Source organism: Eretmochelys imbricata, chromosome 20 (genome assembly GCF_965152235.1).
Source record: "Eretmochelys imbricata isolate rEreImb1 chromosome 20, rEreImb1.hap1, whole genome shotgun sequence".
NCBI classification, from domain to species: domain Eukaryota; kingdom Metazoa; phylum Chordata; order Testudines; family Cheloniidae; genus Eretmochelys; species Eretmochelys imbricata.
Window position 1 is genome coordinate 4,937,234 of NC_135591.1, and position 142,575 is coordinate 5,079,808.

Sequence of the window (142,575 nt, forward strand, 5' to 3'; positions counted from 1 at the left end):
AAGACAGCAGGCAGGTTTCTAAGGACCCCTGCCTGGCTTCTGGAGGAATTTCATCAAAATGGAACTGTCGCTAAAATAGTTTGATGAATCAGCAAATTCGAATAAAAAATTAGTTCATGAAAGTGTTCCCGACTAGCTGTAGTTGGAATCCCTCGACTTTAGCGTAGAAGAGATGGCTGTGCGAGGTACGTGATGTGATTGTCCCTTAGTTACTAACTTGTGGGGCTTTCTTGGCTGTAGGAGGACGATGCTCTTCGTTTATGGTCCTTTGTCCTATTTGGCATCCTGGCCCGCCTGACCAAAAGAAAATGGAAGGGCTATTTCGCCGAGCAGGTTAGACAGAGCTGGGTCACACTTCTGCTGCACCTGCAAGATCCGAACCCCAGGGTTTCAGTGGTAAGACCGAGAGTGACTTATTTACTAAGCCAAAGGAATCTTCCTCCCAATGACAGGGGAGCTCTGCTATTCCTGCCTGCTCTGGAGGCCCAAATTCCCCCCTCAGTTCATTGCCCTCCTGCTGAGTCAGTTCCCACCAGGTTGGTCCATGGCTGCCTCACCAGAATCCAGGATAGGTCATGGGTCTGAGCCCGACAGCTCTCTCTTCCTGTCTGTCTCTGCACCCCAGGCCCCTGCCTCCCCAGAACAGAAGAGAGACCTGGTGAAGCAGCTTTCGTAGGTAGATCTGTTCCAAAAAGACATTGATGCTACCTCCAGGTTGCAGTGGAAGCTCTCCCCTCTATTAGTCATTCCTGCATGTTTTCTGCCAATTACATCCAGATGAATCCCTTTTTATCCTGGAATAGATGAGCAGTCAAGCAGATGAGTTCCCTTTGAATGACCAAAGCACTCAGTAGGGAACAATTAAATGGTGTGACACGCTTCCTTTTTTTCAGGAATGCAGAGCTACGTTTCACCTCTGTGTCCCGTTTTTGGGACTGAAGAGGCTCCAAACTGCCGTGAATGAACACCTTGATGGCACAGCCGAGCTGAAGCCTGAAGAGCTCCAGGTGGACATTTGCAGACACCTTGTGAGTGAGCTGTTGAAGTGTCTGAGATTCTTGACTGGAGTGGTATGTGGTGGTGTAGAGGTGTGGGGGGATGTGTGATGGGTAATGGAAATAACGGTCAGAGTGGGATATATGACTGAGGGTGATGGGAAATGTAAATCTGCCACAGATCCCCATTTTTCCCACGTACACCCAGTCACTTGTTCTTTCTCTGATTTACCTGTGGCTCGTAAAAGCATGTGCTGGCAGTCAAAGGGCACTTCTAGCCAGAGAGAGCTCATGTGTCCCTGATTTCCTCTAGGCCAAAGAGAATGCCGAGCTGCTGGAGAACTTGTACAAAAGCACCATCATGTACTTCTTTAGCAGATGGGAAGAGATCCGGGCAGTTGCAGCCAAGTTAGCTGGTGAGAGATGATGCCCAGTGTCCCTTTTGGTATTCCCATTGAGGGAGAGAGAAAAAAATCCCACTGTGCAGCACAGAGCTGCCATTAATCTCTCTGTGCCTCAGCTTCCCATACATAAATGGGGATGTTAAGATCCCTACCTCTCCAGTGTGGTGGTCGGAGGAAATCATGACTTGCTATAAAGTGCTTTGGGATTGTTGCAGGGAAAGCACGGTGCAGTCATTTAGTAGTAGAGGCTGGGACACTGTCTCATAGGGCATGTTTACACTTGGAGCTAATTCCCAGCTTGATGAAACATACCCGCACTAGCCCTGAGTGCTAAAAATAGAGAGTAGCTGCGATGGCAGGAGCAGGAGGAAGTTTAACCACCCCAAGTATGATCCCATCCAAACCCCAAAGTCGATTCTCAAGGTGGCTAGCTCCTCCCATTGCTCGTGCTGCTTTAGCTACATTCTAATTTTAGCATGCGAGCGCTGTCCGAGCTAGAGTGGGCCTGTCCCATTGAACTGGGAGTGATCCCCCTCGCTCAAAGTGCAGACCCACCCACAGTGTTGCTCAGTGCTATTCACTACTACTTCATCATTGGGAGGCATGCAGCCCACCTGCCCTCAGCACCTGCTGTTTCAGGTTCCTGGCCACACCACCTTGTCAAGGAGGCAAAAGGTTCCTCCGCTTTGGCCCTGTGCCCTCTTCTCCCAAGCATACCCAGGTGAGACAGGCAGGCATTGTGGCCTAAGTCCCACCTGTCAGTCACCTTGTGGGATCCCTGCTTAGAACTCACTTATTCCTGGCCCCAGGCCTTTGCTCAGACCACTAGACCAAGACACTAGCGTAGTATGTCTCCAATAACTGACAGCAGTGGCAAGAGGAACACAGACTCTTTAAAGCAAGTGGGTTTTGTGTAAACATTCTTAAAAAAAAAAAGTCTTTCTCATTCTCTTCAGTGTGGACTCTAAACTGCACTAGCATCCTCTTGCCCACAGCTCACCCTTAGGTCCACAGTAGGAGAGGCCAAAGACCTGTCTAGGGGCTGCTAATATCACTTTGCACTCAACAAGGGAAGGTTTTATTGTTGTTGTTTGTTTTCCATTGTGTACTTAGGCATCATCCTGGAACACACAGACAGGCAGCGTATGAAATGGCTGAACCTGGACCATCTGCTGATGTGTAAGTAATAAATACAGCTGAAGTTCTGCTCATCCGTGAGTTCTAAAGGAATTTAGCTGACAAGCAGCAGTAACCGATACCACTGGTGCAAAGTGCATCAGCCACACATCCATGGACAAATTCAGTCTTGCCCAGTAGAAAGTCAGCTTTAATTTCCCCTGAAGGAGGCAGCTGCAGGGGGTGTGATGTGAGTCCGTGCATCTCCTGGTTGTCCTGGCAACGCCCCCTCCGCAGCCAGTGCTATCCACTCTTTGGGCTTTATTGGCTCTCTGTGGACTGCCCAGGTGAGGAGAAATTGTAGCCACTTTCTGCTCCCCCAAATTTCCCACCAGCAATTTTTCTTCCAGTAGGTGCCCTGCATCCTGCACAAACCAGCTTGGACCTGGTCTCTGTTCAATTCCAGGGTTATTGGAGCTCAGACCGTGGCTCCTGAATAGAGATGGAAAATAAACTTAAAAGTGGAAGCTATTGAAACAATGGACCTTCTTCCATTTACAGCAGAGTGGATGACTTTTTGGTCGAGTCAGGGCCTCCCCACTTGTTGGGAGCATGGAAGGGAGCCAATGGAGGAACCTAAAGCTTTCTTTGTATTGGAGAGCTTCTGTAGCGTGCTATTCAGAGATAATAAGTCTCCAGCTATTTCAGGCACAGGTGACAATATGAAAAGTGAGGCATATTCATCTCTCATGTATTTTCCATCCCAATAGAAGGACTGAGCCCAGTTTCACATTTTACAATGTGATCATTCAGCTCTGGTAGTTCAGGATTGGGTGATCACGCTTAGCTGTGATTTGACAGTCTGTACACTAGCATGTTGTCCTCTGTCATTTCAGCTCTCCAGTTCCTCAAGAAAGACCCAAGTCCCTCTGTCCAGCTGGTGGCAACTGAGGTCCTAAATGACATCTGTCCTGGCCGAGTGCTTGGGGAATGAAGCGGGAGACAAACAGAAGAAGGCGCTCCAGTAGTATAAGGGCCCTACCGTCAATCAAACGTTAACCCCGCCCTTGGCTCTCGTAAGCCTTGCCCACCGGTCACTGGAAGTCCCAAGCCATGAGGTATTACTTCCAGGGTCAAGGCAGACAAATGACCGGAAGCAAAGTGTGTCATGTGACCCCTCTAAGAACTCCTCCCATTGTCCTCTACCAATCGGGATGTGTTTCGCCCTGATAGGAACGCCCCAAGAGAAGATTTGACCAATCAGGGGGAGTTCCGGGGCAGGATGACCTGTCTGGAAGTGGTTCGTGTGACCCCTCTAAGAATACCTCCCACCACCGTCTACCAATCAGTAGGGGTTTGAGCGACTGGGGACCACCCCGAGAGGAGGTTTGACCAACCATGGGGAGTTCCGGGGTGGGGTGATCTGTCTGGAAGTGGTTTGTGTGACCCCTCTAAGAATTCCTCCCACCGCCCTCTACCAATCAGGAGGGGTTTCAGCCACTGGGGATCACCCCGAGAGGAGATTTGACCAACTGGGGGGAGTTCCAGGGTGGGGTGACCCGTCCGGAAGTGCTTCGTGTGACCCCTCTAAGAACTCCTCCCACCACCTTCTACCAATCGCGATGGGTTTTGGCTGCAGAGGACCGCCCCGAGAAGAGATTTGACCAAAATGGGGCAGGTTCTCGGATTGGGTGAACCGTCCAGAAGAGGGTCATGTGAGCCCTCTAAGAACTCCTCCCAACGCCCTCTGCCAATCAGAGTGCAGCAGCATCACCCCATAAGTCCCAGCGCTGGGCAGAGGAAGCCATCTCTCACCAAGAAGACATGTTTTAGAAATTGTGGAAAGGCTGAGAGGAAACATGGACTCCTTTACCACCCCCGTGAGACCTTCAGATTTTGTTTTAGCTCCGAGGACCTTTGGAGTTGTGTGGAGAAAGCGCTACAGCAGTGACAGTTCCGAGGAGGGCCCTTTGACTCAACCGTTGATGGATTCGTCGGAACCCGACCCCAAAATCCAAACCTTTGTGAGGCACCCCGATGAGTGTGACAGCCTCTCATTGTCCATGCCCTAAAGTTGGAAGGCGATTGTGGCTTGGGGGAGTCACAAGGTGAACGGGAAAGACGGCGCTCAGGTAAATGAATGATTAAGAAGCGACGGTCGATCATGGGGGTGTAATGGGGTTAGGAATCGACCTGGCATTGTATAAATCTAAAAACAGGCAGTGGGGTGCTTACACTGTTTTTTGTCTGAAAATCTCTCAACAGCTCGACGATGCCTTTCTAGAGGCCTTTCAGAAGTTACACATCGGTAGCCCTGTGGGAGTAAATCCATCGCGCATCAGCTGTTTTTGCTCCTGTCTGAGACGCAGATCTCAAGAGGAAAATCCAGAAAAGGACAAAAATGGAAGAATGAACCAGCTCAGACTCCCTCATGGTAGGGATCATGGCCTCCTTTGTTTCAGGCGGCTGTAAAAGATTGTGTGAAATCAGGCGATTAATAAAACTTATTTAAATGTGCCAGAATGAACGTGTCCCCCTCCATACTTGTGTTCGTAAAAGACGGTCCCAGGAACAGCCATGTCTCCACAGACGGCTCTGTTAAAGAAAATCTGTTAAACCCCCAGGAAAGTTGGGGGCTTTGACGGGGTCAATCTTCTTTTTCAAGTGGCCAAAAAGCATCCTAAAACTTTAAATAGAAGACAGGTAAGAGCTTGGCTTTCACACCAGGATGCTTACGCTTTACACAAACCAGCTCAAATACGTTTTAAAAGAACCAGGACCGTTGTTTCAGATGTGGACGCGCAATGGCAGGCAGATTTGGTCTGTATGCACCGCTTCTCCAAACACAACAGCGGTTTTAAATACATCTTAACAGTGATAGACATTCTATCCAAATGTGCCTGGGCCTTAGGCCTAAAAGACAAGATGAGCGGTGAGGAATCCAAGGCCTGGAAAGCTATTTTTAGCCAAGGTTGCGTGCCTCAAAAATGACAAACTAATCGGTGGAAAGAATTTTGAAACAAACCTTTTAGCAGATTGTTGAAACGGCACAGCGTTAACGTTTTTTGTTACTGATAATGAAGTCAAAGCAGGGGTTGTGGAGCCATTTTAACAGAACTTGAAAAAGATGTGGAGGATGTGGCGATATTTTACAGCCCATAACGCCTTTTGCCACATTGACCTGTTACCTGACTTTAGGAAGAGTTACAACCAGAGCTTTTACAGAACTCTACGTACCAGACCCGCTGATGTTAACCCTTCCAATTCTCTGAAGATATGGAAACCGGTTGATAGAGACGGTTTTAAAATAAAACCGGTTGTTGCCCCTTTTAGAAAAGGCGACCACGTGAGACTATCTAAAACCAAAGGAGCTTTTGAAAAAGGTTGTGAATAGATGTTTACCAATGAGATATTTATAGTGGATGAAGCCTGAACCAGGAGCCCGAGACCTGTATACCGATTAAAAGATTACGAGGGTGAGACAGTTACTGGATCTTTTTACCCTGAAGATTTACAAAAAGTAAACCCCAAACAAGACAAGATTTGCAGGATCGAAAAAGTTCTAGCGGAGAAAGGAAAAGGGAGAAAAAAGCAGCTACTGGTGAAATGGTTTGCGGGGGCCAATCAATCTGATCGTGCATGGGGTTTTTGACAACATCATAGAGAGAAATCAGAGGAGAGACGTTCTGCTTGACCATATGTGAACATGGACACCGTGCAGCTCTCGTGTGTCTTATCAAGGTGCCTTACACAAAAAAGAATTTCTTAGATGTGTTCCCTTGTGATTTGGCTCCCTGGCGACAAGCTGTCTCAGAGACCCCTAGGTTTGTATCGCGCATCCACACAACCAACCTGGTGAACACTTGCTTGCTTTGTGTCTGGCGGAGCGTAACCGTGGAGAGTTTTTAGACTCATACGGGCACCCCCCGAAGAGCATGTTGTTTCCTAAAAGCATTATGAAATGTTTAAACAAAAATGCCACAGGCATTGTGTTTCACAATAGACAATTACAAGACCCCCGCTCTGTCGCCTGCGGCTATCACTGAGTGTTTTTCTTACATCATCAGAGCAAGGGTTTATCTTTTGACCGGATTTTAAAATTGTATTCTAACGACTTAGTGTAAAACGACCGGATGGTGATGAATTTTGTAAAAAATACATTTAAATTCTTGGGCATGCCTAGCCTTGCTCAAAATGTGTTTCAACAAGCCCAGACATGTGTATCTTGCAATGCTTTTTATAGCCAGGTTATCCAATATTCTCAGGCATAACAGACAATGTTTTCTTTGGCATTATCCAACACATTTTTTATAAAGTAACTTTTCCCACAGTTGCTAGGCCCCGCGAGAATTGCAGAAAAGGGGTGTTTCCACCTCGTATCCATTTTAAAATCCGTAGGGCAGGGTTTTAAACCCTTCTCCTAGGACCCTCTTGTTGTAAATGACTTTCTGGGTTTTCTTAAGGGTTTTGGTCTCTATTTACCACTGATTTTTGCTCCTTACGATAGAGGGCTGCTGCACCTCTCTCTTTTTTGAGGTGTTTTCTCGCAGGCCCGTGCAATAGTCCAGGACTAGATCTTTCAAACTGTCAAAGCTGATCTTTTGACAGTTTGCCAAGTTCAGGGTAATACCTTTGACTTTCATACAGGCCTTTCCTCCCGACAGCTTATACCCGTATGTTTTCGGGCCTGCCGACACAAACTCGGTGATGTGTTGATCTGGCGGGATCTCGCTCGTGAGGGAATTTAGAAAGAGTTTAGCGATTTGGCGTTTAGCGGGGTTAAACCTGATCTCGTGTTGGCACAAACGCACGCCTTCTTTCTGGTAGAAATCGTTCATGTACTTATTTTGTTTTTCTTCGTCTGTGCACCAGCTGGGATACCCTGAAGCCTCTTGTTTCTGGCAGAGGTGTCATTTGATGTACTCTGAAAAGAGTTCATCAGATTTTTCATTAAAAAGCCAGATTTCATATATTTTTGCCACCGCGTACCCCTTTGTTAGGGCCGCGTTCAATTCCACCGTGCACCAAGTCCCCAGGATGGCCCTCTCCTTGTCAGTATGGATGCACATCTCCCGCTGCTCGGTTTCCGCCCAGGTTCGGCATAGCGGGAACATAAGCTTGCCACCCACTCTGACAGGTAACAATGGGAAAAAGAAGCCTTGTGTGGGGTACACTTTAAGTTTTGCAATTCCAAAATAATTTGCAAGGGGTCCAAATTTGTCATAAACTATATCGGGGTGTCCGATAGGGTATTCTTTGGTTTTCTTTACAAAAGGGTAGAAGCTGGTAAAATCATAATAGTGGATTTCTTCCCGGAGTTAAGTTTGTAATATAGACAGATAGCGTTTGTCCTCCCTGCAAAAAGAGCATCCCTAGGCACGAGAGGCTAGGGCAAATGGGCTCATTTTAAATACCTGCAAGCTCCCTGTCTGTTTCTTTCATCACTTCCCACTCTTGCTCCCAAAGAGTCCTCACTACAAAACCAAGTTATTTCAGAGAGTCGATCTCGAGCTGCGTCTTGTAATAAGGAAACCCAAAAGTTGTCCCCGTCACAGGGTTTTGTGCTTTTTCACAATGACAGGTGGCACAAGCGTGGAAAAGAACACCCATTAAACTCTAAGGCTGTGTGTACCCTGTCAACACTGGCATAACCCTCTAAAGAGGAGGAGCCTACCTGTAGTTCCCCACCCTGTAAAGCATGCCCTATTTGTATAGTTTCTTGGTGAGAGGTATACAACAGCCACTGAATAGATGGGGTCGAATATCTTTTTCTGCCTGTGATCATTGTCTGGAGGGAGAAGAGCTACCGTGTTAGGCTCCAAAAAAATAAACCTGTATATAGCCATGCAGACAGATGCCACTGTTATGTACCAGAATGGATCTATACACAGTTTTATCTCAGTGAATTTACCAGGTTCTCTCTCTACTAGATCTCCCTTCTCCATCATTTTCATAATCTCTTTTCTGTATAGGATACAAAGCTGTCTCAAAATTTTGACATCCTGCTGACAGTAATACGCAAGCTCTTTCTGCAAGTCAAACGTCTCCTACCTGTGGGCCTGCTACCAGTCCAGAAACTCTGCTTTTTCCCTGGGCATCATGCTTTCTACACCATAGTGCTCCACACCGGGCATTTTGATTTTCTAAAGTGTTCAAAAAATGTGGAAAATACCCTTTGCACCCTTCAAACCCCATCACCTGCGGGAGCTAACCAAGCTTCATGGGCAAGAAGTTTAAAGAGTCTATAAAACGAATGCCCAGGGCCTTAACTTCCACACACATTACTTTACTACCCTGGGTGATCAGTTCTAGGCACATCTTTTCCTTCAGTAACTGTCTAATGATGAAGTATGCATCGTAACCTTTGGAATTGTGCGCCTGGAACGTGTAGACCTGGAACTCTTTGCCAATAAAGGTCTGAACAAACATAGAAAGACACTCATCACCCTTAAATTCCCAGGACTTTTCCGGCTTGAGGGACATAGCAAAAATGTAATTGGGAGTGTGCAACCCAGTCTCCTGTGTGTATTTGGAATCATAACAAATACACTTTCCTGAGGATTCGGGCTTTCTAAGGCTGTCCATAAAACCGAGGTGACCGTCTACATCACCAGCGATCAAACCCTGACCCTGCTTACAGCGCCTCCCTTTACACCTGTGCTGCTTGTCCACGTAAGACTGACCCTTATCGCACAACGTTTTAGACAGGCATTCAGCTTGTTCTGTCGATGCCCAGTCGATGTGTCTGTCTCAACGCTTTCTGGACTGACAATACAGTCTACAGCGAGGACACCTCAGCTGCACGTCCACGCTGTCTGAGCAGGTTATGCTCAAGCAGAGGCAGCAGCTGTACCTGCGAGAGTGACCGTGACTGTGCACAGTGGGGCAAAACTCACCATATTTTTTTGCTCCGAACAACTTTTTCACAACCCCATAGTAATGCTCATCGTGCAACAGGATGAAATAAGTCTTGGGGTAAACTGTCCCCCCAGTTTAAAAAAAGCCCCTTTCGCCGCATACAGCACCACCTGTGTGTTGACTCCTAAATGCTGTTCAGACATTGCTACGTCACTGAGCATAATCTTTTTTTGATCTGACCAGCCCAGTTTCTCATGCAACTTTCTCGCCCCCGCTAACGATTCCGCGTCCGTAGGTTTATGGTCGGACATGACGGCCAAGAGCCCACGCGCAAAACACAGATTGGTAGCCGTGTAAGTCAGGTCTACTAAACATTGTCTCTTTTTTATGGATGATTTGACTACTGAGGATAGAATTTAAAACTCTACGAGCGGCCCCCATCCCTGTTTTTTTAAAACTGTCCCAACGAGGTGCAATGTCCCATTGACATGCAACTCTATTGCTCTGTGGCAGCTTTGAGGTCTGATTGAAGAAATCCTCAGCAGACAGCTCATCCCTAGTTCTTCAGACCGAAAACAATGGGTTAGTTCAATTACGGCTCTCTAAATGTAACTGAACATAATCATCAGGGCCTACCCTACCATTAACGTCATCGAGAACTAACTGTATCCCCCTGTGTATGGTTTCAACAACCTGCTGAGCTGAATTTATTCGCTCAAGATTGACAAAATGAAATTCCTCACAATACACCAACCCCCCAAATCTAGGTAATTCACGTTGCCAACTTCTCACTCTCTCCATACACACCTCTGCATTTTCAGGGTTACTTGGGGATTCTTCTACAGGACCATCTACATCAGATGCTATTTGAGAGTCAGACTCTGAGGCGCCTCCGTGAGGGTCATCGGGAGGAAATGGGGACCCATCATTCTAGAGAGCTCTCTGGGGAATTTTCTAAAGCAGACTCTGTGTGAGAGTCTGATTCCACCTCCCCATTTTCAGACATTCCAGTTTGAGAGCCTCCAGTCAAGGGCATCTCTTTTTGTCCCCCCTCCCCATTACCTCTTTAGCCCTTTTTAAAATTTTTACAGCGACCCTGGCCTGGAACTTTTTGGCAGCCATTTGTTTGTCCACCAAGCGCTGTCCCCCCTTTTGTTTACACCTGAGCGGATGTGTATCCTTGAGGGTGCCCCTTTTACCCAAGGCCCTTTCCACAACTAGTCACGCCTGCGCAGAGCCAAAAATTGAAGACAATATTATTATGATTATGATTATGATTATTTTAAATCACATGAAACTGTCTTGTAAACTTAAAAATAAAATATTCATTAGGGTGTTTTTCTATTTAAAAAGTCAGAGCTTTAAAATAAAATAATCCATTTCAGGCTGTACAACAAACAGGAGTTTTGAGTTTATTTCTACCACTTTAAAACAAAAAACAACAAACCCGCAAACATTTTTTTAAATGCACCTCAGTTTGCAAAATAAAAACCAAACTGCTTTTAAAATCAACTTTTAAAATCCAATTTAAAACACATTTTGCACATTAAAAAAGCACCCTGTTAATTTGAAACACACCATTACCATCAGTTTGCAGCCATATACTTAAAAAAAAAACACCTATGTTTTTTTACACACAGAGAGAGAGAGAGAGTTTAAAACACAGTTTGCAACAAAATGCTTTTCAATAAACCCACATGCATTTAAAAGCCAATTGCAGAAAGTTACGCGCCCCCCCCCACCCCACCTCCATATGTGTTTGGGCCTTTGGATTAAAGAACAAGCAAAAATGTTAGTTAATATTACCCCCAAATCCCTATCCAACCTGTGTAATACCTGAAGTTATTAAGCAAAACTACAGTTAAATTGGTTTTTACCTTGGCCCGGTGATGAAATGCAGTTTAAAGTGACTGGTTCCATGCTAAACAGATCACACTGCAAGAAACATAGGCACCATTATTTACTAAGACAGCATGGCCAACGAGTGATATAATAGAATATATATTTTCAGAGTTAAAAACAGGGAGCATGGCTCCTTTTGCAGTCCAGCAGCCATTCAAGAGAGTTTCTGTTGAAAGAGTCTCCATAATACATGAGGTTTTTACACCATCCTAAGCCTTTGTTTCAAACAGACTTCAAAATAGGAGCTAGCAGGTTGATTTGATCGCTACAACTCTCAAATAATAGCTACTTAAGGACGTTAGGCACCCCTCCCTAACATTCCCTTTTGTGATCTGGGGTGGGGGAATTTGTTATACCAATAAAATAAAAACCAGCAGGATCTTATTAAAAGGGAAAAGGCAAAATGCCACATTTATTGTGCATACAGAAAGAATCATAGTAAGCAGTTAGTTATAGCTATAACATTCCATTCAATTTCATATTTATTCACACATTCATTCGTACACACACACACACACACACACACACACACACAGGTTCTGCAAGGTTGTTATCATAGTTACCAGCCTTAGAGTTGCTCATGCCAAGCCACTGGCCAGGTGGCCTGGTCACGAGGGGGGAGCAGGGCCTTGTCAGATGCACATCTGACGCGCCTGGAAGTTAGTTTGCAGAATCAGACCCCAAAGTTTTCCATTTCTAGAGTCCATTTTTATAGGAATTTATTCCTATGCCAGCCTATGGGAATTGCTTCATCATGCTGTTGCTGAATCAATCAGCAGATGGCACATTCCTGATTTCTCCATCTTGTTCTTGGGTTCTCCCATCCTTGAGGCTGTTGGGTGGATTCCAGTCTGCCCTCCGGGGGTCCTCTGGTTGACGCCTCCTTTGGCCGACGGACACTGGATTCTTAGGCTGGCACCTCCCTGATCATTCAGTTATTATCCACACCAAGCATCCATCCACATCCATCCTCTATCTCTATTTTAAAGCACAATTGTTAACAAAGCCAGATAAATACAACAAAAGGGCGGGGAGTCTCTGTGTGCTGTTTCTGTTGTTACAAAGTGTTGCTTTGAGAACAGACTCTGTCTAGGATGTACTAACACAATTAGCAGCTTGCAACTTTCACACGGAGAGGGAGAGAAACAGTACCAAAACCCAAGAGACCTCTTAATTAGTAATACCCTGGAATTTAAACTATGGGGAATCAAACTCATTTGTGATTTTAATACGGAACTTCTTTAGTATGATCCAACAAATTAAGCTGTCTGCACAACCGAGCTGCTTTTGGCCACATTTTTTTCCTTTTAGTTAAAATACATTTTTCTGTAGGGCCTTCTGACAGTATTAAACAGTAAATCGCCAATCCGTAATGTAACTGTACCCATTTCCAAGTGGGGACCCTTTGCAGATCTCAGTAAATGTCTTTGGGGCTTGTTTTTTAAACATGTTTCTTTCATGCTTAAAGTTTGGGGTGGGGGGTTGAAATAAAATGGTTGTATCACAACCATAATAAGCACCCACAGCTTTTAAAAATTTGTCTTTCGAGCAAATGCTTGTTCTAAAGCATGGTGAAGATTTGTGAACCCTTCAAACATTTCAGTTTTGGGTTAAACCCGTGTGTGTGTGTGTGTGTGGTGGGATTTTTTGGTTGGTTGTTTTGGGTTTTTTGGGTAAATATAGTATTTTAAACTTTTAATGGCTTTGAATTGCTAGAAAGAGTGACCCATAGCATTCAAACAACTCCTGGGTCATTTTTAAACTGTCCAGTAGAGTTCTGCCAGTTCCTGGGTCATTTTCACTGTCCAATAGTGCTCTACCAACTCCAGGGATTATATTTAAACTGCCCAATAGCATCTGTGAATTCCTGAGGTTTTATTTCATTTCATATTAATCCGAACTCACCCACCCGCCTCCCTAACTATGGGTGCACACCCATCAAATTTATCCCTCTAGCAACAAGGGTAAGGAATCACAGTTACCTTCGCTATTCAGTGGGGGTGTGGTTAAAACCATTCAGTTCAACAGGATGAGTCAACTCTATTGTACTCAAACACATGTCTGAACCATCCCTGTTTTGTTTTCGTGTTGTAAGCAGAGGCAGGATGAGCTCTACCCTGACATCTGGTGGTAAGTTGTGGAAAAGGACTTCAGGAGCTGATCTCGTTTGCACAGGACACTCACCCCACCTAGCATGAGCCCACAGGAGCCCAAATGGTCACTTTGGCGGCTGTGGGATCCCCAGTTTCTCTGTTATTGGGGCAGGAAGAAGAAAGTGCTGTTATCCTGATTATGTGAATCAAGGACAGTGGAACTGTCCTTGGCTTTTTATGACGGAGGGACTCGCCATCAACTAAGTAGCACTCGCTAGGCAAGGGACAAGGATTCCAAAACCCAGTGAATTGAGAGAGTTTGGAGGTTTGTGCCTAGTGATGTGAGCCCCCTTCTGAGGGCCCCAAACACCAATTGCACTTTCTCTCCATGGTGTAATGTCAGAGGTAATTTTGATTCTATTAGGAGTTTGGTTCCAGACTGCAGAGCTGACGTCACTTTGGGTTCATGGTGCCCCAGCTCTGAGGCCCCACTACTACTTAACACAGTATTCAGTGATTTCAACTTGTCATAGGGGAGCTTCAGTGCCCCGCTGGTGGGGGCTTGACCCGGTTTTGCATTGTGTTACTGGGAGGGAACTCCTAGGTACTGAATCCAGCCCCTGTTGTGGCCAACTCTGATGGGCAGAAGGGTTACACTGTAAACACATTTTTAGGATTTGTTCCCCTCCCACTTCACAGCTTTTTGCTGTAAATGGGTCTCTTTTACACAAAGACACAAGACCTAAGTTCTCACAAACCATTTTTTTTCATTTAAAAGTCATACAGCTTCTTGAAAACAAACCCAGAGGCTCCATTAAAACTTTTAGCTCACTTAAGGGCCAGAGACCTTCTAACAGAAACACAGATAATCACAAAGCCCTTTTCATTCGATTTTTTAAAATGTACAGCGACCAAGTTTTATACTGCATGTTTGTCCCTTCATCATTCTCTCAATTAATCCTTTTAGATTTCTTACAAATAGACTTTTTCTTAAGCAGGGTTCTGTCACTTTTTGTGTGGACCAGATGGTCAATGTAACGCTGTAAGCAGGCATCTTCCAGTTTGGACATTTTCTTTAAAACACGGTCAGGGTCTCCACTGAATTGCACAGCATTTCTCAAGGTCACCCCTTGCGCTAAATGTTCTTGGGTTAGGCACAGACGTTGCATAACATAACCTATGGCAATAATAGTGTTCAATAAGCTTTCCAAACATAGCTCAGCACACAGGTCCCAGAGCTTGCAGTTTCTATCCATTGAAGTCCAAGTCACACAGTCATGGTGCCATTGGGCTGGGGCATCTATGACACAGCCCTCACCATTTTCAAAAAGCTTTTCCCTAAGACAGTGATGAAGAACAGCATAAACAGCAACGCGTACAATAGTCCGCATAACATTTTTACGCTCGTGATGTGGCACTGGCTCAGCGAGTTCCATGCCAAGCCTCCTCCTAAACTCCTCATAGCCGTCCTCCTCGGAGTCATCTTCAACAATTTCTAGCGGCGTTGAGCAAAAACAAGGCGGGCCTGGTTCACCTTCGCTGCTTGATGCAAGGCCGTCCAGGGCCTCCGGGTCCTCTGGAAAGGCATCGTCAAGCTGTCGAGAGATTTTCAGAGAAGAAACAAGCGTAAGTTCCCACTGCTTGTTTTTAGATTTACACAACCCCTGGTTCCTAACCTCATTTCACCCAATCATCGACTGTCGCTTCTTAATCATTCATGTACCTGAGCTATGTCTTTTCCATTCACCTTGTCTGCCAGTGCCTCCCCCAAGCCATGATCGCCTTCCTCTTCCAGGGTGGCGGATGACGAGAGGCCACCATGCTCATTGGGGTGTCTCATGAGCAGTTGGGCTTCAGGTTCGGATTCTGGCATATCCATCAATGGCTGGGCCAAAGGAATCCCCTTGGCTTCTCTCTCATCCTCTTCAGAACTGTCGCTGCTGTAGCGCTTTCTCCACACAACTCCAAAGGTCCTCGGGGCTAAAACAAAGTCTGAAGTTCTCACAGGGGTGGTAAAGGAGTCCACGTTTCCTCTCAGCCTTTCCACAATTTCTAAAACACATCTTCTTGGTAAAAAATGGCCTCCTCTTCCCAGCGCTGGGACTTATGAGGTGATGATTCTGCACTCTGATTGGCAGAGGACATTGGAAGGAGTCCTTAGAGGGGTCACATGACCCTCTTCTGGGTGGTTGAGCCCGTCCCAGAACCCACCCTATTTTGGTCGAATCTCCTTTTGGGGCTGTCCTCTGGCCAAAACCCATCGCGATTGGTAGAGGGTGGTGGGAGGAGTTCTTAGAGGGGTCACACGAGCCACTTCCTGACGGGTCACCCTGCCCCAGAATTCCCCCCAATTGGGCAAATCTTCTCTCGGGGTGGTCCGCAGCGGCTGAAACCCCTGCTGATTGGTAGAGGGCAGTGGGAGGAGTTCTTACAGGGGTCACACAAACCCCGGAACTCCCCCTGATTGGTCAAATCTTCTCTCGAAGCGTTCCTGTGGGGGCAGAATCCATCCTGATCAGCAGAGGACAGTGGGAGGAGTTCTTACAGGGGTCACATGACACACCTTGCTTCCGGACATGTGTCCACCTTGCCTCTAGAAGTAATACTCCCAAGAGGTGGAACTTCCAGTGACCTGTGTGCAGGGCTTATGGGGTCAAGGGGTGGGGTTAACGTTTGATTGATGGTAGGGCTCTTATACTACTCGCTCCCGCTACCCAAAATTGGAACAAAAGAGATGAAAATACTGGAGAGAAAGAAAGGAATGTTTTAAATGTTTTAAATTCTTGTACTGTGCTGTAAATTCTTTTCCCCAAATTAATTTAAAACATTAATTTGTATTTTTTATTTTTCTATGTTTTGTTCTTGTTTTATAACAGAATACAGCAACTATAATACCGGCCAGTATTATGCTTTTATAAATAGAATACAACAACCATAACAGTGGCCCGTATTAGCCATTCTCCTACTGCTCAGATGCTGTAAGGGAGAGAAGGCTCAGGCCCTGTAACGTAGGCTGGGTTGATTTTTTATGACTCCAAGTGTTTTTATTACACATCAGGACATCTAGTCATTCTGCTGGACGTGCAGCCTCTGGACAAGCTCAGTGATAAGCATGTACATTACACTGCTTGCTCAGGGGTCATTACTATAGAAACAGCCAAGTACTGGCCCAGATCCTCAAATACACCTGAGCTTTAGACTCTGGGTTGTTCTAACTTATGCTGTCTTGTAACAGCCATTGCTGTATGGGTGATTGCTGTAGCACCGGGGTCGGCAACGTTTGGCATGCAGCCCCCCAGGGTAAGCCCCCTGGCGGGCCAGGCCAGTTTGTTTACCTGTCGCGTCCACAGCTTTGGCCGATCGCAGATCCCACTGGCCGCAGTTCCCCACTGCAGGCCAACGGGGGCTGCAGGAAGCCGTGGCCAGCACATCCCTCACCCCGCGCTGCTTCCCGCAGTAAAACAGAAGGTTTATTAGACGACAGGAACATGGTCTAATACAGAGCTTGTAGGTGTCGAGAACCAGACCCTTCAGCTGGGTGCATTTTGGGGGGCAGTGAGCCAGACAACCACGTCTGCCCTTCACTCCATGTCCCAGCCAGCCCCAAACTGAAACTCCCTCCAGCCCCTCCTCCTCTGGGCTTTGTCCCTTTCCCCGGCCAGGAGGGCACCTGATTCCCTTGTTCTCCAACCCTTAGGTCTCACCTTGCAGGGGGAAAGGCCCAGGCCATCAGTTGCCAGGAAACAGGGTGTCGGCCATTCTCTGTGTCCAGACCCCTGCATGCACCTGCCCTCTAGGGATCTAGATCTAGGGATCAGTCCAGCCAGCCTTGACGTCCCTCTCCGCAGAGCTGGGAATGCACCTGGAGCTGCCAGCCCAGTCCTGTCTACTCAGCGAACGGATTGCTGCTGCTCTTTCCTGGGTCTCCTCCTCCCTCCCCAGCTCTGGAGCCAGACGAACACCCACACACAGGCCTACTGTGCCCATGGCTGTACAGTGGCTGCAGGGCTGCAGCCATCGCGTCCTGGACATATTCAAGGGGAGCCCGCTGGGATTGGCCAGGCAAGGAGGGCATGAGCCCTGCCCAGCTAGAATGGGGCACCATCCCCAGGCTGCTGCATCAAAGCCAGCCCTGGCTAGGAGCAATTCTGCAACCCAGGAGAGATTCTGCAACCATCCGCCTGCTGGAGAAAGACATCAAGGTGAACTTGTCCTAGCTTGGAACTCCCTGTAGCCAATGGGATACATTTGAGTTAGGAAAAAGAAAAGGAGGACTTGTTGCACCTTAGAGACTAACCAATTTATTTGAGCATAAGCTAAAGCTCACTTCATCGGATGCTTATGCTCAAATAAATTGGTTAGTCTCTAAGGTGCCATAAGTACGCCTTTTCTTTTTGCAAATACAGACTAACACAGCTGCTACTCTGAAACCTGTCATTATTTGGGTTAGGGTGAATATATGTCAAGAAGACAAAACCACTCCTTGAGAGGGGCATGGCAGTGAGCTAGGCCCAGCCTGAGGGCCTCAGAGACCCCCTTGTCCCACCCTCTCTGCCTAGCTTCGGAACAGTCTAGGGGGTTCTCTGTGTGTGAAATTCCTCTCACTCTGCCTTCATTACCGGGGCTGGAGGGGGGCTGGACTATTTAGCTGCATGCAGCACATTGGCTTCTTGGGGTGAAGTCCCATCACAGAGAGGTGCACACAGGGCTAGGGAATGGGCAGCTCCCTCAGACAGTCATAGTAGTCCCTGAATCACACATGCAACACGAAGGGCCCATGAGAGTGCTGAGTCCTGAGAGCACCACGGCTCCAGCTGGACTGGATCTCCTAGCTCTCCCCCTTCCCCCAGAAGGTGGGGGTGAGCAGCTCTCAGATCACAATGGATGCTTTGCCAGCTTATACAAGGCTATTGGAATGCATTGTTTATTGGTGGGAGAAAATGACCTAGAGAGCTGACGTTGATGGGCCAACAGGCTTTGAAGTCTGCACTGGATTTGCGTGCTGACGCACACCGTCAGTGAGACCAGGGACAGCACACGCACAGGGCTGTGGACAGCTCTGGCCCATGGGCTGGGCTGGGCTCAGAAGCATCCAGCGGAAGGAAGGCTTCGGTATTTCACTAGAAGGGGGAATAGGTCAGAGGCGAACTGCCGATTAGAGCTGGCTCGCTCGTGTTGGCAGGCCCCGCCCTTTACAGACACGCGACTCCATCCTCATGTCCATGCTCCCCGAGCCCTTTAAAACAAGGGTAGCCAAAGGCAATGTTTCCATGGCTGCCCCAAGGAGCTTGGCTGCTGGAGGTTACAGGACACAGGCAGCAATGCTCTACCTTGAACCAAGCGGCTAGGCCAGGAGCATGACATGCCAGAGACCCAAGGTCTCCACCAGCCACACCACCTACGAAAGATGATGCAGCTGGATTCTTTGCAAACTGAGCAAGGCCCTCAGGTCCTCTCACCCATCCCCTCCTGCTCCCTGGGCCTCCCTGCAGATGCTGCTGACTCTGCATTCCAGTGCTGGGGAATGGCAATGCTGGATGGAGACTCCCCTACTGGGGCTGTGCAGGAAGGCCTAGCAGTGTGGGGGCATTTATCGTGGGTCAGTGCTCCTGCTCTGTGCCTGATTATCAGCTTCAGTGACCAATTTCTTGCTCTAACAGCACCCAGAGAGCACAGGATTTGCTGTGCTAGCTCACTGCAGCGCCCAAAAGCCAGGTATCCTGTCTCCATAGTCAGAGGCTTCAAGGAAGGTACCAGAGACCCTGCAGTGTGTAATTATGGAATAACCTTCTCTTTGGGGAATGTGCCCCCCTGTACTCAGTGGCTGGCTCCTGCCCTGTGGAGATGGTTTTATAGTCCTGGTGTCTCCTGCCCTCTCTAGCTGGTGATATTTGGATCATCCATATATATGTCTCATCCTTTTTTGAATCCCACTAGACATTTGGCCCCCTCAATATCCTGTGGCAGTAAGTTCCACTGGTGAATTATGTGTTGTTAAGAAAGCCTTTCATTGGTAAGTCCTGAAAGCCCAAGGTGCCAAGGCGGCTGTAACTGGCTCATGGCTGCTGTGTTCCCTGTGGGAGGGTCAGAGGGGCATCATTCAGGCTGCCTGCCCGCACCCCCGGGTAGAAGTATGGCCGCAGGGGCTCCAAGAAGATGCCACTGAAGGTGTAGATGTGACAGCTGAAAGTCACGTTGTAGAAGGACACCTCTCCGGCCTCAAAGTCCAGGAGGATGCCAATCTGCCAAGGCTTCACTCTCAGCATAAGCTCGGGCAGGGGGGATGTGAGCGCTGCATACTCATCCCCATTGTGCAGCCACACCGTCCAGAAGCCAGTCGCTGGTGAGGGCGTGAATATTCCCTGCCTGCTCACACACTCTTCACAGACCCCCAATGTCCAACATGGCTTGTCCCCCACTTCCACCTCCCAGTAGTGCATCCCGGCTGTGAACCGCTGCCGGCCCAGGATGCAGGTGCACGTGTCAAACCGCTTGGGGTTACTGGGGACGTCCCGCCTCTTGTTGTCCACCCTCACGCTCCGCTGATCCCGGGACAAGAGCAGGTAGGCATTGGCTGTGTTGGGGTCCACAGTCACATGCGCTAGGGACAGAAAGAGAATCACATGGTGCATCCCATTAGTGTCTGTTGGTTACTTATGTCCTGCCCTTTCCTAGCACCTCCCTCAGAGGTGCTGTATAGACTGGAATGAATCCAGCCCCAACCCCCAGGAGCTGGCTCAGTGTCATTAACCCCATATGACTGAGGCACGGGGGGTGCGGGGAATTGCCCTCAGTCACACAAGGAGTCAGCTGCAAAGCCAGGAGGAGTCCTGACTCTCCATCTCCTGATCTAAACAGTAGACAACCCTCCCTCACAGATCCAGGAATAGAACCCAGGAGTGTTGACTCCCACCCCCAGCCCCCCCACTCATACCCACTAGACCTCGAAGTGTAACTTACAAATGCAGATTTTTTTTTGGTTACCTAACCTACTTCTTATTCTGCCAATCGCTCAGACAAACAAGTTTGTTTACATTGAGGGGAGATACTACTGCCTGCTTCTTATTTACAATGTCACCTGAAAGTGAGAAGGCATGGAACTTTTGTAGCCAGCGTTGCAAGGTATTTACATGCTAAATATGCTAAACATTCATATTCCCCTTCATGCTTCAGCCACCATTCCAGAGGACATGCTTCCACGCCGATGATGCTCATTAAAAAAATAATGCATCAATTACATTTGTGACTGGACTCCTTGGGGGGAGAATTGTATGTTTCCTACTCTGTTTTACCCATATTCTGCACATATTTCATGTTATAGCAGTCTCGGATGATGACCCAGCACATGTTCGTTTTAAGATTTCATGCAGATTTGACAAAACGCAAAGAAGGTACCGATGTGAGATTTCTAAAAATAGCTACAGCACTCGACCCAAGGTTTAAAATTCTGAAGTACCTTCCAAAATCTGAGAGGGACAAGGTATGGAGCATGCTTTTAGAAGCCTTAAAAGAGCAACACTCTGATACAGAAACCACAGAACACAAACCACCAAAAAAGAAATCAACCCCTGGTGGCATCTGACTCAGATGATGAAAATGAACATGTGTCAGTCCACGCTGCTTTGGATTGTTATCAAAAGCAGAGCCCATCAGCAGCATGGAAGCATGTCCTCATGGTGATTGCAGCATGAAGGGACATATGAATCTTTAGCGTATCTGGCACGAAAATATCTTTCAACGCCAGCGACAATAGTGCCATGTGAGCGCCTGTTCTCACTTTCCGGTGTCATACTAAACAAGAAGCAGGCAGCATTATTTTCTGCAAATTGTAACCAATCTTGTTTGTCTGAGTGATTAGCTGACCAAGAAGTAGGACTGAGTGGACTTGTAAGCTCTAAAGTTTTACATTGTTTTATTTTTGAATGCAGTTTTTTTTATATATATATAATTCTACATTTGTAAGCTCAACTTTCATGGTAAAGAGACTGCACTACAGTACTTGTATGAGGTGAATTGAAAAATTTTTTTTTTTGTTTTTTACAGTGCAATTATTTGTAATCAAAAATAAATATACAGTGAGCACTGCCCACTCTTTATTCTGTGTTGTAATTGAAATTAATAGATTTGAAAATGAAGTAAACATCCAAAAATATTTAAAAGAAATGGTATTCTATTGTTGTTTAACAGCACAATTAATCGCGCAATTCATTTTTGAATTGCACGGTTAATTTTTTGAATCGCACAGTTAATCGCAATTAATTTTTTTAATTGCTTGACAGCCCTAATTTTAATATGACTAATGTAAACATATACATCCAGGAACAAAACCTGTAGGCCTTAGTTAGAGGACTCTATCCTGGGAAGCAGTGCCTCTGAAAAAGATTTGGGGGTGGAAGTGAATAAGCAGCTGAACATGAGCTCTCAGTGTGATACAGTGACCAGAATAGCTAGAGTGATCCTGGGATGCCTAAATAGGGGAATCTCGAGTAGGAGTAAAGAGGTTACTGTACCTCAATAAGAAAAGGAGTCCTTGTGGCACCTTAGAGACTAACCAATTTATTTGAGCATGAGCTTTCGTGAGCTACAGCTCACTTCATCAGATGCATACCGTGGAAAGTCTGCTGCAGTTTCCACGGTATGCATCTGATGAAGTGAGCTGTAGCTCACGAAAGCTCATGCTCAAATAAATTGGTTAGTCTCTAAGGTGCCATAAGGACTCCTTTTCTTTTTGCGAATACAGACTAACACGGCTGTTACTCTGAAACCTGTACCTCAATAGTGGCACCGGTGTGATCCCTACTTTGTCCAGTTGTGGTATCCACAATTCAAAAAGGATGTTAATAAATTGGAGGATTCAGAAAAGAGCCACAAGCATGATTAAAGGACTGGAAAACATGACTTATAGTGATACAGGCAAGGAGCTCAATCTATTTATCTTAACAAAGAGAAGGTTAAGGGGTGATTTGATTACAGTCTCCAAGTACCTACATGGGGAACAAATATTTAATAATGGGCTCTTCAATCTACCAGCGATTGGTATAACATGGAAGTTGAAGCTAAACAAATTCAGACTGGAAAAAAGGTGTAAATGATTGACAGTGAGGTAATTAACCATTGGAATAATTTACCAAGGATTGTGATAGATTCTCCATCACTGACCATTTTAAAATCCAGATTGGGTGTTTTCCGACAAGATCTGCTCTAGGGATTATTTTTGGGAAGCTCTCTGGTCTGTGCTATACAGAAGACCAGACTAGACGATATACTAGAAGAATACTGTGGGAGACCGGACCAAAAGCTTTGCTAAAGTCAAGTAATAACATGTCCCCTCATCCACAGAGCCAGTTATCTCATCATAGAAAGCAATTAGGTTAGTCAGGCATGACTTGCCTTTAGTGAATCCATGCTGACTGTTCCTGTTCACTTTTGTCTCCTCAAAGTGCTTCAAAATTGATTCCTTGAGGACCTGCTCCATGATTTTTCCAAGGACTGAGGTGACGCTGACTGGCCTGCAGTTCCCTGGATCCTCCTTCTTCCCTTTTTTAAAGATAGGCACTACATTAACCTTTTCCCAGTCATCCAGGACCGCCCCCGATCGCCATGAGTTTTGAAAGATAATGGTCAATGGCTCTCCAGTCACACCATCCAACTCCTTTAGCACCCTCGGATGCAATGCATCCGGACCCATGGACTTGTGCTCGTCCAGCTTTTCTAAATAGTCCTGAACCACTTCTTTGTCCACAGAGGGCTGGTCACCTCCTCCCCATACTGTGCTGCCCAATGCAGGAGTCTGGGAGCTGACCTTGTTTGTGAAGACAGAGGCAAAAAAAGCATTGAGTACATTAGCTTTTTCCACATCCTCTGTCACTAGGTTGCCTCCCCCATTTAGTAAGGGGCCCACACTTTCCTTGACCTTCTTCTTGTTGCTAACATACCTGTAGAAACCCTTCTTGTTACTCTTAATATCCCTTGCTAGCTGCAACTCCAGTTGTGATTTGGCCTTCCTGGTTTCACTCCTACATGCGTGAGCAATATTTTATACTCCTCCCTGATCATTTGTCCAAGCTTCCACTTCTTGTAAGCTTCTTTTTTGTGTTTAAGATCAGCAAGGATTTCACTGTTAAGCCAAGGTGGCCGCCTTCCCTATTTACTATTCTTTCTACACATTGGGATGGTTTGTTCCTGCAAACTCAATAAGGATTCTTTAAAATACAGCCAGCTCTCCTGGACTCCTTTCCCCCTCATGTTATTCTCTCAAGGGATCTTGCCCATCGGTTCCCTGAGGGAGTCAAAGTCTGCTTTTCTGAAGTCCAGGGTCCGTATTCTGCTGCTCTCCTTTCTTCCCTGTGTCAGGATCCTGAACTAGAACATTTTGTGGTCACTGCCTCCCAGGTTCCCATCCACTTTTGCTTCCCCTACTAATTCTTCCCTGTTTGGGAGCAGCAGGTCAAGAAGAGCTCTACCCCTAGTTGGTTCCTCCAGCACTTGCATCAGGAAATAGTCCCCTACACTTTCCAAAAACTTCCTGAATTGTCTGTGCACTGCTGTATTGCTCTCCCAGCAGATATCAGGGTGATTGAAGTCCCCCATGAGAACCAAGGCCTGTAATCTAGTAATTTCTGTTAGCTGCCTGAAGAAAGCCTTGTCCACCTCATCATATCCCTTAAAATAGTTATAGTGGTATGAAAATTGTGTGTGGACCAGCATTCAATTCCTCATTTCTTAGTCTGCCCATGTATTCACCATTTTTGTCTGGTTTTCTTTACAACATCTATGACGTAAACTGAATTCCCCGCTCACAGCTTTTTATGGGCGACTAGAAGCAGAATTGAAAAAGGCCTGTTTCCTGTCCCTGGTTTATTGAAGTTACCGATATTAATCTCAAGAGCCACCACAAAGGCAGGAAAACATCCTTTCAATCTAGATTATTGCTGCCACTGCAACTCCAGTGAGTCAAACTTTCTATGTTAATTGTGAGTGTGAGCAGAACCAAGAGAGAGTGATGGAAAAGGGCCATTACGCCATTCCACAGCCACAGAGTTTGTCAGAGAGTTCAGCACCTGCCCCAGAATTGTGCAGCAAAATTTAAGCTTGCATTAAAACAAACAACCATACATCCACCCCATCAGGCCTGATTCTCCCCAGCCTTTCACCATGTGTAGTTTTCTATACCTGTGCAAGGTAAGGGTATGTCTACACTGTGAGCCTGTGACAGCCTAGCTCCACAGTGTAGACACAGGTTACACCACCTCCCCACGTCCTGAGCTACTCGACAGCAGCCCTCTTCCATCAACATAGCCACATCCATGCTGGGGTTTTTGTTGGTATATCTGTGTCGGTCAAGGGTGTGCTGACGTAACTTTTTTTTGTAGACCAAACCTACGTGTAAGGTGTTCTCACCTTTTTCTGATTTCGCAGCCTTTTACACTCTGCATAGGAATAAACTGCAAAACAGGACCAAATAGGGCTGCTACTCTGAGGTACAAAAAAACCAGGGACAACTGGGACGTTCCTGAGCCCATAAAACTGGGCAGCTGGCAGTGTATATTGGGTAACCTTGCAGATTTTCCAGGCCCCCTATCTTAAGAAAGAGATAGTCCTGGGAAAACCGGGGCAGGTGACAACCCTAGGCCAGTCACTTCTGCCCTGCCCAAATCAGAACAGTTGCATTTTGCACGGGTGAAATGACTGCACAAGGTGCTGATCAACAGACACGTGCGTCCATAAAAGGTCTAATTTCATTGCTACCCTGCACCTCAACCAGTCATTTGCACCATTTAAAATGCTACCAAACCCAGAACTTGCAGTGGTGTAAATGACCGTATAAGGGATGGGGTCAACAATGAACTATGGTGGTGGTGGTGGTGGTACAAAGCAGAGGAGGCTCAGGCCAGGCTCTCCAGCATCTAGCGAACTCATATTGACCCTGGAACCTAATGATGGCAACATGACTACGCATTCTGCAACCACTATGGGGCATACTGGCACAAGTGGGCAGCAGGCAGCTGCAGAGCTGCAACCCAAGCCCCATAAGTGGGGAGGGCCCTTCGCGTCATGGCAACACCCTCACCTCCCACTCGCCAGGGCCCCTCTACCACCCAAGCACTGAGGCACGCCCTAGTTCCCCACTGGGCGCACGCGCAGGAAGACACCCAGCACTACAGTGACAGGCCAGGCGCTAGCACATGCGCATTGACATAAGCCCGGGAGGGCGTCGTCCCGTTTTGGCGCATGCGCATTGAGAGCGGGAGGGGGCTGGAGCACATGCGTACTGACTGGCGGCCCACAAGTTTTTTTTAAGGGCGGAGTTTTCTATACGCACGTCTCCCCCGCCTCTTGCCCTTGCGCATGCGCATTGGCAAGGATAAACCCGGGTGCGGCTTACCGTCCCTGAGGGGAGGAACTTTCTCTAAGCCTCGCCCCCGCTTTGACCTGATCTTGGCCCCGCCCTTTTCATCGCGCGCGCGCAGTGTGGGTTGGGTGGGGCGGAGAAGAACGGGGCGGGTCAATGGGAGGCGGAGTCTTCCCTCGCCTAACTGCCCCTCCTCTCCGCCCTCTGTGCTCCTGCGCAATATGGTTCCCCCGCCTCGTCCCCGGAGGGGCGGAGCTTCCCTTTGGCCGCGCCCTCCGTCCACCTGCGCGGGTCGCGTTTGGAGGCGCCGTCATAGGGACGCACGCGTGAGCGGGGGCATGCGCAGTGCGGGGAGCCGGCTTGTCAAGGTGAGACTGCTGAGTAGGTGTGAAGGGCCGTGCTGGGGCCCCTGAGGGGAGGGGGCGAAGTGGGGGCGGGGCCTTGTCCCTGCGGGGAGTGTGTGAGGGAGGGATGCGGTAGGGGGGTCCTCCCTGGGGAGAGGAGGCCGGGTGGCCTGGGAAGGGGGGCGGTGGTTGCCCCTGTGGTTTTTCTGGCTTGATGGAAGCAGGGCGGGTGGAATGGGCATCTGGCCTGGGGGGGGGGAGGTTTGGCTCTTTTTGGTGGGAGAGGTATGGGGGGGGTGTACCTCTCTTGAAAGGAAAAGGAGTACTTGTGGCACCTTAGAGACTAACCAGTTTATCTGAGCATAAGCTTTCCTGAGCTACAGCTCACTTCATCGGATGCATGCAGTGGAAAATACAGTGGGGAGATTTTATATATACACACAGACCATGAAAAAATACACATTGTAAGGAGAGTGATCAGTTAAGATGAGCTCTTACTAGCAGGAGAGTGGGGTGGGGGGAGGTATTTTTTCATGCTTTGTGTGTATAAAAAGATCTTCTACACTTTCCACAGTATGCATCCGATGAAGGGAGCTGTAGCTCACGAAAGCTTATGCTCAAATAAATTGGTTAGTCTCTAAGGTGCCACAAGTACTCCTTTTCTTTTTGCGAATACAGACTATCAGGGCTGCTACTCTGAAACCTCTCTTGAAAGGGAGGGGGGTTAGTTCTCTGGGGTGAGAGGGGTGGAATGCCTCTGGGCGGGGGAGTGTAGGTGGAGGAGGCATGGGGGGGGCGTTTAAGGAGGGTCTTTGTCCCTCTGTGTGGATAGGGGAGGGAATAAAAAGGGAGGGGCATACCTCCTGGGGATGAAGAGCAACTTGTCCCTCAGTGAAGGAGGGAATGCTATCTGATCATGAGCCCTGCTCTTCCAACTTTCCTTCTAGGACATCCAGCAATTCTTCATCTGTTGCCATGGGATGTCTGTTCTCTCTTGGTAGTAATGTGTCTTCCAGGCAGAGAAGAGAGAATGATGAGGACTTACTAGACAGCAGAGATCGTGAGGAAGACATTGCCAAATTTCCATACGTTGAATTCACCGGTCGGGACAGCATCACCTGCCCAACTTGCCAAGGCACTGGCTGTATTCCCACAGGTGAACCTATCTGTATTGAAACTTCACTCCCAAAGCATTTTACTCATGGGCTAGAAACCTTCCTTATTTAGGTAAAACTCTTATTCATTTCAGGATCTGGTTCAAAATTTCCCTCTTTGATTTCCAAATCTCTTCTGAAGTGTACTTGGCTGCCCTTGATTGTTTCTCTTTCTGCTACTGTTTTAGTTTCTTCTGTTGAATAGAAAAAGTTTTTGAATGAACTTTCGGTGTAGAAAGAAGTGTGCACTGAATTAGGTTTGTACTCATCCCATATCTCCTAACAAGTTCCTTCTTCAAAGCCTGGTTCACTTCCCAAGACCAAAGCTCCTAAATAGTGTTTGAGAATCTTAAGGCACTGGACTAACAAAGAAAAGGTTTCTTGGGCTAGATAGTCTCATAGTGGGGCCATCTGTCCCATGGTGTTCTTTAACTGTCAAGGCAAAGAAGCAATGAGACTGTTTATTCAAATCCATCCAGCTGGTAGCTGTGATATTTGCATTGTCCGCTACAGTCTAGGAAAGCATGTTCCTTCTCATGTTGAGGGAGCGCAATATTAAAATGCATACTCAGAAACCCTTGGCGGCTTTTAGTCATTTCCAGTGCCCTCAGTTTTAGGGAGCTTAGTGCATAGTGACCTTGCAAATGGGTGGAATTGACAAAGCTTTTTCCTTTTTGTCTTCTAGAGCAGGTCAATGAGTTGGTGGCTCTAATACCATACAGTGACCAGAGGCTACGTCCCCAGAGAACGTAAGTTCAGAGTAAAAGAGTCTAACGTGTCCACTGATCTTTCTCATGAAGAATAAATGCGACTGCTTCTCATTTGGTGCCTGGTTGTACTGCCACAACTAAATATTGCACTGGCTCTGCATTTCCTTTTGTGCTGCCTTCCATGCTCTAGTTTAATCTAAGATAATGCCATCAAACACTTCTTCAGCTGTAACTAAATATTTCCCATTAACTCCCACTCTTGGGATGTGCATGAAAACCCCATTGCTACTCCAGTTCATGCCTTTTACGTTCTGAAAAGAAATTCTGGCTTATCAACATCAGAAGCACCAGATTGAAAACATTAATGGGGGGGAAATGACTCTGTGAGTGCCATGTTTACACTTTTTGGTATACTCAATCCCTTTCTTTTTGGTAAAATGCCTCAGTTTAAAGGGTTGCCAGTTCTTTATTTGAGTCGTTTAGACACTATCCAATTTAATCTTATTCATGTAAGAGTAGCACTTATTATTTGTGATATGTTTCTCCAGGGAAGCTTGGGTGCGCATTGTCTGATAGCTCGGGGAGGGGTTTATGTATAGCACTTGATATTTTTCCAGGGATCCTTTGTTCTTTCAGTCCTTTTTCTTCTCCTAGTTTTTATACTGCTGGAACTTCATTAGTAACAGCTGGTGATCTAGTCTCTCATTGTATGGGAGGAAACAGTGCCCATTGGCTTTAAACAAACAAGCCAGGACTTTGTGAGAGAGAGGAAGATTGGCCCAGTGGTTTGGGCAGTAACCTAGGACATGGAAGGACCGAGTTCATTTCCCTGCTCTGCCACATATTCCCTGTTTGATTTCAGGCATGTCACTTAGCATCTCTGCGCCTGTGTTCTCCACATGTAAAATAGTACAGGGCTATCATTTCTATCTTACAGGCTTGTTGTGAGGATAAATACGTTAAAGATTGTGAGGTGCTCAGATGCTACGGTTATGGGGACCATACAAGTAGCTTAGATCTGTGGTTTCCTCATGACTGCTCCAGAGACTTACTGGGTCACTGAGTCCCTCTGTGTCATGGTTCATGCATATGTAAAGTGGGGATAATATGCTTCCTACCTTCCACGGAGCCTTTAAAATCACTTCATGTTTGTAAATTGAGACTCTCCAGTCACAAGTTCAGTATCAGGGCAAAGTGGGTAAAATGTTCATGTCTGTTGCAGGAAGCTCTATGTGCTGCTGTCTGTGCTACTCTGCCTTCTGATATCAGGGCTGGTGATTTTCTTCCTGTTTCCACACTCGGTCCTTGTGGATGATGAGGGCATCAAAGGGGTTCAAGTTTGGTTCGACCAGAAAAACTCCATTGTCATTCTTGCCATCACGGTAAAGCTCTGTCTAATCCTTTTGTCTTGAGTGAGTTTGCTGCTGAACTCTGGAGGACTCTGATTCTGATGCGTCTTCTCTCTTTCTTGATACAGACCACCCTGAGGATCAGAAACTCCAATTTCTATTCAGTCGCAGTAGCCAGCATAGCCAGCCAGGTGCAGTACATGAACACTGTGGTTGGAACCCAACAGATTACCAATGTGTCTCGCATCCAGCCGCTGAGCGACAAACTGGTATTACAGCCTTTCTTGAGTATGCACTGGGGCTTAAACTGTAGAGAGTATTGAACCATCCCCTACTGCTGGTGATACTGGCCTTTGGAAGTGACCCACAGCCTAATGGGTCCCACTGAAGAAGTTAGATGACTTATGACTGAGGCCCCTGTACTAATGAGCGGGACCTTCTGCACAGAGAGAGACACCCTCCCTTCTTCCTCTCTCCTCCCAGCTTGTGCACTAACCAGATGGGACCCATAGCTACATTAAAATGCAAGTGGTGAGATATCACCAGTGAGGCTTCATATCTTTGACCAGTTCCTTGTGTAGCTAACCACAGCCTGTCCTGGAAATGCAGAATTGGGGTGGGACTAGACAAGAATAAAGAAGTTAGGGCTGACAGGAAAAGAACAAATCTAGAAAGAAAAAAAGCAGGAATGAAGGGTCTACTACATATATTGATGAAAGAAGAAAATGCTGGATAGACACTAGGGAAGTTGATGGTTTTAAATGATTGAACGTTGAACTGTTTTTACAAAACTTAACAAAGTAAGTTGGGTGGGACAAGGTCAGTCTGGACAGTGTAGTTAAGAAGTAATTGGTAAGCGGTAATATTAAGATCTACAAGTCTTAATGCCTGCCAAGTGATATGGCAGTGACCAAAAAAAACCCCCCAACCCAATGCAGCCTTTGGGACCACTATAAAGAAGTGTTATGCCAAGGTAATCTCCTTCTGTTCAGCTATGGTAAGGCTACATCTGGAATGAGTTGTTGGGTTCCAGGGAAAAGATGCTGATAAATAGGAGGAAATCCAAACAACATCAGAAATACTTCTGGGGGTGAAAGGGGCTGACTTTGGAAGAAGGATTAAAAGAAACTGGTTTAAGTGTCACTTGTGATATATTGGTTGACAAATATCTGAATGCTGTGAATGTCTAGAAGAGGGAGACATTTGTCTAAAGGGGTCAAATTAAAGTATAACTAGAAGTAATAGGATGAAACTAAACCAGGGAGAATCTAGGCTAGAAGAGGAACCTTCCTGACACTGAGATGTACAGGCTAACCTTCATCTACAACACAGCTATAACCAAGTCAAGAGACTCCATTTACAGCATTGTTGGGTCCTGTCCCATGACACATTTTAACTGTGGTATTACTCTGTTTCCTGACTCAGCGATGGTTGTGTGGATTAGGCTTTGAATGGTGAAATAGTCTCCTTGCAGCTAAAGTGTCTTATAGCTGGACTGGACAAAGCACAGGAGAACGTATTGTAGGGAATAACCTGACTTGGTTTAATACTGAAGGTCACTTGCATCTCTAATTTCTGATTTCATTTTACTATTTGCTGAACATGTCTTGTCCTTTTCAGGTGAATTTCACTGTGAAATCCGAGATGGGTGGACCTTTCTCCTATGTGTAGTAAGGATTATTTATCTCTGCAGTTCATGCAAAGAATCTGCATAAATTGGATATCACTGAGTAAACTGATCTGACTCCTGCGGCTTTATTTAACGAGTTCCTGTTGGTCAAAAATATCAGACCCGACAGGTCATCTGTACCACGTTTTTCAAATATAAAAAAATTGTTAAATGTTCTGGACAGTTCAGCCAGAGCAGCCCCGAAGCAAAAAGGGAGTTCCAGGCTGTCCAAGAAATTTTAAAAATGCCTTTCTAAAGTTTATGGATCAAACTCTGTTTTAGTCTTTCTTCCAACATGTTTCTCTGTTGGTCTCTTACAGTTTCTTTTGCACATTACCCAAGGTCAAGGTGCATAACATAGTGATCTTCATGAGGTATGTAATTCTTCTTTTGCTCTACTGCACTCTGTTGACTGGAAATAGAATTGCAGTGACAAAATTACAGACTTATCTTAGACTTGAGTTCCTTCTGTCTGCTGACACATTGGTCAGTCCAGTTCCTTCATTGATTGTGATCACTTGCTAGTTGTGGCACTCCTTCCCAGATGTGCAGATTTGGTCATTGGGATTTGATGTCTTGAGATACCAGCTTCACTGAGATCTCATACTTGCATTTTGAGCTTCATTTGCACCTATCGTCTTCAAGTTTTGGTTTAACTGGACTGTTTCTGTTGCAGTAAAGTTTTACCTTAGCGGGTCACAAACCTAACAACAGAACCTTCCTCTTTTATCCGGGCTTGGGACTAGCACTGTTGCTTACGGTGTGACAGTTTAACCTGTAGCACTGCATACCAATTCCGTCTGGGAAGCATCCCAAGTTAGTTTCATGTGTCTGGAGGTCTGGCCAGCTGCTAGGAGATACGGCTGTGTAAAGTGTGAGGTCACCCTCTGTAGGAGAAGACAGTTGGTGGAAGAACTGGGAGAGGGATGGGGATGGCAAAGCAGGTGATGGTTGTATCTGAAGAAACTTTCAGTATCTGTCATACAGATTCCCACTGTGATCTAGGGGCCGAATCTCTAGCTCTGTTTTCATGAGTATTCTGACTGACTGCAGTAGGACTACTCAGGTGAATAAGGGCTTCAGAGACCAGCCCTGGCTGCAGGCAAAGAAAAGCTGTGTAATGTGGAAGCTGAGTGGGCCTTTAATAATCAAAGGGGCTTAGTTTCTCCTCTATTCTATAAGCAGCAGAGGGGAGGGCTATATGTGCCTATTCCTTGTGCCTTCTGTGTAGCAGTGATTCCCATGTCAGTCTTGGCTTTTGGCATGGGAAATTTGATTCCACTTTTAAGTAGGGCACAATGTGGATTGCTGCCTATCTTTAAGAATATGGTGAGTGTAAATTGCAGCAGGCTGCTGGCCCCAACAGCTGTGAAGAATGCAGAACAGTTAAAGCTTAGTTGCATAGATGTGAAAATCTGATATGCACCCTGCAAATTCTGGTAAAGAAAGAAAATGTCCCACAAACTAACAGACATCCCTTATCTTAGTACCTCTATACCAATGATAAGTGCTGTATAAATGCCCAATATAGTCAGCAGTTTTTGAGGGGAAGGAGATTACTAAAAAGCAGAGCCACTCCTATTGCTGTCTGATATTTTCATCAGCTCTTCCCAGATTAGTGTCTTTAGATTTAAGTGAATTAAATATAACCTGTCCTATCTGAGCTGAACTGAATCTCTCTCTTCCAGAACATCAGTGAAAATCTCCTACATCGGCCATGTGACTCAGAGCTCCTTGGAAACATATCACTATGTAGATTGTGGTGCTAATTCCACAGCTGTCCAGGACCCTCGGCCTGTGTCCACCCCACCTACTCTAGATAGTGTAACCAAAGAGAGGAGGATACTTTGAAGACACCGGAGTCAACTAATACTTCTCTTGGGGAAGTGATCATGCAGACTGACTTTTATTATAAATTAGTACCTGTAGGCAGGATCACTAGGTAGCTTTTAAATGGAATTAGAGGGATCATGGCTGTCCTTGGAGAAACTTGGAGTGAACAGGAGGTGTCTGAAATCATGTGGCACTTCACATTCATGCATATGCAACTTGGCTGCACTGCTTACGTTTTAGGCAGCGATTTGAGAGCATGTCCACTTGTGATCTAGTCTGATCCTCCCCAAAACGTGCTGAGTTCCCACCCACTTATAACTTGACATTGATCTGGTATTTAGATATTGCAACAAATTTCTTAGAATTGAACCCAGAAGAAATCAAGGAACTGTTTTAAATAATCTTTGACTTAATGAAAGTCAAAGAAGGCTTCAGACTCTGTCATTGCCTTAGTTTTGCTGCTGCTTGGTGGGCTCTGCTCTTTTTTTTTGGTCCTTTTCGGACAAAAGTGCTGTTTCAGTGAAACTCCTCTTGCCCCTCATTCTGCTCAGTGGCAGCACACCATTAAAATACGTTATGGCATTTTGTTAGTAGGATTTCTACGTATAGTCATTCCAGGAGAGAGTGGCACTCATATTTATTCTCTGTAGCTGGAACTTGTGACAGATGCTGGAAGGGGAAATCATTGGAACTAACCAACATACGTTCTATTTGAGGTGCTGGTTTGCTTACTGACCCTCAGAAAACTTGGTGTCCATCTCCAGTGTATCAAAACCCTGCCGTCTTAGTGATGGCTGTGTTTCAATAGGTGCAGCACTCCAGTGGTGTCGTCATACTGATTTCCTTGTATGGACCATATAGCTCTTGGGCCTTTTTCCTTCATGCAGTGGTTTGAAGCTACTGCTCTAGATATATGTTGTATTGAGAGTTCTTGGGTGTCACTGAAGCTAGGGAACCTATAACTGAGCAGTTCGATCTGTGTACTTGCTGCATTCTTTTAACAGGAAAACTTTGTACCAGTTTGTAAGGGCCAGTATTTTAGAATACCATTTTTGTACTTCTGTATATTTTCGCTAAAGGAAGGGATGTAAAGATTACATATGAAGTATCCTTGTGTAGATTCTCCAGACATTGGCTCACTTTTGCATGGGGATTTGTCTGAGCGCAGACTTGAGCTGATTTCATTTAAGTTAATGGGAATTGCCTGTCTCAAATGCTCATTTTAGAGATGCAGTTTATATCTTAGGATGTATAATAGCCAGTTAACCCTGATACAGAGGGCTAAGCACAAAGTATTTTAGTTTTCAATTCTTCACTTCTTATGCAGGACAAATGATTCTGTAGGCTGCTTCTGAGCCAGACTCTTGCACATCATGATTTCAGGGTTCTTAAATTCACTGTAATTCAACTCAGCTTCCCCATTTCTTTTGGGCTAAATCAAACGGCATCTTTCTCTATCATACTTTAGAGGAAATAGCTATGCTAGTGGGGAGGAAAAACCAAACAGTCAGAATCTGAAAAGGAAACTGATATCTAAAATGTTTCATTGAAGAAAGCTTGTTATTATTAGTGTGAAGTAGAAAATGAACCTGTTTTAAGAAAATGTTACTATTGTATAGAATTGCACTTTATGGGCATAATTTGTAGAACTGAATCTTGCTAGACAAATAAAATCTGAGATTATTTACCACTAAGAAGTATCATTTGAGTGGAGTAGTCCCTGGCTCTTTTAATCTCCTGCATTTCTGCCCTGGACTTTGAATACTTTATACTGCAACTGGCCTGACGTGCCACTCTCAACTTCTTAGCTGGCTAATCTATGTATTATCGATTTGCAATACTTATTGACTTGTATTACAGTAGTATCTGGTGTCCCTAATCGTGGATCAGTGCCCCAGCATGCCAGGACCTGTACAAACACACACAGAGGGCTTACGCCAATCTCTAACTACTCAAGGTGAGGCTGATGTGGGATAGCCTGCCCCTTGTGTCTGCCTACTTTGGTGTTCTTGCACCTTTCTCTGAAGAATCTAGTGCTGGCCCCTGCCAGAGATGGGATACTGGACTAGATGGACCTTGGCTCTGCTCCAGTGTGGGAGTTCCTGTGTCCGTACAGAGATGGTCTCTCGCTCAAAGAGTTTGCAATAGAAATACTCTAGCATCAAATGTTTTTCTCCTGGATAACATATCCCTTTAATCTGCATTTTGTCCCATTTTTCTTTATGGATCTTACCAAATGTACTAATGTGTTCTGTTCCCTATGAATTGGTGAATGTTAGAGCCCAAACACTGAACTTCAGAGAACCACCTGAAGTACTCGGTTAATGCTTTTACACTGCTGCACTAACTAAAATATCGCCCATTCTGAGGCTGTATGGTCCAGAGTGTGCTATGCCCTACAGATCAGGGGCAGTGTAAAGTAGGTGCCCAGTTGCATCCAGCTGTTAAGATACCACACTCTGCCTACAGCAAGAAGGGGAAGACTGTAATCCATTCCTGCCACCCACATCTGGAATCCTTGGAAGGCACTTCACAGATGCAGCAGTCTTCTTTCTAGGTCTCCCCTTGCAGTGTGGATATTTCAAATGTCGTGTGCTCTGAAAGGGGCAATGCATTCTGGGTCACGCAGCTCTACAAACAGGGCTTAAGTTGTAATGAAAGAGGTGCCCAGGGCTCAAGAAATTTTTTTTTTTTACTTTTCTGACTGACACAGCAATCCCAGAGATGCCAGGGTTGAGCCCTGGCAAACCTCTGCACAAATCTTAACTTATGTCTAAAAATTAGGACTGTCAATCGCAGTTAACTCACGTGATTAACTCAAATTAATTGTGATTACAAAAATTAATTGCAATTAATCACACTGTTCTACAATAGAATACCAATTGTAATTTATTAAATATTTTTGGATGTTTTTCTACATTTTCAATATTGATTTCTGTTACAACAGAATACCAAGTGTACAATGCTCACTTTATATTTTTTATTACAAATATATGCACTGTAAAAATGATAAAAGAAATTGCACTTCAGTACTTGTATGAGGTGAATTGAAAGATACAATCTCTTTAGTGTGCAAGCGTAACTTACAAATGCAGATTTGGGGGGGGTGTTACGTAACTGCACTCAAAAAGAAAACAGCATAAAACTTTAGAGCATACAAGTCCACTCAGTCCTACCTTTATTTTGCCAATCGCTAAGACAAACCAGTTTGTTTACATTGACGGGAGATGCTGCTGCCTGCTTCTTATTTACAGTGTCACCTGAAAGTGAGAACAGGCATTCGCATGGCACTTTTGTAGCCAGTGTTGCAAAGTATTTACATGCCAGATATGCTAAACATTCATGCTTCGGCCATCATTCCAGAGGACATGCTTCCATGCTGATGATTCTCGTTAAAATAATAATGCGTCAATTAAATTTGTGACTGTACTCCTGGGGGAAGAATTGTACGTCTCCTGCTCTGTTTCACCCGCATTGTGCATATATTTCATGTTGTAGCAGTCTCGGATGATGACCCAGCGCATGTTCATTGTAAGAACACTTTCACAGCAGATTTGACAAAACGCAAAGAAGGTACCAATGGAGGTTTACAAATCTGAAGTGCCGTCGAAAATCTGAGCGGGATGAGGTGTGGAGCATGATTTTAGAAGTCTTAAAAGAGCAACGCTGATGCAGAAACTACAGAACCCGAACCACCAAAAAAGAAAATGAACCTTCTGCTAGTGGCATCTGACTCAGGTGGTGAAAATGAACATGCATCATGGACTGCTTTGGATTGTTATCAAGCAGAACCCATCGTCAGGATGGAAGCATGTCCTCTGGAATGGTGGTTGAAACATAAAGGGACATATGAATCTTTAGTGCATCTGGCACGTAAATATCTTGCAACGCCGGCTATAACAGTGCCATGCGCATGCCTGTTCTTGCTTTCAGGTTACATTGCAAACAAGAAGCAGGCAGCATTATCTCCTGCAAATTGTAACCAACCTTGTTTGGGTAATTCTGACCAAGAAGTAGGAGTGAGTGGACTTGTAGGCTCTAAAGTTTTACATTGTTTTATAATTTGAATGCAGGGTTTTTTTGTACATAATTCTACATTTGTAAGTTCGACTTTCATAAGGAAGAGATTGCACTACAGTACTTGTATGAGGTGAACTGAAAAATACAATTTTTTTGTTTAACAGTGCAAATATTTGTAATCAAAAATAAAGAGCACTGTACACTCTGTATTCTGTGTTGTAATTGAAATTAACATTTGAAAATGTAGTAAACATCCAAAAATAATTAAAATAAATGGTATTCTATTTGTTTTACAGCATAATTAATTTTTTTAATCACTTGACAGCCCTACTAAAAATCATAACATATGATTAGGTTGTGATCTAATGACAGTTCCCTCTTCCCAGCTGCCTAACTCTCTCTATCCCAAACCCATGGTACACCTTCCAGCTGTGGAAACCCTTCCAGCTACAATCACACTGTCCCCTTTCCTCAGGACCCTGATAGAGACAAGCCTATAATTTTCACCCGTTCTCAGTTGTGTACCTACTTGACCCTTGTGGTATTGAGGAGCGCCAGTTCTTCCAAGAATTTGCGGTCCTGAATTTTTGGGAGGCATTTCTTTCTTTCAGCTGAGCCAGTGGTTACGGCCAGGGCTAGAACCTACACCTTGAAATAAACTCTGTTGCTCTTTTTTATTCAGTTTGTGTCTTAAGAAGAAGGAAATTGAATTAAAAAAGCCCTAATTGTGAATTCAGCATAACAGATGAAGATTCAAATGTGAGAGTATCATTTAATTCTAAAGTTAGGGATGATTTTAGCACCATCAACTTGTCCCCACGTGGGCTAATTTAGGCTGATAAATGCCTACTGCCTGGGCCAAATCCTTCTCTCACTTAGTGTTGTGAACTCTTGTGGTTTTTATCATGAGGAACTCAGGCGTAGTTCATGTTTTTTCTTCAAGCCCCAGTTGGGCTTCAAATTAATAAGACTAGCTTAAACTATGAGATCTTTTTAAAAACAAGGAACTTTGGGTTCTTTTTATTTGCCTTCTGGTTTCCAAACACAGGGTTCAGCCTTTAAATCAACATGGGGCCTACTTCATAGACCTGGGTTCTTTTCCAGGTTGTTCCTATGCCTACTTGGTGACCTTGGGCAAGTCATGTACCCTTTATGCCTCTTTATCCTCATTTTTATGGCTGCAGAAAGATGCTGACAGCCTTTGAAAAGCACTGTGAGATCTACTGCTGAAACTTGCTGAATAAGAGCTACATAGGATACATCGCCTGAGATTGGTTGGTATAGGGTTAGCTAGAATCTACCTGCAGGCTTGCATATGGTGCCAACATATGAGGATAGCAGCAGCCCTTATATAACCCATGCTAATCAAGTATGGCTCTGTCCCCCTCTAGGGGCTAACCCATGTATAGAGGTTTATGACACTGCTAGAATTCTTTAACTCAGAGGCCTGTGGCTCAGAGCCAGCGCTCATGGCTTCGGTTGTTGCTAACAACCCACATAAGGACATCTTATTACGCTTACTGGTTTCACTGGGAGCTGTTGTGCTTGTTTTTTCTCTGGCTGTTCATGTGCATGTCACCTGCTGCCTTCAAACACATTGTACGACACTTACAAACGCTGGTTGCAGAGCTTTGCTGTGTAGTGGTTTCCCGCATGAGCCTGCCACTGAGTGATGAGTCCACATTAGAAGCATTTGGCATTTTAAAGTGTCTCTTTAAAATATGTATTTTTTTTAAATCAAGCTGGCTGTTTTTAATTAATTTCTTGTGACAACAAATTAAGGCTGTGATCCTGCAAGGCTGTAGTCATGTATTTAACTTGACCCAGGAATAGCTCTATTGACAGCCGTGCAGTAGCACTAACCCCAAATGTTCAAGAATCATGAGTCTGGGCTCAGAAAATCAGGGGACTTAAAAATAATTACCAGTAAATAAATTTGGAGGTTTTTATTTGCCTTCTGATGTTTGAGACTTTTGGTTTCATTTCAAGGTCTTCTCCACAACTGTGAGTTCTATGCAGTTTTTAAAAAAAATGAAAACTGAGTCTCATGTAATCACTGGAGTCCAGGAGCCATTTTAGTTAAATATTTTTAATTAAAATTTTTTATTTGTGGTGTTTTGGTTTGTCATGAAAGATCCCAGATAAGATAAAACATTATTTAACAAAGATTACATCAGCGGGCAGCAATTAATACAAATAAAAACAAATTCAACAATGGTGTCTTTATTTTATTTTTTTTAATAGGAAAAGCATTCTATCTTTAGTGTGGACAAATAAGGGAAGGGAGTGGAGTGGGGAGATGGGCTGAGAAAGACAGGGGAACAGAGTTGTTTCACAAGCAGTGTGTGTGAACTCTCTACCATGCTTCAAATTGGTATTGTAAAATATATTTTTTTTAAAAAAGTCTATTTTACATATATAAAGTAGTACATATTCCTTGGTTTGTTTGTTCCAGTCTTCATGTCACCAAAGGGTCATTTGAAAGCAAGGCAAGAGGGGGTAGGTTAGAATTAGCAAGCAGTTTTGGGGGTCAATCCACATGCTTAGTTTTGGAAATAATTGTTAGAAGAAACTTTAACTAGCTAGCACCCAAGTCCTTATTACGGCAAGTGTTTTCATGTATATCCCCTTCACTTGACAGCCACGGCAATACCAAATGTGTAAGACGTAGGGAAGATGTAACACAACATGTCAGATCAACCTTGAGAGCTGCTCTTGGCCTCCCTGGGCCATTACTGGGTTCCCCCGCCTTTCTTTAAATATTCCCACTAAATCTGCCACAGACGAGAGGGAGCATGTGCCCAGAAGTCCCTTGATCAGCACCGTTACCTTGTAGAATTAGTGATTTCCCGTACAGAAATCTCACAGCTTCTGTGTTGTCTGCTCCTGTGATCAGTTTCAAGATTTTTTTTTTCCTTTTTAATTTTTTTTTATTTTTATTTTTTTTTTTGTATGAGGTAGCTTAAAACCAGGGAAGTTTGAGACTGGACCCTGAACCTTCCTTTATCTTGGTTTGGAAAAAAAAAAAAAAGTTAACAAACCGAGAAAGGGATGAAGGGAAAGCGTTAGAATGCTGGAACTTCCTACGGAGAGAGACAAAAAATAAAACCTCAGATCAACCTGTACTTTCCAACAAAGGTTTTTTTTATATCAGTTGATGTTAAAAAATACAGACTTGTTTTACAATAATAGCACCATTGTATTATACACAGTACTCCTGCTGATGATACACACTGGGGGGAGAAGGGTCGGTTATACCTGTGCTTGGGACATCCATTTTGTAAGGAGGGGCCTTCACACCTGCCAGTTAGATTCCCACCTCCGTCTGACCCAACAAGAGGTCTTACAGGAAGACAATAAATAAATAACACTGTGATTTTATTCCACGGTCTGCCCAGTGATGGCTTTAGAAATAGACAATAGTCCAAAATGTAAGCGTGTGGATGTATGGCAATTGGGGGATTGACTCACCCATTCAGTGCAGAAGTCATACAAGTGATTGGAAAGTACTCAGGTCCTTGGGGTGGGGGGGTTGGTTTGTTTTGGTTCTTTTTAATGGAATTGGACTGGATTTTTTTAAAAAATGTTGTGGTTTTTTTTTTTCCTTTTTACAAAAAGCAGACTGGCCCAACGTCAACGCCAAACTCCTGATCGGCCCCACCAATGTCCATAGGGGCAATATCGATGATGGGCAGGCGCGAGGTCTTCTGTGATCGGTATTCAATGACTGTCTTGCCCCATTTGCCAGTGTGTTTCTAGGGAGAGAGAACGAGACCAGGGATTACTAGATGCTGCAAACACCATCAAAACTGGCCTCTCTGAAGAACAGATTCCCAGTCTGGCCTGGTTAGAATTTCACAGCCGTGTTCCCAGGGGACGTCTATGCTATGGGGACGTCTATGCTATGGGGACTATCTCTACGCCAGCATAACCCCATCATGTAGATTCACAGATTCCATGGCCAGAAGGGACCATTGTGATCATAGGCACTGACTTCCCCTCTGCCCCGCAGGTGCTCGACCCCCCCCTTCCCAAAGTCCCACCCCTGCACCGTCCTCGCTCTGCCCCAATTCCACCCCCTTCCCCAAAGTCCCCGCCCCACCCTGCCTTTTCCCAGCCACCTCCCTGCCCCTATTCCACCCCCTTCCCCCAAGTCCCCACCCCTGCCCCACTTCTACTCCACCTCCTCCCCTGAGTGTGCCACGTCCCCGCTCCTCCCCCTCCCTCCCGGAAAGTCCTAAGCGCCGCCAAACAGCTGTTAGACGGTGGGCGGGAAGCGCTGGGAGGGAGGGGGAAGAGCGGGGATGCGGCACGCTCAGGATGCGGGGAGGAGGCGCGGCAGGGGTGGGGGGAGCTTGGCTGCTGGTGGGTGCGGAGCACCCGCTAATTTTTCCCTGTGGGTGCTCCAGCCCTGCAGCATCCCTGGGGTCGGCACCTACGATTGTGATGATCTGATCAGACCTCCTGTATAACAACACAGGCCACAGAACTTCCCCCGACATCATTCCTAGAGCTGATCTTCTAGTAAAACAGCCAATGTTGATTTAACAATTGTCAGTGATGGAGAATCCACCACCACCCTTGGTAAGTTGTTCCCGTGGTTAATTCCTGTCACCGTTAAAAAGAGGTTTTATACTCACTACGGGAACAGCACCTCCGCAGGTGCCAGTAGGTAGGTCAGTGGAAGCATTATTCTGATTAGCTAGCTGCAACTACCCCAGGGGCTAGGTCAGCATACCTACGGCATGCAGGAGTGTGGATTTTTCACACTCCGTGTGCGAGAGCTATGTCGACCTACATCTGAAGTGTAGACCAGACCTCAGCATGGCACTGGGCTAGTGCGAGATGCGCAGGGCTTGACACTCACAAATAAACGTTTCAAGTGGGTTAGTTAAACTGCATTAAATATCCGTGTGGACGCTTGGCTTCAGAATTAATTTGTTTGGTCTTAATTCACTGTGGAAGCGAATGACTCCGCCTCTGACCATGGCAATCGACACTCTAGAGGTGATACTGGCGGAGCCTCCTGCTGTAGACCAGTTTACGCTGCGAGGAGGAAGAGTTCTGCCGGCGTAGGGACACCACCTCCCTGCACAATCTTAGCTCTGCTGCCTGAAGCCCTCTCTGTGGGCGTAGCTATGGCATTAGGGAGTGTTTTTTCACACCCCGACCAATGCCAGTATGTGTTTTAAGTGTAGACCAGGCCTATTACCCTTACTACTTGTCTGTGCAATGCTTAGCACAGTGGGGCCCCAATCTCCAAGAGGGGCAATAGGTGCCATGAGGAAGGCCATCTCCCTGAAACTGAGGTGCACGCAATCACTGCTTTTGAAAATTTTGACCCCCCCCACCCTAAAAAAAAAAAACTCCCATGTGCCTCAGTTTCCCCATGAAATGGGGATAATGGCACCAACTGACCAACCAGCCCTAGCTCATTGTGAGGATTAATTAGCTCAGGGGTGGCCAACCTGGGGCTCCGGAGCCACATGCAGCTCTTCACAAGTTAATATGCGGCTCCTTGTCTAGGCTTCGGGGCTGGAGCTACAGGTGCCAACTTTCTAATGTGCCAGGGGGGTGCTCACTGCTCAACCTCTGGCCCTGCCCCCACTACACCCCTTCCCACCCCCTCCCCTGAGCTTGCTATGCCCTCACTCCTCCCCCCCCTTCCAAGCCTCCTGCACGCCATGAAACAGCTGATCAGGAGGTGTGGGGAGGGATGGGGAGGCACTGATCGGCAGGGCTGCCAGTGGGCAGGAGGTGCTGGGAGCGGGGTGGGGGAGCTGATGGGGGGCTGCTGACATGTTACTGTGGCTCTTTGGCAATGCATATTGGTAAATTCTGGTTCCTTCTCGGGCTCAGGTTGGCCACCCCTGAATTAGCTGATGTCTATAGAGAACTTTGCAGATGCCCTGCTATATAAACCCTAAGCAACGGTAACTTCCATCAGCTTACCGAGCAGCCATCCGCCAAGGCACTGTATGTGAATCTGCTGTTGCCCTCAGCTCTGATCTCGACGTCATTGGATCCCTGTATCAGGATGGCTTTCTTCAGGTTGCCAGAAGCCTCGTCCATGTAGGCAATGCTGTTCTTGCAGTGATAGGTGATGTTCTGGGAGCCTTCGGTGGACAGGAGGCGCAGGAAGGTCATCTGGATGTTGGCAGTGTTAGGGGCCAGGTTGTCATCTCCATAGCTAAACTGGAAGGAGAGATCGAGATGGTTAGTGAGTCTGGGTAGCAATGGGCCTAGAACGTCAGCTAGGAAGGTAGAGGCAATTGTGGAAGACAATCTTAGACCTGTCTTCTAAGATGTGTCTAAGACAACCTCATTTCCCATTGCCTTCCAAGTGTACTTGGGTACCTAACTTCTCTGGGCTCCTGTGAAAACCCCACATGGTTAAAAAAAATCAAGAGGAAATTCAGAAAGTTGGCATGAACTGCAGAATCATCATCCTCATCCTCATCCCGCTGTTAACATATTCTAAATTTCAAAGGCACCCCAGATCTAAAGGCCTTTGTGCTAAACAAGAGTAAAACCTAAGTGTGGAAAAGTCAAGGTGCTCTTGTTACCAATGAGCTGGGAAAGTGTACTTGAGTAGGGCACAGTTCATTATAATATATGAGGCTTGATAGTTCTCAGAAGAAGCCAGGGAAAAGCAACACTCGAGTAGAAAGTTTCTATAAAAAAATTCCCCACAAAAACAATCATATTTCCCAATAGCTGAGATGCCCTGTTACCTCTTTTGGATACAAAACACCAGATTGTCAAAGGGATTTAGGTGCCTAGCTCCACCTTTATTAATCTGGCCCTTCATGTTTTGCTACTAACTGGCATGCTAGAGATTGAGAAGAGATTCTAAGAATTCTTATTTCCTTTGCAGATTTCACTCCACTTCGACACTCCCCCTTCTTTCCCAGGGTCAGTATGTCTGTTTACATCAGTGTTTGAGAGACGTACTGACTTTTCAGGAACATATTATCCAATTTTTTCCAGGTTTTTGGGGGGGGGGGTGCGGGAGAGATTTGAAATTTTGATGAACATTTCCATTCCGGTTCATGTGACACGTCAGCCAGCTCTAGTCTTGAGCCCGTATTTTCAACCATGACTAGTAATTCTGGGGGGATTTTGTGGGGCGCCCAACTTGAGACATCTTAAAGAAGACTGATTTTCAGAGGGCGGTTGCTCAGCCTTTCTTGAGAATCAGGCCCCTTTGGAGGGGTTTCAAGTGGAGCCCCCTAAAATCACTGCTCACTTTGGAAAAATGTGAAGCTGGATATAGAGGTAAAGAAAAGGGCTCTCCCTTCGAATAGACCATAGATCTCTCATCCCACCCCTAAACTCAACTCCTCCCCCAAGAGAGGCCAACTCCGGCTAGTTTGAAACACTAACCACAGGCACTTACGTGGAATCCACCATTGATGGTCTCTCCAAACCAGATATGCTTCTTCTCCTTGGTCTTGCTGGTCCACCAGTTCTTCTTGGGAATGCTGGAGGGGTTGGGATAGACGCATGTCTCGCCAGTCTCCATGTTACAGAAAACCTTAATGGCATCCAAGGTACAGCCCTGGTTAGGGTCGATCCAGTAGTCACCTGCAATGGCAGAAACACATGGGAGGTTGGTGTCTCGGTAAAACTAGGACTCATGGGGGTTTTTTGGTTTGGTTTTGAAACTCAGGAGAGAGGTGGAGGGCTGTGATGGCAGAGGATAGTGCAGGTCAGGAATGAGGTGCATCCACAGAGATGTGCGTTGGAGGGGAGCCCAGGGCTGGAATAGCAGGGATGCTACAGGTAAGGAGTGAGGTGCATCAGCATTGTGTGTGTGTGGAGAGCGCAGGGCTGGAATAGCAGGTGGGCAGTGCAGGTGCATTGCGATGTGCATTGTGAGAGAGACTTATGGGGGAGACCTCCAATGGAAGAGCAAGGAGGCGTGTGGGTTGAGACTGAGGGGCATCGGCAGAGCTGTGTGCGTGGGAAGCTGAGGGCTGGAATAGCAGATCAGCAGTGAGGTGCATTGGCAGAGTGGCAGGTGGGGAGGTTTGCACAGCCCCCCGCCCATACAATGCCTGAAGGGTCAGTATTTCAGAGGAGGTGGGCAGGGAGGGATTCAGAAGCTGAAACGCCTTGGTTCCCTCCTGGCTCTGTGGCCCCTGCAGCCCTGGTGCTGCAGATCACCACGCTCAGCACCCGGCTCTGTGCCTGGCACTCACCGCTCTTCCACTCAGGGTGGCAGAGTTTAAGGTCACGGCAGGTCCGGGCTGGGTTCTTCTTGGAGCCCTCGGGGCTGCGGATGCTTTCGATCTGGTTGTTGAGGGATTTCAGAGTGGCGTCGACCTCAACATCATGCTGGCGCAGGTCGCTAGAGGCCTGGTCAGCTCGCATGTAGCGCATAGGGTCAGGGCCTTTCTCAACCTGGCCCAAACCAGCGAAGGCCGACATGTCAATGCCGGGGCCTGGGGGGCCAGGAGGTCCAGGGGGTCCAGGGTTTCCAGGGGGACCCTGCAATGGGAGGGGAAAGAGACAATCCTTGTTTAGAACTCAGAGCCAATCTCCATCCTGTTGCTGTCCCCATGTCCCCCCATTGGGCTCAGCAAAGGGGAAGACAAGGCCCCGTCGAGCTGATGAATGGATTTACCTGTCTCCTGGCTGCTTCTCCGCTAGGAGATTGAACTGGCAATGACAGCCAGCTGCTGAGGTTACACTGGGGTGAGGGAGTCACTGTGGGGGTGGACCCACTAGGGGCGGGTCAAGGTAATGGAGCCCCTGAGGGAGAGAGATGGTGGGGGAACAGTGTTGCTGGGTGCAGACTGGAGTGACAGAGCCAGTTAGGATGAGGAAAGCAGTCGGAAATACAGCCGCTCGGTGGGAATTGGGGTGATAGAACTGGGGGTGACAGAGTCACTTGGGGCAGATCAGGATGATGGAGCTGCTCAGGGTGGATTGGGGAGATGGAGCTACTTGCGGGAGATGAAGATGATGGCGCAGGTCAGGGTGATGGAACCACTCAGGGTGGTTTAGGGTGATGGAGACACAGTACAAATGACTTCAAAGCATGTAAGTGTCCTGCAGCTGCACTTCACAGGAAAGGCCAAGCCTTTGGTCGGGTATGGGGCTATGAGCTGCCCCATTCGCCGGTAGAGTTCGAGTCCTTAAGGCCCAGGTTGAAAGGCCGGCAGCTCTGCTAGGGGCACAGTACTTACAGCAGGTCCAGTTTCGCCACTACGACCACGAGGACCTGGAGGACCAATCGGACCGGGCATGCCATTTGAACCATCTTTGCCAGAGGGACCAACAGGGCCTGGGGGACCCTAGAAAAGATTCACAAGGGGGGAACTGAGAGCCAGGCCGTGAAAGAATCATGATGTAAAAAGACACCTGCAAGCTCAAAGGGCTCTGTGCACTAATGAGGCAGCCAGGCTAATTCATAATGCAATGAATGGGGCACCTTGGACTTCCCCATCCATCCCTCTGTTACGTGCCATGGCCACTGAGAACCCGACTACATCTTCCTTTGCTGCTAATGGCTAATGGAGACTGACCTTAGTGCAAATGATAAGGAGAATCTCCACCCGCTGTTAGCACTGTAGGGGCAGTGACACACAGAGCAGCACTTCTCATTCCATCCAGCAGAGGGCACGGGTGTGTGTGTACACAGCTCACGACCTTACATTGGAAGTACAGAGTTCTTTATCCAGGTTACTAAAATCTCCCTTGAATTTCTCCTCCTTGAAGCTGGAAAGAAGACTAAAACCCAATGTCCTTTTTGCCCGTAATGCTGTTGATTATTTTCTGCACTTTGCTCAGCTTGGCTAAGCAACTGACTAGGCCATTTCACTTGAGCCTGCACTGTGCTGTTCCTTGGTCCCCCGCTACCCTCCCACGCTCCGGGAACTGGACTTACCCTGGGACCAGAAGGACCAGATGGACCAGTAGCACCTTGATCTCCAGATGTACCCTGAAGGGGGTGGAAACAGAACCACTTAGTCATATCTCAGCATCTGGACAGCTTCCCTCTGGGGGTGTGCAGAACCTTGGCCAGGCAGGGGATTCTGGGTGGGCAAGAGCAGCCCTTACCCAAGGGCTAGGTTTGGTGTCTCTGAGGCATGAGCAGCCCAAAGCCGGGTGAGGCCTGGCCCAGTGGAGGGCCCCCTTTAGCCACGCCAAGAGAGGCTGTCAGCTTCTCGCTTGGCCCAAGGCTAGGAGCTTTATGCTACAGCAAGACCAACATGGTGGGGTGGCCCAGAGCCCCCTGCGCTCCCCTCTCCCAACCCACTTCCCTCAGAGAATGGAGGAAATGGGGGGGGCTGATTTGTTTGACTCCAAAGGGAGCAGTTGGGGTGGAAGGGCTCTGGCGTTGGAGGTGGTGGGATGTCTCAGCTCTTGACAGGCCTTCAGTGAGACAGGCTGCCGAACCTTCCAAGACACACAGATGGCTGGGGCCATGGTAGGAGCAGGATTATGCTCATGGGGCCAAGGCAGGGACACAGCCCAGTGCCCCTGCATCAGCCCTGGCACGGCATGTTCTGTCCCGAGTCCTGCGCCGTGAGCTCAGGCCAAAGATGAGGCTCTGATGCTGAAACTTACGGGAGGTCCAGGAAGACCCTGCAGACCAGTGAATCCTCGGTGACCCTTCAGACCTCTCTCACCAGCCTCTCCAGCTTCACCCTTGTCACCACGAGGACCTTGAGGACCCTGAGAGGGGTGAAAGAGAAGAGCTTTCAGCCTGGAGCAGGAAAGGTCAAAGGCCAGGGCGTGGTCCATCCCAGAGGGCCAGGCATGACACATGCCATAGTGCAGAGTGCTGGGCACGAGACACACTGCAAGGCATGGCGCAGCCCAGAGTGCATCCCCTGCAGCTGGATGCAGTGCCGGTCTGTGCATCCCACAGGAGTTCCAGCTGGGAACCCCTTGCATCTGCCTCTCCAGAATCACGCAGCAGGAGAAAAGTATACAGAACAAAAGGGAAAATTCCCTCTCACAGACATATATCAGCCAGATTTCCAGAGGCGCTGAGCAGCTGCAACAGACATCAGTGGAAACAGTGGGTGCTCTGCCGCTCGGGGGACCAGGCAGCGTATTCCTCATGAGGATGACTTACCGGCATGCCACGTGCGCCTGCGGGTCCGGAGGGACCCATGGGGCCTTGAGCGCCCTGGAAAAAGACAAAGGTTGGTTATAGACATCATAATGACCCTATGAACGAGTCATCCATACCCTTTGTAACGTTTGAAGGGTTGTTGTTGACTCCTAGTTTCCAAGACTGGAAGGGTCAACTGTGGTCATTTAGTCTGATTTATTAGTCTGACTTATTCCCAAATAATTCCCAGAGCAGGCCTTGTAGAAAAATGCCCAATCTGGATTTCAAATTGCCAGCAACGGAGAATCCATCATGAGCCTTGGTAACTTGTTCCCATGGTTAATTACCCTCACTGTTAAAAAGGTGCATCGTATTTCCAGTCTGGATTTGTCTAGCTTCAGCTTTCAGCCGCTGGATCGTGTTAGACCTCTCTCTGCCTGACTGAAGAGCCCAGTGTTAAATATGTGTTCCCCAGGAAGGTACTTCTAGCCTGTGATCAAGTCACCCCTTAACCTTCTCTTTGTTAAGCTAAGCAGATTGAGTTCCTTGTTGCTGTCACTATAAGGCAGGTTTTTTTAATCCTTTAATCATTCTCGTGGCTCTTCTCTGCACCCTCCCCAATTTATCAACATCCTTCCTGAACTGTGGACACCAGAACAGGACACAGGATTCCAGCAGTGATCACACCAGTGCCAAAACCAGAGGTGATATAACTTTCCTATTCCTACTTGAGATTCCCCAGGTTACGCATCCAAGGATCACATTAGCCCTTTTGGGTGAGAACTTCAAAGCTTTCCAGGACATCTGCGCACCCCATTAATTCCCATGGAAAATAATGGGAGTTGGGCAAGTGGCTTTGATCAGCTCAGCCAGGGCTGCAACCCTCTGACCAGCTGGCTGATATCGATCCTTTTCTGCATGGGGTGATGGTGATTTTCTCCCATTTATTCGGTATCTGAAAATTGGCAAACAATTCTTGCTTCTCCAGCTGGTTTGACAGCAGCTCTCAAGGAGGCCTCCAAACATGCCACTGGATGCACCGACTGCCTGGTACTGATTCTGTTCCCTGATTGCACCAGCATCACTCTGGAACCTGCCTTCGGATGTGACTGCTTGCGATTGGGAATTGGAAACCCGTTTTCCGGGCAGATGCTTCTCCTGAGGCAGGTTGTTCCACCCCCCAACAGCCCAGCCAGCCCAGCCAGCCAAGCCATTTGCTGCAATAGTCAGACAGCAAGTGGAATAGAGGAAGCCATATAGGATGGCCAAGTCTCTGGGGCTGAAACCAACCCCCGTGGAAGGTAACATCAGCTCATCTGTTCTCCATGCTTCATCCTAACAGCAAAGCCCTGGGTTCCACGGACTCAGTGATGCACGTCGACTTCAATCTACTGGTCTCTGCTCTGGAGAAAATCCCCACTGCTCTTGTACAAGCAAAATCAATAGTCAGCTGACTCTGAATGATACCTTGAAATACTCTTAAATCAGGGCACTGACGCTGAATGATCACACTGCCTCTAAATGGTCCTCTCAAATACACTTAAAGTATTTCCTCTCTATGGTACTCCTGAATACTCAGATCCCTTTCTATACTCTAGATGGTACTCTTGAATACTCAGACCCCTTCTGTACTTTGGATGGTACTCTCGATACTCAGGGCATTTACTGTACTCTCAATGGCACTCATGAATACTCAGATCCCTTCTGTACTCTGTATGGTACTCTCAAGTACTCAAATCCCTTACTGTACTCTGGATGGTACTCACAAGTACTCAGAGCCCGCACTGTACTCTAGGTGGTAGTCTTGAGTGCTCAGGGCATTTATTGTACTCTCGATGGTACTCCTGAATACTCAAATCCCTTACTGAACTCTGAATGGTACTCTTGAGTACTCATAGCCCTGACTGCACTCTAAACAGTACTCATGAATACTCAGAGCTCTTACAGTACTCTGGGCAGTATTCTCAAATACCCAGAGCCTTTTTGGTACTCTGTCTGGTACTCTTACATTCCCCTTGTGAGACCATTGACCCCTTGATGAGCTGCTGGGCACTAAGGGACACTTACAGATTCTCCTCTGTCTCCCTGTTTGCCAGTTGGACCAACCGGACCTGGGGAGCCAGGAGGGCCAGGAGCACCTGGAGAACCGACAGCACCAGTCTCACCACGATCACCCTGCCAGGAGACAAAGACACAGCTGTTAATGTTAATGGCAACGTGCTCTCCTCGCTGTGCCCCAGGAGGCCATGATGTCACCTAGCGACGTCACCGTTCCCTCGCCTCCCTGGTTTCACAGGTCACCTCTGACCTTTGTTCTTCTGGGGCAGATGTGTGGCCAAGGACCATGGGGAGGTTTGGATAGGCCAGCGACCGCCTTTGTGGGGCAAGAAGCCCCCCACCGCTGTCCAGCTCTGCGCGAAGCAGCCTGATGGGGGCTCATTCAGCCACCGGCAAAGCACAAATTCACTTCTGTGCAAACACAGGAGCAAGCCGGTGTGCTAGGCAGAGGCTCCACCTGGCCCAGCTCCTGGCAGCCGCTGCTGCCCAGAACATGGCATCCAGTGCAGGCCTGACCCTACAGGGCATCATGAGCCCAATGCCTGCGGTCACACGAGAAGGGAATGAACCAATCTCCGTTGTTTCACCGAGCGCAGGAGCTTCATGGGAGCTGTTGGTATGGCACCCCATGAGACCCCCAAGCCCTGGGACCCTGCTGCTGGAGAGCAGAGATGGGTGCAGGGTGCTCAAAGGCACCCTGGGATAGAAACTCCTTTTGCCAAGCTCACCTTCACTCCAGCTGCGCCATCTCTGCCAGGGGGGCCATCAGACCCGGGGGTGCCCTGTGAACGAGAAGAGGAGGAGAAGGTGATTCCTTGGAGGCCACCCAGGGAGTTCTGCCTGGGGAAGTGGGTAGGATGTGTGCAGACCTGGGCAAAGGAGCTGGCCGCACAGGCAGCTGGTGAAACAAAACTTCCCGTGCAAGGCTCCTGTGAGTTCTCGAACGGGAGAACTAGGAACTGGGCTGTCCCAGGGCAGCCAGAACTAGTGAGGCCACGTTCCTGGCCCTCCCCTGGGGAAGGGGGATCTGGATTACACCCAGGGAAGGGGGATCCCCATACTATCCAGCCGTCACCATGGGAACGGGATGAGGCCGAAGGCTGAGAAGTGCAACTGATGGCTGATTCACACCCAGCCTTGCGGCTCTTAGAATCTGGCTGTGGAAACGCGTCTCCCTTCGTTTCCAGACCGTTCACATGCCTAGCTGGTTTTGTTGCTTACCTCGCGCCCAGGTTCACCAGAGGGACCAGTCAGACCTGGGGGGCCCACAGGACCAGGTGGCCCACGGTCGCCGGCACCTCCAGGGGCTCCTTGTTTGCCAGGCTCACCCTAAAGCAGAGGGTCAAGAACAGAAACAATCCAAGTGAGCTGATCCCCGTGCAACACACGGGCTGCTTCTGCACCGTCACTTTCCTGACAATTAGCCCCCCCGTCAGGGTCATAAGATACCTTCCATCCTAAAGCCCAAACCTGACCCCACGACCTTCTGACCCAACTCAACAGGAGACTTTCCATTGACTTTGGATCGGGCCTGAGCATCCTTCCTGCCTGAAAGTTGCAGCGAGGCTCTCCTGGTGGAGCAGAATGGTTTTACCTCAGGCTGGCCACTTATGAAATAGGCCACGTAAGCTAATGGCTGGCATTGTCCTTCCAATGGAGTCTCTCACTTGTGTTGGCCACTGCGTATCTCACGACATGGACGCCAGAGGTGCTGCATTCGATAGGCCTTGAGGAGCCGCTGTGCCGAGGGGTACGCTGAATAGGGGCTGTTTGAAAACTGTCTACCAAAACGGGCTTTTTGACACACAATCGAGGTTTGCAAAGCCACAGGTTCGTTCCTGAAAATCATCCGCTGTTGGGCGGAAAATTGTGAATTGTCCTCGAATGCCCGAAAACCTTGTCAGCTGAAAATGTTCAGTTCTAGTTTTTTCCTTGAAAACTCCACATTTTCAGTGGGAAGCAACCAGCTTCCGCACTGGCTCTGATAGTGAGAGATGATGGGTGGGCAACTGAATTTAATATAGGTCAGACCCTGAGGAGTGCTGAGCATTGCCTGGAACATGCTAACTCCCTCCAGTGACTTCTCAAGAGGCAGTGCCTCCCTGATTGGACCCTATGGACAAAAGTAATGTACAGGGGCTATATGAAATCTCAGTGAAGAATACGGGGCAGATTCTCCATTGATCGGCACTTTGTGTCATCAACAACGTCCAGGCAAGCTGGGTGCAAATCATAGAATATTATGGTTGGAAGAGACCTCAGGAGATCATCTAGTCCAATCCCCTGCTCAAAGCAGGACCAGCACCAACTAAATCATCACAGCCAGGGCTTTGTCAAGCTGGGCCTTAAAAACCTCTGAGGATGGAGATTCCACCACCACCCTAGGTAACCCATTCCAGTGCTTCACCACCCTTCTAGTGAAACAAAGTGTAACTGTTCTGAGTTAGCAGTGTGTTGCACGTGTTAGTGACAGCACAAGGTGCCGGGCAATGGAGAATAGGGGCCTATAACATTAGTGATGATCCCCATGCACCCAAAAGCCGGTGAGGTTTGGAAGTGCTGTGAACAGAAGTGCTTTCCGGTCTTAAAATATACACATGCTGTCAACCCAGTCCGAGAGCACTTCTAGGCTCCATGACATGCTCAGTATAGAGGAGCTGACAAGTGCATATAGGGTGAAATTCAGCACAAGGTCTAGAGACCAGTCCAGTCACTCACAAGCCCTGCAGGGGGATGTAAGTGGTGCAGAAATATTGCGTGGTCCCTCTGCACGAGGGTGAATTTCTTCCACGGCCCATTTGTCAGTTAGTTTTTCATTGGCTGTCTTCTCCGGGGCTTATCCCAGACTTGAATCTCCATGATTCACAATGGGGTGGTGGATGCAGGGCAGAGTTAAGGACGTTTGTGGGACCTTAACGCTGAATTTCCTGGTTTATCAATGCTGAAGTGTTTTAAACGACACTGTCCAAAAAAGGTTCTTTTGGTTTAAATTCCCTCTGATCTCAAATTGTCTCTTTTATCCATCTAGTCCATGGGTTCTTGACTTGGGCATCATAAGCATGTCCAGGGGTGTCATGCTCAACTCCCTTTCTTTATGGCTAGATAGAAGAGATGCCTGACAGCATTATCTGTTGTCATAAGGGCTCTGCAGAACAGGCTCGCTGCAGGTTTACAGGAAACAAATTAATGCTGAACACACGATACCCACCCAGGCGTTAAAGTCCCTATCATAAATAATAGCCCATCACAGAGATCCAAGGCAAACATCACCGAGGTTAGACCCCCGAGGGAGCCAGGTTACTTGGGTTAAGGCAGGGACAGCTTCCCTGTCCTGACTTCACCCAGAACTGGCCCATAGTAGACACAACCAACCCTTTTATTATGGCCTGCTGGGTCCTGATTGGCCTCCACCTGCTTCTTGCCCTTTTAGGTGCAGCAACTCTTGCTAGTTTTGCCAGCAGCTGATCATGAGAGGCCTCTCCTCTCTAGGCAACCCCTGGAGGACTGAACTCACTGCTCTTCCCTTCCAGCAGGACCCCTTTTTAGTGCCGGGTGCACCAGCGGGCAGCACATGCCCGGGACGCACCTTCACAGGCTCCCAGTAAGGAAAGAGCCCAGACCCACGGATTTGCTCGGACCCTCTCACTTTAGCTCTCTCAGCACATCCGCTTCATTCCACCTCTGCAGAGAAATAAGCTGTGCACTTCAGCTATAGGGCGAGGTTGGCACAGTCTGACTCTGCCTGGATTTGACTTAGCAAGGTAAAGCTACTTACGGAGGGACCCGGCAGCCCCGGGAAACCTCTCTCACCACGCTGGCCGGGAAGACCGACAATACCTCGCTGGCCTGCCAAACCTTGAGGACCAGGTGGCCCATCGGCCCCCTGGAAAAGACAGAGGCAGGAGGTAAAATCCAGCAGAGGCTGCACTAGGTAGTAACTATTGTGCAGTCAAAGACAAGGCAACGTGCACGTGAAAACTTACAGGTGGGCCATCTTCCCCGGACTCTCCCTTCTCACCAGGAGGACCGGCAGCGCCTTGGAGACCAGGGTCACCAGCACGGCCCGGTGGGCCCCCATCACCACGAGCGCCCTTGGGACCATCTTTGCCAGAAGCACCTGGTGGGCCAGCGGGGCCTGGGTTACCCTAGAAGAGAAATGAAAGGATTTAGTGAGAATGGGGCATGCTCTTCACCCTGGTGCAAAGGCCAATAAGTAATTCTGTCTTCTAATCAATCGACGAAGAGCACTTAGGTGCCATAGGCCATCCGAGTCCCAGAGAATCCTTCTCCGCATGAAGACTCACCAGCCCCTGCACCTTCCCCTCCCATCTCATCGCAACAGCCAACCATCTCAAAGTGAGGTCAATCCATCTCCTTATCAGAGAAAAACTCACGGTGTCCTATCGTGTAGGACAGACTCTCCACCTGTCGAGAGCACAAAGTACCAGGGATCCTCATCAGGTCACAGCAGAAATTTGTTTTGGGGGAATAAAAGCCCCCAAAGTTACTGAAAATTATGAAAGGGCGGGAGCTCCCTGGTTCATCTGTTAGAAATGTGGGGAAGCTCTTTTGGTTCGACGCACCGTTCTTTGTTCTCTTTGGAGCAACGTGCCGGTGCGGTAACAGACCAGGAACACGGGGACAGCCAGCCTGGGTCAGATTAATGGGTCCATCCAGCTCAGTCTCGGTTCTCCTGCAGTGACCAGTGCCAGCTGCTTCGGAGGAGAATGCAGGAAACCCTGCAGTCGGTCACGAGGGATAAAACTGCCCCAGGGAATGGACCATCTAACTCTCCCATGGACAGAGGGTGGCTTATGTCCCGTCTCCCATCCAAAACCCAAACATAGGCCCCGCCAAGGTGGAACCGACGCTGGATGTTCCTGAACTTACGTTAGGGCCGGGAGGGCCAACACGTCCTGCAGCGCCGGGGAATCCGGTGGCTCCCTGGATAAGGAGGGGAGAAATAGAAGGGTAAACAGAGCATCCCAGTCCTGGCCCTTTCTGGAGAAAGGGGTGCAGTTCCCCACCATTAACAGGTCTGAGCTTTATGAGCCAGAAGGGTGGATTGGTCCCAGAGAGGGGTGGAGTGCATGGAGTATGGGGCTGGGGGGAAAGCACCCGCTCCGTGTGTTGGTGCAAATGACTGGCCAGCTTGGGAGGGCGAGTCCTTCAAGCAGACTAAGTGCTTAACCCTACCGGACACTTGGGCAGAGCGGCAGTTCAGGCAAGGCCTTCGCTGTCCCCCAGGGCTGAACCTTCCAGCATCATTAGAACTCAAGGGCTGCAGCAAAGTCCCCTGGCTTGTCGGTTGGCAGGGATCTGAGCCCCGCGCCGCAGAGCACCGAGCAAAGCCCACTAGCCCACTGGCAGGCAGGAGCCTGTACTGCATGGCGAGGTGCCAAGCTGGCCCCAGTGCAGCCACCCCTTTCCCTGGACCCATTTCAAAATCATCCCAGTGGCAAGGCGGGGGCGTTCTTCCTCCTGGCCTGCAATTCACTGACATGCACAAGGAGGATGGAGCCCATTCGGCAGCCGTCGCCCGTGCCTGGGCTGTGATTGTCTCAGCTTCCCCGCCGCCTTGCTCAGCCCGTGCATGGCAGGCCAATACCGGCCCAACTAGAACCCGCTGCACAGCCCTTGGGCGGGAGCCAGGCTGAGCTCTGGCACTTGGTGCCCGTCTCCAAGGTGTTGAAGGACCTGGATGGTACTTACAGGGGGTCCCTGCGCACCTCGAGCTCCTTTAGGACCAGTCACACCAGTGGGACCCTAAGAAGGAAAAAGAAGCAGGTTAGATCCCGAATGGACTGCAGGAAATCAGCCCATGGTCTTGGCAAAGGGACTGGTCCTTTGTACCAATGGGCAGGTATTTCTCTTACAGCCTGGAGATGAGTAGCAGCCAGACCCTCCCTCTGACCTTGATGGTCTCTAGTGAGACCCCCTCCCTCTGTCCTCGTGGTGCCTTCCTTCCCGCACCCAGCTCTGTCCCCTCTGGCAGTGGTTGCCATGGCTGGGTGTGCTGCTGGCTGCAGCCATATGTCCCCTAGAGGGCACCCTTCACAGCTGGGGCATTTCATGATGGTCTCCCCCATCAGACAGGGGGAGGGAGGGCAAAGAGGGAAACTGACCTGGATCAAACATCCCTAGGGATGGGGAAGGGAGTCCTCGTGTGTGGGGATACGCAGCAGAGGGTATTTTCCAGCCCTCCAAGCTCCCAGAGGGCTTCATGGCTGCAATGAAATTGCCGCCCTTGCTCCCTGGTGTGCGTGCGCCCTGGAATAGGGCACTGCCATTGCAGAGAGAGGGGCGACCCTCTGGCAGGAATCCAGCCCCCGCTTTCCTGGGCCGGTTCTGGGGGTTTATTCCAAACTGAACCCAGGCTCCTCCATGAAAGGGAAAATCGGGGTGAGGGATTACTGGGGCATCAGCCATTTCAAACTCTTATCCCTCAGCTGGGGTAAATCAGTGACCCAGATCCTAGGTTCTGACCCATTGCAAGTGGCCGGAGTATTTTCAAAGCAAAGCACTGTCCTTTCTTGGGCCCCTTTTCCTGAGGATGGTTCATCTCTGGCCAGCCCCCACTCTCCCAGGCTGCCTTCCCAGTGGGGTCATGGAGGGAGGAGCGGGGCTTGGCTTTACCAACCTGTGGACCAGGAGCACCGGAAGAACCCTGTGGACCCGGGGCCCCAGCGTCTCCCTTCTGGCCAGATTCTCCTTGTTCACCTTTAGCGCCGGGTTGGCCGTCAGCGCCCTGCATCAGGAAGGGAAGAAAAAGCACCCAGGGTGAGATGTGGCCTCCCTGCGAGACAGGTGCCCAGTGCTGGGCATGTGACACCGTCATCACTACGGGTACATGGCTATCGAGGAGCGGGATAGAGAGGGAACCTGGACGACAAGGGTCAGCAAACACGGCTTTACTCACGGGAGGTCCAGCAAATCCAGCAGGGCCAGGGGCTCCAGGCTCACCACGATCACCCTGAAACAGAAAGGACTGGGGTTAAATGGGGGGCCCAGGAAGGAAACACCCCAACCTGGACAGCAAGCTCTATGGGGCAGGAGGCATCTTTGTGCTTCCATGTCTGTACAGCATCTAGCACCCTGGTTCTCGACCTTGTCCATTTGGGGACACCCCCCAGGAGCTTCTCCCATGTAGCTGGCACCCCACCCCTATTTAGTCAGGTGGTCTCGACCTCTTGACACCTGTTTGTGAGCCCCACGCACTGGGGGTCACGACCCCCTTGACCTAGCACAATGAGCGGGGCCTCTGGCGGCTATCCCCATCAATCAGAGCAATGTTGGCAAGAATGGGGAAGCCGGCGAATTCCCCGGGGGTGGTCTCTGAATTGAGAGGGGCACAGACCCCGCCCCCGGCCAAGGGGCTCAGTCCCATTGTGTGAACCAAGGTCTGGGGACCTAAGGTTGTTGGCATCACACTTACCGGGGCACCGCGGGCGCCGGCAGCACCAGATGGGCCTGGGGGACCCAATTCACCCTAGACAGGGAGAAAGAAGGAGATGTGAGAGCAGTCAGGGGGATATGGCTGGCCAGAGGTTGTAGATCATGTGGGACTCTGCACTTCCTGCTTCCACAGCCTCAGTTTACCTTCCGCATTCTGCACCCCCTGCTTGGCCTGAGCCCAGCCCCATCCCTACCCTCTTTCCAGACCCCAAAGCCCTGCCCAGATCTCAAGCTCCACCCACAGCCTGAGCTTCCTCTCAAGCCCCTCCTCCAGCTCCAAGACACACCCATGCTCCCAAAGCCGCTTCCCCAGCCCTTTCCGTTCCCTCGTTCCCCCATAACCCTCCCACACTCCAACTTGAGGACTCCCCCACCCCACCCCCCAGCTCAAAGTTCTCCCCATGACACTAGGGTTGCCATATTTCTGATTGCAGAAAACCGAACACACTTGCCCCGCGCCTTCTCCAAGGCCCCGCCCCCTGCTCACTCCATCCCCCCTCCCTCCATTGCTCTCTCTCCCCAACCCTGGCTCACTTTCACTGGGCTGGGGCGGAAGTTGGGGTGTGAGAGGGGTGAGGGCTCCGGCTGGGGGTGTGGGCTCTGGAGTGGGGTCAGGGATGAGGGGTTTGGGGTGCGAGAGGGGGCTCAGGGCTGGGACAGGGGGTTGCGGGGTGAGGGCTCCAGCTGTGGGTGCGGGGGCTCTGGGATGGGGATGAGGGGGTTGGGGTGTGGGAGGGGGCTCAGGGCTAGGGCAAGGGGGTGGGGTATGGGGGGGAGTGTGGGCGGTGAAGGCTCCACCTAGGGGTGCAGGCTCTGGGGTTGGGTGGGGGATGAGGGGTTTTGGGTGCAGGAGGGGGCTCCAGGCTGGAGGGTGGGGCCGAGGGGTTCAGAGTGTGGGAGGGGCTGAGGGGTGCAGGCTCCAGGCGGCACTTACCTCAGGTGGCTCCCGGAAGCAGCCAGCATGTCTGGCTCCTAGGCAGAGGGGCCAGGCGGCTCCGCATGCTGCCCCTGCCCGCAGGCGTCACCCCTGCAACTTCCAATGGCCGTGGTTCCTGGCCAATGGGAGCCGCGGAGCCGGTGCTTGGTGTGGGGGCAGTGCGTGGAGCCACCTGGCCACGCCTCTGCCTAGGGGCCACAGGGACACGTCGCCGTTTCCGGGAGCCACACGGAGCCAGGTAGGGACGGGAGCCTGCCTGCCCCACTGCGCTGCTGACCGGAGCCACCAGGGTCCCTTTTCAACCAGGCGTTCTAGTCGAAAACCGGACGCCTAGCAACCGTACATGGCACTGGCTCGGCTTGTGCCCTGAAGCCCCGCCCATATGCCAAGGCCCCTCCCACAGATCAGTGACCCTCCCAGCTGGGCCATAGCTCTTGCAGTATCTCTGGCTCCGGCAGCCTGATCTATGTACACCTGGGGGAGTCACGGAGGAGCACAGACCTTTGTCACCGAGAGGCTGGGAAATCCATGGGGTCTGAGCAGTGAATGTTGCTCTTTATGCTCTCCGCACATTGCACTGAGCCCCACTGCCCCCAGCCAGGCATCATGCAGAGTTCCTGGGTTCTTACCTTCTCGCCGTTGGGGCCAGAAGGGCCAGGGGGGCCGATCGGACCTGTCAAACCCTGGGAAAGGGAAGAGGGAGAGGAGGGTGAGCAGAAGGCTGTGAAAAGCACCTGCTGCCAGTGTGTGCCGGGCGAGCCCAGTGTGAGCCCGGGGCTGGGTTAGTGTCAGAGACTGAACCCAGACCTTCCAGGTTCGCTGGCTTCTCTGCAGCATGGAGCGCCATGCCTCAAAACCCTGGGGATCAGTTTTAAAACAGCAAGGGAGTAATAACAACCCTCTGCCTGCTACAGCCTGACAAACACCGCTACAGCCTGAATGCTACGTAGCTCCAGCTCCGCCTGACTGCTATGCAGCTACAACTGTGCTAGACTGCTACATGACTACAGCCGGACTCCTACCCTGCTCCAGCTCTCTGCCAGCTATGTGGCTACAGCTCTGCCTGACTGCTACAGCCGGACTCCTACCCTGTTCCAGCACATGGCTACCGCTCTGCTTGACTGCTACAGCCGGACTCCTACCCTGCCCCAGCTCTCTGCTTGCAATGAGGCTACAGCTCTGCTTGACTGCTACAGCCTGACTCCTACCCCGCTCCAGCTCTCTGCTTGCAATGAGGCTACAGCTCTGCTTGACTGCTACAGCCTGACTCCTACCCCGCTCCAGCTCTCTGCTTGCAATGAGGCTACAGTTCTGCTTGACTACTACCCGGCTTCAGCCCAACTGCTACCCAGCTACAGCTCCCTGCCCGTGAACCGGCTACAGCTTGTCTGCTGTACTCCTACAGCTGTGTGTGACTGCTACCCAGCTACTGCTCTCTGCCAGCTATGCTGCTACAGCCGGACTCCTACCCTGCTCCAGCTCTCTGCCAGCTCCATGGCTACAGCTCTGCCTGACTGCTACAGCCGGACTCCTACCCCGCTCCCGCTCTCTGCCAGCTCCATGGCTACAACTCTGCCTGACTGCTACAGCCGGACTCCTACCCCGCTCCCGCTCTCTGCCAGCTCCATGGCTACAACTCTGCCTGACTGCTACAGCCGGACTCCTACCCCGCTCCCGCTCTCTGCCAGCTCCATGGCTACAGCTCTGCCTGACTGCTACAGCCGGACTCCTACCCCGCTCCCGCTCTCTGCCAGCTCCATGGCTACAGCTCTGCCTGACTGCTACAGCCGGACTCCTACCCGGCTCCCGCTCTCTGCCAGCTCCATGGCTACAGCTCTGCCTGACTGCTGCAGCCGGACTCCTACCCCGCTCCTGTTCTCTGCCAGCTCCATGGCTACAGCTCTGCCTGACTGCTACAGCCGGACTCCTACCCGGCTCCCGCTCTCTGCCAGCTCCATGGCTACAGCTCTGCCTGACTGCTACAGCCGGACTCCTACCCTGCTCCCGCTCTGCGTGCTACCCGGCTACTGCCTGCCTCCCTGCAACACTTCTACAACTCTACCTGACTGCGACAGCTCCCTGGCAATTCCTACGCTGCCGCTACTCTTCCTGACCAGCAGGGCTTTCTGACCGCTACACCGTGACCGCTCGTTCCCTGACCGCTGTCGCCCTCTGCCTGGTCTCCGCACCGTCGCAGCTCTCTGCCTGACCTTTAAGCTACCCTCCAGCGTATGTCCCCAGGGTCAGCTGCTCGCGTAGCTCGACAGGCAGACGGCTGGGATGTTGCATGATCGCTCCGTCCCCGTGACAATCTGAGCGAGTGAGGCCTTCCCCTCTACTTACTCTTCCACCGTCCTTGCCGGGAGCGCCTTCTGGGCCTTTCTCGCCGATATCACCCTGTGGGAGGAGATCAGAGGGAAGTTACCACCCAGCCGCCAGTACGGCCGAACCATCCCAGGGCAACAATGGGCCACGAGACCCTCTCCCACCCCATCAGCTCAGAGAGGGCAGCAAAGAGATCCCAGAGATAGATCAAGAACTAATGGGGGCTTGGACTGCTTGATTGGCAGACGGTCTTTCACCTGCCGCAGGTGATAGAAATGCTTAGAGTCAGGCACCACAGATCATCTAGCCTGATCTCCCGTGTGTCACAGGCCACCCATACCACCCGGCACTCTACACCCAACAACCGAAAGTAGACCCAGGTATCACGGCCCACAGAAGACCAAGCTATTGCGTGCCACAGGTCGGGGCTAGGTGGGACCGAGGTTCACCAAAGCCCCTGCAACAGCTGGAAATTGCTTAGCGCTTCCAAAGGTCTGATGGAAGCCGCTGATCTTGTGTCCTCTGGTCTATGGGTCTGAACTCTCTGCATTAAGGTTGACATCCCTGAGGCCAAATATATTCAGTGCTGGGTAGGCAGGTTCCCTTTCCCATATCCCCCCTTCTTCGCATGAACATGGCTAGATCCCATAGCTCCATTGAAGTCCATGGGGCCAGCTCCCAGCGTCTATAAATCAGCATCACTACATTGCAATCATTACGTCTTCCATAGCTCTCACACACCGGGAATCCAGCCCTGCGTGTGTCTGCCCTGTGCAATGCCTGACCCCTGAAGTCCCGGGGAAGGTGCTACTTACCCTGTCTCCCTTTGGTCCAGAAATACCAGCTGCTCCCCTCTCACCGGGCATCCCTTGCAGACCAGGGGGACCTTGGGCACCATTAGGGCCGGATGGACCAGTCGCACCCTAGAGTGGAGAAACACAGCAAGGTCACTGAGCGTCTGCATGTTTCCAGATCCTGAGGGAGCTGCTGTCCCCTGTCGCTGGGCTTGGGGGGGCTAGAGCAGTGATTCTCCACATTACCCCCTGACCTCCCCGGGACTCCCTCCCCGCCAGCAAAACGGGAAGGAAAGTAGTCACAACACTGCCACCGTTCATGGCCCCAAGTTGAGAACCCCTGGACTGTAGCTCCAGCGGTTTCCTAAGTCAAGGTCCTAAAGCGAGAGGATGAGGTGGACATAACGACTCACATTTTAAGTGCCGCTGTAGGGGAGGAGTTGCACTGGGAAAGCCATGCTCAGGGTGATGCAGGCGGGGCAGGATTGGCCACGCCCTCTTTGTGTGCACGGAGCTGCACTATGATAGCAATCAAGCGAGGCTGAGCAGTCAGCCTAGGCTGCTCTGTCCCAGGCCATGCGAGGCTCTGCCCTGGTGGAACGTTCTCCCATCGGACAGACCGGATGCTTAGGGGCCGAGCCCTTTGGGGCCCTTGTAAACATGATGCCCACAAAGCCTGCAGCTTACTAAGGTCTATTTTCCTGCTCCCTTCCCAGGGCAAGATCTCATCCTGGTGACCGGCACGATGCCACCCCAGGTGGGGATTGAACCGTGGCCCCCTAGAGCGGAAAGCCTGAGCCTCGCATGCCATAGCTACAGGACCGGTTCTCTCAGCCAGGACACAGCACAAGGACTGAATCGGCTACGAGAGAGAGACAAAGAGCTGCCTGGGTTACACAAGGGAACCTACCTTGGGTCCATCGGTACCAGGAGTTCCGGGGAGCCCTCGAGCACCCTGCAGACCTTGTGAACCTGGAGAGCCACGTTCACCTGGGAAGCCACGTTCACCCTGGCATGGAAAGAGACACCGTTAGGGAGAGGTCACAGCTGGGGACTGGCAGGGGCAATTAAAGGGCCCTGGCGGTTTTATCACACTGTGCATCTCGGCAATCGTGCCCCATTGCAACAGGGTCGCTCGGGGCTGCCCTGCTGCGGCAGGTGGCTGCCACGCTCCACCCCAGAGGTTGCTGCGTATCAGCGCTGGGTGAATGTTAGCGGCTGCCTATTAGATGCTCTGGGATTGCCTGGAAGCCGCTGTAGAAATACCGGGGGGTTAAACAGGGCACCCAAAAGTGGAGAGACCAAAACTGAAAGATGGCTTTTGACTGTTTTGCTGCCAGTGCCCTGGAGGGGGCGGTTAATGGTGCAAGGGGCTCTCAGGAGCGATGTCAGCGGAGATGCGATGGGTGCTGAGACCATGAGCAGCAGATACAAGGCCAAGAACGACAGCACAGTCTTCTTGTTCTGGGTTTGTACAGCGCCTAGCGCGATGGGCTCCTGGTCCAGGACAGGGGCTCCTGGGCACTACTGTAACACACCTAATAACTAATATACAGCACCTAGCACCATGCAGCCCTGTTCCATGACTAGGGCTCCTGGGCACTACCGTAATACACCTAATAACTAATGTACAGCACCTAGCACCATGAGGCCCTGTTCCATGAGTAAGGCTCTGCAGTGATACCGTAATACATAGAATATGTAGCAATAATAATGTACAGCACCTAGCACAACAGGGGGCACTACTGTAATATATCTAATAAAGCACCTAGCACGATGGGCTCCTGGTCCAGGACAGGGGCCCCTAGGCGCTGCTGTAACACCTAATAAATAACAATAACCCAGCTGCTGAGCTTCCTGCTCTGTGACCCAGAGGACGGACAATACTTACTCGGGGACCCACGAGGCCTGGGGTGCCAGCTTCGCCAGGGACGCCCTATGGAGAGCAAGAAGGGGGAGACGGCAGTTACAGTCCGAGAGGGAGGCTCCTAGGCAAGAGAGCTCCTTCCCTAGCCAGAGACGCACCACCCCGTCCAGAGAGAAGATGGGAACAGACCTACAGCAGGACCCGCTCTCCCCAGGTGCGGTGGGGTCAGTTCGCCCTGCGGGAGGCTCTGGCTGTCATTTGACTCAGACTGGGCGGACGTGCAAATCAGCAGCAATGTGCGAGCGAGGGTTGTTTCTGACTAGCAGCTTTCGGGTGGTGCGAGGGGACCAGTCTGGGCCTGGTGCATCGCACGCACTGTCTCGCTCCTGTGGTGGCCCAGGAAACCCTAGATCAGGGCAGGAGGGCAGCATGCTGAGTCTGACAGAGCCCCAAGTTTAGTGATCATCAGGCTTCTTCAGTGACTCAGGCGTTTCCCCGCATGGTGGCTTGAGCTAGGTGGGCTCAACCTCCCTGACTCAGCGCCGGCACCAGGGGACTGAACCCCAGGGGAAGCCTCCTCCTTGCAAAGGGGACTCAGCTGCCAGCTCGCATGGCAGCTCTGTTCATGGCCTGCAGTGAGGCGCTAAGGAGGCTCTGGGATGGAGTCTGAACTCACCTGATCTCCTGGCTTGCCACCTTCGCCTGGAGGACCTGGGGGGCCGGGGAGTCCCTGAAAGGAAGCAGTGCAGAGAGGTTAGCCATGATCGTCGGTTGCTCACATCCACGCTGCATTGGAAACCCAGGTCTGTGGGCCCCAGGCTTGTGGACTCAGTGTTTCCAAGCCTGCGCTTTGGCATCCACCCTGCACTGTAAACCTGGGTTTGCAATTGCTGGGGCCGGGTCTCAGAGCCATGCTAACACATCTGCGCTATGCAGACCTTCTGACTTGGGTCTGTGGCTTGAGCTGCATCCACACTGCAAAATGACAGGGCCTCGATTCACAGCGGGACTTGGGCTCTGACCCACACCCCCGAGCAGGGTCCTAGGATCCGGGTGCTTCCTGCCCTGAGTCAGACTGATTTGTGTGTAGACGGAAAGGGGGGCTTGGGCTCAAACCTGAGTCACAGCCCAGGCTTAGTGTGCAGTGTAGACACATCCTCAGTCTCTGGGCTGTGTGGGGCATGTTCAGAGCACGTGTTGGGTAACAAAAGGGCCCAGCTGGGATTCTGGATCTGGCACATGGGGCATCCGCTCCTGGAAGCAGCCAGCCTGCTGGCACTAGGGCTGATGCATGAGTCTACAGCCTCCTACAGAGATACACTGAGCAGGCCAGAGCTCCTGGTTGTTTAGGGGGATGGAGCTCGGGGTGCAGGTATTTACAGGACTGCCCCGACCCCACACTGCAAAAGGGTTAAAAGGCATCGCTCCTACTCACCTGGAAGCCAGAAGGACCTGGCGAGCCCTGCTCACCCCTCTCTCCAGCAGGCCCCTGCAGAAGGAAGGGAGAACTGTGAGCATAAACTACATCCGGTCCTGACCCCAGATTTAGGGCCCAATGGGGAGGACAGTGATAGGACAGGGCTACGGTGCCCGTGATGGGACTGGACACATCATCCAGGACATCCACCCTGTGTGGTAGCCATTGAAGTCGGATATCTGTGACGGGCCTGGTTTGTTTTTCTTTGATTTGTTCTCTAAACCAGGTTCCCCTATGTTAGAGCAGCCAGGCTCTGGCGAAAAGAATTAAACCCAGAGCGCCCTCTGGTGGCTACATGTGGGTTCTACATTGCAACCGGATTCCGCTCAGCATCCATCCACCCCTGTTATTGGGTGAAGTGTGGACTGGCAACTCACGGACCAGGCGTGGTATAGGGTCCCAGTATGGGGAACTGGGAAAGAGGCAAGACCCCCAGTCTGGGTGAACTGGGAAACGATCCTCCAATCTGGTAAAGGAGCAGGGTCCCCCAGTTTGGAACTGGGAAAGGGGCAGATCCCCCAATCTAGTGTAATGGGGTCTCCCAGTCTGGGTTGCTCTCCAGGAAAGAAATCCCAGTGTCTGTGACCAGCAGGCCTATGGGTCAGCCATCCTGCCCGGGTCCATCTCTGTATTGTGGCTAGAGAGACCAGCCTCACTGATTTCCTTCTAGCAGCAAGTACTCACGGAAGGTCCTGGGGGGCCGGAAGCTCCTGTCTCACCATCTTTGCCAGGAAGACCCTAGAGGGAAAAGAAACCCCCAGGGCATTGATCAGTGAGCTACCAGACTGCTGTGCTTTTAAAATTCCCTCCCGGGACCTTGCAATCTTTCTCTGCTCCTGTTGCAACGGACTAGGCAGCAGTAGATTTCTCCGTCTATCTGTCCATTTATCCAGCTGTCTGTCCATCCAGCTGGGCTCTCACCTGGGCCCCATATCACTAGGGCTTTGGTGCACCCACCGAATTCTGAAAAATCAAAACACTGCTCCTTGAGAGAGGAAGGTGCTGAGTTCAATTCCTGGCTCGGCCCGGCTGAGTCACTTAATCTATCTGGCCCTGTTTCCACCTGTACAATGGGGCTCCCAATGCTGCCTTTGTCATACATTGATTAAGTGACCCTCCTAAAACAAGATCTCTGCCAGCCAGGAGCAAAACTGGGAGGGAATCTCCCAGGAGCAGTGCAGGGAACCCTGTGGTGGGGGATATTTGAAGCTAGACGGGAGAGCCTTCTGTTAAAAGTGCAAAGGGGAGCAATCCTGCCTTGCCCCCTGGCCAGAGTCTGATTCTGGGCATGGCTGCCTGCAGGGACGGGCTGGGATCTCTCCACGGGGTGTCAGCCTGTGTTGTAATAGAGGGGGGCGGGGAAGATAAACCCACTTACTCTCAGACCAGGAGCGCCGGGCAATCCCTTCTCTCCAGCTTTACCAGCCTCGCCCTAGGAGGAAAGAGAACACACGGCGCGGTGAACGAGGCTCCGATGTGACCAGAACAGGCTCGGGGATGCGGCAGGTCACCTCCGCCAGCAGCAGCTGTCCAGACTGACACCAGCGGGAGTGATACAAATGGGGTCCATGGAGCTGGGGCTAGCCTAGTCCTGGCTCCGCTCCGGCTGAGCTGAAGAAACGGCAGCTCCACGGGGCACCTGAACATGTTGGCGCCAACTGGGGGATTTCCCAGGGTCCTTTGCTTCGGGCCTCTCATTCCTCCTTTGCCCGATGCCCGCTCAGTGGCGAAGCTCTACCCCGGCGCAGGGCTGTACATGGGTATATGGACTGCAGAGATGGACTGCGGGGGAGGCCCACTGCCACTGCAAGATTCTCCATCCCCCGCGGCCTCACTGGGGTGCTGTCCCTTGGCCCATGCTGCCTGGCGGGAGGGGGGTCTGGGGGGGTGGGGTACCACTTCAGGAACGTGTACTTACGTTAGCACCTTTTGGCCCTGGGAAACCCATGACGCCAGGCTGCCCGCGAGCACCTTGTGGGCCTGGCGGGCCAGGGCGACCGTCCTCACCAGGGGCACCCTGCAGGGAGGCACAGAGGTTGGCACGTTAGTGGATGATCTCCCTCTTGAGCTCTGATCAGCCCCCACGTGCAGCCTGTAGGAACCTGCGGCCTAGTCTGGGCAAAAGCGCTGGGTGTCCCATCAACTGTTGCGTTCCGCACGCAAGGCTCAGGCGCCAACGATGCCAAAGGCTGGGGGCTTCGTTCCCCCCGGCAAAGCGCTGAGTTGAGGCCGTGCTGTTTTCGGCGCTACGAGGCACTGCCCTGTCCCAGGAGGGGAGCACATTGCCAGGGGGCATTCTGAAAGTGCCATGATCACCCACCACCCCGCCACGCTCCCCTGGAACACGCCTGCCAGCACGTGACACAGAAACACATGGATTAGTGCTTCTTGCCCCAAAATATCTGCGCCCCTCCCAGCACTGCCCAAAGCACAGCACCCACCCAATATCCCCTCCCCAATCACAGCCCCCACACAGCACCCACCCAATATCCCCACCCCAATCACAGCCCCCACACAGCACCCACCCAATATCCCCTCCCCAATCACAGCCCCCACCCAGCAGCCCCCAAAGCACAGCACCCACCTAATATCCCCTCCCCGATCACAGCCCCCACACAGCACCCACCCAATATCCCCTCCCCAATCACAGCCCCCACACAGCACCCACCCAATATCCCTACCCCAATCACAGCCCCCACCCAGCACCCACCCAATATCCCCTCCCCAATCACAGCCCCCACACAGCACCCACCTAATATCCCCTCCCCAATCACAGCCCCCACCCAGCACCCACCCAATATCCCCTCCCCGATCACAGCTCCCACCCAGCACCCACCCAATATCCCCTCCCCAATCACAGCCCCCACACAGCACCCACCCAATATCCCCACCCCAATCACAGCCCCCACCCAGCACCCACCCAATATCCCCACCCCGATCACAGCCCCCACCCAGCACCCACCCAATATCCCCTCCCCGATCACAGCCCCCACACAGCACCCACCCAATATCCCCACCCCAATCACAGCCCCCACCCAGCACCCACCTAACATCCCCTCCCCAATCACAGCCCCCACCCAGCACCCACCCAATATCCCCACCCCGATCACAGCCCCCACCCAGCACCCACCCAATATCCCCTCCCCCATCACAGCCCCCACCCAGCACCCACCCAATATCCCCACCCCAATCACAGCCCCCACACAGCACCCACCCAATATCCCTACCCCAATCACAGCCCCCACACAGCACCCACCCAATATCCCCTCCCCAATCACAGCCCCCACCCAGCACCCACCCAATATCCCCTCCCCAATCACAGCCCCCACCCAGCAGCCCCCAAAGCACAGCACCCACCCAATATCCCCACCCCAATCACAGCCCCCACACAGCACCCACCCAATATCCCCACCCCAATCACAGCCCCCACACAGCACCCACCCAATATCCCCTCCCCAATCACAGCCCCCACACAGCAGCCCCCAAAGCACAGCACCCACCCAATATCCCCTCCCCAATCACAGCCCCCACACAGCACCCACCTAATATCCCCTCCCCAATCACACCCCCCACCCAGCAGCCCCCCAAGCACAGCACCCACCTAATATCCCCTCCCCGATCACAGCACCCACCCAGCAGCCCCCAAAGCACAGCACCCATCCAATATCCCTACCCCAATCACAGCCCCCACCCAGCAGCCCGCAAAGCACAGCACGCACCTAATATCCCCTCCCCGATCACAGCCCCCACCCAGCACCCCCCAAAGCACAGCACCCACCCAATATCCCCTTCCCGATCACAGCCCCCACCCAGCACCCCCCAAAGCACAGCACCCACCCAATATCCCCACCCCAATCACAGCCCCCACCCAGCACCCCCCAAGCACAGCACCCACCCAATATCCCCTCCCCAATCACAGCCCCCACCCAGCACCCCACAAAGCACAGCACCCACCCAATATCATCCCCTACCAAATCTCAGTGCCCACCCAATATCCCCCCAATCATAGCCACTCTCTAATATACCCCCAAATCACAGCCCCCACCCACTACCCCCAAATATCAGTGCCCTCCAAATATCCCCCCAAATTTCAGCCCCCACCCAGTAGTCCCCAAATCTCAGCACCCCCCAGTACCCTCAAAATCACAGCCCCCACCCAGTACCCCCCAAATCTCAACACTCACTCAATACCCCCAATACCCCCAATATATACACCCAAAAACTAAGAGCCCACCTAGTACCTCCCAAAACTCAGAAGCCACCTCCTAGCCCCTTCCCCAAACTCAGCACCCCCTTAATTCAGTGCCCCTCAGAGCCCAACCCAGGAAGGAAGAGGAGTCTCACTTACAGAAGGACCGACTTTGCCTTGAGGACCAGCATCACCAGGGCGCCCAGTGAGACCCTGATGGAAAGGAGGAGGCAGGGAGTTAGGACTTTCCTGCGGGTCCCTGCACTAGCCCTGCTCTGTGCTGGTTGTTCCTGCTTGTTTGCCAGCACTCAGGAGACACTGAAACAGCTGGTCAGTTCTCCCCTGTGTCTTTGGAGAAGGGGACACCTCTGCTGCACACTACACAACAGGGCCCTGATCTCAGCTGGGGCAGGGACCGTCTCTCACTGTGTGTCTGTGCAGCGCCTGGCACCACGGGGGCCCTGATCCGTTAGGGCCTCTGGGTGCTACTGGAATGCGAAGAAAAAGAGCGGAGCCTAGAGGAGCCCAGGCACGGGAATGATCCCCACTGCGGGGGGGGGGGGAGGAGTGTGATTCTCAATGGGGAGTCATTGGGGCTGGATGCTTTGAATACAGTATTCAGTGTCCTTCTGAGGATCTGCCCCTATATGGTTCAGCCTCACGGGGTCACGTCACCAGCCAGGGGACTCCAGCAGCAGCCAGTTACCCTGGGGTCTGGCAGGGAGGGCTCAGCGCTGTTGGAGCGCCCCCTGTCGCTGGGCTGCAGGGCTGCACATTCCCTTATTACCACCTGCCAAAGGCTCAGAGGGGAGTGCGCCCCAGGGGCGCCGGGGCTGTTGTGGTTAGTGCCGTCTGCTGGTGCCTCGAGAGAGCTCCATGTGCAGGAGATGGGACATGGGTGATAAACCGCTGGCTGGCAAAGGGAAAAGGTCCATCCAGAGCTCTGGGATTCCAGTGACAGGCGCCTCCTGGTTTTGACAATACCTGCAATACCCAATGCTGGAAACGTGGCTGTGCATCTGCAAGGGGCAGGGGGCCGGCACCGAAACCCAGCTCTCGACACCCCCTCCACCCAGCCCCCCAGAAGTCTTATTCAGGCCCATTGACAGGCAGTGCTTCCCCACACGGGTACCCGCGTGCCGTCTCCTGCCTAGACTCTGGCTGAAGTGCAAACAGCTGGCGTTCTTGGCAGCACCGCACGCCAGCCCTGTGGGTGGGTCACTAGCAGAGTGATGCCTTGGGTTCTCTGGAGGCATGTTTGTCAGAGGGTGGAGATGGATGGCAGGAGAGAGATCACTAGATCGTTACCTGTTAGGTTCACTCCCTCTGGGGCACCTGGCATTGGCCACTGTCAGTAGACAGGATACTGGGCCGGATGGACCTTTGGTCTGACCCAGAATGGCCAGTCTTATGTTCTTATGAGATGCATGGGAAGTTGGGGTTCCATTTCTGCTCCCCCACCCCAAATAACGTTGCTTTCTCTAAACATTTTAACCCTTTCAGTCCCAGTTGTCAAGGCCAAGCTTGGCTGGGAGCTGCTGCCATCTCCCCTTCATTCTCACCCTCGCGCCAGGCAGGCCGGGTTCTCCGGGACGTCCAGGATCACCAGTGGCTCCTTTAGGCCCCCCAAGGCCAGCAGGACCACGCTCGCCAGGGGCACCCTGTCCGGGGATAAGGAAGACATACACGTTAGCCAACCCAGTTCTAGGGGGCACCCAGGGGCAGGAGGCTGCATCACAACCAGTCTGGCTGGGGACAGGCTAGGCTGACGAAAGAGGCCTTAGCGTGTCATTGCTATGGGCCCCAATCTGGCTCCCGCTGAAATCACCGAGACTAAGGCTGCTGTGCGTTGGGTCGATCCCTGTAAAAAGGTGCACTGGCTCTTTGGGGACTGGGATGGGAACTCCTCTGAGCCAGCCCCATCTAGCCTCGAAAGGTACTTGGGAGACAGGAGACTTGGGCAATGGACTGATCTCATACTATCCCTGTAGTCTCCAACCCCCTCTCCTCTCAGCCTCTACTTCAGAACCAGGAAAGCAGGGCAGGCTGGGAAATGGAGTCCACCGGGGCAGCCCTGTGGCAATCCCACCTGGGGGCAAGGCATGCTGGGAAAAAAGGGACATATATAAACCACAGCTGGGAGCTCAGAGAGGGCAGGAAGTTGGCTCTTTCCGGATAGAGTGCAGTGCCTTATATTAGGGGCACCTTATTTTTGCTCAGGAACGGTTCTGGGGGCAGATGTTGCCGAGCTGACCCGAGGAGTCATGCAGACGGTCGAGCGGCCCTCCTCCTGGGTGGATTGCATCAGACCCCAGGGCAGGGGATGTTCCTCTGCCTATAAATTCCACCCAGGACAGTAAGATGCCTAGGCTGAGTCTATGGCAGGTGACCCCTAGATCATTTGCTACCCCCATATTCTGCTCATTGAACAGGGGCAGTGATTTCACTCACCTTGGGCCCAGCGAGACCATCCTGACCTGGGAAGCCACGGTTTCCAGGAGAGCCCTAGGAAGGAGGAGACGACAAGGGTGGCATCAAGGTATTAGGTACCACTATGCTCCCTCCACTAGTTTCCCGGCACTGTACAGGCCAAGGAGATGGATGATCTCAGCAGTCCCCACCCCAAGCCACACACCTGTAGCTGAGCTCACTCTGAATTGGGAGTCCCAGGGCTCGCCCTGGGGTGGGCGTTACACTGCGAATCCCATGTGGCGGACACGCCATGAATGCCGGGGGCTTGCACCATGATGGGCTCACATCACAGGGGCTGCCAATCCTGCAGCTCACCCCTCTGGGTGGCCTTTACACCCCGGCTCCTGGGGATCCTGCTACCGGAGCCGTTGCCCCATGCATCCCAGGGCTCGTGCCACAGTGGCTTGTCACCGGCTTTCTGTCCCATGCCAGGCTGCCAAGCATGGTGATGTCTCCAGCATGGAAGCATGATGCTGATGGCACTTACTCTCTCTCCGGGGGGTCCAACAGGCCCAGCAGCACCGGGCTCACCACGGCCACCTCTCTTGCCTTCTTCGCCAGCCGGGCCGGGTGCTCCCTGTGGCCCTGCGGGGCCCTGTGGGGGGACACAAGGAGAGCATGCATTAGGCTTCCTCGTCCTCTCGCCCGCCGCATAGGACAGTGTGAGGGACCTTCCTGCGCCAGCCACTGTGGTACATGGCCTCTATCACATACCAGCTGAGGCATGTGCATTGCAGGCAGACAGCGTGGTCTAGTGGGTGGGGCCTGGCCCTCGGAGCCAAGCGACTAGGATCCTATTCCCAGCTCTGCTGTGTGACTTTGGGCAAGTTGCATCCATTTCCTCTACTAACCTCTGTCTGGTTCACTTCGACTGCAAGCTCCCCATGGCAGGGACTGCCTGTACAGCCCCTAGCGCCGTGAGGCCCTGATCTCAGACAGAGCCTCTCAGAGCTGTTTAATAATAGTGACATAGAAGGAACCCTGGCCAGATCCACCTCTCAGGCCATTGCCTCTCTCTGGGAGATGTAAACAGGAGCACAATGCAGTTCTGAACTGTTTGTGACCGCCCATCAGCACAAGGGTCCTGCAGGGTCGGCCAGATCCTGTGCTGGTGTAAATCAGCTGTAGCTCCTCAGAAGTCAGAGCTGAGCTGATTTATACCAGCAGAGGATCTGGCCCCATTGTATTCAGGCTGGTTAATGGAGCGGTGAGAGAATGTTCTTGGCCTAGCGGAGAAGTTCTGGGAGGCAGAGGCTAAATGCAACAGGGTGGCTATTGTTTCCCTTCCGTGAGCTCAGCGCGAGGGCCCGGCAGGGCTTGCTAGCCAAGGGGCCAGTTAGGGGAAAAGGCTCATTAACTGCGGGAGAGACTCTCTCTTCTGCCAAGCGTGCCGTGAAGCAGGGAACAGGTGCATGGGGGAATGAGGGCTACCCCAGCACAGTCAAGGGATGGGATTCAAACTACACCCTGGGGAGGCAGGGCAGCCTAGCGGCTAGAGCCCTGGACTGGAACTCAGAAGATCTGGATTCAGGGCTCTGCTGGTGACTTTAGGCAACACATTCCCTCTCTCTTTCCTCCCGCACTAGTTAGGCCATCAGGTCTTTGAGGCAGTATCTGTCACTCACTACGTTAACCGTGTGTCTACTGGAGAGACTAGGTCAGGACGTATCCTGTACATTGCTGTAAGGGCCTAGGGCTTGGGAGGAGAAGGTTGTCATTCTGTGCTCAGCGCCTGAGAGTCCTGCCCAGAGGACCCTGCGGGCGTGTGCTGGAGGGTTACGTCCAAGGGGCGTCTGCAAGGGCACACCTGCCCACCGCTCGGTTCGTGCTGGATGGCCCATGACTATAAATCACAGGATTTCGTCAGACCGTAGATCACATTCGAGCTGGATACTCACCGATTCACCTTTGGGGCCTTGTTCGCCTTTGAAGCCTGCAATGCCAGGGTCTCCCTGCAGAGAAAGAGAGAGCTCTCACTCATCGTCCCATGGGACCAGTGCCCACACGCTCCTCCAGGTACGTCTCCACAGGCCGTGAATGCCGCTCAAGGGTGGATTTCCAAGGGAGCAGTGTTTGCACACCCTGAAATATCCGATGGCGTACGCTGATCCCTTTCCCCGGGGCACATGGCAGGGGGAGGGGGATTTGGGGCACATGGCCTGGAACAGCAGCCCAGGACAGAATTTGTGGCAAAGGGAAGGGTAAGCGGCATCAAGAGCAGTGTCTGGCATGGGGGACAGGAGACGCCGTCAGGTGGAGTCTGCGGTATATGAGAGGGGAAGGTGGTACTGGGAGGAGAATGCGGCCCAGGGGAGGCTGTGGCATCGGGGGCGGGAGGTCAGCACCGGGGAGAGGCTGTGGCATCAGCAGGGGTGGGCACTGGGGGAAGGCTGTGGTGTCGGTGGGGGAGGGAGGTGTCAGCACCAGGGGGACGCTGTGGCATGGGAGGAGTTGACACCAGGGGGAGGCTGTGGCATGGGGGGGGGTCGGCACCGGGGGGAGGCTGTGGCATGGCGCGGGTCGGCACCCGGGGGAGGCTGTGGTGTGGGGGGGGTCGGCAACGGGGGAGGCTGTGGCATGGGGGGGGTCAGCACTGGGGAGAGGCTGTGGCGTGGGAGGAGTCGACACCAGGGGGAGGCTGTGGCATGGGGGGGGTTGGCACCGGGGGAGGCTGTGGCGTGGGGGGGTCGGCACCGGGGACAGGCTGTGGCATGGGGGGGGTCAGCACCGGTGGCAGGCTGTGGCATGGGGGGTCAGCACCGGGGGGAGGCTATGGCGTGGGAGGAGTCGACACCCGGGGGAGGCTGTGGTGTGGGGGGGTCAGCACCGGGGGGAGGCTGTGGCATGGGGGGGGTCGGCACTGGGGGGAGGCTGTGGTGTGGGAAGAGTCGACACCAGGGGGAGGCTGTGGCATGGGGGGGGTCGGCACCGAGGGGAGGCTGTGGCATGGGGGGGGTCGGCACCGAGGGGAGGCTGTGGCATGGGGGGGTCGGCACCGGGGGGAGGCTGTGTTATGGCGGGGATTGGCACCGGGGGGAGGCTGTGGCATGGGCGGGGGTCGGCACCGGGGACAGGCTGTGGTTTCGGGGTGGGGAAACTGTGGTGTATGGAAGGGGGACGCGGCATTTCTTTGCGCTCTACAAACACGTCCCCTGCTACAGACCTGCTCCCCCAGGTTCTTACCGTCTGACCTTTGGGACCCAGAGGCCCAGTTGCACCTTGAGGCCCGGGAGGCCCACGTGGCCCAGGGAACCCGGGGGCACCGGCAATTCCAGGAGCACCCTGTTGACAGCACAGAGGAGGCGGTGGTTAGGAGGTACAAGCGAAGGGTCCGGCCGTCCCCTCGCCCTGCAGCCGAGAATCCACCACATCCCTTGGCTCAGCACGTCCATGCAGCATTAATTCCCATGGCAGGGGCGGATGTACCTGCTGAGCTGGGCCAAGGCGACTTGAACCCCCCTCCTTTGTTGTTGCAGGCTCCGTCCACCCCCACTGAATTCCCCACTTCCCCTTGGGCGTCAAGGCCGAGTCCTACTCACAGCTGATCCTTTAGCGCCAGGGATGCCGTCAGTTCCAGGGTTACCCTAGAAGCAAGGAGAAGATCAATGAGCGACTAGCAAATCCCTTGCCAGTGGGCCAGGGAGGTCCTATGGGGTCTCGAGGGGAGCTGTTGTAGATTCCACCAAAGAAACAGGAGCAAATTCAGCAGGGGGAGAATTACTCAACAAATCCCCATCTGGGGAAAGGGTAAGAGGGCTGTGACTAAGGCTAATGCCCTGCAGTGACAGGTATCAATCAGACTAACAGCTGGAGGGGCCGGCGCAAGCCCTGACAGGCTGCAGCTGCAGCAGGGGAAAGGCAGGGTTAAAGATATATCAAGACCCTGGAGGGACAGTTCCGGTAATGGAACCCGCTAGGAAAGGAAGCTGGATCTAGATTCCAATTGACCAGGTACGGCTGCTGGCGGGAGTGGTGGCTCCTGCCACAATGCAGGGGGAAGAGATCAGGGATGCTAACGGAGGAGGAGGAAGGATGGTCTAGTGGATAGTGCTCTTCCTGTGTCACCTTGTGCCAGTCAGCTAGGCCCCTAACTCCTTTGATTTGGGTGGGAACTAGGGGCCTAAATACCTTTGAGGATCTGGACCTTCAAGTCCAGCGTGCCTCAGTTTCCCCACTGGTAAAATGAGGTTAATACTCCCTGTATCACTCATGGTGGGAGTGGGCGTGAGGCCAAATGAGGCTGGCTGACTGGGGCAGGAGAAGAGATACGAGACCAGAAGGGGGTTGTATTTGGAGGTGTTAAATTGGGCGGGGACCCTGCGCTCCTGAGGGACAGGGGTTCTTCAGATAACTCATCACCTGGGCGGTCTTTCTCCTTTCTCTGTGATTATAGCCCTTATCCCCCCCCCCAAAGGCTTGGGGGCAATTAAGGACAAGAGCCCCCCCCGGCTAGGCAGCCCCTCTGCCATGGCAGAAAGGGGCCAGTTACTTACGGGTGCCCCTGAAGGTCCGGGGGAGCCAGGAGTGCCAGATTCACCTCTGGGGCCTTGAGCACCCTCAGGGCCACGAGCACCAGTGGGGCCAGCTTCCCCCTGTGAAGGGAAAAGGAAAAGGGATAAAGAGAACAGAATCCCACAGCAGAGAGGCAATGCCTAAATGCCATCCTGTTTGAACCACCCTGGCCTGGGAGGCTTCCATGTGGATGGGGCTAGATGCTCTGTCCAGTTAAAAGTGGAACAGCCTGTAAACGGGAGAGGTAGTGTGGCGTAGTGGGTGACGCCTCTATGCCTGACCTCTAACACTGCCGGGTTGAGTGACCCTGTGCAATTCACTTTCCCCTCCCACCCTTGGTCTATGTAGACTGTGAGCTCATCTGGGCAGGGTCTGTCTGTGCAGTGCCCGGCATGGTGTGGCTCTGATCTCAGTGGGGTGTCTACATACTTCCCTAGTCTCTCTGGTCACTCATGATACAGCAGCTGAGGGGGCGGTGTGTGTCGGTGAACCTTTCTACAGAGGACACATGGAGGAAGGAATCCACTCCCAGCACCAGTATTTATGGGTGTCTTTCTTCTGTCTCTTTCGGAGGATTTGGGGCCATGATTTTCCAAAGCGGCTGGTGATTTTGGGGACCCCAACTGAAGACGCCTTTCAAGAAGCCTGATTTCCAACACGTGCTGAGGGATCCACCCTCGGAAACCCAGGCCTCTTTAAGGGATCTCAAGCCAGACAGCCAAAATCACTACGTTTTTGGAAAAGATTGCTAAGATTTTGGAAAATCGCAGCCTTCCTCCACACATACCTTGAGCCTGCACTAGCCCTTGTCCCAACCCGCCGTGGCGGCTTTGCCTTTACTTGGGGATTTATTGCTTTTTCAATAAATTCTCTCCTCTTGGGATTAAAAGACCCGGGCGCTGAATAAAGAAACTTCAAACGCAGCTCACTGCTCTCATCCGTCCCCCAGCTGCATCAGGGAGGGGGAGATCATGTGTCTTTCAATCTCCTCCAACGAGCCCACGCTGCTGCTGCTCATAATGAGGATGATTATTACTGAAGTGCCATTGTCTGCCTCTCCACGACCGCATCTCCATGGTGCCCTGTGCTGTCTGGTAACTGGGGAAACCAGCTGAGAGAATAGCAGCCAGGAGCCAAATGCCACATGCCTCCCAGCCAGACTCCTGCAGGGGGGATTCCCAGGGAAATATCCCTCTAGATCTCTCTCCTTCTTGCTGATCTTACAGGCCTCCCATGCATCTGATTAAAGAAATCACCAGACTGGGACATGTGGGGGAAAGAGATAGGACTTATGGGGGTGCCCCCTGGACTGGATGGAGGTGGCATTGGGAAATCTGGTGGGGGTGGGAGCTGCCTCTTTTCAGATTGTCCTGGCCCTCTGGGTGGTCATTTTTCAGCTGGATGCTTTGCCCCGAGGCCCGGTTTTATTGTCTTTTTATTTGTTTAACCAGGGGCTCAATCCTGAGCCAGCAAAGCCGTTAAACACAAGATTAAGGATAAACCCGTAAATGTGTCCTGTTGACATTAATGGGATTGCCGCACGTGCCTAAAGCAAAGTGCGCGTTCTCCTGGTTCGGGGCCAGAGCACTCAAAATTTTTCAGGGCCAACCCCCTGGGGCAGCCCTGTTTACTCCCTGGAGTCACCTGCCCTTTTTCTCTCCCTCGCTCTGTTTTTTCTTCTTCTCTTTCTCTTGCTCCCCCTCCTTATCTCTCTCTTTCCCACTCTTTCTTCTTCCTCTTTTTCTCCTTCTTTTTCCATTTCTTTCTCTCTGTTTCTTTATCTGTTTTCTCATTCATTCTTTCTTTTTCATTCAGTTTCTCTTCCATTTTTTCTTTCTTTTTTCCTTTCTTTTCCCATTCTTCCTCTCTTCTCACTCTTCCTTCCCTTCTTTCTGACATTTCCCCCCATCTTATCTCTCTCTTTCTCCTTTATTCTTTCTGTCATTCACTCTCCTCCCATTCTTTCTTTTCTTTCTCTCTCTCTGTCTCTCCTTTCACACTCACTCCTTCTCATCCCATCTTTGCTCGCTGCTCCAGCAGGTGACCCTGAAAATACATGTCAGGCTGGAGGTGAGCAGAGGAACTGAAGCGCTCAGTGGATTTTCACTGATGCTTGCAAAAAGGCCAGGGGAGGGCATTTCTGGCTGGCTCCCCACTCAGCTACGTGAGAAGTGTCTGCCGGAGACTCATCACCTACCTTAGAGCCTGGGCCGCCAGGGAATCCAGGAGCTCCGGAGGGGCCGACGGGTCCCTGGGCGGACAGAAACAGAAGTTAGAGTCGGCCCTCAAGGAAGAGCAGCAAAGTCCAAATTCAAAGATCAGGCAGGACGCAGCCATTTGGGGACGGTGTGTGGATTGAAGCCCACATAAGCTCCTTATCGCGTGGGGAGGGGGGGAGTGTCACATGGTCCCCAGAGGATTAAAATCTAAACCAGAGGGCCCACAAGGCGGGAGCTCCAGGGGACGAGTATAGGCCACTAGAGGGACTCACGACAGCTCAGTTGCATGGTCTAGACAGGTGGATCTCGCAGGGGCACTGCCAAGGGAAGTGTGCCAGACATGGGGTACGCACCAGCCCAGGGCTAGCGGCAATCAGTCCCCACTCCTTAGCACAACAAGTGCCCAGACTAGTGACTATCTCCCGGTGGGGGAACTGTCATAGGGGGCTCTCATCGTATAGCTCACATGCACACATTGCTGGGGAACCGCACAGAACACGGTGAGGCTCACTAGCTATTTAAGGGGATACCATTCAAATCCTCTACTCTGCTGGGGAAAAGAGGGGGTGGGCAATTGCTGGAGGGAGTGCATGTGTGTGATGTTTTCAGTCTTATTGGGGGCGGGTGATCTCTTCGGGACAGGTCCCGGTGTTTCGTTCTGTGTCTGTACAGTGCCCGGCACAACGGGGCCCTGGGGCCGGGACTGGGCCTGAGAGGTGCTACACACAATAAATAATAACTAGAACTCCTGCGCTTAGGATGTGATGTGGAGGGAGCCCAGGGTACACGGGCTGGGGCCCATTTTAAAAAAATATTTCCAACCCTCTAAAACACACACCGTCGAGACAGTTTTCAGCAAAACTGTCCTGTGCAAAGACTGTAATTTTAGAAGACGTAATATACAGAAAACAAAGTACTTACAGGGGGGCCAGCTGGGCCAGGGAGACCGTCATTGCCACGAGCACCCTGTGGAAGCAAGACAAAAGAGAGAGCCTCCTTAATAAGTGACACGACGTGTGACTAGCTAACAGGTAAGACAGTGTGGTCTAGTGGGTAGTGCAGTAGACTGGGACTCAGGAGACCTGGATTTTGTCCTCAGCTCTGCCAGTAACCTTGGGCCAGCCATTTCCCCTTGATCTTTTCTTTTTTTCTGTGTAGATAGTTAGCTCTTTGGGGGCAAGGAGTGTCTCTTGCTATATGCTTATACAGCACCCAGCACGGTGGGGCCCTGATCTCAGCTGAGTCCTTTGTAATAAGAAGGTGACAGCAACCAGCGTCACATTACTCTGCTGGACAATGTCTGCTTAGGGGATGTCGGCGCAAAGGGGGAAGGGGTGAGCCAACGAGCCGCACAAGTTCCTAAGCCAAATTCACCTCTAGTGTCAATCCGTCGGTTTAAATGGAGCAGGGCTGAATCTGGCCCTTTAGGTTTTAAAAGAAGGATGGTGACGGGCTGTGACTCCTTTCCAGTTAAAACTCTGAGGGCAGATGCAGAAAGCAGGAGGGATTTTTGCAAGCCACTGGGGGCTGCTGAATTCATGCAGCGAGGATAGTATAGGTATTGTCATTGTCTCCACATGGGCTGGCATACTAAGCTACAGCCCCTAGGAGGCGCCGTGTAGGAGCTCCCACCGGCAAAACATACCTTCCTTTACCAGTGTATTCTAAATATGGAGCAGAAGTCAGTGGGGCCAGTTCCTTAGATGGTGTCAGTTAACACCGCTCCATTGAAGTCCGTGGACCAGATGCCCAGCTCGTGTAAATCAGCTGTAGTTCCATCCAAGGCAATGGAGACGCACCACTTTACACCAGCTGAGGATTTGCAGTTGCTCTTTTACATTAAAAGGGCCTGATTCTGGTTTCGCCTCGACCACTGTTTGCACACTGGAGTCACTCCACTGACTTCTGTAGAATGACTCCTGATTTTCAGCATCCAGCCCATCTGCCTCAAACAGGGCTTGACTGAGCATGGATTTCAGCAACCCCCTGCAAGCCACTAGTCCACAAGTGAGCAGCCATCGTTCCTTTCCTGCACCAGGCAGCAGCTGAGAAAGCGCCAGACACGCTCCAGGGGATCAGTAAAGGGGAGCCATCCTGATCTTGGAGGAAGTCCACTGCCGCTGATGGCTTGACACCAGGGTGCACGAGAGCGGAATCGGGCTTTTGATGTGTCTGGGTAGCAGCCATGCTGTGCTTAAACAGACAGCTGAAAAAGTATCCGCGAAGCCTTGCCGTGAGGAATTCATTACCCAGAGGAAAGGGGGCATAAGGAGGAAATGAGATGAAAGCCTGCAGTGCCAGGAAACATTTCTTCAGACTTAGATCTGCTTTATTAGGCCACGGAGCGAACTCCCAGGAGAAGCAGGAGGAGCCCTGGGCTGGACAAAGCCCTTTATTGTGAAAAACATCCCTGTGTTAGCTGGGGGCTGGGGACTGGACTGCAGATCTGGGACCCAAGTAGCTCTTTCCAGTCTGGCTCTGTGGGTCTGTAGATGTAGCAAACCAAAACCACTAAGGATCTAGAATTGCCAGCCCTAAACATTGAACGGTCAAGAGTCAGGCCTCAAAAATAAGAGATTGGCTTAAAAATTATGAATTCTGGGTCTTTTTCTTTGTCTTCCAGTTTATTTTGCAATGGGATCACGTTTCTAAGCTTTTCTCTGCAACTAGAGAATGCATGCTGGCTAGAATCTTGCTGGTTTTTTTTAAGTGAAAGCTGAGAGTCTCCCATATTCCCATGACTCCAGGAGCTGGGGCTTTCAGAAAACCGCCAAATATCACAAAGAAATTGCCAGAGTTGGCAACACAGAGATTGTCAGCGAAGGCTGATGCGGTCCGGGCTGTGTCCTGGGTACCAAAGTCTCGGTTCACACTGATGCTGAATTCCACACCAGTCTGGACTGGCGATGCTTGGATGGTTTACGTTACAGACCTTGGTGTAACTTTGACACTAACAGATGCCAGAAACAGCTGTTTCAAAGATGCATGTGGCCCGCCAGGAGGCAGCTGCCCTCAGGGAAACTTTGGCCCAAGTCCTCAAAAGTATTTAGGCACTTAACTCCCATTGGGCTGGGGCTATCAGGGGGATGGCAGGGCCTCACCATGTTCACCCACCCTTATTGGTACGATACCGAAGTATCTTCCCTGGCTCTTCATCGGCTTCAAGGCACTCAGCAGACGCCTTGCAGGAATCGGGGATGGGGCTAAAATCTCTTGCCTAACTTCCCAGCCATTCCAGGGGCTTTCATGGGCTCAGCGAATGGGGCGGGGGGATTTTATGCTTCACTATGTTACCAGCTGACAGCTGGAAGCCCTGGGAACTTATGAGAAAATGTAGGAAACGTGTCCAGGCACGACAGGCCTACCGGGTACTGCACTGAGCGCCTGAACCGACAGCTTTGCTTAGCAGTTCCCAGATCGCCTGTCGCTACGGCTCTTCCGCGCGACACAGAAAGCGCCTGTATCCGCAGCTTTGCTAAGCAACACACCAAATGCCTGTACCTACAGCTTTGTTGAGCACCGCACCGAGCGCCGGTACCTACTGATTTCTTGTGCAACACTCAGATCTGCTAAGTAATACACAGAGCACCTGTACCTCCCGTTTTTCTATGCACCTCGAGAGCTCATGTACTGGGTTTTGATAAGCACCGCACCGCGTGCCTGTCCCTAAACGTTTCCTAACTATGCAGAATTCTTCCGTCAACCTAGCTACCGCTTCTCACGGAGTTGGATTACCTACATGGATGGGAAAAAACCCTTCCGTCGCTCCAGGGAGCGCCTTCGCGACGTGGACAGGGCCGGCGATTGAGCTGTGGACAGGGCCGGCGATTGAGCATTACAGTCTCTCCGATGAGCCATGCCCTCGGATGAGAGCTCAGTGCAGAGGGCCAGCGTGCTGTACAGCTTCCCACGGCTTCGCTGGGCGTCTAGGCTGCCCAGGGCTGAGTTTCACCCTAATTGCATACCCCAGGCAGGGCTCCGCTCCCCCTTGCACAATATGACCTTGAAGAAGACAGCCCCTCCCTGTAGGCGGCAAGCAGGGGGCCTATGTCAGGTGCCCGGGGAGATGTCAGGGTCAGTCATGTCAGCCAGACACGGTGCACGGCAAGGAGCTGAAGCATTGGGAGAGCTCATTAGCAGCTCCCAAGCCTGCCGTGGAGCCAGGGCAGAGTTACCCACGACTGAGGGGTGTTAAGGGCCTATCTTGCAGCGGCTTTTAATGGGACTTGGGTGCATAAGCTCTGAGGCCCATAGAAAAAGCCAGCTTATGTGGCTCTGAAGGACATTCAGCTCATTGCAATCTAACGAGAGTCGCTTGGGTGAAGCCCACGCAGCCTGAGGCAACCCAAAGCATCTTGTTGTTGCAAACCGGGAGGCCCGACACAATCTGCCACTATATGGTTGTGCAGCAAGGTGCTTCCCAAGCATGTCGCTGCTCTGACTCCTGCACCTCACGGCAGCACGATGCAGAGCCCTGCGCTGACTCCTGCAGCCCGCTGCATGTCCCTGCACTACTTCCTGCACCTCACGGCATAGCACGATGCAGGCTCCGCCGCTGATTCCTGCAGCCTGATGCACGCCCCTGCACTCAATCCTGCAGCCAGATGCAGCCCGATGAACTCTAATTTCTGCAGTCCAGTGCACGTCCCAGCGCTCTCTCCTGCGGCCCTTGCAGCCTAGTTCGGGTCACTGTGAGGCAGGAAGGCCAATGCAACACGCTGCCCGCTGCAATACGATCCGATGCAATGCAGCACAAGCCTTCACTAGGCGGCCTGAACCCAGCTGCAGCACAGCAAACAGGCAAAGCAAGCAGTGGGATGCAACTCACTGCAGGACAGCATGATTCATGGGGCAAGGCACTGCACAGAGACCACACTCATCGCTCGCCTACGGACCACAGTCTTCCCTCCCTGCTGTAAACTGGTCTCTGCCAGGACAGATCCTTGCAACAGGATTGTCCTTAACATTTGCACAGCCCCAAGCTGCCAGAAGGGGGTGGAAATTCACCAGTGGATTGCCTGAGACCAGAGAGAAACCATGCCTTGGGAGGGAGTCAGGCCAGCCAGCTGTTGGCAAATCTGGCCCGTGAACCGTTTTAAGCCGGCCCGCGAGCTCCCGACAGGGAGCCGGGTTGGGGACCACACCACAAGGCTCAGCCCAGCTCCAGCCGGGGTGCCGGGTCGGGGTCCGCTCCCCGCAGAGGAGCCGGAGAAGGGACATGCCACTGTTTCCAGAAGCCGCTTGAGGTAAGCGCTGCTTGGAGCTGCACCCCTGAGCCTCTCCCCCAACCCCCTACCCCAGGCCATACCCCCAACCAGAGCCCTCAACCCCCTCCTGGACCCCAGCCCCAATTTTGTGAGCATTCATGGCCCGCAGTACAATTGCTATTCCCCGATGTGGCTCTCAGGCCAAAAAGTTTGCCCACCCCTGCTCTAGAGGGATGCCTGTGGTAGTCCCTTATTCAGTGGACACATCCGCAGATGTTATCTGAGTAGATAATGAGAGCTAAAGACTAAAGATAAAAATGTCCAAAGCACCTCAGTGACTTAGGAGCCTAAGTTCCATTTTCTGGAGTGATTTAGGCACTTAGGAGCCTAAATCCCACCAACTTCCAATAGAACTTGGGCTCCAAAAGCATCTACATCACTTTTGAAAATGGGACTTAAGCTCCCAGGTGACGTATGCTCCTAAATCACTTGGGACCCTTTGAAAATTTTACCAAGAGGCACCCAAATCCCGTTGATTTTCAAGGAGACAGAGGCTCCTAAGCACCTCGGTGACTCGTGCAAAGAAAGGATTTCAGCTCCCAAATCCCCTAGGCGCCTTTGAAAATTTTACCCTACAATCTATAGCGTTGGCAACGAAATTGGTAACAGCAGAAGCCATTGAATTCCAACATGCTCTCACTGTCAGCATTGTCTTTCGCTTTCTGCAGAACCTCCCCACAAATCAGAACAACTTAAATACATACATATTTTTTTCTTGCTTGGAATGTCCATGTTGCCTCTTTCTGGGATTTCGCCATGACAACCACATGGAAGCGTGGCTAAATTGAGTAATTAACTGGAGGGCGGGACTTAAAGATGAATAACCAATCAAAAGGGGGCGTTCTTTGCAAGGAAGTGATACAAATGGCGGAACGGGGTCACGCCAATTTTTCAAGAGGGCTCGGCAACCAACATGCACCCAGCGTGCTTGGGTCTTGTCAGAAACCAGCCGCTTGTTTTGCTGGCTAAAAATGGGAGCTGAACACTTTGGAAATCTGACCTGGGTAATGCCAATAGGGGCTGGCAGTGTCATTTTGGAAGGAGATTATATTTGGTTATTTCGGACCTGGGATTGGCCGGGATTCTTCTCTTGTCTAAAGTATTAAAGAGTTTCCCACTCATTCAGGGCATAAGAGGGGCCCCATGATTACTGCTGATTGCAATTTTTCCACCGCCATGTTTTTTCAATGAGAAATGGCATTTTTTGGATGCAACTTCCCCCCCAAAACGTCCATTTTCTTGCAAATTTTTGGGGAACCCTCCCCCACAACTAAACATTTTTAAACCAAAATATTTTGGTTTTAGGGCTGTTTGACAATAACCTGAGATTGTTCTGATGGGAAGGAAAAAAATGATTGTTTTGTCAAAATTTCTCATAGGGAAAAAGAATAATTTCCCGACTAGCTCTCCCCATGGTAGCGGTATTGTGCGACTCAGGGACCAGATCCCTTCCCTGAGAGGGAGCGGGGGATGTTTCGCTGTGTGGGAGGAATTGCAGGGAATTATAATGATGGTGGTTAGTTACTATTATTGTGCTGGTTTGTTATACACCTATTGCACAGCAACTGGCTGCAAGGGCCAGGAAAACAGGCAGTATGGAAGGAAACTTTAATACTCACAGCAGCACCAGATGGGCCGGGACGTCCTCTTTCACCTGGGAGACCACGGGGCCCCTGAAAAACAGCAATGAAAATAATGAGGCTTGTCTTATTACAGACCCCTTATCGCAAACCTTTTGTGTGCTCTCAATCTCCACCTTTTAGCACCTTTTTAGTTACATCAGAATGAACTATAATGAGTGCATCAAAATCTGGGTAAGCCTGATCCTCAGTTCCTGCACTTCAAAGCACCCTTTGCACTCCTTGTATTCTGGAGCTGTGCCCCTGGTATAAGCTGAAGCAGCCTTGGGGTTGCTCTAGCTTTCACTCTGCTTCCCATTGCCTCCCATTGGCATGGAAAGCTGACGGTAGCCATAATGCAGGGTTCTCCAGCCACATCCCCCACTTCAGTCCCTATTCTGTGGGGCTGGGAGCAGGGCCAGTGCAGAGCATTTACATCAGCTTTACATTAGCCTGTGCAGAGGGTGCTCTCAGAATGTCTACACTTTAAGCCTGGGGTCTGTCTCCGGGTTTGAGCCCAAGCCCTGCTTCCGTCCACACACGCGTCAGCCTGATTCGGGTCGATAAGCATGCATGACCTGGGTGCCAAGATCCTGCTAGGAGGGTGGGTTAGAGCCCGAGACCCACTGTGGCTCAGGTCCAAGGCCTGTCATTTTGCAGTGTGGATGCAGGTCAAGCTGCAGAGCTCAGTCTGAAGGTCTCTGTAGCGCAGTGTGGATGCATTCGCACGGCTGTGAGACCCGGGTCCAGCGATTATAAACCCAGGTTTACAATGCAGTGTAGACGCTCACAAACTGGCTTGGAAACACCAAGTCCACAAGACTGGGTCCCACACACTCAGGCTTAGCGTCCAGTGTAGACATCCCCTCCAGGGGCCATCTATGGCAGCATAAAGGAGCCATAACCTAAATGAAAATCAGGCCGTGACCCAGCCTTCATGTCGTGACTGTGGCAGCACGATTGGCTGCTATCCTACACCTTCCCTTGGGCTGAGATGTGAGAACGCTTCAACCAGCCAGATGTGCTTCACGGCTAGTGAGTGCCAAAGCTCCTGCCGACAGAGAGAGCTGGTTTGGGGCTGCTTTTTTGTGATGCCGAGAGACATTGGGTGGGACTGAAGATTTGGGTGCTGGCCCTTTGCTCTTCTCAGCACAGGATTGTTATAAATATCCATGCAAATATTAACAGAGGCAGGCTTGTCCAGTGGCTAGATCACTGGCTAGGAAATCGGGACACCGGGGTTCTATTTCTGGGCCTGCCATGTAACCGTGGGCAAGTCAGCTCAGTGCCTCAGTTTCCCCTCTTGTCTAGACTGTAAGGCCCAGATTTTTTCCTGAGTGCCTAAGTTCCTTTTAAAAATGAGATTTAGGCTTCTAAATCATTTAGGCATTGGGATGCTGAGTGCAGCAACAGCTAAATACTTTTAAATATCTGGGCCTAAGGTCTTTGGGCACGGAATATCTCACTCTGCGTTTATACAGCACCTATCTGAGGGGGACCCTGATCTCAGCTGAACCCAGCAGGTGATAAATAATAATAAGATAAGAACGGCCATACTGGGTCAGACCAGTGGTCCATCTAGACCAGTGTCTTGTCTTGTGACAGCAGCCAGTGCCAGAAACTTCAGGGGGAATAAACAGAACAGGGGAAATCTGAGTGATCCATCCCCTGTCGTCCTGTCCCAGCTTCTGGCAGTTGGAGATTTAAGGACACCCAGAGCATGGAGTTGCATCCCTGACCATCTTGGCTAATAGCCACTGATGGACCTTTCCTCCATGAACTTATCTAATTCTTTTTGAACCGAGTTATATTTTTGGGCATCCCCTGGCAATGAGTTCCACAGGTTGACTGTGCATTGTTTGAAGAAGTACTTCCTTTTGTTTGTTTTAAACCTGCGGCCTATTCATTTCATTGGGAGACCCCTAGTTCTTGTGTTATGTGAAGGGGTAAATAACCCTTCCCTAGTCACTTTTTCTAACCGTTCATGTTTCAGAGTCCGCTATCCTATCCCCCCTGAGTCGACTCTTTTCTAAGGTGAACAGACCCAGTTTTTTTAATCTCCCCTCATGTGGAAGCTGCTCCAGCCCCCTAATCATTTTTGTTGCCCTTCTCTGCACCTTTTCCAATTCTGATATATCTTTTTTGATATGAGGAGACCAGAACTGCACGCAGTATTCAAGGTGTGGGCACACCATGGATTTCTATAGCAGCATTATGGCATTTTCTGTTTTATTACCTATCCTTTTCCTAATGGTTCCCTACATTCTGTTCGCTTTTTTGACGGCTGCTGCCCATCGAGCGGATGTTTTCAGAGAACTACCCCAATTGACTCCAAGATCTTTCTTGAACAGTAACAACTAATTTAGACCCCATCATTTGGTATGTAGAGTTGGGATTATTTTTCCCAATGTGCATTACTTTACACTTACCCACATCAAATTTCATCTGCTATTTGGTTGCCCAAACAGACAATAGCAATCAGAGCAGAGTTACCCGAAGAGAATCATCAGGTGTATGGGGATGTCAGGATTAGAGGGTTATCCTGGGCAAGTCACTACCATTCCCTCCCTTAGTCTGTCTTCTCTATTTAGACCATAAACTCTTTGAGACAAGGCCTGTCTCGCACTCTGTTTTTGTACAGCGCCTGGCACAAGGGAGCCCTGACCTCGGCTGAGGTTTGTACAGCACCCAGCACAATGGGCCCACCCCCAGGCATTGCTATACTATAAATAATTATAATGGGGAGGCTCGTACTCACCATGGGACCAGGAGAACCGTTCTCACCAGGTGATCCAGCTTCGCCCTAGAATGTAAGAGGCAAAGAGAATTAAGTCCCATCTTGCCCTTGTCCCCAATTCCTATAAAGAGGCAGACTCAATGCTACAATGCTGCTAACACCCACACTGATTCCCACGGGGGAGTCATGCAGGCAAAAGAAATCCCCACGAAATGACCACTGGGGTCCTCATGCACATCCATAGCTATAAAGAGGGCGGACATACACAGCCAGCTGTCAGCAACAGCTCTCGCTGCTGGAAAGTGGGAATGGGGGTGGGTGATTCTCCCCGGAGGAGTGGGATGTTCTAGGGGGTGCTGCTGAAGGGGCAGGGCATGGAAATGGATTACGGGGCATCTATTAGGGAGGAGATGGATTAGATGCTACTGCTGGGGTGGGGCACTACTAGAAGAGCTATACAGGGGAACCACCTTGGAGGGAAACACGGACGCTGCATTGAAGCCCATGGACACTGAGGCGGCGAAGGGAGTTGCTTAGCGGGAAAGTGGAAGCAGGGTACGGGACTGTGGAGACAGCTTTCCTGCGTGGCCAGTAGGGAGGGATAGACAATGAGCACCAGTAGGTAGCACTAGTCACATTTCTCTCTGCTTCTAATATTGGCCCTGCCCATTTCATATTCCCAGCACCATCTTTTAGGGTTGAACGGAGCTGATCTCTAATACTGAGGCATTTACCAGATCAAAGGCCTTAGATCAATCGATCGATCTCCATACACCCCATACTATCTATCTATCTATCTATCTATCCATCCCCATACACCCCCTCTATCTATAATCTATCCCCAAACATCCCTTCTATCTATCTATCTATCTATCCCCATATACCCCCTCTATCTATCTACCCCCAGAGACCCCCTCTATCTATCATCTATCCCCAAACACCCTATCTATCTATCCATCCATCCCCATACACATCTATCTATCTATCTCCATACACCCCACACTATCTATCTATCTCACCATCCCCATACACCCCCTCTATCTAACCTAAAATTTTATCTAATATCAAGACCCACATCTGTCTATCTATATCTATCCCCATACACAGAGTCATAGATTCGTAGCATTTAAAGCCAGAAGGGACCATTAGATTATCTAATCTGACCTGGAAATCACATTTCACCCATTTACCCCTGTGTTGACAGCAATAACTTGTGTTTGGCTAATGCACGTCTTTCAGGAAGGCATCTGGTCTTGAGTTAAAGACATACTCGTCTATCTGTCTAATCTCAAGATCGATATCGATGTAACCACTTGATTCCAGGTCTCTCATCTATCTGTTCTATTCTGTCTAACCTGCCTCGAATTATCTATCTAGGTTTCTACCCCGGGCCTATCACCCCAGCACCTGGGCCGAACACCAGGTTCACTTGCCGAGCTAGCTGAGTCACTCAGCCAACCTGAGTTCAAATCCTGATTCTGCTACTGCCTTCCTGTGTGAGCTTGGGCAAGCACCTTTATCCCACTGGCTCTGCTTCTATTCAGACTGTGAGCTCCTTAGGGCAGGTACGATCTTTCACTATGTTTTTATCCAGCGCCTAGCACAATGGGGCCCTGATCTCGGAGTTTCCCCCTCTAGTCACTACCGTAATGCATGTAATAATTAGCAACACTAATAACTTCCCAGTGGTCGGTTTTGTTTCAGATGATAGAAACTGGAATCCTGTTGGCTAAACACCTCACCTTAGCACCTGCAGCTCCTGCTTCTCCTTTGGAGCCGTCTAAGCCAGGATAACCCTAGGGAGAGAAGCAAAGTCACGGTTACTCTCCCAGCGAGCTCGAGCAAAGGGAAGAGCCAATGCTGTGCAAGTCATAACCACACGTGCTTACTCTGTGACCTTTGACTCCTGGGAGACCTGGGGTTCCTGGGAAGCCTCGAGCCCCCTAAAACGAAAGAAACGGGGGTCAGTCCGAACAAAAGGCAGGGAATACAGAAGTGGGCAAAAACGGATCAAGTTTCTCAAATATGTTCAGATGTTATATTGTTAACAAGCTCCAGGAACAGGAAGTAAAGCATTCTTACTGTGCTTTGTTGATCAGGGTAACAGATAGGGCCAGATCAGACTAACATATAGAATCAGATTATGGGGTAATATATATAGCGCCATATTACAGTAATATATAGGGCCATGTAGAGTAATATAGAAAGCCAAATTAGGGTAACATATAGGGCCAGATCAGGGTCACATATAGAACCATAATGGGTAATATGTAGAGCCAGATCAGGGTAGTCTATAGGGCTAGATCCTCAGCAGGTGTAAATCAAGGGACCTATGCCAATTTACACCATAGAGAATTGTTTGTGACGGGCTTGAACCAAAGCCCTGCATCTGAATTGCCGTGAACGTTGGGGAAGTTCAGAAGCCCACTGTCCCTAACGGTCCCTGATCATTAGTGGGCAGGGACTTAAATCCAAGTCTAGCCTTCAGTCTGAATTTTGAAGCCCTGAGCCCCTCTTTGGTGGTAACAACCTGCTGTCTCTTTGGCAAAAATCATTAGGTTTTAATGGTTCATTTCCCCCAACTTCTCCTGGTTAAATAACAAAGGAGACAAGAGACTCTGATGGACTGGTGACTGCAGCCTTCCTGCCATCCAGCCATGCCTCTGGGACACATCGGTATATACTGGACGTCAGAGCCTGGAGCCCTATACCTGAGGGCCAGGGGATCCGCGTTCACCAGATTTGCCAGGTTTGCCTGATTCGCCCTGAGAGAGAAAGAGAGAGAAGAAAATCCCTTAGCTTCCTTCAGAGTGATCTTGGAGCGAGGCACAGTGTAGCAAGAACCAGGGGGCAAAACCCTCTGCTCTGATCATTGATACATTCCGTTTCGCATGCTGGCTGCTTGCCTTCCAACCAGCTTTGATGTCAGTGGCTGGCAGAAGCTGCCCTGCAAGAAACAAGTGGCTACAGAATACTTACATCATCACCGGGTTTTCCAGGTGGTCCGGGAGGCCCTCGGGGACCCATTGGACCCTAGAAGGACAGACAGAGCGAGTGTGACATGTGCAAGGCAGGCACGGCATTCAGAGAGAATCAGAACCTTTTTGAATTGAGTCACAATAATCTATATTATTAAGGGGGTCTCGGGGTTTGGGGTCGTCACAATACAGGGCAAGAGGTAACTCGGCTAATGGGCTTCAAAGGCAACGTTATCTCAAAGGGGAACTACAAATCCTTGCATTGGCACCTGCCTTTTTGCTGGGGCTGTGGGTTGGGGACTCCTAATATTCTGCACTGGGGCTAGGCAAAGGGTTATGGGGGAAGCTCACTAACCCTTCCAAAGAAGACCGAATAGTTCGGGCCCAGCTAAAACCAGCCTCCCTGGGACCATGCATATGGCTGACTCCAACATCACTCTCCATCTCAGAAAAGCTTGGGCTCTGGGAGTCCATCCCCAGATTCAGGTGGCCAGAGAAAGCTGGCAAGGGAAGAAATTGGCCAGTCAGGCTGGGGAAGAGAGAGAAGTCCAGCTACTTTCCCCAAGCGGCCTGCGCTCTATGCCAGCCTGGGATGGTGTCATGCTGTCATCATGTTTACATCACACTGCCACATGGTGACATTGCGCACTGGAAATATCAGGGTCAGGGTTTGCTGAACTAACTCCCCACTGCCCTGGCCACAACCTGGAAACTTTCTCTGGAAATCTACAGCAGCTGAGGGGCTCCTCCCAAATACCCTCTGCTTCTCTGGGTGAGGAGGGCAGGGTGCAATAAACAGAGCAGTAAAACCTCTAGCTGCGAGCTTGGCAGCTCTCAAAGGCTAAGCGGTGTTGGCCTGGAGGGGAGACCTCCAAGGAAAGCTATGGCTTCTGTGGGAAGCAGGATCAGTGAACCAGAAGAGGGGGCTCAGCACTGAACCAATGGTGGGGCACCGTGTTGCCAAAGGTGCTCTGATGGGACACAAAAGCGAAGTTCTCCCCATTAAAGACACTGTCAGGTGTTTTGTTAGAGCAAGGTTGTAGACTCCAAACGGCAGCTCAGACTGCCTGCCTAAAGCCAAGCTCCTCTTGGAATGGATATTCCTTGATCCCAGTTTGGACTCCATCCCGTAGCATTACCCCATTTAGCGCCAACTTGCTAGGGGTTTATGTAACCTAGCTTCCAGAGACCCACCCCTGCCCGTGGAAGAAGATTCCACCCCTGACCCATCTCACCATCAGGAAGTTTCTCCTGACATTTGTCTGAATTCTAACGCTCTCGTTAATTTCCTCTCATTGCTCCTCCTTGGGATAACCCCCCTGGAGCAAACTAAATGGGCCCGATCCTCGGGTGGTGTAACTCAAAGTTGGCATCCATGGAGATACATTGATATAAACTAGCTGTGGATTTGACGTCCGCGCTCGCTGATCTGAGGAGGACAGCTGCTCCTGCTTATGGAGTGTCTAAGTCAGAAGAAACAATACCACTATACTCATGAGACTGTTTTTATCTCCCTCTCCTTCTTGGCTCTTGCTCAGCAAAGCTCTTTGAATCATTTCTCTTAACCCAATACCACCTACACCCAACTGATCTTCTTTGAACTCCCTCCAATTTGCTGATAACTCTCAGCCCCCAACTGGGGAAAGTCATACTAGAGCATCGGTTCTCTTCTATTTCCATACCCCCCATTCCCCCCATTGAGCCGGGATCTAGCTAGCCACCCCCACAGTGAAGGATGGTGTAGTGGCTAGGGTGCTAATCTAGGACTGGTTTCATTGCTTTGGGCTGGCATAGACTTCCTGGGCAAGTCACTTAGGCCAGAATCCTCAAAGGTGGGAAATCAATGGGAGTCTGGTGACTAAATACCTTTGAGGATCTGAGCCTTAGTTCTCAGTTCCGCAGCCGTAAAATGGGATTGACACCACTTCCCTACCTCATAGGGTGCTGCGAAGATAAACACATTCAAGATTGCAAGGTGCTCAGAAGCTACCGTGATGGGGGTTGGAAAAGTACCATGGATAGATCACCCACTCCCTGCATTTAGCAAGGGCCGGGTGGGTTGTGACCCCCAGGTTAACAACCTGTATGGAAGCATTCGAGATGTGTTCTAATTTCCCTGCCCTAGGATGCCTCTGCAGATGTAGCTCCAAACTGCTCGCCCTGTTTGCATTGCAAACTCCTGTCCAAGTGGCTGATTATCATGCCTCTCTCTCTCTTTTAACGTGGTTGGTTCCTCCCTCCCCTTACTTGGCTTGTACGAGGACTAAGGAGGGATAGGATGAAACTGAACAAGAGGAAAAATACAGGTTGGAACATCGGAGGGGGGGGAAATGTCCTGATAGTGAGATCTGTTATAGGACGCTCCCAGGGTAAGCAGTCGAAGCCCCACGGCTTGGCAGGACTGGAAAAAAACCTGTTAGCGTAAAGAATGACCCAGAACTGGCTAGGGTGAGGAATGGATTAGATGATCCTTTACTGTAGTCCTTTGGATCGTTCCCACCCCGCCCAATGGATTAGCATTTGTCCACGCTGCATCTTATGTTGCTATTTTCCAGGTCTATCTGGGCTCCTTCACAAATTTTTCCCGTTCCTGAATGTTGTTTGCAACTCTCCCAACCATAGTCTCATCTCCCAGCCACATTAATGGGCTGTTTGCCTCCCAGACCATTAATGTAGAGGTTATACAGGACCAAATCTAACACCAAGGCCTCTGGTGCCCCACTATAGAAATTACCCTTGGTCATAGGTAGGAAGGATAGTCTCATGGGTAGGGCACTTGTCCAGGACTCAGCCGTCCTGGGGGCGGGGGGGTATCTATTCCCATCTCTGCTACAGACTCCCTGGGTGGCCTTGGGAAAGCCACTTAATCAACCCAGTACCTCAGTATCCCTGTCTTTAAAATGGGGTGTTATCTTTCTCTACCTATTTTAGGATAACATCCATTAGTGTCTGTCAGGCTCCCAGGTGCTACAGTGATATCAGCACAGAGCCACATTGAACCACGCCTTGCCAATTGTGCCTCTCCAAACCAATGTGAGACAGGCACAGGATCAAATACCTAATTCCAACCTCTACGTATATTACATCGACTGAGCTCCCCTGCTTCCTAGATCCTTGCCCCCCGTCTCTCCATCACCATCGAAGCTGAGCCCCTTGGTCCTTTTGTCATCCTGCCATGCAAAGTGATCGACTGCGTCTGGACTTCCAACTCCCCCTCCCCCACCATCACTGCCACCAACCCCGCAGCTCCTCCAGCGTGCAGCATCAGAGCACACCCTCGTCACGCCATGTGCCCCTAAGATACACACACCGAGCCTGATTCTCATGGGCACTAAGGCCCCTTTACACCACCTGAGTAAGACAAAGAAGCCTTAAAGTAGGAATGAGCTAAAGGTGCACCCACTTTATTGGCACCTTACATGGCCAGGGCAGTGCACACGGTCTTTGTGTGGCTCAGAATCTGTCCCATTAATTCTGTTTCCTTTCTATTCAGCACATTGATCATCAGCCTCCTGTGCCTAAAGCCGAGGCTTGAGATTTTTCAAATCCACCGCCAGGAATTAGAAGCCCAATCCCCATTAGTTATACTGGGACTGCGTGACCAAATCTCTTAGGCCCCTTTGAACATCTCGGCCTACGTGTCTAATCTAAGCATTCCCTCAGTCTATCACCCCAGCTTTGATTATCAGTGATATCATAGCGAAGACTCAGAGAAGGGTGATTTCTGCTCAGAGAAGTTGGCATCGGGGTCTCTTGGTGGAGAGACTTTTTGGAATTCCTCAGGGCAGCTCTAATGTAGCTCACGTTTCTGGGACGTTTGCGGATGCAGCTGGGGTGTTGGCCGTTTGCATGGGTAACTGAGGTGTCGATTTGTGCCGGGTCACGGCCTCTTTGGCCAAAAGCGAAGCTGCTGGTTACTCACAGAAGTTCCAGGTTCCCCAGGCTCTCCAGGGTTGCCTTGAAATCCTTGAGGGCCCTGCAACATAGAGCAAAGGAGCTTCATTAGCCCTCTCAACAATGATGCTCTATATATTCGCTATGTTATTTTACCCCCAACGAGACAGATTGCTCCTGAGAGAGCAGGCACTTACAGGAGCTCCCGATGGTCCTGGAGGTCCTCGAGGTCCCATAGGTCCCTACATTGGGAAACAAAAATCACCGTCGTTAAGAAAATCTCTAAGCCCCCCGCCAAGTGAAAGGGGGCGAGAGGTTTCAGCTGATGGCCCATAAAGAACAAGGATCTTTCCCCCTCAGCAAGAGAGGATTCTGAAATCGTCCCTCTTATATTCAGCCCCTCCGGAGACACCTCCAAGAACTATTTTTCCTTTAGAAGCAACTTGGAAGGGGGCGGGGGGGAGGCAGCATGCTTTCTCCTGGACTGTAGCCATGTTTACTAAGCCCTGCTTTTCATTTACTGCTTGCCAAGAAAGGCTGGAGAGCAGAAATTTCCTGCTGGAAATCTTGTGGGATCTTGAAGAACAGTAGCTGCTGTCATGCATTCCTCAGCCCATGGTCCAAAAGTTACAGAGACCAACCCCTAAACAAAACGTTCTATAACTTTCCCTCCCAGGAGAGTCTATTTAAACAATTTGGCCTGTGACTTGGGATGCCCTGGCAAGCAGAGCAGAAGCCGAGGCAATTAAGTCATCTTGTAAATCCTTGGTTATGCAACCATTTTATAGTAATTTTAGTGGGTTGTGGCTAGGAGGATAGGGACAGAATCTCGGCGGGTGAAACTCAGCATGGACTTCGATGGGGCTGTGCTGAATTCCACCAGCTGAGGATCTGGCTCATAGATAATATCGAGCTGTGTTTTAATGGCCGGATTTTTCAAGTTGCTGAGCAACCCCCAGCTCCTGTCAACTTCAACCCTAAATATCAGGCCTCCCAGAAAGAGGCCGCATAGTGTCCCGGTTGCTAAAAGGAAGCAGAGAGCTGTCTTACCATAGGTCCCTGCATCACACCCAACTGAGCGCCACCAGCCTTCTCATCGAATCCTGCCGCCATCTGAGCAGCAAAGTTCTGCAAACAAGACCAAAGCACAGATGCATCTGAGTGGGATTCTTTTTCATAATCAGTCAAGCCATGCAATGGGCATGCGGGCTGCAAAGTGATCACTATTGATATCCTAAAGTTTTTGGTAAAGTATTTATATTGGTAAAGTATTTGGATCTGTTAGGCACTGTACCCTGTACTTGATAAGCAACCATTTCCGTGTCTCAGACAAAATCAAAAAGAGGTTTTTTAGACTTGTTATTTACTAGACATCGATTTGCAGTAGATATGCAAAATGTTCCAACATTTCATTTTAAATTTCCTCACAGTTATTACTTCGGGGTCAGCCTTTTTATCTGATAATATTTAGAGGGGAGAAATTTCTTTGAAGAATAAGAAAAAATCATTTAAAAAGGCCAAATGACTTTGGTACCGTCATTTGCTCTGATTATGTTTTGCTTGTAGCAGAGACACAAGTGAAGGGCACTTTCCAACAAGAGAAATCATTCTGTGTTGTTTTTATTTTTTTAAAGAAACTGCCCAAGAGTTCCTCATAAATCTGAAGTGATTCATTCATCTGAAAGACCAGGAGATTAGAAAACTCAGGCACAGTGAATCTAAATATAGTGCACAGCATTTTGGGGTAATTAAAATGCGCCTTTCAATGGGGCACCATTGAGTTAAATTTGCACCAAACAATAAGCTTGGTCTTGCACAAGGTAAGCCCAACAGAAATGTTTCCTTGGATTTTTTTTGAAGCTATCACCACCCTACCTGTATCTACCTGCCCCCCTACCCCTCCACACACATCAATCACTGCGGGGTTGGGCTAGTGCATGGGAATCACAGAGTAAAATTGACCAGGAACAGAAGTGAAGTACTAAAAGATTCCCTTGTGGTATTTGTAGCCTTGGGCTACCTCATGAAAGCCACAGACTAGGAACATTAGTGAAACTTTAAATATTCCCAAGCAATGTTTGCTCCCACTGGCTGCAGCTGTGGGCTAGTGCAAAGGGTACCCTAGAGTGAAACTGACCAGGGACAGAGGTGAAATTGACTTGTGAGCCAGTGAAATGCTAGAGCAATAAAGGCCTTTATTACTGTATGTCTGCACAGTGTCTAACAGCGGGGGGCGGGGATCAGTAGCTGCAAAACAAATAACAACTAATGGGGAGGAAGCAAGTTAGCCGATAAAAAGTCTTGCATTCTGAATAATCGAAAATGTTGTTATTTAATTTTTCATAGGAGCCCTAAAATGACATAAATATTCCTATTGAATCAGTGACTCCAGCTGAATTATACAGTATCGGGACGCACTCCCAAAGGCCCTTTCAATCAGTCTGTGCAGCCATATGTCCTGGATGTGAAGGTTCAAAAAAAAAAAAAAAAAAAACACTTGAGGATACTCACTCCGCCAAGCCCAGGGGGCCCTGGGGGACCCGGGAGCCCTGGGGGTCCGGGGTTTCCAGGGGTACCAGGTTCGCCATCTCTACCCCGAGGGCCAGGAGCACCCTACAAGGAACAAAAAAGAAAGGTGACTCCAGACAGACACCCAGGAGAAGCTAACTGCAGTCTGCGCCCTGATGTGACATGAGTCCTTGGAATGCAAAAGGTATAGTGTATATTATCAATTCCCTACCATTTGGTTATTTGTAATCAATTATGAATTCTATATGCTCCATTATTGTTATGCATTAAGTATAATTATAAATAGAGAGCGGTGCCTTATTCATCGGCACGTCAATGGCCCACAGCGTGTGTTAATCACACATCATTCGTTATGAGTAGTAATTTATTATCAGTGACAGATTGCCAGGCATTAAGGACTGAGCAACCTTATTATTCATCCAGAGTGGTGCTTTATTCATCTGAATGTAGGCAACTCACTGCACATATTAATCATTTTACAAATGAATTACATTAATTAATACCACTGTTATGGAGCTTAGTTATTGTTAATGTAGCACCATAATGGAACCATGGTGCTTTAGATATATAGGGTCCTGGTCCATGACTGAGTCCCCTAGACATCCTCCTCAGCACAGATGGCAAGTTCTCTGCCCCGATGAGATTACAGTTTAATCTGAAAGACTATTATTCATGTGTTAAGAGGCAGTAATATTAAGAGGGGGATGTGCCACATTGATGCTTTTGGAAGCATTTTAACCCCTGGTTTGTTTTGGTTTTTTGCTCTGTGTTGGTTATTTTGTCTTAAACTCACTTTTTCGCCTTTATCCCCACGGTCGCCCCTTGGTCCTTGTTCCCCTGCAGGTCCCTGAAACAGGTGAGACAGGAGGAGTTCAATAGTCTCCAATGTTTTGCCCACAAACATTCAAACGATGTGATAGAGAAAGTAAGCTCCTCACCTGTGGTCCAGGTGGTCCTCTTGGTCCTACGACCTGGGTGGGAGAGAGAAACATAGGAAAACTTAGCTGAGAAGGATGCTCACACAGGATTCTCTCAAAGCACCCTATGTGCCCCTATGGGAAATAAATGAATGGAAGACATGCAGAAAACTCAGATTAAAACTTACATCTTTAATATCACCGGGTTCCCCTTTTTGTCCCTGCAATGCAAAGCAGCTGGAATTAGAACACTGACAATTCTGCACACAACTGATGTGTGTGATTATGCATCCCGCCCCCTGCCTAGCCCACTGCTAGACCCATCACAGAAATGCAGCTAATCCCCATCCTGTGTGTCTGCACAATCCTGCAAAGAACTGAACAGAGCACTTCAGCATGCTCTGCGCTTTAAGCACATGAGTAGCTGTATAAGCACCCATATAACTGCATCCACACTGCCGGGTTGCACCGCTTTAACTAGGCCGGTGTAATTAAAATGGTACAACTTAGTGTGTCTATCTGGAGTCTGATTCTGTTTCACTTCCAGTGGAGTTATTCCTCATTGACAACAGTGTCAACTGAGAACAGAATCCGGAACGCTACACCCATGGAACTGTAATAAAGGCCAAAGAAGGGAAAATGTGCTGGTGGTCATGATGAATAATACTAACAATGATCTCACCTTGGGGCCAGGTTGCCCTGTTGAAATGAGAGAGAGAAAGTGTCAGCATCATGATGAAACCCACCATTTCAGCACACAAAGATGCACACGACAAGGCATTGGATAAGAGGCCAGGGACGGATGTGATTGGGGTAACCTCAGTTTCTCCTCTACAACCAACTGCCTGAGTGTTGCTGTCACTGCTCTGCTGGAGGGGTGGTAAATTGGCCAGCATTTCACAGATACAGGCAAGGCTTCATGCAAAGCATCGTGGGATAATAGGCTTCCAAATTGCTAATGGCAGGTGGTGAAAATTGCTAATGAAATGGCTAATGAAATTGCTAATGGCAGGTGGGCTCGTCACTTTGCCCTTCCAGAAGTGACCAGGGCATGGTTATGAAGCAGCCAAAGAATAATGCACTCAGACAAAATAAGTAGGTTAAAAAAAAAAAACCCACCAAAACCAAGGAAAATCTTCTGAAGCCAGCGTGCCAAAGACCAAAAAAGGCAGGCGTTAAAAGCTACATTCAGCACAGGTTCAAATCAACATGATTGCATTTCAGGGGAAAATGTTAACATTTGCTCTCAACCCTTCGCTGACACTTGCGGGCTCCAAGGCATTTCCTAATTAAAGACGGGGGCACATTGGAAAGGTCGCCTGTATCAGCAAAGGGTTAAAAAAGGCAACTTCTGCTTTTGACGGAACTAGAACAGAGAAGGTCTTCGAAACAGTGGCACTGAAATAGCTACTGGCCTCAGCTGAGGATCTCAAAACACTTCACAGATGGGAATGAATTATGCCCCAGGCTGGGAGAGTTTTGTGACCCATCCCCATTTTTCAGCTAGGGAAACTGAGTTTTTTTACAAAGCCAGACACAGAACCCTGACCTACATGGAGGCCTGGCCTCTCCTTTGATGCTCAGGACCACCCATGACCCCCTTGAACTTGGGAGTTCTTACATAACTTGGGCTCAAGGTCATTTTGGAGGTAGTACGAAAATTAAAAGAAAAGGAGTTTTGATCTTTGCTAGTACCAGAAGGCATGTTTTTATATCACAGCAAGAGAGCCTTTATTCTAGGTGCTATTCCTACTCAGCTCACCCTGCAATTTCTGACCCTGGTGTAGTGGTTAAATACTAAGGAAACAAACCAAAAAAAAAAATCCTATGCACTATGTACTTAGCACTGTCCAGTTTCTGCCTTCATGGCTTAGAAATCTGCAGGCTGTGGATTTAAATCAGGCTTCTCTGGTGCATAGAGACTTGATTCACTGTCAGGGCAGAGACAGCTTTGGTTTTGTCTTGCTGCCTTGGTAATTACTATGATATCTTTAGAATCGGGGCTGTTAGACTAATTGATTATATTAATTATCTTTCTTCTCATCTGTGATTTGACCACACTGTTATTTCAGACCTTCTACACCCTAGGCAAAGAGACAGACCCAAATGAGTCCATGAGAAGTGGCCTTTCCTAGCTAGGTCCCATGGATGTTCCCGTCTTTTGCTGGGTGCTCATCCATTGGGGGCTATTGACCTTTGCAATTATCTGGAGTAATTTATTTATGGAAGGGAAATAAATAAATTACGACCGCTGACAGCAGGTTGGTCAGTTGGGCAGATAGGGCAGCATTCTCCGAAGGGGATCTCGGGGCTGGGACAGTCTCTCATTTCTTCGCAGATTATCTCGTCGCAGAGGATAGTCCCAGTATCACAGACACAGATCCGGCAGGGCTCGGGTTTCCACACATCCTTATCACTATACCTCTGCCCATCCTGCACACAGCTGCCTGCCTCCTCTGTGCCGAAGGGAAAGGAAGGGAAGGGGGGAAATGAGATGCGGTGGGAAGGGAGGCAAAAGGGAGAAAACCAAAAGGGAGAGAGAGAGAAACAGGGTCATACTATCAGCATCAGTTATAGCAATCCCATACCAATTGCAATAGGGCATAGAAATAACCTCCCACGTTCATGGTCCAAGCCAGCTCCCTGCCAGCTCCCAGGTGGGATGGTTCTGGTTCTCCCATCTTCCTTCAACATCTCACAGATTAGTACATGGATCTCTCGGCCACTCCAGAAGCAGAGCAAAACATGGAGGCCTGATGATAGCTCTTCGGCCTCCTCAAGAAGATACTGTGAGGAAGAACTGTTCTGAAGGCCCAGGGCTCTTGTGCTATTGACACGGCTTAAGGTTCAAGGCTTCCCACCTGGCACTTTATTAATTTCCCATCGCAGTCACTTTCGCTGAGAGAAACTAATGACATAGCTGTGCCCATGAGTCAGGTAGAGTTCTTAGCAGCCACAAGCTATGTCCACTTTGGTCAAGCTCAGCTCAGCCCTCTTGTGCCTCCTTCATGAACCCCCTGTGTCTCTTTTCTACAGGTGCCTGTGCGTTTTTCCAGCAACCAGGCCTGAACTGGGTTTCACACTAGTTCTACACGGGTGTCATTCCACTGGCTCCAGTAGAGTTACTCTGGATTTACACTAGTGTAGATGGGGAAGCGAATCAAGTCTGGATTCCCTTTCTCAGCACTGCCAGAAGGGGCAGGGTTACACCAGTCCGCTTCGTTTAACATCATCCCACCAGAAAAAAATATAAATGGGGAAAAGGTGGAGAGAAAAGTAACAAAGAAGATTCTTTAAATGCCCCCTGGCTGCTTCTGGAATGCACTGGGCAGACCGAATCCTGTGATGAACAAAGAGCAGCAGCCCTGGCTCATTCTCTCCAGGCAAAGGCTGTTTTTCTAATCAAAACACCATAAACGAGAAACAAACTGAATCAAAGTCAAACCTATGAATGGACCAAGGAGCCCGGGAGGGTGGGGGGGGGGGTGCTTGCAGGGGCCACAAAAAATGCAAAAGAAACAAGCATCCAACTGTTATTGGGAGAGTTCATTATAATATTGTCCCAATTATAACAGCTCAATAGAAGGGGTTCTTGACAAGGGGAGACCCATAAAAAATATACGTGCCTCTTTGACATCTGTTTCTTTCTCTCCCCCCCCCAGCCAAGTGAATGTCTGAAGCCCTGATGGCAGCAGTTGAGATGACAGGGGGGGTCTTTGTGCATGGAGCTGGGGCACCTTGGGGAGCCCAGGGGACCCTTCCTCTCATGAATGGGCCTTTTCTCGAGCACACACAGAGCTTGATTCACGTGGCGCTGTTAGGAACCCGTTTAAATAAATAAGGGCAGCATTTCAACTCCATCTGGAAGCCATCGCTGCCAATCTCCCCTATGCAAACAAACTGCTCACAACGGGGAATTGAGTTCCCTCCATGACCTGGAGAGAACTTTTGCAGATGAGCCTCCCAAAAGAGCTAAAGCCATCTGAGCAGAAAATAAGTTCCTCTCCTCGGAAACAGGGTGCGATTCTTTGCTTCAGAGAAGAATAAAGCGCAAGGCGTGCTCGGTTACGCCCATTCCTTGTGCTGCACACCTGAGGGATCCAAGCACATGATGAAGGATGCTAAACATACTTTAATCTAAACTAGAGAGGGCAGACAAGGCGGGAGATAGCAGCTTAAAGGAACCGCTCTGCCAAATTTTGGTGTACAATCAATATTCCTGCGGGGAGATCATCCTTTTACAACAGACGTAGGACAGAATGAATGAACCGATCAGCATCGATTGACCAGGAATAGGAAAAGGAAACAAACCCCCGTTGCTACAAATAGACTGGTTCCCAAAGTGCAGCCCCCAACTTCTGAGTTCTCTTGGGGTGCATGTGGTGTAGGAGCCGGAGCTAGGGCGGCTGCCGCACCACCTGGCTTGAAGCGGTTTCCATCCTATCCAGGGTTTAAAGTCTGGTTCAGTGGATCTCAGCACCCCCATTATACAAATCGTTCCAGCACGCCTGGTATGTGGTCGGATGGAGGTGTCTCACTGGGAACTCTTACAAATCCAATCCTTTTGTTAGGAACTAAGCAAACTGAAAATGGCCTAGCAACTCCTTTGCGCCTGAATGGAAGGAATTTCAGCTCCTTTTTGCTGGAATCTCAGGCTGATTGTGGGAAAGACAGCATGGCCCAGAAGCAGGCAAGCAAGGAGGTATTTTCAGGCATTCTCTCTCTCTCTCCCTGCAATTGATTTACAGTCTGGAGCATATGGAGACAGGGATGGAATTCAAGCAATAGGAAACCTGCCCAAACAAGTGAAAAAAAAAATCCTTTCTACCTAATAAAGTTTCCAGCTTCCAGGCTGAATAATATGCCAGATCAGAAATTTTTCTGGGGTAGGGGGAAGGGCTGGCTGTGCATCGGACTTTAATGTCACAATTGCACAAGAGGATCATTTTGTTTCAAAAAGCAGCAATTGAAAAAATGGTAAAATGTTGGGGGCAGGGAGTGGGAATGTGCTCCCCCACTTGTCCCCTTGCTTTCCTCTTTGGGTTCAGATTGGAGGGGGGCGGGGTTGGAAGGTGAAGGAGAAGTTGGACAATCTGTCTAGTGTGTCTGGAATGCCTCTGATCCTCCAGGTGGCCTCGTCTGGGGGGGGGGGGGAGTTTCCTTTCTGATCCTTAAACCAAAAGTCTGTTAGCTATCAACTTCTTCTGCACCTTACACACCAGCCCCAACTAAGAAGTGGGTTGGGATGAGGAGGAAAGCTGAAGGCTGTACAAAGGTCTTTCTTTGTAAGTCTCAGACTCTGGCTTGTCTATCTCGGAATGTCCCCTTTGTCTAGCTCCCCCTGTGAACCCCCCCATCCCACTCAGCTTTGTTGCATTAACTCTTTCAGGGCCGCAGGAGGTGGAGAGATATTTTGTTCTCCCTTTGGTGGGATCTGACCTGACCAGGTTCTATTTTCCTCTGAAAGCCCTTTTCAGGGTGGAAATCAACTCAAGGAGGGGGATGGAAGCCAAAATAATAGGCAAGGAGGGGATTCACGACTGCAGTGTTCTTCTAAAGCAACCAAGCATTACAATGAATAGGAACAAGTCTCTTTGCCAATCAGTATTTTGTCATCCCGCAGCAGTGAGCCTCATCCAGACTCCAGAGAAGGTACAGAGTGGGAGAAAAGGCAAATCTAAAGAGGAGCAATGGAAACCCCTGAGCTCAAAATCAAATACAGGGAGAACAGGAGGCCAGTTTTCCAGGTCTTAAGGTACTTTTTTTTTTTTTAAAGCCACGTCTCCCAGGCCTGCAACACTTGCTCCTACCAGCCCATCCTTCCCTCCCAGAAGCAGTGGTTTCTCTCTCTCTCTCTGTCGCTCTTTCTTCCATTGCTTTCGTGTCCAGTTCCCCCTCTCTCCCTTCAGGATAAATTTTAAAGAAAGGAAAAGGTGCAACTTACGGATATCCTCTTCCTGACATCTGACAACGGCTAGTAAAATGACCTGGGCAGCTGCCAGCAGCACTAGAGTCCTTGAATCCACAAAGTTGAACATGTCTAAATGTTAGACATGCAGGACCTTTGTGTGTGGAGCAGAGAAAAGGGAGGAGGTTGGTTTCCCCAGTGACTACCGAGCCTTCATGCAGCCGAGTCCCCTCCGATTTTCTGGAAAGAGCAGGAGAATCCAAGGTACCTAGGCCCCAGCAGAATCGCCGCGCCGTCTGCTCTGGGCCAAGGCACCGCAGTTAGATGGCCCCTCTGCCTTCCAGGAGCCGGTGTATATGCCCCGATCTCAGTCCTCCCCTGCCCCCCAGCTGCGCTGTAACTTGAGCCCTGAGCCCCGTCCCCAGGGCTGGAGACCCCTCCTCCTGCCCGCGCTTCAGTGCGGCCCTGGAGCCAAAAGGGGCACGAAGTTAGGGAGGGGAAGGAAAGGGAGGGGAGGGTCCCTACCTACCCCACCTCCTCCCCGAGGAGGGGCGGCGGGCAGCGCTGTGTCTCTCCAGACGCACGCAGGGATGGGGCAGGGAGAGCGGCTCCCGTCCCTCTCCAAAGCGCCGCGCAGCGGAGGAAGTTTCCCCAAAGCTCTCCAAAGGCGCGCGGCGCGCTGCGTTCCCCTGGCAAGGCGTGGGGGAGCCAGCGGGGGGCCAGGGAAAGCCCCGCTCCGGGGAGGACGCGCAGCTGGGAGAGGAGAAGTTGGGGGAAGTTTCCGCCGAGGTTTCCCGGGCCCGTGCGGTGCAGCGGAGAGAGCGGAGGATGCGGAGCCACGGGGGCGCGGCTGGAGCTCGGAGGGGTCTTTGGCCCCCCTCCCGGCTCCGGCGTCTGCACCCGGGCGCGGTGCATCCTTCCGGGGGGACGTTCCGCTCTCCAGCACCCCGGCCCCGGTGCCAGTCAATCAGGTGTCACTCCGTTCGTTCCAGGGCAGAGGCTCCGGAGTGACACCGGTGCGACTGAGTTCACACCCTAGCCTTTTCGCTCCCCTATCTCCCAGCCCAGACCGCGGGCCCCCATTCCCTCCCCGCGCTCTTCCTTCCCAGTCCAGACCCCGGCCCCCTCTGCTCTCCCCTTCCAGCCTGGCCCCGGGACCTTCTGCCCCTCCCCTCCCCCCGCGGTCCGATAGTCTGCAGGCGGCGTGGTTTCTGGAGGTGATTTGCAAACGGGTGGGGGGTAAGATAGGGATTTCGGTTAATCCCCTTCCCCTGGCATCAGCCTCCGGGAGCCAGGTATCCCTTTCTCTACCCCCCCCCCCACGTCCCCCAAAGCTGAGGCACTCAAGCTGCAGGGTTTGGGAATCCTGCCCCCTTGCTTGTCCCCAGCCTGGTAAACGCTGGTCCCATCGGCTGGGGAAAGTTGAGGGGGGCGAAGAAAGAGATCCCCACATGCTCCCGCTTTCAGGTCCGGGCATCTCCTTCTCCAGCCCCCGTGGTCGACAGCCGCAGGGGCCGTGGTCCTGCAGGAGGATGCGGAGGGAGGACAGGAAGGCTATGGAAAGGGACTGGTGGCGGAGGGCGCCTTTCCCCACAGTCGCTGCCTGCTCCGTTCTCTTGATCGGATGCCGCGGATCCCAAAGCTTTAATCCCGGGGTCTGGCAGCCCCCGTGGGGAAACTGGGGGAGCGAGAGTGGGTGCGTAGGGCCATGCAACCCCTAGCAGAGCTGGGGGGGGGGTTGCGCTGTGCTTTGCAAATACTAGTACAGCTGGGGGACGGGGGGGTCCCTCTGATTTGTAAGCCCTAGCACAGCCTGGGGGAGTTCCCCGGGTTGCAACCCTTGGGGCTGAGGGACAGAGAGGCGCTGGGTTCTCCCCGGTCGCCCGTCAGCTGCATTCAGGCCCTGAGTCAGCAACCGACTGAAGCACGTGCTTCACTGTCAGCTCACAGGCTTCCAGTGCCGCACCTGCCTTGCGGAATGGGCGGGGGCTTCTCCCCAAGCCCCTCCCTGGGGTGCAGAGAGCCCCCAGCCCTGTCCCACCGCCCCTGCTGCTGCAGCTCCCCTGCCACGTGCGCACACGCCGCGTCCCCCGGCCCGGCGCTGTACGTGCGCGCGTGGCCGTCCCGGGAAGTCTCCAGGCTGCGGCGGGGACAGCGCTGGGCGCACGCGGCAGCGACTGGGCAAAGCCTGACATGTGGGGGGCGGAGGGAGGGGGGGAGTTGCGCCACTCTCCCCAGCCAATAGCAAGCTGAGGCTCAGAGCGCCCATTGGCGGAGGCGCCCATCATGGGGTGGAGCTTGGCGCACCAGCCCTCGAGCCAGGCCACCTTTAAAAGGCGCTGCCCGCGCCCCAGGGCTGGAGAGTGTGCAGGGCAAAGTCGGGGCGGCTCGCCGGTCAGCTGCTGGGATGCCTCCCTTGCCGGGAGTCCTGGCAGCTAAGAGGGGAAGCGGCAATAAAGCACAGCCGCCAAGCCCTGCCCCTCTCCATGGGTGGCTTTTTATGCAGATTACACGCTGCTCTGATTTGCATATCCTTTTTGCATATGTCCGCAAACTTCTGCTTACAAATAGGGTGGATTCAGCTGTGCTGAAAGGCAGCCCTGGTTGAATGAGGTCCTCCGTTTATCTACAGGACAGCAGCTAGGTAAACTACCCACACACACACACTGCAATGACTTTGAAATCCTGCAGGTTGTACATCACCCAAGACTCATCTCTGGATGCCAGTTAATGTCAAAGGCTGCGGCCTGCCCTTTATACAAAGATTTTCCTAGAACAGTTCCTCTTGGTTAATCAGAATGAGCTGGGTATTTCCCTTTAAGCTCTGCAACAAGGCCATTGTCCTCTGTCTTTTTTTTTTCTAGGCACTTTTGTGTTTGGAATGGAAGTAACTATAGGATTGCTGACCTCTGGAAAATAAATTAGGCCGTGAAAAGATCAGCAATTGTGCATTTGTGCTTTGCAGGGAAAGTGCACTTTTTTACTCGGGTGGCTCTGACAGATCATTCAAGGAGCTATTTCTCTTACATGCTTTCTTGCTGCACCACAGTTAAGGTTAAAACAGTTTATGCTGAAATCTGAATTTCCCAAGAGTTCTCAAATCCAAATGCATCATCAGATTGGCTTGAAAATTTCTAGGCCATTTGAGGGCCTGAGGAGGAGTTGATGGGGCAGATTAACCTGGGGATTCCCAAGATACAAACCCTCCAAAAATGACCATAACAATTATTTTTACTTTTTTTTGCACATAGCTAGGAAAAGGATTGGGGGCTCAGTCATATACAACGGAGGTTGCTGGATTCATATAGTGCCTGACACCGGTGCCATCCCCAAAACCCAATAACTGAAAAGGTCAATCACATGCAACTTGGATTTTCTTCAGCTTCCAACACGGAGTCTTCGAATTGTTAGCCTGGAGTTAACAGTAGCTCCAGAATCAAGAGGGACAATGAGATGCTTTTTTAAAGCTGTTCTTAACTAAGCCCTTTATTTTAATACATTGAGAAAGTTGCCACCATCTCTATCTCTGCAGAGCTACCTGCATTGCTTTGGTGTTTTTTCCCCCCTACAAGCAATAACTGGTAGATTTAAGGAATTTAGACCTGAATTATTTCACGATAAGGAGCAGAGGTGAATTTTCGAAGGTGGCCAGATGTTATCTTGGGTGCTATGAAAATGGGGACTTGTCAAAGCAATGCTAGCTGGATGCAAAAACTCCACTATTATGAGCATCCCTGGTCAAAGCCCACTAAGCTGTTTAAAAATGTCACCGCTTCCTGGCCCTCAGTCAAGACACTCTAGAAATCTTTGCATAGGACGACAGCCGCATCAGCCCTGAATGGAGAGAACAGGCTCGTAAATAGGAGTGGGGGAGCGCGGTGTGTTTCCACGATCAATGGCTGCAGAATAGGGTTTGCCTTGGCAAGATTCCACAGCATATCTCTTGCTCTCTGCTCAATGATGTTCCAAGGTATCAAAGCAGCTCATAGTGATCAACCACCCTTCCAGACTCCTCTTGCACGGGCAATCCCACTACATCCACGTGATCATTATTATTTCTATGACAGTATTGTCTAAAGGTCCCAGAGAAGAGCAGGGCCCCCCCCCCATTGTTCTGGGCACAGTAAGAGACCGTTCCTGCCCTGAAAAGCTTATAACCATCTCTTTGACGTGTTTTGACGCATGTTTGTCTTTTGTAGCTTGGGCCGTGCCTTGGGCCTGATCCAATCAATGCCTATTGGGATCATTACTTAAGGAGGCTTTAAATTAAGTGGTGCACAAATCTAGTGCTGCCTCTTGTCTTCACAGGGTAGAATTGCACCCTCTGAAATCAATATTCTCAGCGCTGGTTTATCACAATTACTACTGAGTAGCTGGATAACTAGAGAGGAGTTAAAAAGAACTCAAGGCTACTTTTTCCCTATGCAAAGCTGCTGGAGACAGTGTCACTTGCAGTGAAACAATATATCGGTGCTCTGTGCCTTATAATCAAAGGCCCAGGGTCTATTCAATTAAACTGAAAGGTGACAGATTTAACATTGATCAAAGGAAAACTAGATAAGTTTATGAATGATAATATGCTGGAGTTCCCTGCAATAGCAGGGGACTGTACTCAGTATCCCTTCCAGTCCTATGTGCCAGTGAAATGCTTTTAGACACAAGGCATAATTAGACTGCAGAATTCATTGCCACGGGATGTCAATCAGGCAGCGTTCCCAGATGAACTGAACATTTACAGCGCTAACAGGAAAAGCCAGCATTTTAATAGTTAATGCTAACGAACTGCTTCAGGGCTTAAAATCTATTAGCCGTGTTTGCCAAATTGAAGTGTTTAAAAAATCATGGTTGGACTCTCCAGAATCACAAAGTTATCTTATAAATCATGAGATTTCTCTTTTTTTAAAAAAAAAATTGCACTATTTTTATTAATCGGTTAGTTTCTCAACCTGGAGGAGGCTCTCACTTCATGTTTGCAAGCCTGCAACCATGAGGGCTAGAAAAAGCTAGTTTTAAAAAAAAAAGAAAAGAAAGCCGAGAGTCTCCCCTAATCCCATGCATCCAGCAGCTGGGGCTTTAAACTGCACACTCTTCATAGTAGCATGAAATAAGGAACTGGTTAAAGGGGAGACCACAACGGGTCATACTGAAAGGTGAACTGCCAGACAAGAGGGAAGTTACTAGTGGAGTTCCTCAGGGATCGGTCTTGGGACTCATCTTATTTAACATTTTTATTAGTGACCTTGACACAAAAAGTCTGTGTGTGCTAATAAAATTTGCAGATGACAGAAAGTTGGGAGATATTGCCAGTACAGAAAAGGACTGGAATATCGTACAAGAAGACTCAGGCATGCTGTATTTAAGGTTAGGACAAGACCTTTATGTAAGTTCTTTGGGGCAGGTCTTTCTGGTCTGTTTGAACAGTGCTTAGCACAATGGAGTCCTGGTCCATGAACATGCAGTACTGTGAAAGAAATAATAGTGCCTAGTTTTTTCATCAGTAGATCTCAAAGCAGGTCATATCATTAGCCCCATTTTGCAGATGTGGAAACTGAGGCACAGAGAGGCAAAGTGACTTGCACAAGGTCACCCAGCAGCAGAACCAGGAATCGAACGCAGGTCTGCTGGATCCCAGGCCAGTACTCTAGCTACTAGGCCACACTGCCTTCCCATTAATAATAATATGGAGGCGGATCACCCCACATCTGCTTTCCCAGGGGTTTCTTGCTCTTTTCTCTGAAGCCTCTGTTGGAGGCAGGATACTGGGCTAGATGGACCATCGTTCCGACCCAGTCTGGTAATTCCTGTGATCCTTATGGAAATGACGCATTTCATTCAGATCGCTTCTCGGCATTGCAGTGGAGACAGGCATTTGTGACTTTGCCCAAAGCATCTCAGCTATGCTAGGAGCTTCCAAGGCAGGCTACTGTGTCCCTAAAGCCCAGAAAAAAACAAAACCTATGTTGTTGCTGCCGGGAACTTCTGCCAAAAATAACCTGGGAGGATCTGTCACTAAAAATGCCGGCGTGCACTGCCCATGTTTGCCCAGTGTTGCTAAAACGGCCCTATCAATAAACCAGCGAAGCTGTTTCATTAGCTTGCACAGGGCCGCAAGTGCTCCCAGCCCACAGAGCTCCGAGGTCCACCCAAGCTGAGAATAGCCGTGGCGCTCAGCTCAGCAGCCTTTGATAACGCACCAGGCTGTGTGGTTTTGTTTGCTATTTTTAGCCCCCTCCAGCCTGTCATTACGACATACCCAGATCCTCTTGGATCTGTGGGACAGGGACTTGCAGCAGCAGAGGGTTGCTGGGAGAGGCTGGCTTCTTAATGGATTTGCAGCGCTCCCATTCATCGTCCACCTCAATCTCTCACGCCCGTGCGCCGAGCTAGCCTGGCTCCAGCTGGACTGGGCAGACTTTAGAAATGGCCTGCTGCCTCATTTTACAGTGGGCAAGAAGAAAACAGCCTCTGTGAGAACAGGCGGGGCTTGCGCGTTATCACATGAGGCTGCGGAAAGGATCCAGGCCAGCAGATATAGCTTGTGAAGTTACTTGCAAAGCCTGGGCTCTAGGATCCTGCGAGGAGGGAGGGTCCCAGAGCTTGGGCTGCAGCCTGAGCCCGGAAGTCTGCCCTGCAATGAAACAGCCCCGTAAGCCCAAGTCAGCTGGCATGGGCCAGCTGCACGTTTTTAATTGCAGTGTAGACCTACCCTAAGGGTTGGATTTTCAAAGCACTGGCAATCCGGTGCCTAAATCTCCTAGGCAGCTTTGCAAATCACACCCTTAGGCATGTCCATACTGCAACCAAGGGATGCGACTGCAGCTTTTTGATGTTTTGGGGAGCAGTACGGGGTTCTGTCACTGCCTGCCCTGTAACCTAGGGGATCTTTGCGCTCTGCCACTATGGCTCAATTCCCTGACATCGGTAGCCTGATCACAAGCACAAGGTCTCATCCTGGCTTCCACCAGCCTCGTTTCTCCGGGCAGAGTGACAGCAACAGCTTTCCAGTCCCAAGTCTCCCCAAATCTGTCCCGCCTGAGTTGTTAAGTACCAGACATTCAGACTGTTCCCCCTGGTTTGTCACCCCTGAAGGTGTGAAACCAGCCCCCCAGTTATCAGCTCACTCTGGTGCACAACAGAGACCTGCTTGCGGCAAAAGACCAACTAATTACAAAGCACGTTTATCAAGGAATGCCACCACACGGCCGGCCATCACCTGGGCACCAAAATCTTCAGTGGTGCGACATGATCACCAGGGACGGACATAGACTGAACGTCCAGCCAACTGTCTGAAGGACCTAGCTAGAGATCAACGTTGGCGGAGTTTGATCCGCAAGGAAGCTACATCCCTTTGGCATCTGTCATGATGATGCTGACACCTTGCATAGGCCTGCTCCTTAGTAAGGCTTATATGAGCCAAAAGCAAGTAACCTCTCCGATCCCATCCTGGCTCAGAGACCACTGAAGTGCAGAAGAAGGTTTCCCAAAACCAGGCAGGCCCCAGCTTGCAAACTCCTTTCGCCTTAACCCTCAGGAGGGTTAAAAGACTTGGCAGCCCTCCACCTGGAGCCCTTTGTCAGATACAATGATCCTCAACACCTCTGCCTGCCTTTGTGCTTCTAATGGGCAGGTGGTTTCTCTGGGGCGTTACATTCTGGAGGGGCTAAGCTCCACACATTCCTGATCCATTGCCTTCAAGAGGGGATTTACCCTCAGCCCAAAAGAGGACAAGAAAGGAATGGGAGAACGAAGCACTGAGCCACCCTCCCTCATCGTTATGCCTCTTTCACAAGGAATACCCCGTGCACCCAACGAGGGTGCAGCTCCTGTCAACTCCAGAGTTGCACACGAGATCGGAGCAGACCCACAGCCAGAAGGAACAGAGGGACATGCATTCCTTTCATCATCCTTTCATCTCCTGAAGACGGGGCAAAGATCTAAGGCGCACGCACTTTCCCCCAGCAGTTTGGAGCTGTGGGGTCTTGCAACAGAAATCTTTGGCTAGATGAATTTAGATCTTGGTCTGGGCAGGTGTGAGGGTTAGGAAGGTAACGGCATGGCTGCTATTAAGTTAAATCCATCAGTTTGCAAGCAGACTTTGGAAGAGAAGCAAGTTTTGCATACACACACACACTGTACATTATCAGAAGTACTTAGCACCCAGTAGCTCCCAGTGAAATCAACAGAGACCCTCCCCGCCACCTTTCCCCATGGAGAATCCAGTCTCTACCTCCACCATTTGGAAAGGACCATTCCAGCGATGGTACTTCAGTCACATATTCTAGAGTCCATAGCAGGGGTCAGCAACCTTTGAGAAGTGGCGTGCCAAATCTTCATTAATTTAAGGTTTTGCGTGCCAGTAATAAATTTTATATTTACAGGGGCCCCCCGACGGAACTCCAGACTGGCAGCGGGCTGGCTGGGGCTGGGCGGCTGGAACCCCAGACCAGCAGCGAGGTGAGCGGGGCCGGCAGCTGGTATCCCAGGCCAGCAGCAGGCTGAGCAGGGCTGATGGCCAGGACCCCGGCTGGCAAGGGGCTGGTGGCCGGAACCCCAAACCGTCAGCGGGCTGAGCAGGGTGGCAGACAGAACGCCAGACCGTCAACGGGCTGAGCAGGGTGGCAGACAGAACACCAGACCGTCAACGGGCTGAGCGGGGAGGCAGACAGAACCCCAGACCGTCAGCGGGCTGAGCGGGGAGGCAGACAGAACCCCAGACCGTCAGCGGGCTGAGCGGGGAGGCAGACAGAACCCCAGACCGTCAGCGGCTCACCCGCTGCTGGCCTGGGGTTCCACCGGCTCCTGCCAGCCAGGGTCCCTGCCGCCAGCCCCGCTCAGTCTGCTGCCGGCCTGGGGTTCCATTCACCCAGGCCAGCAGCTGGCTGAGCAGGGCTGGCAGCTGGTACCCCGGCTGGCAGCAGCGTGCCGATAAAAATCAGCTTGTTTGCCACCTTTGGCACGCATGCCGCAGGTTGCCAACCCCGGTCTATAGATATTAAGCATATAGATCTCTCTCTAATGCAGTGGTCTCCAAACTGTGGGGCATGCCCCCATAGGGGGGTGCGGCAGGGCTGGGCCAGCCCCCATGGGAGGCGGGGAGGGAGCCCCACCCAGCCCCGCTCAGGCCCCGCTCCCAGACATGGCCCCGGTTCCTGGCCGTGGCTCCATATCCAGCCACACACCCAGCTGTCAGCCCCAGCCTCGGTCCCCAGCACCACCCCCAACCTCTTCCCCCAGCCCTAGCCCCAGCCCCCTCCCCTCCCAGGGGTAAAGGGGGGCGGCGACTGTGAAAAGTTTGGGGACCACAGCTCTAACGATGTGTATGAGGCAGCACGGTCTAGTGGACTGGAAGCCAATTCATGGTTCTGCCAGTGACCTATTTTGGCAGTCACTTCTCTTCTTTGTCCCTCTCTTTCCCCTCTCACCCTTTGTCTGCTCCTCTGGGCAGGGGCTTTCTTTCCCTAGGTAGCTGTACAGCACAATGGAGCCCCAGTCTCCTTAGGACTCCATACAAATGAATAGCAATTGTTTTTCTCCTATTAAGTTTCAGTGTCCCTTTTCTCCCCTCCCTGGGGTTTATAAACTTCAAATGCACGTAGCTGGCTCATGTCAGTGGCTGGCTAAGCGATACATTCAAGGTGTGTCTCCCTTGGCTTCAGAGGGCTCTGGATCAGGCCCAAAAAGAAATAATTCTCTTTCCTCAAAAGCGATGGTTGTGGTCAGTCAACAGCAAGCAAGCAATGGTCACGCCCCCCACTCTCTCAGGAGCAAGAACCTCATGCATCCCAGGCTTATGAAGAGGTGCCCTAGGCTGTGCGTGTGGTCTGCACCAGGAAAGGCATCTGCGTATCCAGGCTAATGGAGAGACCATATGCCACCTTAGAAGTGCCATCCAAATTCCGGGCTATAGGGCAAGCGTCTGTTCCTGTCTTCGCCCCAGAGATGTATCAGGTACAATAGAGACCGCTAAGGGGTGGTCATTGCTACTAGTGATGGCCACGGTTCGCCCCTCTGGGGGCATTTGGTTGTTGCTAGACTGGCCCCATCAGCTGACCAAGGAACAGACCAGAGGGTGGGATAATGTAGCAGTGGTATCCTATATGCCAAAGTGGCAGGTGGTGGCTTTTCACCAGGGCATCTAAGAATTGCCACCTCAGATCAGAGCAGTGACCCATGCAGTCCAGGATCCTGTCTCTGGTGGTGGCCGGAGGAAGTGGAAGAAAGCCCAGAGCTGACAATTACGGGGCATACCACATGGCTGCCCTGAGGCAGCGTGCACCACAATGACAGTAGTGTGCTGCACTTGTGGTTTGGGGGATGATGCCCGCCTCACTTGTGCGATGCTCTCCTAGGTACTATGATCTAGAATTGAGTCCTGGGGGTTTCAGAGGACTGCCCAGCTGCTGGGGAGCGGATGGCGTTTGTCAAGCAGCGGGACTCTTGGAAAGGTTCTGGAGGGTAGGGAGTCAGCAGAAAAGACACCCAACTGGATCCACAGCTGTTTAAATTAATGCAGATCCATTGCCTTACGCACTCGCGGCAAATCTGGCCTGAAGATGTGACGCTGGTAACATGGACAACCCAGGATTATTATTAAAATTGCAGTAGCATCTAGAGGTGCCAAACTGGATGAAGGCCCTACTCTGTTCGGCACTTGTTCCGAAACACAGCTGCTGCCACCTGGAAGGGAGAACAATCTAGACAAGACTGGCAAAGGGCTGGAGGGGAAGAGACTTGCCCAAGGCCACACAGCAGAAGCAGGACTAGAACTCAGGGCCCCCAGCTCCTAAGTCACCCTGCTAGCCAGTAGCCACTAGCCTTTTTCCTTCAAACCAGAGCTGTGTTCAGGCATGTCACACAGGCCCCTGGGTTTCTGGAGAAAGGCAACTTCCTGAGTCCTTCCAGTTTAGCTAAAAGGGCATGGGACTGGATGTGGAGAATAAATGAAGCTCAGCCACGCAGAAGGTCAGGCATTCCTTAAGTGTATTCTTTATGCTTAAAGAATACGGACAAATTAAAGCAACAGACAAAGCCAGAAGCGCCCCACAGCAATGACTGACAAGGCAGCGCCAGGCTTTCCTTCCTTTAAGAAGAACTTCTTGTTTGATCCTCAGAGTTATTTCTCTCTTTGGCCCCTCTCTGGTGCAATGGAACCTCTGGGCCAGATTTTCAACAGGTGTAAATCAGCGTAGCTCCCCCAATGCTTTGCTAATGATGTGGGGTCGGAGGGAGCCTTGACGTCTACATGATGGGGCTTAATGAGAGCTCGGTGAGTATGCAAATAATCATTAGTAAATGGCCGTTTGGTAGAACGGGTTGCGAAATTTTCACTGGAAATTTTTTCAGGAGCCAAAAATGCCCTTTCGGAGGAGATGGATCTTTTCATGAGAAACCGTGTTTTTCCATCAACATCTTTCAGGCGTTCATCAAAAGCCTCCAACTTTTATTTGTTTAATTTTAATTTATTTCCTTTTTCTGACAGCCAAAACTATACCTTTTTGGTTGTCAAAAACCGAAAAAAAAATTCTGTTTTTTCCCATTTTTGGTGAAAAAAAAAAACAAAAACAAAACCCTGTGAAAAATATAGATCAAAAAATGAACAATTTTCAGCTGGGTGGGGATTTTTATTAGAAAATAAAATACATTGCCCAGCCAGCTCTGCTATTTGGTCCTTTGAAAAAAGAAAAAAAAAAGAAATCATTTTGAATCTATGAAGATGCCTTTTGGGTAAAGTTCGGAGCCATGCAGCCAGCCAGCACAAGTTTATGCATCACTTAAAACCTAGTTAGGTAGGGCCTAGTCCTGAGTGGGGCCTAATCCATGCACTAACTTCTTTCTGTGTGTCTGGTTGATGCAGCTATGATCAGGGACTAGCAGAAATGCATCCAAGAACTCCCGTGACACGATCTTTGTCTCTGCTTATATCGTACTGAAGGGGAAAGAGCTGATTAATTGGTGGCTCTCATCATCGTAATTTTTGCAAAGGCTAAGCAAATATTAAAAGCTCTATCTATCGCAACATTGGCCAGCAAGGAGGGGAAAGGTCAAGCCTCATTTAGAGGGAACTCCACTTGGGGTGTGGAATTTAGCTCCGCATTGGGGTGATGTCATTTAAAGGGCCAGGTGATGATAACCCACAAGTGGCTTTATCCCCTGAGTCTGTTTCTTTGCATCCTGGCTGTTAAATACCTTGGCCTGTTTACCATATAAAGGTCACACAGCCAGCCACTTGACAGATGCAGAGATGAGCAGCACCTTCCATATGGGCCGCAGCTGCACCCAGTTATTCTTACCAAGTCTGATGCTGTGTGCCCGAAAAGGAGACAAAACGTTCGCTCTGCTTCTCATTTGGCCCCTGAAGCTCATGAGGTGGGGTTGTGTTTTGCAGGGGGCTGGTACTCTTAAGTTGTCCCCGGTCACAAAAGTCTATCTCAGCCTGTTACATCAAAAAGTCAGCACGAGTTAAAGACAAAAAGACTGAATTAGCCCAAACAAAATGCCTTCCTGTTTTAACCCAGCACCATGCTGAGGGCATGTCTAGCGAACCAGAGGAACATGGGACCGAAAAATCAATGGATCAAAACTGGTGTGTCAAAAATTCACCCTGAGTGGTGGACAGAATTGTGAGGGGATGGATATTCTGCCCTGCATTCCCACTTGGGGTCCTTCAAAAAATAAGTCTTCAGGGGAAGAATCAAGTTGGCTAGCTGGGAGATGGGTGGGCTATGAGGAGCAAGCTTCACAATAATAGCTGTCAGCCCCACCATTGTGATGCCTTAGGCCCTTCACTGCACTGATCCTCAGAGATGGCCTCACAAATAACAACGAGCTGAGCAAATAATTGATGTTTCAGATTTGGGGCTGAAACAGATTTTTTGTTGAGAGTTGCTTTCGGGGCCTTTAACCCATTTTTGTCATCAGCAGATCTCAAAGTGCTTTACAGCGTCAGCATCATGCCCATTTTACAGATGGGGAAACTGAGGCACCAAGCAGCGACGTGATATGTGCAAGGTCACAGGCTGAGCTAGGACTAGAACCCAGGTCTCCTGAACCCCAGCACAGTGGTCTTTCCACTAGACTGTACTGCCAGCATGGCTCAGGATTGTGGGGGATTCTAAATCAGAGCCGTCCAGAATTCAATGGCTGTTACCTCCCAATTCCTGTGGGCTTCTCCTGCAAAGAGGCCCAGAATCTACCCCCATGTCTCAATCTCTTGTTCTTATCTCTCCTTAAAGAAAAGGCTCCAGCAGTTCTGCGCTGATGAACAGCGCTCAAGGTAGCGAGCTCTTGTCCGTCGTTGGGACAAAACGCAGCAAAAGCTCATCTGAAACCGGGCGTTTATTGAGACAGGAGCGTGTCACCCTCAGAGGCTACGCCGCCAAGCTTACAGAGGCGTTTTCCAAACACTGAATCCCCTGCTGGGATCGTGGAGGCATTGGAAGGAGAGCAGTAAGAGCCCTGACAGCTTCTGAACTGCTGACATTCCTCAGCGTCAGCATGAGAGCTGCTCACAATTTTCCCCTCAAAACCCGCTTTTTTCCCCACAATGGAAAACTGCAGTTTTGACCAAATGAAAATGTCACAGAAAGCTACAGAGCCTCAAACTTTTCTAGGTTTTGGGGGGGGGGACCCGCTTTTGGTCAAAAATTATCCTTTGTTTTCCCTTTTGGATAAAAAAGTTGCAATTTTCCACAGGAAAGCCCCACCCTGGTTTTCTGACCAGCTCTAATCAGGAGACTTTTTTGTTTCACTACAAAGCATCTAAGGACGAGTGGCTCATCGCTGGCCAAATCCCAACCATCGCGAGTGTTTTGATCACCGACAGAATGAATTTGTAACCCACGGACAATCCGTAAAGCGCAATGTCCCCCTCTAGTGGTGGCACCTTGGCCAACAGAACCAGGTATTGGTCATGCTTTTAGAATCAGAGGTCTCAGCTTTTCTTCCCGCTGCTGCACCCCGCGACCTAATCACCACCAGAGGGGATGAGGGTTGCATACTTTGTAGAGCCTGGTCCAAAAATGGATTGTCCGTCCCACCAAAAATTTTGGCAGTTCAAGCAAAATTCACCCTGCATTGAGATGAAAACCCCAAATTTTGAAATTTTTCACATAACGAAATTCCCAACAAATCTTTTGTTTCGGGTCAAATCAAAAGTCTGGAATGTCTCAAAACAGACCTTTCCTTCTGATTTCAACCTCGGTTTGTTTTCTTTTAAATACAACCGTCAATTTCAAAATAGAAAGTCATTCCGAAACTAAAAAATAGAAATGCTTTGTTCCAAAAGTGTCAAAGTGGGACAACTTGACATTTTCAAAACATGGTTTTCTGCTTCCCCGCTCCCCAAAGCAAAATTTCCTCAAAACCAATGAGATTTTGCAAACAGAGTAAGTTTAATCAAAATGGCATTTTCTGGTGGAAAACTCTTTTGATGAATATTTTCCAGGCAGCTCTAATATTCCGGGATCTGAGAATGGAGTTAGGTCATTGAAGCCTTTATTCTGCATGGATGCGGAGAATAGATGCAACACAGGTGGGAAAGTGATGAGAGGAAGGTTGGGTGGATGTGGCCACAAAAAGATATTTATTATTGGCACATAGAGGCTTCCACCAAAATCAGGTACTAAGATGCTAGGCACTGCACAGACACATAGTAAGAGGTAGTCCCTGCCCCAAAAAGCTTACAGTCTAAATAGACAAAAGAAGGGGACAGATTTAGAGATGGGAAACTGAAATCCAGAGGGGATAAGTGACTTGCCTGAGGACAAACAGGGAATCTGTGGCACAGCCAAGAATTGAACCCACCTCTTCTAACTCCCAGTCCAGTGCTTCACCCATAAAACTAACCTTCCTCTGCAGAGCAGGTGCAGAACAAGAAGTTAGAAAGTGAGAGGAGAGAGAAGACAGAAGAGATCATGCAGAGGGAAAGGGTTAAGGAGGGAGGGGAGGGCCTGGAGGGAGAGGGGATTGTTAGGGAGGGGTTTCCAGGGGAAAAGGGAAGGCGGGGACCCAAGGAAGAACTGTTTGCCTGTGCTTTATAACAAGATGTTTTCTGACCTGATGACGCAGAATAGATGCAGTAGTAGAAGGTGCTTATTATGTGTCTCTATCATCCCACCTCCCAGGATGTGTAGAGAATAAAATTAAAAGTTTCCTAGCCACATCCTCAGCTGGGGATGCTCCACTGAACTCAGACCTTCCAAGAGTCCTGGGACCATCCCACTTTGCCCCACGAAACCCTCTGTCCTGCACCACTCACTCAGATTTGACCTGGCCACCCCCCTCTCCCCATCAGGAAGCCAGGACCCCATGCACCAGGTCACAATGCCCAGAGCAGGGATGCGAGCCCTGCCAGCCTCACAGGACAGGAGATGCAGTAGCATCCACCCCACTGGCTCCCATCCTGGAGGCAGAACCTGTCCCACATTAGCCACTGGAAGTGTTGGGAGATATTCTGAACTCACTGAAGCTATGCGATTTGTACCCACAGAGGCTCTGGCCCCAAGCGCATTGTGGGAGCTTTCAACCCTCTTTGGCTGTGATGCAAATTGGAAAGAGATTCACCATCTCCCATTACCATGAGTGTGGTCATAAGAGACCATGGTAAAAAGAGCTTTGGTCGTTCCTTGATGTGAGAAAAATGTACTCCCAACACATCCGCACCAGTAAATCCCCTTAAGCCACAGCAGCTATTAGAAGAGGCTTTAGGATCCATTCTTTTGATACACAGAATATTTCAAAAAACTCAGCATCTGTTTAGACACCAAAGTCAGCAGCTGGATTTTCAGAAGAACACAACACATTGAGCTGGGTGCTCAGTTCCTGACTGCGGGACCTGACAGCTTGGATATCTGGCTCTCTGGGACCTAATGAACCCATGAATCATGCTTTTGAGGTGTCTTGGGAGCAGGAGCTGTTCTCGCCTCTGCTAGCCAGTTATCCACCTTACTACTTGTGTTCCAAGTTCCTGTCTTAGAGATTGCACAGTAAAGTCTAGGGGATGTTAGCACTAGCATGAAAATAGCTAAGATTAACCAATTTCCTGCCCCAGTCGACCAAATCCACCAGACTCATTTACTCCAGCAGAGGATCTGGCCCTATTGACTCCAGTGGAGCTGTGGCTGATTTACACCAGCTTGGAATCTGGCCCCACTGACCGTACATTAAATGGATCGTGAAACTACTATGAAATTACTTAGGAGATGGGACTTTATATCTGCAGGGCCAAGTTTTACTTTGTTCTCGCTCAGTCCATGCTCAGAGGAAATGTGCCTGAGTGAAAACTGGGTTTGACCCTTTGGAAATCTGAACTTTCAGCTGGGGATGAACCATTGTTCTGGATAAATAACATCATCAGGTGTTAAAAGAACCAGTTCCTCCTCAAGACATCATAGCCCAGATCCGCAAAGATATATAGGTGCCTAACTCTTTGACATCAATGGGAATCAGGTACCTAAATATCTTTAAGGATCTGGGCCCATGTCCCCACCAGCTATATTCACTGTAGCCTGGTTACTTGCAAATGTTGCCAATGCCTTGGGTTGTCCTGATGACAAAAGGAGCTGAGCAACAAAAGTCCTTGCGGCTCATAACTCCAACATCACAGAGGGGAAACCATACCAGCACTTTCTGATATAAGAACGGACAAAGGCCATTTAAATTATAGGGATGGCCAGATAGCACCAGAAGATCCTTGCGATACAAAACAAATTCCTCTGCCAGTGCAAACATCTGCAGATTTTAATGTGCAGGCACATGCGGCATTTAGGATCTAACTGACGTTCCAGGATGAAGACCATGGTTAACAATCCCGCTCCTCGGGCACATGGGAACTCTCTCCAATAAGGGTCAAGCTCATCTGTGCTGCAGACAGAGTGTCCTCAGGGCTGGTCTGAGACTGTTGAATGACTTCCCCCAGGAACTTAAGGACCATCACAAACCACCGTACCTTCCACTCCAAGTGCAAAGCCCATTTCTCTGACCTGCCTTCTCTAACGTGAAGACAGAGCAATGTGTAAAGGTGGCATTAAATGCGTAGGGACTTAATGTCTGTTCAGGGTTTTAACACAGAAAGCTCCATTTAAATCCTGATTGCTGTTATAGTCGAGTGGCTGGGCCGCTGATGTAGGACTCAGGATGCCTGGCTCTGCACTGGGCTCCCTGGGTAACCTTGGGCGCCCCTCTGTGCTTTAGTTTTCCCCATCTGTAAAATGGGACTAATGATACAGCCATCCTGTCTAAAGTGCTTTGAGATCTAAAGATGAAACTCAGCTGTTCTATAGGCAGAGCATTATTATTAGTTGTAGAGCTGGTTGAAAAATGACAAGACAAAGAACATCTAAATTATGGAGGTTGCCAGGTCCCCCCAATAGAAACGCAACCAAAGATCCTGTTTGTTCAGTTTTTTTCCCAAACTTCCCCCCCCCCACACTTTTTTTGATGAGAAATAAAATCTGTTTGTTTTTTCCAGGTTTTAGTTTCTGGTTTTAACATTTCAACCAAAATGAAACATTTTTGTCAAAAAAATATTCAACCAGCTACTTATTATTTTTTATTAATTATTATTAATTTATTATTAATTATTATTATTTTGAGCCCATCATATGTAATCAGGGGGCTAGTCTGAAAGTCTGAAACATTCCCAAAATCTTCTAGGCCATACACCAACAAGCAGGGGTAAATTTGGCAGTTGGGGTTGGGTTTGGTCCTGCTTTGAGCAGGGGTGGGACTACGTCACCTCCTGAGGTCTCTTCCAACCCTGATCTTCTATGATTGTACGGTGTTCTGCTCCACCCCCAAAAAAACCAAACAAACCTCCTTGATCGTTTATGCAACAAAGAGATTTCTACTAGATTCACTAGCCACTATTTTTCATTGCTTGCCTGAGATGTCCCCGTGGGCTGAGAGCTGATGTGCTTGGTCTGAGTTCACAGGTGACATTTTGGGGGACAGGTTGAGCCAGTTTTGAGTGACGTGATTACAGAATCAACCAAAAAAACCCCACAACAAATCCCTCTTTTTCCACTGAAAAGAAAATCCCAATTTTTTTTTTGGGGGGGGGAACCTAAATAGTCCCCTCCTCCCTCCCCACCTCCTGAAACACAATCTCCCCTCCCATTCTGCCTGTCTCCTAACAAAACACAGTTCCCATACTGCCCTAACATGGCCAAACTGCCACCAGTTTATTACGTACGGATCCGTTTCTCTCTCTCTCTCTCTCACACACATGCTCATACAAGCTGCCCTTTGTCAGCCAGCGCCTCCCCTTCCTGCAGCAAAGTACAGGGGAGCTCTAAAAAGAGAACAGGCTAGATGGACGGCCCAGGATCTCTCTACAAGTTGCTGCCTATCACACAAAGGCTGGCCCAACCTCTCTACGACATCCAGCAGCAGATCCCAGCACGTGGCTGGGCATCGCCCAAGTTCCTTGACCCTTGCTGCCCACAACAATGTGTCTTTGCTTGTTGCGCTGAGACCAGCAGCTTCCAATTCCACCATCATGCCACCCAGATCGACCCTGCACCTGCTCAGCACAATGGCATGGGAGATGGGGCAGGGTGGGGGCGGGGAAGGGATCTTGCCTTCAGACCCAAATTCCCCCGCCTCCCTGAGGGCATCGGTCAGTGCAGCTGGCTCTTTGCCAGCCCCGATGTCAGCACCAGGCTTTGTCCGTCCAAACAATGGGCTTATTTCAGGGCTTTCTAATGACCAGTGCTGCTCTCACTCCTGGGAAGGGGAGAGTGGGCAGGGGGAATGGTTTTAAAAGGCCGTTGGGCTGATTTATTGATGTTTTAAATGGGAGTGCGCCTTGGTCTGCGGCAAAAATAACCTGCCGGGGGAAAAAACCAACACATCGTCTCGGAGGGGAAAGAAGCAGCTTTTTGTAGCCAACCAAACCACTGTCCACCTTCCCCTGGTGGCAGGGGAAGATCTAGACCAGGAATCAGCCCCAGTTGGGTGAGAGGCACAGAAGTGCTGCTTTCAGGAGTTTTAAAAGGCACATTACACACGCACGCTGGAATCTGAGATGGGGACAATGGAAGAAATGACATCAAACCAGGCTTCCCTCTCGGGAGCCCTGCTGCCTGTTAACTCTTAGAAGGTCCAGCCCTGCTGGTCGCAGCCCGATGGCCCTTTGAATGGGAAACTCAGGCTGGATAACACAGGATACTGTTCCTCGGCATCTCGGGCTAGCTCCTTGGCTCATGTAAACCGGCACAGGGCCAGTGAAGTCAATGGACGACACCACTCCAGCAGAGAGGGGTCTCACTAATTTACACCAGCTGAAGATCTGGCCCCGTGGACTCCAGAGGAGCCCTGGTGATGCTGACTGGTGGGAATCACAATCATAGAATCATAGAATATCAGGGTTGGAAGGGACCTCAGGAGGTCATCTAGTCCAACCCCCTGCTCAAAGCAGGACCAATCCCCAACTAAATCATCCCAGCCAGGGCTTTGTCAAGCCTGACCTTAAACACTCCTAAGGAAGGAGATTCCATCACCTCCCTAGGTAACGCATTCCAGTGTTTCACCAGCCTCCTAGTGAAAAAGTTTTTTCCTAGTATCCAACCTAAACCTCCCCCACTGCAACTTGAGACCATTACTCCTTGTTCCGTCATCCGCTACCACTGAGAACAGCCGAGATCCATCCTCTTTGGAACCCCCTTTCAGGTAGTTGAAAGCAGCTATCAAATCCCCCCTAAACAGCGCTGCTGAATCCCAGTTTACGCCAGCTGGGGAGTCTGACCCCACTGACTGCAGTAAAGCCATGCTTGGGCACAGCCAGGCCAGTTTCCACCAGCCAGGAACCTGCCTTATTGATTTCAGTGGCACGTAGGTGATTTACACCATCTGGGTCTCTGGCCCACTGACTTCCACAGAGCTGTGACCAATATACACCAAGTGAGGATTTGGTCCAGTAGAGTTACTCCTCATTTACATCGGTGTAGAGGGCAAAAATTTGGCATAATGGGCCTGAGTCTTCTCTTACACCAGGTTTATCCCTGCGCAACTCCATTATGCCAGTTCCCCCAGCTGGTGTGACTTGGCCATAGCTCCATTACATTCAGTGGGCCAGAGCCCCAGTGGGTGTAAATCAGCCGAGCCCCATTGCATTCAATAGGCCAGACCCCAAACTAGTGTAAATCACTGATGGAGCTACAGTGATTTACACCAGCTGAGGTCCTGGCCTATTAATGTCTGCTGCATTACTCCTGCTTTGCCCCCACGTGACAACAGACCCAAGACCACGATCTGTCCACGGAGCATGAACTGGTTTCAGTGAGCTCCATAATAAAAGCCCACCTGGGTTGAGCTCTCGTGCACAGAGGGCAGGGAACGGGCCCTCCGGCTGACTGACAAGTTCAAGCGTTTTGACAACCAGTGGGGCATCTGCAAATTCCTTCTGAAATTTAAAAAAAGAGGCATGTAAAGCAGGCACCTGCAGGCCGACGCAGTGCGAAGGGGCCCTCAAGATTCACAGGATGGGCCACGGTGTCCCCCAAAAAGGGAGAACCGGAAACGTGCTCTCAACTATTGTCAGGAGAGGCAGCATTTCACAGGTTCTCTTGTTCTGCTATAGGGGCGCGTGTGGATTGGACAGCTGCCGTTCTGTAACTGTTTATTGTATCACTATTAACGTACGCGAACACGCCGTGCCATTGTTAACAAGCCTCTATTGAAAGACCCATCGGTGTTCAGTTGATCCCGTTCATTAGCTTTGTCTTTATTTTGTTCTAATACCCTCAAATGGTAGCCAGACATTAGCAAATCCACTTGATCGTAGTCAAAGGCTGTCTGTTGGGTGTTTCTGTTGGCAAAATTTCCCATCCTTTATTCCTCCAGGTCTCTGATACTCGGGGAATCAAGGAAACAAGCAGTCTGTCTGCTAGCAGTAATTTAGTCAAACACAAGCTATTGGACTCAATATAGGGGTAACTGGATGAAATTCACAAGCCCCGTGTGACACAAAAGGTCAGACTAGAATAGATGATATAATGATCCCTTCTGGCCCTAAAATTTATGAATCTATTAATCCGATTGTGTATCAATGGGTCCATCCCTGAGTTAATAATTTCTTGTATAGTCACTATGGATTCTATTACTGAGATCAGAGCCCCATTCTGCCAGGCTCAGGACATACACTTAGTGAAAAACAGTCCCTGCCCAGGAGATCACGCAGTCTAAATAAACAGAGTCACAGGAAGTGGCGGTAACTTGCCCAAGGTCATATAGCAGGCCAGTGGCAGAGCCAGAAATAAACCCCTGCGCTAGTCTCTACACTATGCGGCCTCTCCCCGTACGGGGTAAGACCTTATGCTCTCCGAGGACTCCACACATTGGGACCTGTGGCTGGAGTTGGAGTTGATGTAGCAGAGAGTTTGGAAGAGCAGGGAACCCCCATAAAGTGGCCCCATGCTCCCACATCCCCATCTCAGGAGCCCAGTGAGGGAAGGAAGGGTCCTGTACTGGCAATTCCCAACATGGCCTTCTGAAAAGCACATCCTGGGGAACCCCATTCTCAGGTGGTCAGGAGAGAGAGGCCTGCATCACAGTGAGGAAAGAGCCGACTGCATCCCCCTGCAGCTTGCTCAGACATGTGATCACCCTCCAGTAGCCACCAAACATCTCTCTGCCCCTCCAATGACAAGAACTGCAGCCCAGGGCCGGCACCTAGATACCATGGCAATTGGAACCATCTGAACACCCAGACTAGAGAAAGGGAGGCTCTATCTATCCCCATACACACACCCATCCAGCCATCATCCATCCAACCACCAATCCCCACGCACACTCCTCCATCCATCCATCCGTCCAACCACCCATCCCCATACATGCACCCATCCATCCACCCATTCCCAATCACAGCCCTCCATATAACCATCTCTGACTCCATGGTAACCGGCACCATATAAAAACCCAGACTAGACAAAGGGAGGATCTAACACACCACTCCATATACTGTCTATCGCACCCCATACACACCCCTTCATCTATCCATCCCCCTACACATCTATCTATCTGTGTTCTCATTTCCACAATATCTTTCTGGATATTATGCTTTTCCTTAACAACCTTCACACAAAATCCAGAGTTCCTATATTTGACACCTTCTCCCCACCCCCAGGAAAATCCAATCACTTTCTAAAGAACATTAATAAAAATAGCGCCATGCACTGATTCTCCCTGAAGAGTAACGTGCTGAACAAATGATAAATCATTAGCCCAAGATGTTTTTCATTTCTGGGTGTGTGTGAAGCTTTTCAACAAGTGAAAAATCCAGACATTTTTCTCCCCAAAGCCATGTCAGTCCAACATGGCATGTTCAATTAACCTCAGACTTTCCCCAGAAACATTTCCTCCGGCCTAAAAGGCAAGCCTGAGAAATGCCAGGCAGAAAGGAGCCTTGTTAAAAAAGCGAGCTTCTAATGGAAAGTGTATCGCGACCCCAGCCGTGGAGGGACCGGCGTGGCTCTGTAAATACAGGCACTAGGAAAAACTCATCTCTAAGAAATCCCATTCCAACATTACTTCAGCAGCAGAATGGAATGTGCCTCTGGATCAGCGGAGCGTGCTTCTGAGCAAGCAGTATACAATGAAGAAATGGAGCGAGAAATAGCCCGTTAGGCTGCCCAGCGATGCAATCATCTCCAGGGCCACAGGAGTGGAAACTAAGTCGCTGTGATTTACATTTCAACATTATTTTCTGCAGCAGTGTGGCCTACCGAACAGGGCACTGGACTGGGAGACATAGGTTTGAATCCCAGATCTGCTACTCACATTGAGCAAGTCTCTTCCTTTGTCTATTTTTATATCCATTGGTGTACACACCCCTCCATCTATCCATCCCCATAAGCACCCAAGCTGTTTGGGCAGGGACTGGCTCTCACTATGTGTTCACGCGTGAGGCCCTGGTCTCAGCTGGGGAATCCAGAACTAAAAGTCTGGGCCTCTCCAGCTTGCACTAAAGGTCCAGGACCTATAACAAGGAGCTGTAACAGATTCATAGTGTGGATCAGGCACAGCAAGGAACAAAGTGACACACTGGACAATAGCAGGCTGATGAAAGTACTTCCGCGCTTCCTGCAATAGCGGATCCATTGCTCATGTTCTGTGTTCGCAACTGGATTTTCCTTGCGTGCAGGGAGTCCGCCTCACCCCTTGCATTACTCCAGTTTTTATGTTGGTGTAACTCCCTTGAAATTAAGAGAGTTACACCGATCAGCGCCTCATTGACTCCAATGGAGTAATACTGATTCACACCAGCTGGCTACATCCATTTGCACCAGCTGGCACGCTGGCTCATTGATTTCAGTGGAGCTCATCCCATTTGCACCTGCTGGCGGGGGGTGGGACGAATTTGCCCATAGACTTCAATGGACCTGTCCCCGTTCGTACTAGCTAGGGACCTGCCCCAGTGATTAATCATACGGGGCCAGATCTGCAGCTGGTTTATATCTCTGTGATGCAGTTGAAGTCCTTGGAGCTATCACTCTACACCAGCAGAGGATCTGGTCCACTCTTTCCCAGAAGCTTGGATTGTAGAAGCTGTCACATTGTCAGCGAATGCTACACTGAGAAAAGTCACCTCTTACAGTTCCGGAGAGCTGTTGGCTTGTGGGCCGAGCAGAACGGCTACAAAGCTAGTCAGAATGCCGCACTGCAGAGACCGTATTTTAACCTGGTTAGGTCAACGCTAGCTGCAAAACAGGCCCGTGCTCGCTCACGCTCCCTTTGACCATGGGCAGATTCAGATCCAGACCCAGATATGGCCCATCTCTTAGGTCAGCTGCGTTCTTCCCCCTTCCAGCCTTGCTCCATCATCACAATTCATACGGACATTGAGCTTTTCCTCCGGGCTCCTTACAAATCTGCCACCAGATGCTTGCTGACTTTCTGACCTTTCATAAGCTTCCTAATTATTTCACTAAGGTGCTGTTGATTTTGTCACTTTCCTTGGGGGTGGGGGGAAAATATTCAAACAAGGGGGTCATGTGGTCACAAAAGGGCAATTTCATTGGCTCACTCTTTGATTTTTGTAACCCAGCAGCTCAGGGTCAAGGGGGGGTCAAACTAGCCGTGGATTTCTCTCCATTCAAGCCAATGGCTTTACACTAGGGCTGAACTTGGCTCAGATGCAAGAGGTTCTGGAAAGATGGTCAGTTCACCCTTGCAATTTATGTGGCTCTCCTCCCTCCTCCTCCCCTCCAATCCTCCAAGGTGGGAATCTGGCAGGACCTAATTTAACCCAGTCTTGGCCACTTTTGCTTTGGAAAATTGATAAATGGTGAAAAGAAAAGGAGGACTTGTGGCACCTTAGAGACTAACCAATTTATTTGAGCATAAGCTTTCGTGAGCTACAGCTCACTTCATCGGATGCAACTGCAACTACAACTGGGAGCTGTAGCTCACGAAAGCTTATCCTCAAATAAATTGGTTAGTCTCTAAGGTGCCACAAGTACTCCTTTTCTTTTTGCGAATACAGACTAACACGGCTGTTACTCTGAAACCTGATAAATGGTGCTAGCTCTGGAAATGAGGGCCCTGTAGAAATGGGGGGATTGCAGTGGCAATAGGATCTACATGCAATTCCCAACTGCACATTTACTGCCATCCTCAAAGGTTCAAACACCAAAAGCCCCCCAGATCATGGGATGGGTTTAACAATTGTGAGATTTTTAAACATGCTCCACTTTGGGTCTTTTTATTTGCCTGCTGGCTTGGAAGCCTTTAAGGGTTCAAATTTCCAAGCTTTTCTCTGCAACTTTCAGGGCTAGAAACTTTCTTTAAAAGAAAATGAAAGCAGAGATTCTCATGCAATCAGCTGAGTCCAGCAGCTGGGGCTTTAAGAAATACAGGGAGAGATGTCAACCTCGTGACTGAAAGAAATTCATGTCTATGGGACACCGAATGGGATTTTCAAGAGAAGCCAAAGGCAGTTGGGTGACCAAATCTATTGAAATCCTGTGGGAATTGGGCATCAGACATCTTTTGAAAATGCCAGCCACTAAGCCTTGGCTTATTCCATGAGTTGTCTCAGGCTACGTCTACATGGCCCCACAGTTCAGACTACAGGGGGGTGAATTGCAATATGCAATAGCGTGCTACTCTTTAACCACTCCATTGGACGCTGCTGGCATGAACTAAAAGGTACCCAATTGCAGTAGGGTAAGCCACACTCTGCAACTTTCATTATGCTGTAGCAGGATCCACATGGTACAATACTGCGTGGCAAGCTGGTGCACCAGAGATTCACACTCTAGCTTGCCATGCTATATCTTGCTTTTAGAGAAGCCCTCATTCGGCTCTGTGGGGGCCTCCACCCTCCAGAATTTGCTCAAGCCAGTCTACGGTGCGTTACTTCCCTTGAGTCAGCCAGTCGCCAATAGATCAAAAAGCCAAAGTCGTTTGAGGGAAAGAATCAGATTCAATGAAATTTTCTGACTCGAAAATACACGGGGGGGGGGGGCATTCAAAATGTGATATTATTCAAACAAAAAGATTTCCATTTTTGGGGTCAAAATTGCTTTTCTTTTAGAAATTTTACTTGATTTATACCTAAAAATGATCAAACAAATTTAAAAATAAAAGATCAAAACCACCATGAAATGGTTTGAAACGATTGAAACAAAACATTCTGATTGACCCAAATTCATTTGGTCTCAGTTCGTCAATTCCAAAGGGTAGCAGAATCTGACCCTGTATTAGCACTTCCTGCAAAAGCCCCACGGAAAGATGCTAGTCTGTTCTGAGACTATTGTGATGTTCTGGGGCACAATCCAGACCAGCGAGGGATTGTGTCACTGCCTGCCCTGTACATCGGAGTGCCTCAAAATGCTCTGCTGCTGTTGTCATTGTCTTGTGTGGATGCTTCCAGCCAGCAGACGAGCGTGCAGTACCCCGAATGTGTACCACGCAGCCATGGTTCAGTGCTTTGACCCCAACAGCTGCCTACAACACAACCCCGCCCTGCTACCCACTGCTCCTTGGTTACGACTTGCCAAGGTGACCCCAACACACGCCCAGTCCTACATGTTCCCCAAACCGTCTGCTCTGAAGTGTCTATCCCTCTCCTGGAACACTCAGAGGAACAATAAGGTCCGTTTTCTTCTTTAAAGAGACAAAAGCACACGACAGCTTATTAACGTAACTGGGGTAAATACACCCTGCCCTTCAAGCACGCCGCTGAGTTGGTTTATTGTAAAAATAAAACAAGTTCATTAACAAAAGGACGTGGCTGAAGTGATACCACGTGGAAGGATACAGTTAGAAAATGTTACAAACAAACAAAAAGAAAAAATATGCTTTCAATGGCTAAGACCTAACTTAGCAAGCTACGGTCATTGTTTACCAAACTTCTATTCCCAGAGACTTCAACTTCTGTGGCTGAAGGACCCATCTTTCCCAGCATGCAAGACGTCTTGCCCCTTGCGTCTGTCCAGCGATGGCGTCTCTTTGGTCTTGATATCATCCCAAACTTATTGTTGTGCTCCCACCAGACACAAGATGACCTCATGCTATTCCTTCCTGCCCGTGGACTTCCCATCCCTCTGCTGAATGGGCCTTCTGTTGGCTTTGGTCCCACCGTTGGAGACAGGTAGCTAGTTGCCTTCCCAACTGTGTGGGAGAAAACCTGTTTCTCCCAGCGTTTGGTCACAGGCTTTAAAGCATAATCTCATTAAGTATCCATATTTCCTCATATAGCGTTAACACAGCCATTTTACAATGATATTAACCACCAGTATGTCATTAGCTTTCAGAGAAGCCCCTGCTTGATACACTTTCATAACACAGGAACATTGTATACAATCAGTTCATTATAGCCCAGACAAAGTTTCTCTCTCTTGCTAGGGTGAAGCTGTTTTCTCCCCCACTTGATAGCTTTGATCACCTTATATGTAAATGGCCCTTCATTGTCTCTGCCCGACAACCAGGCTGGACAGCCAAACAAACACACATTCCTTTGTCTAGGGCAGACTGGGTTTATGCATTCACAGGCATGAGAACTAGGGTTGTGGGGAGGGTGCTGCAGCACCCCCAGGTTTTACAGGGGCCTCTGCTCCTGGCCCCACACCTGGGGTCCCGGCTGCGGGCCCCATGCCCAGGGCTCTGCTTCTGCCCCCAGATGTGGCCCCAGCCTCCCTTATCCCTGTCCACATCCCCCCATCCTGGATCCATGGCCCTGCTCCCAGCCCCAGCTCTAGGGGGCAGCAGGGGTTGCAGACAGCGGCAAGGAGGGTGCAGCTCCCCCACTATAAAAAGTGTTCCAGCACCACCGTATTGCTTGCCAAACATAAGAACGGCCAGACTGGGTCAGACCAAAGGTCCATCAAGCCCAGTATCCTGTCCTCTGACAGTGCTAATGGCAGATGCCTCAAAGGGAATGAACAGACAGGTTATCATCAAGTGATCCATGCCCTGTCACCCAATCCCAGCTTCCGGCAATCAGTGGCTAGGGACACCATTCCTGCCCATCCTGGCTAATAGCCATTGATGGACCTATCCTCCATGAATCTGTCTAGCTCCCTTTTGAACCCCGTTATAGTATTGGCCTTCACAACACCCTCTGGCAAGGAGTTCCAGAGGTTGACAGTGCGTTGTGTGAAAAAATACTTTGTGTTTTGTTTTAAACCTGCTACCTATTCATTTCATTTGGTGGCCCCTTGTTCTTGTATTATGAGAAGGAGTAAACAACACTTCCTTATTTACTTTCTCTATAACACTCATGATTTTATAGTCCTCTTTCCTATCCCCCCTTAGTCACCTCTTTTCCAAGCTGAAAAGTCCCAGTCTTATTCATCTCTCCTCATACGGAAGCAATTCCATACCCCTAATAATTTTTGTTGCCCTTTTCTGAACCTTTTCCAATTCCAATATATCTTTTTTTGAGATGGGGCAACCACATCTGCACGCAGTATTCAAGGTGTGGGCGTACCATGGATTTATGTAGAGGCCATATGATATTTTCTGTCTTCTTATCTATCCCTTTCTTGATGCACTAAGAACTCATTAAGAACATAATTCCAGCACATATTCATAACTTGTGCACACATCATGCAAGAATATTAGTGATCAGTGAGGTGTTCATTTTCCAATGATGTCTTACATGCCACTTTTTTAAGATACAGGTTATGACCTTAATGAGTTGGGGCAACACTGAACTCATCAGGCTGAAACTCACTACCTGATACCAGTGAGCCCCTTGTCCTCATGTTGTTAGGGTCCCAACTACCTTAGTCCCCGTTCCATCTTGCTCAACACCCAGCCCACGCCTGTACTTCGAGCTGGGGAAAAAGTCCCACCTTCAAAGGAAGCCCCAGTTATATTTATTCTCAGGTCCTCCAGAGCCAGCCACGAAGCTGGAGCGCAGCTGCATGATACATTGTGAAAAAAATCACAGAATAAACTCAAACGGCCTCAGAGGATGGAGGTGCTGGCATTCCTGAGAGTTGCACAGCGACCCCTGATGCCGTCAAGGGCCAGGAGGTGCCAGTTCAGGAAGCCCCATGGAGAAAAGATGGAGCCAGTCCAATGGGTATAACTCCTGACTGACGAGTGCTTTCTGGACATCTACACGGCACCTCCACAGCTTGGGTGCTGGATATGGCTGTTGCCACTCAGTTTGGACAGGATTTTTACTGCTGAATTAGCCCATTATTCTCCGTGCTTGCGTAATGCAGAAAGAAATGCTGCAGTAAAACCAATGGAATTAAACACTGCCCCCACCCCCTTCCCTGCACCCAGGGCTGTTTGTAGAGCAGCCTTGGTTGGGGGCTTTATTGCTTGATTTTTCTCTGCTCTGTAAAGCAGCAGAGGGAATACTATTTGGCAATGGGAAACCTTAGATTTGTTACAGGAAAGCTGTTGATATAGGTACAGGGAATCAAACACAGCCCAGGCTGTATTTGATTCCCTGTCCTGCTGGGGCAGGAGCTGCAAGCTGGTCATTTACAGGAGAACTCCATTGGAAATATGGAGCCAAATCCCTAGCTGGTGTAAATCAGCATCACTCCATTGAGGTGCAAGGAAGTTAATGGGACAATGCAGATTTGCATCAGCTGGGGAAGTGGCCCATTGGCTATGACCAGCTCACATCAGCCAGGGATCTGGCTTGACATTTTCCGAATGTCCATCTATCAACAGTTAGTGGGTCGGGAAGGGTTTGGGGTTTTTTGCTGAGTGTATTTGCAAAGCTTCAGTCTTTTCTCTTACTCAGCTGGCTCTGGCTTTTTGCAAAGGGGGACACTGTCATTTTTTAATTTTGCTTTTTTACTGATGTAAAATAAGTCTCCGGTTGATTGAATTAAATAAGAACAGCTGCGCCTGACTGGTTAATGCAACTCGGCTAGGGCTCTGTGTGGCTGCTACACAGGACAGACAGGGGATATTATTTTCATTCAGTCTGTGGACAGCAAGGATCCCAACCCCCCGTCCCCTCCGGGAGGTGGGATATGAAAAGGCAAGTCTTTGGAAGAGGTAGCTCTGAACAAAGAGGCCCATTGAGCTGCTGGCCTGGAGTTCACTGGAGAGACTGCAAAGCCCAGGCGGTAACCTGCCTTCCCCCGACCCGAGGCAAGAGAATTCAGACTGAAAATAACCTGAACATTCCACCGGGACAGAAAGAATAAACAATGTGAAAAGCATGAGTGTCCCCGCTACCCCACAACTAATCCACTTCAGGTTCCTTCCCCCACTCCCCTTCATTCCTTGGGCCCCTCACTTCTCATGGTGACCTTTGCCAGGACTGTGAGGTTTGCACTGAACTGACGCCGGGGCAGGGATTAGAACATGCGGGACCATGCCCTTCTTAAAATGCCCAGGGGGCGGGTGAAGACACCCTAAATCCCGGTGAGGTGGTTGGAAAGGCTGTTCAGAGCACAGAGGTTTGAGTGTGGTCAGTGGACAATACCCAGTTTTGATGTGACCAGGCAGGCCCACACCCATCTCTAGTTTAAATGTATCAATCCGAGTGACATAATTTATTCTGCTGGGCTATGTCACATCACTATCACACAGGCAATCGTGACTCGTGGACTGCCCTCTGCAGGCATGTAGTTAATCAGGAACAGCGCTGCCATCCCCTTGTGTTCCACAATCATAAATTGGGCCCACCAAAAAATTATGAGATTGGCTTCAGAAATCATGAGATTTTTTTAAATGATACATTTGGAGTTCTTTTCATGTGCCTGTGGGAGGCAGTAGGAGTAATGTTTACAAGCTTTTGTCTACAGCCACAAGGTCTAGAAACTTACATTTAAAAAAAAAAAAATGATGAAAGCTGAGATCCCATGATCCCATGACTCCAGGAGCTGGGGCTTGAAGAAAAATACCAAATAGTGCACGACAACATGTGAAACTGTGAGAACAGGCAACTCTGCAGTGCAGGAGTGGCCCCAGCTATTTTGCCAGCCTGGGTGGAAAACATTTTCAGCATACACACCCACAACCAGCACCACACACCCCCCCAACCAGCACCAAGCCAAAACAAAATAAATCCCCACAGCTAGACAATTAGCAAAGGGGAAAACAAAAAACAGCAGCAAAGGTTGTGCAACAGAAGGAGAAAGCTGCAGCTGATTCCCCATCGCAAAGCGGGGGGCTGAGTGTAACACAGCCTCTAATGACACAAAGTCCTGCTATTTCTCCAACAGGACAACGACTGAGCATTGAGTGGTACTGCATGCAAGTAAACTAGGCCAACAGCAAGAGCCTGTGGCTGGAAGCTGAAGCTAGCCACATTCAGGTACATTATCAGAAGGGAAGCTCAGTAGGACATATGGCCCAGGGGATGGTGGAATGTTTATTATATGCCTAGAATGCTCCAATTCAATGAGGTCTGTGCAGGAGAGCCACATTATGGTCATAGAATCACAGAACCATAGAATATCAGGGTTGGAAGGGACCTCAGGAGGTCATCTAGTCCAACCCCCTGCTCAAAGCAGGACCAATCGCCAATTAAATCATCCCAGCCAGGGCTTTGTCAAGCCTGACCTTAAAAACTTCTAAGGAAGGAGATTCTACCACCTCCCTAGGTAACGCATTCCAGTGTTTCACCACCCTCCTAGTGAAAAAGTATTTCCTAATATCCAGCTAAGCAACCTCCCAGCGAACACCCGGGGCAATTACAAGACAATGGCATGCTTCCAGGCCCAAGTGACTGAGCTGGCTTGCCAGACTGGGAGGCTAGAGATCGAGAGAACACTAAACAGAAGCCTGCCTGGGAAAAGAAGGCGGTTAGTTACCAGGGCCTGTCCAGGGGCTCTGGGAAATAGTCTATAGGCAGATAAGGATCTGGGCCTAATGGGAAAATTTCTGTCAGAGTTAGGCACCTAAATATCTTTAAGAATCCGGGCCTTAGTCCTTCCAGGGATCCCACATGGAAGATGGTTAGATACAGGCTAAGGCAGAGATGCATACAGGCTGATTTATTGTTTGATAGTGTTTGCTCTGAAATGCTTTGGTTCTAATGCAATGATACTCCGCTTTCAAGAGGCCCTTTTGGTCGCTCGTTACCACAGTCATTGCCCTGGAGGGAAGAGAACTGCAGGTCCTGAGCCTAAGTTAGACCTGGAGAGGCAACCACAGTCAGTATCAGGGGACGGCAGCTCAGCCCCTGATCTGGGGGTGTGAATTGTGTGATTCCACCCGAAGCCAGGCGACAGCTGGAGATCTGAGATGGGAGTACATCCAATGGGACCATGCAGGGCCAGTTCACTCTGTAATTGTAACAGGATCTGTTCTATCCCTTCCCCCTACCCTGTGTCTGTCTTGCCTGTTTGGGTTGCAGGGGACAGGGACTGCCTAGGACTAGAAGTTTGCAGAGCACCCAGCACAACAGAACCTTCTTCACAGTTGGTCCCTGGAGGCTACTGTAACACACATTGTGCTGGGTGATGCACAGACCCAGACTCTGCCCTCAGGTGCTCACTATCTAAACAGACATAGGGGCGGGGTGGGGGGGAGAGAAGCCCAGAGACGTGCCCAAGGTTAAGCAGTAGGCTATGGGCAGAGTGAGGTATAGCACCCAGGTGGCTGGACACCTAATCTGCTGCAATAGACAACTAGGGCTATATTGTTCTTTACTGAGCTCTTCAGGGCAGAGACTGTCTTTTTGGTCTAGGTTTGTACAATGCCGAGCACAATGGGGTCCTGGTCTATGTCTGGGACTCCCAGGCACTCACAACACAGATAAATAACAATAGTAAAACAACAATGTACATGTAATTCCCTAGCCAGGGTGTGTTAGATGTGCATGATCCACAGAGGATCTGTCACAGCTGTGACAAAGTTCCTCCTCTACCTTGTGGGGGTTCTGCGCTTTTTGGTGGATTTGCTCACCTCAGAGGTTCACGACCACCTTCAGTTTGGCCACTTCTGCTAGAGACTCAAACCTGCCATTCACCCAGCTAACCTCATCACTGGCCAGCATGGGGGAAACAGAACAATCTCCGCAGTCTCTGTTGTCCTACCTAGTGGGGCAGGGACAGAGCAGATCCCTTTCTAAATTAGACCTTCCCTTCTGGTGTTTCTCACAGAACCAGGTCAACTCCTGTGTCCGATCAGGAGTTGGGGGGAGGGATGGGGGAACCCAGCCCTACCCTCTACACCGGGTTCCAGCCCAGGGTCCTGTGGATAGCAGCTGTCTACAATGTCTCCTGTATCAGCTGTGTGACAACTACAACTCCCTGGGCTACTTCCCCATGGCCTCCCCACAGCACCTTCTTTATCCTCACCGCAGGATCTTCTGCCTGAAGCCTGATCATGCTTGTACTCCTCAGTCCTCCAGCAGCACACCTTCTTACTCCTAGCACACCCCCCTCTAACCGATCAGAGGTCCTTTTTAAACCAGGTGTTCTGATTAGCCTGCCTGCCATAATTGATTCTAGTATGTTCTTAATTGGCTCCAGGTGTCTCAATTAGCTCACCTGTCTTAATTGTTTCTAGCAGGTTCCTGATTGCTCTAGGGCAGCCCCTGCTCTGGTCACTCTGGGAACAGAAAATTGTTGTTCCAGTGGCCGGTATATTTGCCTTTGACACCTTCTAGAGCTGTGTACGTGGAGCCTGAAATCAGTAAGTTCCAAGACGGAAGCCAGAACAAATCTGAGAAACTGGATCAAAATGCAGAACGTTGCTTTGATCATGAAAGGAGAGAAGGTCTTTCAGACGATAAAACCAGACTCCTGTACCCCACTGGTCTGGGTCTGTCACACAGCCCACAACTACGAAACCTGGCTCTTTAGGGCAAGCTGTAGTAATCCATACTGTTTGCACCAAAGATCTCCAGTTCACTGCCTGGTAGTAGCGAAGAGGGCAGCTCGCCTGTCTTCAAGCCTGTGCAAAGGAAACAGCCTCACTTTGCACAGGTGCACATGGCAACTCAACGAGCAAGGCAGGTGAGAATTAAACCACAATTGTGCACTACCCCAGCCAGCCTCTGGTCCAATGGGAAGCTTCAGAGAAATAATCATAACAGCTGTTGAGCTCTTCAGCCCCTCTGGGGCTGGGAACTGGCCTGGGTGTTCTGCTGGGGCAGTTCTAATTCCTTGCCTTGCATGGGGAAGGGTTTGTTTAACAGATCAGCTTGTGTTTGGGGAGCTGTAGGAAAGTTCTCATCCTTCTTCAGGTTTTTTTTTTTTTTGTACAGAGGAAGCAAATCAAATAGGGAACAGAGCCGTGTTTGCTTCAGGAAGGTCCACCCAGGTAAACCCATGGGCCGAACCAGAGAACTGGCTCTGGAAGGTTATTGTGGGTGGGTGGGAGGGAGGGGCAATGTGGGAGAATTTGATTCCAACACTCCACTTTCGTCACCCTTAGAAGATCCCAAAGATATCAGAGTCACGAACCCCCCATCCCCCCCGCATGGAACAAGCAGAAACCCCCCCCACACACACACACCCCATGTCAGACTGTGTTTGAACTAGAGCATGTCACTTCCATTTCAGCTCCAGGAGCCTGCTTCTGCAACAGCTCCAGGCAACAGCAGAGCATCCATGGAAAGCCGGGGACGCACACTGTACCCTTTGTTCCTTGGGAACCTTGTCAGTCTGCGTGCTTGCTTTCCCTCTGACACCCATAACTGATTAATGACGAGAGGAAACAATGCATTAGGGTGAGATTTTTCAAGAGCACCCATGTGATTTAGGAGCAATGATTGCATTGAGCTCCTAAGTCACTTGCAAAAAACCCACCCTTAGGAGTGTATGGGCTTGTCTATAACTGCACAGGTGTACTGCTATAGCATTTAAATGTTTGTTGGGGTTTTCTTCAGGAAAATGCCAATTTGTATAAACCAAAACTTTTCCCACAAGTGCATCAGGTTTGATGAAACTTTTGTCGGGAAGATTTCTCAGGTCCAGGATGAAAGCTGAAGTCAAAGCTAGAGACCTAGCCCGTAGCGGAGTGGTTATACTACGCACTGGGGATGGGGGAAACTCAAGTTCAAATCTGTATGCTGCTAGGACTTGAACTTGGGTCTCCCAGATGACGGTCCTAACCACAGGGCTGTTGGAAAGGTGGCACTGTCATGGAAACAAATGTCAAAACCTCACCCTCTTTCACAAAACCGAAATCTTATTTTTCAGCCAGCCCAACTCAAAATCACTCATCGTTTTTGAAAATCTGAGCCTGTCCCATTGACTTGGAATGAACCTCAGGCTCCTAAGTGCCCCTGTCACAGAACAGGATGTCATTTCCAAAGTCACTTTTGAAAATTTTACCCCAAATTGTTGCCAGGACTTGGAAACTGCGGCCAGATTTTTCAGCAAGACTCAGAGCATCGAGTGCAGCAGCTTTTAAAAATCTCCCTGCCCTGGGTATCACAACAGGAACTGCTGGGTGCTTGAAAATCTGGCCATTATTTAGGTATCTAAATGAGAGCTGACACCTATTGGAAACTTCAGCCCCAGTTGTGGGTGCTGAGCAATTGGAGATCTGGTCTAGTATATCCCATAACGCAAAAGATGCACAGGTGGGGGACTGGGAGGAGGTGGATGGAGTGGGAGGCTTATTACAAGCAGAATTCAGAACATAGGAACAGTGAAGCATCTTCATGTAATAACAGTGGCTGATTGATTAGTGGTCCATGGCTAAGATCCCGCTACCTATTGGATTTGGAACTCAACTATATTCATACCTTGTCAAGAAGAGCCAGAGGTATTTATTTCCTCCTAGGATGGTTTGGGAAGATCGTGGCACAAAGATCACTGCTTGGCTTTTTTTTTTTTATTTGTTTGTTTGATTTCAATCCTAAATAAATTATTTCAAACTCCCAGATTATTTTGTCTGCAAATAAGAGAGTGTGAAAAATCTTCCCTTGGCAGAGCCAGAATTCTGGATAAAATATCTGAAGTGCCCTCTCCTTCCTGTCGTTAAACACCTTATATAACCATTTAATTGTGTTTTCTGTTGTGGTTCATTCATCTGTAATCAATGTACAATGAATAGATTTAAGTTGTTGGTACAATTGTGGAAATATGTAGGATAATATTTAAAAAGTATAGAACTGAGAAGCATATCTCATTGGTAAGAGTGTGTTAAATAAGTATGGTAAGGCTGTGAAATAAGGCTGAAAAGCCTGTCAAATTTCAGCTAAGTCATAGCAGACCTTAGGCCTGAAAAAAGTTGACATGACTAGTCGACCTAGGGGTAACCCTGTTCCAGTAAAGTTGCATCCGATGAAGTGAGCTGTAGCTCACAAAAGCTTATGCTCAAATAAATTGGTTAGCTTTTACACTAGCTTAAACCTGCAAGAGAAAGGCAAAATCCCCCCAGGGTCTCTGCCAATCTGACCTGGGAGAAATTCCTTCCTGACCCCAATTACGTTAATAAGTGATGTTCAGGAAATTATGCCACAATGTGCCCATCAATACCACAAGATGTCCAACTGTAACATCGTGGGAAATTCTGTAGTGACCGCAAGTTACCATGGGGACTTATTGATGCCAATGTTAATGAAGATAAGGGGAACTAAGAAAATAGTGAGGCTTCTCAACATTTATGGGGTGTGGCAGTCCAGATAAGGGAAAGGGGTCGGAACCCTCATGAGTATGCATAAGGGTTATGGGTGTGAACGTAACACAGGATAAGAGGGTGTCCCCAGCATGACTAGGGAGGAGGAATCCATCAGGAGATGCTCCACAGATGACTACCTGTGGAGAGGTCCACTCATCTCTATGGTACCCTAGGGATGTGAGTGCGAAAACACCAAGGCTGGACAAGTTATGGTGTTCCTCCATCTTCGCTTGGGTACCTATAACAGGGGCAGTAATTATCTGTGTAGTAAGGTTTTTAATAAAGGGAAGATTGATACCCATTGTTCTTTGTGTGCTCCTAGAATGTTGAAAGCTACATAGTTCAGATCCCAGAGAAGGACTTTCCCACTGCACAGCATTATGGATGCTCATGACTCCCTGCAATACCCTGCCCCAGTTCCCTTCTCTAGCAAGTCTTTAGACCCTGGTTCCTCCATGACTCCATCACCATCAGGCTCGGGGTCCTACTGCTGCTTCCACCAGGTCCCAGGGCCATGCTCCCACGCACCTCTACCCCAGAAGCCCTCATATTTCCACTACTGCCCCAACCTAGGACTCTAAAAGCCCCCTCAGAGCTGTACCAATCTCCTGTGCCACCCTAGAACCCAGCTGTCCCCTCAGGACTTCCCTAGTCCATCCTTTAGGGCTGCCGCCCCAGATCCCCCACATGACACCACCCCCACTTCTCTAGAATGGTCAATGGCCAGGCAAGACAAGATTAGGGACCTAGACCTGGTTTCTGTTCCTGACTCTGTCACTGAGCTGCTGCATGACCTTGAACAAGTGCATTTCCCTCTCACCTGTCTTACCGAGGTTGTCAGCTCTTCTGAGCGAGGCCTGTAATGGGGCTCCTCTCATCACGGGCATCTCCTCGGGACTGGGGATTAGCTCTCACCCGCTCTGGAGTTGGTTGCTCATGCCATGTCCCCTCTCTCCCTGTGACTCCAGGTGCAGCCTCTTCATCACTCAGCCCTCCGGCCAGGTCACTATATAGTCCTTCTGGAATAACAAAGTTCCACCAGACAAGATGTCCGGATGCTGTCAGTCTTTTGTTCCAAGTCTCCAGGGCCTATGCCACTTTCCCAGTGGCTGGTAGGGGAACCCAGATCCACCCTCTACACTGGGTTACCTCCCAGGTATCCTATAGCCAGCAGCCAAGCTCTCCCCAGTCCCACTCCTTGCTGCTGTTCCCCTGGGCTTCTTCCCACCCAGGCTTTCTTCCCTATAACTCTTCTGGGTTTACCCCTCTTTCAGGGCTGGGATCCGAGGGCTTATTCTCTCCCCTGTTCCACCTCACCTCCTCTCTGCTCCCAGAGGGTGACTGCAAACTCCCTCCCTGCAGCCCTCTTCTGCTCTCACCTTGCTGGCTTTATACTAACCTGCCTGATCCTGCCCAGCTGGGCTACACGATGAGTTAAGCCTGGCTCTCCCATCAGGTGCAGCCGGGTACCACAACTGGCCTCTTGGGCCCACATTAACCCCTTCAGGGCCTATGTGGGGTACCCATCTACTACATGTTTGCACAGCACATGGTACAACGGGGGCCCAATCTCAGACCGGGGCCTTTCGGTGTCACTGTAATACCAACGCCCATAATGGCCACCCTTAGCTCTTCCATGGTCCCGCCACAGATTAAACTGCTCTGAGACCAAAGGTGTTTTAGAAAGATTTCAGCTAAACCCATGGAAGAAGTGATGGATAATTATTCCAGAATAATTAGTCCACATAGGGAGCTAATCCAGTATACGTTATTTTACTAGATTCATTGAGTTTAAGGCTAGAAGGGACTACTCGATCATTTAGACTGACCTCCTCTACATCACAGGCCATTAAACTTTCACCCCAGCTACCACTATATTGAGCCCAATGGTTTGGTTATAGCTATGCTGGTCAAGTTCCTTGTGTAGGCAAGGATGAAGAGGCTGTTTCTTCCATCTCTCCCATGTTCCCTCTGAAACATCGAGCATGGGCTACTGTCAGAGATGATCTACTGGGCCAGATGAACCATTGGTCTGACCCGTAGGGCTGTTTTTTATGTTCTTATGAGAATGGACACTCCAGATCCTAAACAATCTGTCTTCAACCCCCACTCAGATCTGACACTTTCCCATTTGATATTGTAAATGATTTAATCTATGTCCAATGGAGGTCACCGAAACTAGGATTGGAGGGAACTTTCCTACACGGTTGTTCTTCTTCTTGTATTCTACATTCAACCTCTACTGAATGTAGGGGCAAAATAAAGGGTGTAGCAATTGCCCTAGGGTCGCAGTTGAATGGGACAGAGGCTTAGCAAAAAGATCAAGAGGTGAGGATTACAGTGTATAAACACCTTGACGGTGAGAACACACCAGGTGCTAAAGGGCTCTTTCATCTAGCAGAGAATTAGGCAGAACAAGAACCAATGGCTGGATGTTAAAGCCAGACACATTCCAACTAGAAATAAGGCCCCAAGTTTTAACCGTGAGGGCAGTTACCCATTAGAACGACCTACCAAGGGAAGTGGTGGATTCTCCATCTCTGGA

The 142,575-nt window shown here is 50.0% G+C and overlaps 2 protein-coding genes across 2 annotated transcripts; one reads left to right on the forward strand and one right to left on the reverse strand.

The window, feature by feature from the left end:
• The first annotated feature begins 25,986 nt into the window (after positions 1-25,986).
• Positions 25,987-34,476, forward strand: TMEM106C (transmembrane protein 106C). The gene is made up of 8 exons (XM_077838235.1): positions 25,987-26,088; positions 27,012-27,220; positions 27,904-27,967; positions 29,151-29,310; positions 29,406-29,546; positions 30,898-30,947; positions 31,267-31,320; positions 32,635-34,476. The coding sequence occupies exons 2-8, from the start codon at positions 27,040-27,042 to the stop codon at positions 32,795-32,797; spliced, it is 813 nt and encodes a 270-aa protein (XP_077694361.1). The 5' UTR covers positions 25,987-26,088; positions 27,012-27,039; the 3' UTR covers positions 32,798-34,476.
• A 5,931-nt stretch (positions 34,477-40,407) lies between these two features.
• COL2A1 (collagen type II alpha 1 chain) lies at positions 40,408-106,014 on the reverse strand. The gene is made up of 55 exons (XM_077838234.1): positions 105,991-106,014; positions 104,061-104,178; positions 100,366-100,572; positions 98,799-98,815; positions 98,305-98,337; positions 98,138-98,170; positions 97,993-98,046; positions 97,182-97,283; positions 95,721-95,798; positions 94,868-94,912; positions 94,699-94,752; positions 90,778-90,831; positions 90,510-90,563; positions 89,688-89,741; positions 89,541-89,594; positions 87,820-87,864; positions 85,062-85,115; positions 79,097-79,141; positions 78,154-78,207; positions 75,938-76,036; positions 74,984-75,028; positions 74,628-74,726; positions 73,343-73,396; positions 71,932-72,039; positions 71,424-71,477; positions 70,535-70,633; positions 69,132-69,185; positions 66,702-66,800; positions 66,162-66,215; positions 65,468-65,521; positions 64,742-64,795; positions 63,983-64,036; positions 63,331-63,375; positions 62,350-62,448; positions 61,461-61,568; positions 60,664-60,717; positions 58,950-59,003; positions 57,364-57,417; positions 56,848-56,901; positions 56,569-56,676; positions 55,641-55,694; positions 54,819-54,872; positions 53,912-54,073; positions 53,704-53,811; positions 51,150-51,257; positions 50,657-50,710; positions 49,938-50,045; positions 47,892-47,945; positions 47,378-47,485; positions 46,695-46,748; positions 45,994-46,101; positions 45,004-45,292; positions 44,199-44,386; positions 42,752-42,994; positions 40,408-40,554 (listed from the first exon to the last, which is right to left on the reverse strand). The coding sequence occupies exons 2-55, from the start codon at positions 104,152-104,154 to the stop codon at positions 40,408-40,410; spliced, it is 4,473 nt and encodes a 1,490-aa protein (XP_077694360.1). The 5' UTR covers positions 104,155-104,178; positions 105,991-106,014.
• Between the last annotated feature and the right edge of the window lie 36,561 nt (positions 106,015-142,575).

What these genes read in the sequence shown, in the direction of transcription:
- TMEM106C (XM_077838235.1), top strand. Translation starts at nt 27,040, where the DNA reads ATGGGATGTCTGTTCTCTCTTGGTAGTAATGTGTCTTCCAGGCAGAGA. An exon ending in CACTGGCTGTATTCCCACAG is followed by an intron (nt 27,221 to 27,903) that starts GTGAACCTATCT and finishes TTTGTCTTCTAG; the next exon opens with AGCAGGTCAATGAGTTGGTG. An exon ending in AGGCTACGTCCCCAGAGAAC is followed by an intron (nt 27,968 to 29,150) that starts GTAAGTTCAGAG and finishes TGTCTGTTGCAG; the next exon opens with GAAGCTCTATGTGCTGCTGT.
- COL2A1 (XM_077838234.1), bottom strand. Translation starts at nt 104,154, where the DNA reads ATGTTCAACTTTGTGGATTCAAGGACTCTAGTGCTGCTGGCAGCTGCC. An exon ending in CAGGAGTCAAAGGTCACAGA is followed by an intron (nt 89,595 to 89,687) that starts GTAAGCACGTGT and finishes TTCTCTCCCTAG; the next exon opens with GGTTATCCTGGCTTAGACGG. An exon ending in ATGGTCTCGCTGGGCCCAAG is followed by an intron (nt 70,634 to 71,423) that starts GTGAGTGAAATC and finishes ATCCCCGGACAG; the next exon opens with GGTGCCCCTGGCGAGCGTGG.